Source organism: Macrotis lagotis, chromosome X, assembly GCF_037893015.1.
Source record: "Macrotis lagotis isolate mMagLag1 chromosome X, bilby.v1.9.chrom.fasta, whole genome shotgun sequence".
Taxonomy (NCBI): Eukaryota; Metazoa; Chordata; class Mammalia; order Peramelemorphia; family Peramelidae; genus Macrotis; species Macrotis lagotis.
In genome coordinates, this window is record NC_133666.1 from 272709635 (window position 1) to 272853813 (window position 144179).

The following is a 144179-nucleotide window of genomic DNA, read 5'->3' on the forward strand; positions in this document are numbered from 1 at the left end:
CTCTTTGACCATTCTGACTCCATCATTTGCTGAATCATAATCTCTATTTTGTCTCCTAATTGTGAATATATGCAAAACTATGTTCTAGTCTTTCTCTCTGCACATTCTTTCTCTTGAGAGTTTCATAAAACAAATTGGCTCAATTAACATCTCTATATTGTTGATTCACATCTAACCCTAGTCTCTTCTTTTCTGATCTAGGCACAATTTCCTTGTCTATTTCACAATTTGAATTTGGAGTCCCATACATTCATCAAATTCCTTATTTGCCTCACAATATTTTCTCCTAAATTGATTCCTCTTTGAAATCTCCACAGAATAGTAACATGTCAGTAAGGTTCATTACCTCATTGCTACTCTTGACTTCATTTTCCCTTACTCTATATAGCTAATCAACTGCCAGATCTAATCCTTTCCTGAAGGAATTCTTTCAAAGTAATCCGCCAGCACATACTCTAATAAGGATTCTTATCATTTCTTGTGAAAACTGATATAAAAATTTAATTTTATTATACAAAGTTGATTCCAGGTAGGAAATGCTAGTTCCAATAGAACCGCAAAAATAAGAATAAAAACTAATTTAAATGAACTGTATCTTTAACAAAATGTTCCCAAATAGAGAATTAAATTAATTATATCTACATGTCAATATTGATTACATGCTCAACTAGTGATTCCAGAACCCAGATGTTTGAAGGTAATGGATAATGGAAAAATGGTGATTTATATGTTGTAAAATGTAAAGATGATTAGCAAATTTTGTGAGAATTATTTTGTTGATTAGGAAAATATTTTATATTTTCTTATTTTCCTTGCTCATTAAGATAAAAATTTCACATTAAAACAACTTAAGTAATTTCGATAAGAGAAACAGAAATAAATATAGGAATGTTTTCTTATTTTCTGAACCTACTTCTAAAAATATTTTTTGAGATATAGGTGATTTTTTTTTCTTTTTTGATTTTGTTGTTTCTTAGGAAATTATGAGGGAGGGAACATGTGATTTTTCAAAGTAAGAAGTATCTCATTTTTGTGAATATCTAATGTATTTACACTTTGGATAGGTAATTTATTAAAAATCAGTGTTAAGGAAGATTAAAGGAATTGAAGGGATTAGGCCAAGAAGTGGTTAATTAAGGAACTGAATGAACTATACTGATTCCATCTTGTGATTTAATATTGTAGCTTACTCATTTCCATTTCTAATCAATTATGGATTCTAGTGCAACTTCTACCTGTATAGAAAAATTTATCCAATGTTGAAAATTAGGGGAATACCTAATTGCATGATTTGAATCTAGATCTGCATGACTGAGAAACTGGAACACCTCTGCCTGCTGTTTACAGACATTACGCAAAGAACTAGGTTATGCTGACAACAAACCTAGTCAGATCCAAAGACTGATGTAAAAAAATTTCCTGTCATTGTGTATCTCAAGCAACTTATATGTCGTTTCTGAAAATTGGGCACATATTGAACAATCAATTATTGTTTCTCTATTCCCTTGATTGTTTACAGATACCTAGGGAGAGGAACCTCTCCTTTTCTGAATAAGTTAATTGTACCTTTTTATTCTCACCCTCAAAACTGGAAAGTCCCTAATCCTTCCCTCAATGAAAAATCAGATTTATTAATTTTTCCTCTTAATTAATTGACCTCATTTGTTTATTTTTTATATATAAAAGCCTTTAACTCCATGTACTTGGGTCCAATCTCAAACTAAGAAAGGGGTCTGGTCCTGATTGGTTAGGCAATTGGCATCATTGCTTAATAAATATATATGCTTGAATATTGAACCTCTTTTTTTCAGCTATTTCATCTTTGACCTTCCACAGAAAGTTATACAGATTTAGCTTAAGTATTAAGATATGAAAGAGAGAGAGAGAATATATAGATTTTTAAAAAATACTCACTGAACTTAACAGGAAACTGAAGGAGAGATTTTAAAGTACTTGGCAGAGATGCTACAAGTGAAATTTACAATATTCTGAAGTACCTTTACCTTTATATCTATGAATTTCTCTTTGCTTCACTGAATAACATATCAGAGACTAATTCATTCCATAGACCAAGCTCTTAAAGACATTGGTGGGAGTTAAGATAATTTGCAAAAAAAAGCTGCTTAGTATTCAGAATCATTCCTATTTCAACAGGGTGAAATGATCCTTGTGGGATACCTTTTGGGTAATTCACACTTGCTGCTAACCATTGTTCATCACCTCAGTATTCCTTTGATGCTAATGACTGATATCAATTACAAAGGGAGAAAAATTGTTATGAAATCTAAACTTAAGATTGTTTTGGCAGTCTTAACAGAAGTTGCTGAAATGCAGGGAGCTGAATGAATTCTCTTAGAAACAAACCCTTCAAATTATAACAAAAAAAGACAAAAAAATCATTATTTCTTACCACCAAGGGCCCTTGTCTTTGTTCCTTCTAGCCTTTATGTCATGATGTTGGTTTAATACCCATAATAGTGTGAATAGGGTTCTCTTTACTTCTATTGGCTAATTATTCTGATTCATTCAAGTGAAAAATGAGAAAATTCACTTTTGGGACCACCTTAACCAACATATATCCTGGCAGCATGTCACATTAAATCATTAGGTAGCAAGTTAGCCTTTAAGATTTGGATGGCTATTGTTGATTTCATAATACAGGATAACAATTATAAGGCCATAACTTATCATCTGGCTGATAAATATTGATTCAAATTTAATATTTGTCAATACTTTTATCAAAAATGTGGAAAATGATTTCTAAAAAAGGTGTTAATATTTTGAAAATCTGATAGAATACTAAATGAAAGAACTTAAATATTTTCATAAATTGGGCTTTAGACACTTGAAAGATATACCATGTCACTCTTTTGTAATATATACTTTAATTTCTTAAAGATCTTAGATTTTCTCATAATGGTCTGATGAGTCAACTACTTTATAATATTTTTTAAATAAACTTACTATCTGCCAAAAATATGTAGTTCCTGTTCCCAAGAAATATTCTTCCTATCAAGGGAAAATATGTATAAATTAATATAACCCTTTGCTGAAAAGACTAATTTATATAGACCTGTCTTTATTGGTGGAAATTGATTTCTTGGTATTTTATGCCCAAATGAAGGAAAACATTGGTGAGAACTAAGAGAAGAGAGATTCTGTTCATTTGACTTCCAACTTCTGGAAAGAAGTCATATCATTCCAGACTTTTTTACAGGTGCAGAAGGAAAAGAAAGATTGGCAAGATATCAACATATAAATTAGTTTACACTTTCATAATGTATCTCTTACAGGCTTACTACATTAAGGACATTAGAGAATTACTGTTTGGATGAGATCTGGAGATCTCTTTTGGTTTAGATGGGTTATATTCCTACTAAAGGGAGGGATATGCATTAATTGGGTTATAGTTTTATATGTATTCTTTATCTGATTTTCATATGCTATCTGTTAGTTAAACTATTCACTTGCTGTTTGTTATATATGTTCATTATTGAAATGACATCTGGTGGAAAGGGAATCAACCCTTGGTTACATTAAGAAATTTAAGAATTTAAGAAATTTAAGAAATTTAAGAAATAGCGATCAGGAGTACAGCTTGGACCTAAAAATTATTTTCCCTAGACTTAACAATAATTAAGAATCAGATATTCATAATCTAATTCAGTACCCTCTGTCTTTCAAAAGATTAGACTTTAGGCACAAACTCCTACTTTTCCTTCTGTCATAAATCTAAGTTCCCCTTGGAGAAGAGTTGGGAGAAGACACTAGAAATATCTAGTTTTGTCTCCCTGTAAGTTATATCTAGACAGATCTATGTACTTATACATAAACTGCATTGACAAAACCCGCACATAATAGATGGCTTACAGTTTCTATAGACAGGTATATATATAAAAAAGCACCACTATCTTTCACAATCTCAAAAAAGAAGCAAATGAAACAATATTTAAGCCCCCCAAAAACTCATGCAGCAGTAGAAGTCAGTCTCACTTGGATCAAAAGGAAGCAAGGCCAATCACAAGTGGTGTCCAGGAAAGGTTTCAGACGTTTTTTTTTAATCACAGCACATTTCAGTAACTGAAATCCTGATGCCCTGGCTCAGCAGTCTAATTGCACAGCTGACCAACTATCTGACCTACAGACTCGCCTCAGTGGGTGAGCCAACATAATCAGAGGTGCCTAGCATAACAAGCCAGTAAGACCCCTTGTGAAAGAAGACTGGGATAGTGCTACATTTGCTCCAGCAGGAAAAGTCAGTTTTAAAATTCATGAAATAGTTTGAAAGAAGAGCAAACACCAAGAAGCCCTTAAAAGAGCAAGCTACCATGGCAGCAGGGAAAATCAAAAACACAAACTCAAGAAAAAGACAAGCAATTGTTAAAACACCTTTATGCAAATCCTCAAAGAAAAATATAAATTGATTTCAAGCCCCAAGTATTTATGCAAGAAATCAAAAAGAATTTTAAAAATCAAATAAAAGAATTATAAAGAAAATTGGGAAAAGAAATGAGGTGTGCCAGAGAATTATAGAAAAAAGACTCCATTTGGTAAAAGAAGAACAAAAATCCACTAAAGATAATGACTCCTTAAAAAGATAGAATTGGCCAAAAAGAAATAGAAATAAAGTAATTGCCATTATGAAAATTAAGGAAAAAATTTAAATAAAATACTATCACAGAGATTATAACACCAACATCATACACTATGATAAGATTGGACTTATACCAGGAATGCAGGACTGGTTCAGTATTAGGAAAACTAGCAGTATAATCAGTATCAATAATAAAACCAGTAGAAATCATATGATAAATAAATAATTGCAGGAAAAAGTTTTTGATAAAAAGTACTCATTCCTAAAAAACAGCAGAGATCATAGACATATAGGGAGCTTTCCTTGAAATGAAAGTAATTTCTTGCTAAAACCATCAGGAATAATTATCTGTAATGTAGATAAGTTAGAAGCCTTCTCAATAAGAACAAGAGTGAAATGAAGATGGCCATTATCAGGATTTTATTCAAAAATATACTAGAAGTTTTAACTTTAGCACTAAGAGAAGAAAAAGAAATTGAAGGCATAAAATATGCAATGAGGAAACTATTACCTTTTCATATAATATAATAATATACATAATCAGTGAAAAAACTACTTGAAGTGATTAACAACTTTAAGAAAGTTGCAAGATTCACAAGAAATTCATATAAATCATGAAAAATTCTGTGTATTACCTGCAATGTTCAGCAGAAAGAGATAATGATGCTGCATTTAAAATAACTCTAGACTACTTGGGAGTCCACCTGCCAAGTCAAAATCAGTAATTATATGAACATAGTTACAAAACACTTTTTCACAAAGGGAAATCTAAATAATGGGAAAACAATCACTTGTGAATAAACCAAGTCATTATAATAAAAATAACAATTCTCCCTAAATTAATTTCCTTATTCAAAATCATACTAATAAAACTAGTAAAAGTATGATAGAGTTGGTGTCAGGTCCCTTTCCTGGACTCTTATGTTGAGTCCCACTTCTGGACTCCCTCATTCTCTCCAAGCTAGTATTGGAGGGGTAGGAGACAAGGAAGACATAGGAATACAAGATCTCCAATTGCTCAGTTTTCTTTTTTTACCAAAACACCAGTGCCTAAATACCTTTCCAATCTCTGATTCACTCCCACTCCTGCAGCACCTTAGTAAGATAAAACTCTGGTGTTCAGTGACACAATGCTCCCATACACAACTCTTTCCAAAAAGTTGGAGAAAATATTAAACACTTTTGGAAGAGAAAAGGTCAATAATGTAATAGGAATCAATGAAAAAAACATGCAAATGAAAGGAAACCTTATTTTAAAGTCACAGTCATCAAAGCAATCTGATACTGACTAAGAAATAGAGTGGTAGATTAGTGGAATAGGTTGGGTAGCAAATGGCCATTGTAATCCACTTTTTGACAGTCCTGAAGATCTAATCTTTTGAGGTAAAAATCTCATTATCTGACTAAAACTGAAGGAGAAACTAGAAAATTTGGCAAAATAAAGGTATAGTGCAATATCTTACACTGTAATCCAAGATAGGGTCAAAATGAGTAAGTTATTTAGGCATAATATGTGGTACATAAGTAAATTAGTAGAGCAAGAAATAGTTAATCTGTAGGACCTAAGGAGAAAGAAAGAATTTATGATCTAAAGAAAGAGCATTATGAGATATAAAATGAATAATTTTGATTATATTTAATTTAACAGTTCTTGAACAAACAACACCAATGCACCCAAGATTAGAAGGAGAGCAGAAAGCTGGGAAACATCTTTACAGTAAGTTTTGCTGAAAAAGATAATTTCTCTAACATATAAATAACTGAATCAAATTCATAATTATACAGGTCATTCCCATAATGATAACTGGCCAAAGAATATGAATAGGAAGTTTTCAGATGAATAAATCAAAGCTATCTCTACTCATATGATTAGAGAAATACAAATTAAAACAATTCTAAGGCACTACCTCAAACCTATCAGATTGATGTAAGAATAAAAAATATTAAAAATATCAAAGTTGGAGAAGAAGGGGGAAAATTGGGACACTAATGCATTGTTGGTGGAGTTGTGAACTGATGCAACCATCCTGCAGAGTAATTTGGAACTATTATCAAGTTCAATCAAACTATGCATACCCTTTGTGGCAGTATTAGCAGTACTATGTCTATATCCCAAGAGATCATTAAAAAGGGAACAGGACTTACATGTACAAGAATATTTTCAGCAACTCTTTTTTTTTTGATGGCAAGGAATTAGAAATTGAGTAAACACCTTTCAATTGGGAGATAAGTGAACAAGTTGTGGTATATGAATGCAATAAAATATTGTTTGGCTACTAAAAATGGCAAGAATGATAAGTTCAGAAAAACTTTAAAAGTCTTATATTAACTGATGATAAATGAACTAAGCAGAGCCAGAAGAATATTGAATACACTAACAGTTTCCTTGTGTGATGACCAGCTATGAATAACTCAGCTCCTCTCATCAATGCAATGATCCAAGATAAGTAGAAAAGACTCATGATGTAAAATGTTATACACATTTAGAGAAAGAACTGTTGGGATCTGAGTGCATATCAAATCATAATACTTTTACTTTATTTTTGTGTTTCTTTTACCTTGCTTCTTTTACAGCATGATTAATATGAAAGTTTTAAAAATAAAATATTTTTTAAAAAAGTTAATTCAGATATTATATTCATACTAGTTTTCTCTTTCAAACCACCTTGGATTTAACTATTTTGTGCATTTTATTAATTTTATTTTTCATAGATTTATTTGTCCATGTACTTTATAATTTCCTCATTTAAATAGCCTATAAGTGTGTAACCATGTAAAGCAAATATTTAATTCACATTTACATATTAAGTTCTTGTGAGTAGTCTTTGTACTTGTGTCCTTATTGGTTGTCAGAATGTCAGGCAACATGAGGATTCTTGATAAATATTTGTTGCTTTATTTATGTAAAATAAACACAACAAAAGGTAATTCAGAGGTACAGTGTTAGCAATTAGAGGAATCAGAAAACTTCTCTTGTAGGAAGTTGGGAAGATTTTCAGAGAAACCTAGGAATACTAAGATGAAAATTGAGACCTCTACAGTAAGCCATGTAATTTGTTATTCAATGGCATAGCCTCTGATCATTCATTTTTGCACTCAGAACAAAGTCTACAAGCAGAAAAAGAACAGCAAATGTTGGGTCACTTCTGTAAGCTTCCTCAGTTTGAAAGTTCCTGAAATAATTTTTGTTAATTAAAATGACCTTTATGATCCAAAATTGGTATCATATTTAGATTATACTTAGAGGTATTTAAAATGTTTTTAAAAGCCTTTATTTCCTTCAGTCATTCATATTTATTCAAGCCTCTGGTAAAAATTAACAAATCTTTAGATAATACACTATTCCCTCCAGATTCCTAATATTAATATGCTGTCATTTTTATAAACATATCTGTAATTTTGCTGCTATAGGAATCTCTGTAATGTACATCTTCTAATTATGTAGCCCATACATTTTATATAACTTACTCTATTAGAGCCATAAGAGATTTTGACCAAAGAAATTTGAATGTGAATGTGATAAACTCTCCCCTGAAACAGAAATGGATAAGAGAGTGAATTAAAAAACAGAATTCCACAATATGCTGCTTACAAGAAATGCATTTCAAACAGAGAGATGCACACAAAGCAAACATAAAAGACTGGAACAGAAATTTTTTATGCTTTAACTGAAGTGACAAAGGAAGGGGTAGCAATCTTTGTCTCAGAGAAAGCAGCTGCAAAGAAAGATCTCATTAAAAGATATAAGGAAGGAAACTATAACATCCTAAAGGGTACCATAGACAATGAAGTAACTTCAATACTATGTATGCACCAAGTGGTATATCACCCAAATTCTTAGAGGAGAAGCTGATTTACAGGAAGACATGGCAAAATTAAACTGTGGGAGACCTCAACTTCCTTCTCTTAGAATCAGATAAATCTAAACATAAAATAAACAAGAAAGAAGTTAACGAGGTAAATAGAATGTGAGAAAACTCAGATGTGATAGACCTCTGGAGAAAATTGAATGCCTTTAGAAAATTATACACTTTTTTTCTGCAGTACATGGTACCTCCACATAATTTGAACAAGTATTAGAGCATAAAATCCTCATAATCAAAAGCAGAAAGGCAGTAATATTGAATTCATCTTTTTCAGATTATGATGCAATAAAAATCACATGCAATAAAGTGAACTAATTTGAAATTTAATTGGAAAACTAATTGGAAACTATATAACCTAATTTTAAAGATTGAGTGGATCAAACAGTCATGGGAAGAATGAATGATTTCATTCAAGACAATGACACGAGAAAATATTCCAAAACTTAAGGTAAAGCCTAAGCAGGTATTAGGGGATATATTAGATCTCTAAATGCTCACATGAATAAAATAGAGAAAGAAAAGATCAATGAACTGAGCATGCAATTAAAATTTAGGGTAAAAACAAGTAAAAATCCCCAATTATATACCAAATTAAAAATTTTGAAAATTAAAAATGAAATTGATAAAAATCAAACACAGGAAAACTATGGAACTAATCTATAAAACCAAGAGGTAGTTTTATGAAATAATCAATGAAATAGATAAAACTTTGGTTCATTTGATTACAAAAAAAGAAGGAAAACAAAATTAACTAGTACCAAAAATGAATAAAAAAGGTGAATTCAATCACAAATGAGGAGGAAATTAATATAATAACACAGAACTATTTTGCCCAGCAATAAGTCAATAAATTTGATAATCTTTTTTAAATTGATGCTATATTTTTCCAAATACATTTTATGAAAGGTTTCCAGATTCATCCATATGCCTATATGCATGTTTTTAAGTTATAAAATGTCCTTCTACTCTCCTTTCCCACCCTTCTCCCCTCAGCAGTGAATAGTCAGGCTAATATTTTACATACTACACTTATATTAAACATGTTTACAAATTTGTCATTTTCAGTATGAGGAATTAGGATTAAGCGTAAGAAATACATAATTATTTTTTAAAGTAAATATATTGTTCATGAGATTCTGAAGGACGTTTTGCTTTGTTTTTCTTCTTCCAGATAGGGATAACATTGACCATAGGTCGTCTAATAAGGTTGTCCTAGCTCTCTAAACTGCTGAGAGCAACTGCATCCATCAAGGGTGATCATCTCATAATGTTGTTGTTAATATGTACACTGTTTTCTTGGATCTGTTCCCTTTGCTCAACATCTGATCCTGTAAGTCATTCCATGTTTCTCTAAGTGATCATTTATGACTTCTTACAGAACAATAGTATTACATAATATTCATGTACGACAACTCATTTAACCATTCCCCAGTTGATGGGCATGCACTAAAGTTTCAATTCTTCACCACTACAAAAAGAGCAGCTATGAATATTTTGGAACATGTGGAATTTTTCCCAAATTTTTATGATTTCTTCAGTACGTAGGTCTAGAAATGGAATTGCTGTGTCAAAGATTATGAAAAGTTTTATTACTCTTTGACCATAGTTTCCATATTGTTCTCCAAAATGTTTGGATAGGTTCAAAATTCTACCAGCAATGCTTTAAAGTCGCAATCTTCCCACAACCTCTCCAATAGTCATCATTTTTTCCTTTTTGTCATCTTAACCAATATGCCAGTTGTGAGGTGATACTTCAGTTGTTGTAATTTGCATTTCTCTGATCAATAATAATGTGGAACTTTTTCCATATGTCTATATATAATTTAAAGTTCTTCATTTGAAAACTGTCTTTATCCTTTGATAATTTATCAATTGGGGAACAAATTTAATAATCTAAATGAAATGGATATGAATATTTACAAAACATATAAATTGCCCAGGATAAAAGAAGAGGAAATTAATTGCTGAAATGACCCTATCTCAGAAAATAAATTTAAGAAGCCATCAATGTACTCCCTAAGAAAAAATCTCCAGGGCCAGATATATTGTGAATACAATAGAATTCTATGAAACAATAAAGGAACAATTGATTCTAATTCTACATGAAATATTTGAAAAATAAGTGAAGACACATGTGATTCCTTCTATGAAACCAATATGGTGCTGATAATCTAAACCATAAAGAGTCAAGACAGAGAAAGAATATTATAGACCAATTTTCCTAATGAATATGCATGCAAAAACTTTAAATAACATATTAGCAAATTGATGAGTAAGCTGACACTAGGTTAATGCACTATGAGCAAGCAGGTCTTATACCAGGAATGCAGGGTTGGTTCAATATTCAGAAAACTGTCAGCATAATTGACTATATCAGGGCTGCTAGGAGGCACAGTGGATAGAGCACTGGCCCTGGAGTCAGGAGTACCTGAGTTCAAATCCGGTCTCAGACACTTAGCAATTACCTAGCTGTGTGGCCTTGGGCAAGCCACTTAACCCCATTGCCTTTCAAAAACTACAAAAAATAATTGACTTTATCTATATCAATCCTAATAGAAATAATATATTATCAATAGGTGGTGAAAAAAGCTTTTGACAAAATACAGCTACTAAAAATTCCTACTAAAGGAAACAGAGTATAGGGATGAATGTATTATTTCTTAAAATGATAATCAACATCTATCTGAAACCATTAACAAGCATTATATGCAATGGGGGTAAGCTAGTATCATTCCCCAAAAGATCAGGTGTCACTATTATTATTCAATATTGTATTAGAAATATTAGCTCTAGCACTAAGAGAAGAAAAAGACATTGAAGGAATTAGAATTGGAAAGGAAGAAACAAAACTCTCACTCAGATGATTTGGTGGTATACATAGAGAACCCTAAAAATTCATCTAAAAATCTCCTGGAAAATAAACTTACATAAACACTCAGCATTTCTATATATTACTAGCAAGATACAGCTGCAAGAGCTAAAAAGAAAAATCCCCTTCAAAATAACTTCAGACAACATAAAATACTTGGTAGTCTACCTGCCAAGGCAGTTTCACAAACTCTATGGAAAGAACTATAAAACACTTTTCACACATATAAAATCAGATCTAAAAAACTGGGTAAATATCAACAACTCATGGATAGGCCAAAGTAATATAATAAAAATGACAATCCTTATTTAGTGCCATACCAATCAAACTTCCAAAAAATTGCTTGAGTGAGCTAGAAAAAAAATAATAAATAAATTCATATTGAGGAACAAATGATCAAGAATATCAAAGGAATAAATGGAAAACATGCAAAACAGTAGCCTAGTCATCATACCAGATCTGAAATTATATTCTAAAGAATCAGTTATCAATACTATCTGATACTGCCTATGAAATAGAGTGGTGGATCAGTGGAATAGATTAGATGCAAAAGAGACAGAAGGAAATGACTATAGTAATCAACTGTTTGATAGACCCAAAGAGTCCAGCTTCTAGGCTAAGAGATGACTTTTTGATTAAAGAAAAACTGCTGAGAAAGCAGGAAGATAATTTGGCAGAAACTAGGATTAAACCATCTAACACCCTATAACAAGGTAAGATCAAAATGGGAACAGGATTTAAACATAAAAGACAATATTTTTAGCAACTTAAGAAAGAAAGAAAAATTTACCTGTCAGATCTATGGGAAGGGAACAAGTTTATGACCAAAGCAGAGATTAGAGAACATTATAAAAAGCAAACTAGAAAAATTTGAATAAATTAAATCAAAAAAAATTGCAAAAACAAAACCACTGTAACCAGAATCAAAAAGAAAGTAGCAAATTAAGAAACAATTTTTACAAACAGTGCTTCTGACATAGAACTAATTTTTAAAATATAAAGAGAACTGAGTCAAATTAAAAAAAAAATTCTTTTCCAAATAATAAATGATTAAAGGCTGTTCAAATTTCCTCTGATGAGGAAATCAAAGCTATCTTTAGTCATAAAAATTACTTTAAATCATTATTGATGAGAGAAATGCAAATTAAAGCATCTTTGAGGTACCACTTTATATCTCTCAGATTGGGCAGTATGACCAGAATGGATAATGATCAATGTTGGAGGGGATGTGGGAAATTGCGACACAAATTTGTTGAAAGTTGATACAGGGGTGGAGCCAAGATGGAGGAAGGAGAACAGGCTTTTCAAGTAGCTCTCTCCAAAATATTTCAAAAACCTTAAAACCATGACTCTAACTAAATTTTCAAGATAAAAGTAAGATCTATTGAGGCAATTCTCCAGCCCAAGGTTACCTGGAAGATTGTGGAAAAGCTCTGTTCCACTGGGTTGGAGGGGGTGGCAGAGCAGCCATAATCAAGGCATCAGAGCAAAGGAGCTCTAGCCTTCCAGGAACAGACCATGGATGCCTGGGTCCCTGGGAGCACCTGCTACTGGCAGCAGAAGCAGTTTCTGACCTCCCAAGCCAAGGAACACCAAGCACAACTTGGAAGATCAGTGGGGAACCCTCTACCAGCATGGCCCTCATCACAGCCCCAGCCCTCAGAGCAGCCAAGTACTCACGAAATGGAAGCAGGCCCACAAAGTCACTCAGCAGGGAGCCACCCTGCTACTGATTCTAGCCCACAGAAGGTAAGGGGGTAGGGGAGATTGTAGAGGTCTCTCCTCTATCCCTGGGAAAGCACTCTGTGCTTTGTCATATTCAGACCCTGGTGGCAGTCTGAGTTCCCATAGTGCCATAGCAGAGCGGGTACCCTCCTCACAGCTCCAGTGCAGAGGGGTGAACTTGTGATCATCCACAGACCAGAGCATAGGCCAGGAGAGCAGTCAGAACCCATCATAAGACAATGAGGGAACTGAGGTCTTTGTGGGGGTGTCCTAATAATACCGCAAAGCTCAGGAAGCACCACAAAAGCAGAGCACAGGCTGGAGAAATGAGTAAACAGAAAAAAGGATCAAAAGACATATTCAGAAGATGAAAAAAGTCTAAGTTTCTATATCCAAATCCACAAAAAATATTTTGAAAATCAAGTAAAGGAGGTAGAGGAAAAAATTGGGAAGAGAAATGAGAGAGATACAGGAAAAACATGAAAACCAATTTAGCAGCTTAATCAAGGAGATCCACAATTGCTGAAGAAAAGAACATGTTAAAAACTAGTTTAGGTCAAATGGAAAAAGAAACCCAAAAAGTTAATTGGGAGAACAACAACTTAAAAAGTAGAATCAGCCATGTGGAAAAGGAGATAAGAAAGCCCTCTGAAGCAAACAACTTCTTCTAATGTAGAATGGAGCTAAAGGAAACTGATGACTTTGCGAGGAATCAAGAAATGATAAAACAATTCAAAAAGAATGAAAAACTAGAAGAAAATGTGAAATCTCTCATTGAAAAAACAACTGAGCTGGAAACCAGATCCAGGAGAGAAAGCAAAAAATTACTGGGCTACCTGGAAGTCATGACAAGGGAAAAAAAGCCCTTGACTTCATTTTTTAAAGAATTTCTACAGGAAAACTGCCCTAATATCCTAGAAGCAGAGTGCAAAATAGAAATTGAGAGAATCCACCAAATCCCTCCTGAAAGCGGTCCATAACATAACTCCCAGTAATATTATAGCCAAGTTCCAAACTCCCCACTCAAAGAGAAAATATCACAAGCAGCCAGAAGGAAACAATTCAAATGTTACGACACTGAAGACAGGATTACACAGGATTTAGCAGTGTCTACATCAAGGGCTCTTAGGTCTTGGAATATAATATTGTGGAATGGAAAAGAGCTTGGAATGCAACCAAGAATCAACTACCTAGCAAAACTGAACATCCTCTTCCAGGGGAAAAGATGGACTTTTAATGACACAGAGGGATTTCAAATGTTCCTGTTGGAATGGCCAGAGCTGAACAGAACTTTGATCTTCAAGTACAGGACTCAGGTGAAACATAGAGAGTATAGATGAGAAGGATAAATTAGAGGGATTTAATGATGATGAAGTACCTGCATTCCTGTCTAGAAAGAAGATATTGATAATACTTTTGTACAAATCTTCTCATTTAATAGAGCAGTTACAAGGAGCATATATAATTATACAAGGCACAGAAGGGAGCTGAATTTGAAGGTGTAATATATTGTAAAAATAGAGCCAATGGATGAACAGGAAATGTATTGGGAGAAAGGGAAAGGAGAAAGACAATAAGCTAAGATATTTCATGTAAAAGAGTTAAGAAATAGCTTTTGCAATGGTATGGAATGGGGCATGGTGAGAGGGATAGAGGGAGCCTACATACTCTTTGGAAATGACTCAGAGAGGATAAAGCATAGATACTTTTTAAAATTTATTCTTTTTTAATTTCCATCCATTTGTATCTGTATATTTCCAGGTTATTAAATTTCCCTCCACCCTTCCTTCCCAACCTCCTCCCCTCAGTAGGGAACAGTCAGGTTAGCATTTTACATACATATTTTCTTAAACATATTTACACATTAGTAATTTTGGCATGAGGAATTAGGATTAAGGGAAAGAGATACATAAGACATAATTTTTATAAAGTGTTCATCAGATTTGATATGGGTGGGTATTTTCCCACATGTTTTGTTTTGTTTTTCTTCCTCGGTTGGGGATCATATAGTCCATAACCAGTCAAATAGAGTTGTCCTTGCTCTCTGGACCATCAAGATTATTTGCTTAAATTAGTGTTGTTCATCTAATAATGTTGTTGATGTGTACATTGTTCTCATGACTCTACTCCTTTCATTTAATATCAGATCCCATAAGTCATTCCATACTTCTCTAGAGTCCGTCCAAGCATTTATGGTTTCTTATAGAACAATAATATTCCATAGTATTCATGTACCATAATTTGTTTAGCCATTCTACACTTGATGGGCATCCCCTCAATTTCCAATTCTTTGTCACTACCAAAAGAGATGCTTGGAATATTTTGGAACATGTAGGACTTTTCCTATTTTTTTACAATTTCTTCTGGATATTATCCTAGAATTGGAATTGCTGGGTCAAATTGTTTTCTGAATCAATTGACAACTCCACCAACAGTGCATCAATGTCCCAGTCCTGCCACAACCTCACCAACATTGATCATTTTCCCTTTTTCTCATCTGGGTTAATCAAATAGGTGTGAGATGATATTTCATTGTTGTTTTAATTTCCATTTCTCTAATCAATTGCAGTATGTAGTGTTTTTTATATGATTATATACAGCTTTAATTTGTTCATTTGAAAATTGTCCTGACCATTTATCAATTGGGGAATGACTTGTGACTTTATAAATTTGATGCAATTCTCTGTATATTTTAGAAATTGGCCCTTTATCAGAATTCCAGGTTGTGAAGATTGTTTCCTAACTTTCTGCTTTTCTTTTAATTTTGGTAGCATTAATTTTATTAGTGCAAAACCTTTTTTAAATTTAATATAGTCAAATCATCCTTTTTGTAGTTTATTATATTCTCTAATTCTTGCTGGGTAATAAATTTATCCCTTTTTCATAGGTCAGATTGATATTTTCTTGGTCTATTAATTTATCTGTGGTGTTGCTCTTTATGTCCAAATACTGTACCCACCCATTTTGATTTTATTTTGGTATAGGGTTTGAGATATGCATCTATGCTTAGTTTTTGCCATACCTTTTTCCAGTTTTTCCAACAAGTTTTTCACAAATAATGAGTTCATATCCCAGAGGCTGTTGTCTTTGGGTTTGTCAAATAGTAGATTACTGCAGTCATTTACTACAATTTCTTTCGAACCTGTCCTAATGCACTGATCATTACTCTATAACTTAACCAGTACCAGGCAATATTGATGATTGGTACTTCATCGTATAGTTTTAGATCTGCTAGATCTAGGCCACCTTTCTTCACATTTTTATCAGTTCCCTTGATATTCTTACCTTTTTGATGCTCCAGATGAAGTAAGATGACAATTTTCTTTTTTTGATGGGTTACATTCTTTTTTCATTTAGTCATTTTTGCTTTAAAAGAGTTGCTTTCTTTGGTCACTTTTTCATAATTTTTTTTCATAGTTCTCATTTATTTTTCCATTTTTCTTCATCCTCTCTTCTTTGGTTTTTAAAATCTTTTTTAAGCCCTTCCATAAGGTTTTGAATTTGAGTCTAATTCATAAATTCCTTTTATACTTCCCAAGTTAGTAAATTGTCACTGATTTCTTCCTCTGAGATGACATTTTTATCATCTCTTTCTGAATAGTAGTTTTCTATGATAAGTACTCTGGTTATTTTTGCTCATTTTTATAGTTGAACTCTGCTCCTCAGGTATAGGGAGTAAAGTACAGAGCAATTTGTGCTGAGGTTGGAGTCTATTCTCTGACATTACTTGCCAAGATTTTGCCTATGCAGTGGTTTGTTCTCTACTAATTCTGTCTGTTTCCCCTGTATTCCCAGAGCTCAGATTTTTGTCTGGAATTTGGATCTTCACTGCTGGCCTGTTATCTAACTGAACTGAGACCTGAGCTGTGCTGTGGCTAGAAGCCTCTGGCTGTCTTCCTCATTTTCCTGCCTGGGCTCTTTTTCCCCTTTTCTCCCCAATGAAACAGAACTTCATTGAAGATCCTCCAAGATATCTAAAGTTAAGGACCATGTTATTCTTTTTCATTTGGAGCTGCAGTTTTAATGTCTGGGTAAATATTCCATTTAAAGTTATGTTTTGAAAATCTCTGGAAGAACTTTAGCTTCAAGCTGCCATACTACCACTCTCCAGGAAGTCCTTTAGCTACTGATTTTTAATTACAGGTATCATATTCTCATATAAGGAACAAAACATTTTAAATCTCTTGAATTTTTTATGTTTCCTTTTACCTTTTTACCTATTTTTTTATATTGGTATTGGATGTTAAATTTTTAGTTTAGTTACGGTCTTCTCTTTATGAAAACTTGAACTTCTGTTTCAATGAATATCTTACTTTTAGGTATTCTGCTTAAATACATCAGGTAAGTGATTGTTTTAGTTCTAAGTTCCTTGCTTTCTGGAATATCATGTTCCATTTTAAATTTTAATGTTTCAGCTGTTATATTCAGTTCAATCTTGATTGATACTCTAACATTTGAGTTCATCCTTTCTGATGAGTTGTAGTAATTATTCCCTTACCTGATAATTCTGAAATTTGACCATAATATTCTTAAGAATTTTTATTTTTGTCATCTCTTAACTGAAGTGATCAATTGATTCTGTCAAAGCCTATTTTGCTCTCTAATTTTAGGACATCAGGGCAGTTTTCCTTCTAAATGCTTGAAAGATGCTGTCCAGGGCCTATTTCTGATAATGACTCAGATATATCAATGAATTTGCTATTGTTTCTCCTGTATCTCTTTTTGAAATCAATTGTTTTTCCCATAAAATATTTTTCATTTTCTTCTATTTTTTTCATTCTTTTGAATTTCATTGTTTCTTGATGTCTCGAGACATTAGCTTCTTCTTGCCCAATTATAACTTTTAAGATTCTGCTTTCCACAATTAATTTTTGTACTTTCTTTTACCTTTGGCCAACTGTACTTTAAAAGGAGTTGCTTTCTTCAAGACTCTCTGTCTTGTATACTTTTTTCCATTTGATCAATTCTATTTTGAAAAAAAATATTTCCTTTTCCATGTTTTTAAATTTTATTTTCATAATTCTTTTGCATTATTCTCATTTCAATTTCCAATGTTAAATCTTCTTTTTGACCTCTTTCATGACTTCTTCATGGGCTTGACATCACCTCCTATTTTGCTTTGGGATTTTGCTTATAGGTGTTTTGAAATCATTGTTCTGATAGAGTTTGGGCATTTATATTTGTCACCATAATAAATTTCTCTGGTTAGATTATTTTTGGTGTTGTTTTTGATCATGTTTTCAGACTTTATTTTTTATCACTTTAGATAGTCAGATTATATTGCAGATTATAATGCCATACATGCCCCTTGAGGGTATGGAACATCTTTTGCATATCCAGTGCTTTGTACTCTGCCTGGAACATAGTATACATTCAATAAATATTTTTGATTGATAAGTTGGAAAAAAAAACCTAATGCAAAAAATCCAAGTACTCACAAAAAACTGGAATATATTCTCTACAGTACTTAGAAAAATGTGAATCAAGTAAGAAGACTGAAATAGTCATCCAGCTAAAGACTTATAGGTCAGAAATAAGAAGAGAATGCTAATTTGTATTGTTTTAATGCTTGGTTTTGTTCTTGTTGGATTTGTACGTCTGAAGTCGAAAGAATTTTAATGTACTATAGTTATGAAAAAAGGAAGTTCTTTTCAACAAGGTAAAATAATAAGTGAATAAATAAACTAACAATTTTAGGAATATGTCCCTTTATATGTAAATCTGCAGAGCAAACCACTGCCTATATAAATATCTCCTTGGTGAACTGCTATATCACTGTTGCATGTTGTCACTACTTTTCTTATTTCCTTATTTAAAATAACACAAAGAAGGGAAAGAACAAGAAGTCAGACAGGTCAAATAGTCTGCCTTAGGGAGGCATCACTATTGATAACAATGTGCTGAATGCATTCTTAGCATGCATTCCCAAAATAAAGATATAATACAAAGAAAAAAAGATGACCTGTATTTTCTCTTAATCTAATGTAAATTCCCTTGGGAAACATGCAGATTAGTTCAATAGTTCAATTATATTTGAATATGTACTTACCTAAAAATGTATGTAATATATTATATATAATATACACATACACACACCAGTGTGTGTAAGGCCAGCTAGGTGGTGCAGTGGATAGAACACTGGCCTTGGAGCCAGGAAGATGAGAGTTCAAATCTTACCTAAAACTACTGACACTAACCAGCTGTGTGACCCTGAGCAAGTCATTTTTGCCTGATTGCCTCACATCTAGCATCATCTTCATATCCTCATTCATATTTAGTCACTGGATCTAGTTGACTCTGGAGGAGAAAATGAGATTGGTGACTTAACACAGCAAACCCTCACTCAGATTCAATTGATGTGTTTATCATGGCATCACCATGCTGATGTGATGGTCTTCTTCAAGAACGAAGGGCAAACATTATATGCATATAGATTACATAAGTAAATCTTCATCAGATTAAGAGAGCATGCTAGCCATCCAACTTCTTAGACTAATGGAAAACTATGTGAAAAGTTGATTGCCTGGAGAAATTTATTAATTTTGTACGACAATTTCATAATGTCATGCTTGCTCAGGATCTGGATAATAGATGAGTTTCTTAATCTTTCCCAGTTAACAAAAGAGAAAATCCAATTTGTACCACTACCAAACTTTTCAGCAGTGTTGTCAGACATTTTCAATGTACATGAACATAGTATTGAAAATAGCTGCTGCAGTGATGGTAAATTATTCAACTTGAAAAGACTGAAAGCTAAGATTAAAGTGGAGGAAGTATTGGTGCATGAATGTTGTTGGCATATAATTGTTCGCTCAATGCAACTTCTGAAGCTGAAATACAACAATGTATAGATTGATTCTCTGCTGCTGGTGATAATTTTGGTCTTACAATTAAGAACAAGTAAGCAAAGGACTCTACCAGTTAGCACCATACTATCTGTATAAAACCATCAATTATAGATACTATGGATAAGTTTACTTATCTTGGTCAAATACTTTTCATGGATGTATATATTGATAATTAAGTTGACATATGAATTGCCAGAGCTAGATTAATGTTTGGAGGGTCCAAAAGAAAATGTAGGAGAGAAGAATTATTATACTGATTCCAAAAAGGAAAGTCTACACAGCCATTATGCTTATCTGATGGTTACCTACCTTCAAAAACCTGGAGAGTAAAGCAGCATCATGCCAGGAAACTCAATAACTTTCATTTGAATCATCTTAGGAAGAATCTGAAGAGCACTTGGCAGGATAAGATTCTAGACTTTGTGGTCCTTTCTTAAGTTAAATTGTGAAACATTCAACCCACTTCAGAGAGCACAACTTTGATGGGCAAGTCATCCTTTTCAAATGCCAAATGTACACTTGTCTAAAATACTGTTTAATGGAGAATTTTTACAAAGCAAGTACTCACCTGGTGATCAGAAGAAGAAATATAAGGCTGCTTACCACCTCTTTGAAGAACTTCAGAATTTTGTATTGCATAGGAGACACATGTACCAGACTGCCCAGAATGTCATGCCCTCATCAAAGAAAGTACCTTGTTCCAGCCAAAATGGAAGAGAGACACCAGGCACTGTGCTAAGGTCTCCTGAATTTACCTCAGAACTAATATGAATCAAGCCACTTAACAAAATTCAGATCCCTAAAATCTAGAGAAGAACAAAGGAGAAGATCATCTACTAACACAGTCTGCCTCAGGGGTATGTGCCTGAGCAGGGGGGTGGGGAGACAGAGAGTAGAAGGCCAGCATAGGGGTGACAGGGTCTAACCTGGGAACAGCTGCAGAAGTTTTGGTTTTGTGAGCAGTCAGGAGAGCTCCAGAGAGGATGAGGAAGAGTTCCAACCCATTGGGTGAGGAAGCTGCAGCACAGTGTCTAGATTTTAATTTGCTCAACTCCACTGATCTGGAAGAACAGGGCCATGTTCCCTATATTTTCAATGGAGTCCCTGTGTTTCCAGTTGAATCCCCTTCACCCCATCTCCGTGGGAGAAAGGTTCTTCAAGTCCCCCCAAACCCCTAGGCTAAGCAGATCTCTCACAGGAAAGAGAGAATAATAAGGAGATTAAATATATAGCCTGAGGGCACAGCACACATTGTTCCAGGATAAACCAGACCCTGCTGCTCCCTCATCACCTCAGACCTAGGGAATGGGCTGCAGATCAAGGTCACATACACTCCAGAGAAAGCCTCTAGTACCCCCTACTGGCTAGCTCATTCAGCCCAGTGAGCTAAGCCTCTAAGGTTTTCAACAACAAAGGTCTGTGAACCAGTCCCTCCACCCCCTAACACAAAATTCTGGGAAAATGAAGAAAGGCCAGCAGAAATGGGGTCCATTGACAGTTATCTCAAAGATAAAGACCCTAATTCAGAAAGAGCTACAATTTCTGAGGAGAATATGAATTGGTCTCCATCTCAGAAAGACTTCAAATGTAGAAAAACAGAAATAGTGAATACATCCAACTCAGATCATAATGCAATAAAAATTATATGCAATCATAGTCCAGGGAGAGATAGACCTAAAACTAATTGGAAACTAAATGACCTCATTTTAAAGAATGAGTGTATCAAGCAACAAATTACAGATGGAATTAATGATTTCATCCTAGGCAATGACATTAACAAGACAACTTAAAAAATGTAATGGGATAAACTCAAGGAAGTTATTAGGAGATATTTTGTATCTTTAACTGCTTACATGACTAAATTACACAAAGAGGAAATCAATGAATTAGACATGCAACTAAAAAATTAGAGAAAGAACAAATTACACCCCAATTAAATATGAAATTAGAAATTCTAAAAATTAAAGGAGAAATTGATAAAATTGAAAGCAAGAAAACTTCAGAACTAATTAATAAAACCAAGAGTTCTTCTAATGAAAAAAACAATCAAATTCACAAAACATTGGTTAATTTGATGTAAAAACAAAAAAAACAAATTACTAGTATCATAAATGAAAAAGGTGAACACACCACCAATGAGGAGGAAATTAAATAAAAATTCAGAATTATTTTTGCCCAACTGTATAATAATAAATTTGATAATCTAAGTGAAATGGATGAATATTAACAAAAATTTGGCCAGGTTAAAATGAAGAGAAAATTGAATATCTAAATAACACTATTTCAGAAAATGAAATTCAACAAGTTATCATTGAGCTCCCTATGAAAACATCTCCAGGGCCAGAGGGATTCAAAAGTGAATTCTATCAATTTTTTAAAGAATAAATGGTTCCAATTCTATATAAAGTCTTTGGGAAAATAGGTGAAGAGAGAGCTCTGCCTAATTCCTTCTATGACAGCATTATGGTGCTGATACTTAAATCAGGAAGAGTCAAAACAGAAAAAGAAAATTATAGAGCAATTTACCTAATGAATATGGATGCAAAAATCTTAAATAAAATCTTAGTAGAGCAATTACAGAAAGTTATCACTAGGCTAATACACTATGACCAATCAGGATTTATTCCAGTAATACAGGGTTAGTTCAATATTATGAAAACTGTTACTGTAATTGACTGTATCTATAAAAACCCTTAGAGAAATCATTTGATTATCTCAATAGATGGTAAAAAAGCCTTTGACAAAATACAGCACCCAATCCTACTAAAAACACCAGAGAGCATAAAAATAAATGGTTTGTTCTTTAGAATGATAAACTATCTATCTGAAACAATCAACAAGCATTATAAGCAATGGGGATAGGGTAGAGGCATTTCCAATAAGATCAGGGGTGAAAACGGATTGCTGTTATCACCACTACTATTCAATATTGTATTAGAAATGTTAGGTTCAGCAGTAAGAGAAGATAAAGAAATTGAAAGATTAGAATTGGGAAGGAAGAAAAAAATTCTTTCTCTGCAGATATGATAGCATATCTAGAGAATCCTAAAAAATCATCTAAATAACTACTAGAAACTATTAGCAACTTTAGCAGTCACAGGATATAAAATAGACCCACATAAATACCCAATATTTCTATATTATTAGCAAGATAGAGCAGCAAGAGTTAGAAAGAAAAATTCAATTTAAATTAACTTCAGATAATATAAAATATTTGGGAGACTTAGAAATTCTATGAAAACAACTACAAAACACTTCTCACAGAAATAAAATCAGATTTAAATAACTGGGCAAAATCAGCTACTCATGGATAAGCCAGGATAATATAATAAAAATGACAATTTTGTCTAAATTAAACTACTTATTTAGTGTTTCACCAATCAAACTCTCCAAAAATTACTTTAATGAGCTAGAAAATAATTGTAATTAAATTCATAGGGAGAAACAAAAGGTCAAAAGTATCCATGGATTTAATGAAAAAAATTACAAAAGAAAGTAGGTTAGCCTAACCAGATTTCAAATTATATTATAAAGCATCAGTCATCAAAACTGTTTGGTATTGGCTAAGAAACAGGGTGGTCGATCAATGGAAATGATTATAGTAATCTGCTGTTTGATAAACACAAGGAGTCCTATTTCTGGGATAAGAACTCCCTGATAAAAACTGTTGGGAAAATTTTAAATTAGTATGGAAGAACCTTGAATTAGACCAACATCTAACACCCTATACCAAGATAAGATCAAAATGGGTACAGGATTTAGACATAAAAGGCAATATTATAAGCAAACTAGGAGATCAAGGAATAGTTTACCTGACAGATCAATGGAAAGAGAAGCAGAGTATGACCAAGGAAGAGATGGAGAATATCATTAAATACAACTTAAATAATTTTTAATACTTGAATTTAAAAAGCTTTTGCACAAACAAAACCACAGTAACCCAGTAGTAAAATGGGAAAAAAATTTTACAACTAGTATTTCTTACAAAGGACTCATATCTAAAATATATAGACAACTGAATGAAATTTATATAGAAAAGAGCCATTTCTCAATTGACAAGTTGTCAAAGGATATGCAAAGGCAAATTACATATGAACAGATCAAAGTGATCTACAGTCATATGAAAAATTGCTCCAAATTATTACTGATTAAAGAAATGCAAATTAAAACAACTCTGCGTTACCACCTCACACCTCTCAGAGCAGAAAGTCCAATGATCAATGTTGGAAGGGATGTAGGAAATCTGGGACACTAATACACTGTTGGTGCAGCTGTGAACTCATCCAGCCTTTCTGGAGAGAAATCTGTAATTGTGCTCAAAGGTCAATAATAATGTACATACCCTATAGTCCAGCAATACCACTACTGGGTCTATACCTTGAAGAGATCATGAAAAAGTATGAAAGCATCACTTGCACAAAACCTTTTCATAACAGCCCTGTTTGTGGTCACAAAGAATTGAAAATGAAGTGAATGTCCATCATTTGGGGAATAGCTGAACAAATAATGGTATATGTATACTATGGAACACTATTGTTCCATTAGAAAGCAAGAGGTATGGGATTTCAGAGAAGCATGAACTGATGTTGGGTGAGAGGAGCAGAGTCAGAACATTGTACACCCTAAGAGCTACATGGGGGTGATTATCAAATTTAATGGACTTGCTCATTTCATCAATGCAGTAATCTGAGACAATTTTTGTGTGCCTGTGACAGAGAACACAATCTGCATCCAGAGAAAGAACTGTGGAGTTTTAAAAAAGACCAAAGTTTATTACCTTAATTTTTTTTTAAAAGTGACTTATGTAATAATTAATTTTGATATTTTTAATATTTTATTTTCTGCTCAATGACATGATTTCTCCCTCTATAAATTAATTTCAATCAATGTATAGATTATCAGACTGCCTTCTATGGTAGGGGAGGGACAGGGGGAAGTGTAAAATTTAAAATCTTGCAAAAAATGATAGATAGAAACTACAATTGTGTATAATTGGAAAGCAAATCAAATATATATATATATATATATATATATATATATACATAAATTTAAAAAATAAAATAGCATAATTGAAATAGTTCAAAAGAAACACAATGTGCACAAGTTTAGGGTCTCCATCCTAACTGTTCATGTAGATACCTATTCCTGAACTGTAGTAGAATATTCTGAGATCTTACTGGTCTGATTAGCCATAGTTCAACACACTGTATCTTGACTATAACATCGTGAGGTTATTTTGGTTCTTTTCAGGAATGAAGGATAGCAACTAAGCAACAATGTGCTTGGTACTGCAATAGGCTTATTCTTATATAATTTTAAGACAAAACACAAATAATCTATGCCCTAAAGCAGTTTATACATTCTCATGTAAACAAGAGTAGCAGACCTAAAGGATCTAAAAGAATCAGATGAAACTCAAGTATCAAAGTTAGAGAGTAGACACATGCCTATGTCTATGTATATTTATAACAAGGTGATAAGATCTTAGATCAAACCTAAGGTCATCCAACTTAGCCTAACACTTAACCTTCTGTTATATATTTACTTTCATCTTCATGAGTTATTTAGAAGTCAACAGGGATATTTGGATAACTTACTTCTAATTTATAAAATTATTTAATCAACTAGATAAACATTTTCCCATTTTGCAATTAAATGAATATATATGTATATAATTTGTTTAACAAATGAAATCAATAAAAATCATGAAGTCATAAATATAACTATTTATTATATTTTGGCCATGATCAATGTCATAATCACTACAAGTTTTCAATGTAAGCAATTGATTGCTATTTACTTATCTAGAAACTTGTCTCAAATTATTCATTTAAATTAACAATAATGATTAAATGATCAATAAAATTGATCAAGGTTCATTTCCCATATTTTGCCATCTCTCCATTTCTAGAAAATTATCTAGTGTTCTTAGGGTAAAGGGGTTGACTAATGAATCATCCTTTCAGGAATCTCTTCCAGTTATATGCACCAAAGTGTTAGAAATGTTACATGTGACATAATTTTAAAAATCTCATTCAAATGAATAGTTTTTAGCATGGGTCTGGAGATTAAAATTCAAATACCTATATTTTTCATAAGGTTTCTTACAATTTATTGCCTGATTAAACTGTAAAAGGGACCTAATCCTAACTCAAAAAATAAAGAAAAAGGGAAAATAATGAAGTCTAAAATAAAACAACAATAAAAGTGAAACTTAGAGAAAAAAGTAGCCATGCCTTCCCTCTCAGAAAGAGAAAACAACTCTAATCTCAAAGAGCTCCTAGAACAAATGAAATTCTTCCTTCAGATAATGAATATTGTCAAATGGAGAATTCCCCGCATTCTCAGATGCCAAACCAAACATTTTTGGATGCAAATCCTTATTCAGGAACCAACAATAAGGTTTCTTCATTTCGAAATGCAAGTCTTTCAAAATTAAGATGCCAGACCTCAGCTTTCCCAGTCTAAGTCAACACAGTTGCATAAAACCAACTGAGATAGTGACAATTTCTGATAATATAGACAATAATATTTCCTCCTAGTTCTCCATCTCCATATGAACATGGAGTTCTATCTTGACCTAGCCAGTTTATTCCAGTCATCATTGTTTTTCCTATTCCTTTTCCAATCTGGGCCACCAGAGATAATGCATGAGAGGAGGAGCTAATTATTCAACTCTGATCTCTCAGGGAGCATAAGTGGCTTGATTTTTATGATCACTATTTTCTGCCCTACCATATTAAGAGATATCTAGCCATAAAACTTGCTTTCCATTTCTTATTTTGAATATCAAAACAAATATCAGATCAAATCAAATCAATACTACCATTACCATTAAAGAGAGTGTTTCACTTGAGCAAATTTCCCTTCTCTGGCTACTACTCTTTATGCATTTTCTTTCTCATTAGAATGTAAGTTCATTGAGGATAGAGAATGTCTTGCTTTTTATACTTCTGTCTCTAGAACATTGCACATTGCACATTGCTTGTTTATTGTTCTGATACTGAATCAGTTCATCAATAACTTCTAACAGACTATGTGATTGTCAGAAGAAACAGACAGGATATGAGAGCTTGGAGAAGAGGGCTCTAAGAGTCACAGATTCGTCCTCTCCAAGCTACATATATATATTCACATTCAACCAAAGGGGTTGTCTCAAGGCAAAATGACTACCATAAGAATTAATGTCAAGAGATTAGAGTGTCTCTGTGGACAGGAAGAATTTGTTGGTAACTTGGAGGGAAAAGTAAGCCAACACACAGTTGGAAACAGTGGAGCAGAAAAAGACTGGGCAGCTTTCAAAGATTTTGTATGCAGCACTACATTTGCTCCTTTGGGTCAGAACACTTATGCACATTCAAGATTGATTTATTGAAAATGATGGGAAATACAGAATCTGTTAAATAAAAACAAGAACACCATAGCATTTACCAGCAGGATAGTTCATCCATTTCTAAGGAAGGCAGCATTTAATTTCATGAAATATAAAGTACAAGTGAAACTTAGAAAAATACAAGATTCTTGACTTAGTAAGAAGGTAAGTGAAATTCAGTTTTATGCAGATAGCAATAATCCAAAGTGTTTTTATGATGCACTAAAGGCTATTTATGAGCCAAAGACCTACGATATATCTCAACTACTCAGTGCTGATGGAGGCACATTGATTAACAATAGGGATATGATCCTAAAGAGATGGAGTGAAACTTCCATAACTTCCATATGGTTTGTAACAGACTATTTTCAATCAATGCAGAAGTCATTGATCATTTACCTCAGATTCAAGTCAATCTGTCCATAACTGAATTTCCAACTGAAGAGGGTTTTGAATGCCATTAGACTTCCTCCAAATGACAAAACAAAACATTTGGTACTAAATCTATTCCAGCTTAGATTTACAATTTAGGGTGGGGTGGGGGAGGGAGAGAGAGAGAGAGAGAGAGAGAGTCAAGGTTACAAGGTTAAGGCACAGATATAAAAAAAGGAATATTAAATGTGAGGAATAGGAAAAATCCCAGTTTGTATCTACTATTTAGTTCCAGAAGGGCATCATTACTTTAGACAGGAAAAGATTAAAATGTGATTAATTTCATACATATCTTTCCATGTTTCTTTAAATTTCTCATATTGTCTAATTAATCATGATATTTAATAGAAGTTTTTGAGAACTGAAATGGATTAGATGTTTTATTCAATTCGTTCAAAGTCTGGAAACATAAAATTACCAAGAGAAACTGGTCTACAAAAAAAATCAAGCTCTAATAAATAATGCATATGAATTTCTTCCTTTTGTAAAATTGACTTCATTTCATTCTTACTACTTAAATTCAAATTTGGAACACTAAGTTTTCCAATAACAGTCAGAAAGTAACAAAGTAAAATACATTTAAAATGTCATTTTAATGCAAATAGGTATAATGATATATACATGAAATTTGAGAGTATATTTTCTCAAATCTTACAAATTTAAACTCACAATCAATGAAATTACAAGTGCTGCATTTAGATAAACAGATACCAGTTGCATTTTGGATAGATTTGTTATTTAATTTTATTTTTATATTTTCTCCATAAAACAGTATTTTCAATTGACATAATTAAAGAGTTCTAACAAATAGACACTAAATTTCAAGACAAAATATAAAATGGTAATAATTACAAGGGAAAATAAGTTTCAAAGTGATAAACCTCAATCACATTCTCATTTGGACTAAATTTACTAATAAGAATGTAATTTAATCTTTAACTAATGATAGATGTTCTGAAGAACAAATGATCTTTTAAATTGTAGTTTTTAAACAGTTTCCAAATGCCTAGCATTTGGTCATAATGTCTATCACTCCAGCTCTCTAAAAGCACAGGGACTATTTCTCTTTTCATTTTCCTGCTTTTTAAATTTTTTTTTGGTGTTTTAAGCATTTCTAACACAACCTAAATTTTATTCAAAATAATAGTTTCATATTTAATTATGGCAGAATCATTTAAGGCATCAGTATTGACACCATTATATTCAATAAATTGTATACACAGCATGTTTAAGGATACATAAGAATATGCAAATGTTTAAGAATACATAAATGGAGCCTACAGATAAACTATATTTGTCTCTATCTCTCCCTCTATATCTCTTTTTCCCCTCAGGAAACACTACAATTCCATTCTTTTTATCTGTAAGAAAACTAAATAAAACTATTACTTTTTTTACCACATGTTTTATTGAATATTCTCAGTAAGCTTAAAATTTTGTGGCTTTTTTTTCTTAAGACAATAAAGTGCCAAGGAGTATAATCCATTAAGCATAAGTCCTTTAAAAACAGTTCTCATGAAAAACACTGTGAGATCTCCTTTATGAAATAAGATCTTGAACCGCAATTATATGTCCTGGCTTAGTTTCCCTGGGGGTATTGTCAGTGTACACATTTATCACTATGAAAGTCTTTCCTAAATATGGAATTAAAACCAAGAATCTAAATTTCTGGGCTAAATGTTGCCTTCTCTGTAAATCAAAAAGGTTTGTCTCCTGGTTTGAGCTCTTTTCTTTTATTTAGCATTCATAAGATGTTTCCTTTTAATGTGACAGACTGAAGTAGACAAAGAGAAATAGGCCCCATGCTTTTAGGGAGTAGGAGTGACAGACATTATGACCTCTTGACTACAAGCCTTGTGGTTATAGGCATCCCAAATAGTGCCAGGTGGGGATTACACAAGGCAGATGGACAACTGCTTCATGGCCATAAGTGTAAATGATAGTGCCTCATGTTATGCTATAAACAGCCTAAAGGTAAAAGAGGATAAGAAGACCTCCAAGGATAAACAGAGGTCTCATCAGTAGGTAGGATTCCTGTCCATCTGTCTAGGAAGACCAACTCAATAAGAAATTTAAAAAATTAATATATCTATATATCTATAATACAAATATATGCATATGTATTCAAATAGATATAAACATATTTTGTCTATGTGCATATATATATTTAACTCTTACAGATAAAAAGAAAAAATTTCAAAATTCTGATGTTAAATCTGTTAAAACTGTTTCCAATTTTTTTTCTGTTTTTAAAAAAGAAGGTAGCAGGGGAAGAGAAGGATGAATTAGATATTTTAAAAGAGGATCATCACTTTCCTGGATATTTCATTTTGGTCTTGCTTCAACTTTTAGGTTGCTCATCTTTTCAGGGTAGTTAATGTGTATCTTATTTCAGCTCAGCAGGATGTTACGCTGAAAGTACAACCATTGTACAGTCTCTGTAAACTGATTAACTGTAGAAGAAGTTAATTAAAACTACTTCCCTGGTCAAGGTCTATATCAGAAATTGGCACAAATCATTTTTTTAAATTTCTTATTGTTTAGCTAGGTTTACCTTTAATCTTATTGTAGGCATTAATGCTCCCTATGTGACTGCTATGTGACCAAAAAAGAAAATGCTAACACTGTTAACGTGACAAATGGGGAAAAGATTAAAAAGTCAACAATAAAATATCTACTTATAGAAAACTGAAATAATAAATGATTTTTATCAAATACAATTAATTACCATTTTTATAACTAACCCAACTGAAGATTATAGCAGTATGAGAAATTCACCTCTAGAAAAAAGAATTTATATTTTCTGTCTTAATCGTTTATGAAGCTTCACCAAGAGTAACTTAGATTTAACTCAGTGTAAAAAAAAGTTTATATAATTATAATTATTACCTCCAGACTGCTAAATTTAACTACTTGTCATTTTAGATTATACAAATATTCTCCTTCGAATATATTATTTGCGTATTGTGTACAAAGCACTACGAAACTTGTTCTCATCAAATTTGAACTGTTTAAGGACAAGTCAGACACATATAAGTACATTACACAACAGGTGAAAGACAGTTTGGTTTCATCAAATTTATAAGGTTATAAGTCATTCCCCAATTGATAAATGGTCAAAGGATATAAATAGATATTATTCAAATGAAGAAATTAGAGCTATATATAATCATATAAAATGCTCTAAATCATTATTGATCAGAGAATTACAAATTAAAACAATAATGAGTTATCATCTCACAGCCATCAGATTGGCCAATATGAGAAAAGGAGAAAATGATCAATATTGGAGTGGTTGTGTGAAGATCATGGTATTGATGTATTGCTGGTGGGATTGTGAACAGATCCAACCATTCTGGAGAACAATATGGAACTATGTCCAAAATGCAGTAAAAATATTAATTCCCTTTGATTCACTAATTCAAATTTTAGGCCCATACCCAGAAGAAATCAAAACACATGGGAAAAGTCCCACAAGTTCCAAAATATTCATAGCAGCTCTTTATATAAGGAATGATTTATAGGGTCTGAGGCTAAGTGAAGAGAGCAGAACCAAGAGAACAATGCACACAATTAATAGGAACATTGTTGGATGATCAATCTGCATGGAAACAGGTCCTCTCAGCAGTTCAGAGAGCTAGGATAACTGTCTTAGAAGAGCTATGGACAATATTATCGCCATCCAGAGAAAGAAATTCAAAACAAAACAATAATAATAAAAAAGCATTTCAGAATCTGATGAACACTTTATAAAAATGGTTTCTTATGTATCTCTTTCCTTTAATCCTAATTCCTCAAATTGAAAATGACCAATCTTTAAACATGTTTAACAAAAATAAAACAAAAAAGAAAGATAGTTTGGTAATGGGAAAAGTAAACCAACAAATCCAACCAACCAAACCAAAATCAAAACAAAACAAAGCAAAACAAAACACCAAATTATACTGTTTAACTAGATAAAGTGCTTGTCCTTTCTAGCCCTTAATTTTATCTTTCAAAAAATGGAATATAACATTTTTTGCCCTTTGAACATCGTAAGGCTGTTATCTGAAAAGCATAGTAAATGGAACTGTTATCATTGATAAAGAAAACCTCAAATAATGCAATGAAACTAGTAATTCAGGTGGTTGCCTTTTACCAATCTCAGAGTTTTAGAAAGCTATCTAAAATATCAAAGCAATAAATTATTAAGTGGAAGCAGAATTTTTATTGTTTTCAAATAATAAATTGAATAATAATAATAAAATAATATCATAAATGATAAAATAATAATGATAAAAGCTCAGATTTATATTGTTTGTAGATTTATAAAGTACTTTGCAAATATTGATTCATTTTATTCTCACAATAACCCTGGAAGGGAAGGCCTATTAATATCCCCAATTTACAGATGGCAAAATTGATACAACAAAGGTTAACTGATTAGGCAAGTGTCACACTTCCAAGAATTCAAGCTCAAATGGAACTCAGGTCTTGCTGATTCCAGAACCTATACTGTTACCAAAACAACACACTAACTTGAGAAATTTTAGTGACCACAACTCTATTTGCTATGCCACAAGGCAAAGAGTTCCTTATCTGGATATGGATGGTATTTTCCATCTGAAATCTTTTAAAATTATCTTTGATTATTGTACTGATGAAATGAATAATTCTATCATCACCCTATGTTATTGCTAATGTGCATAATATTCTTCTGATTCTGCTCACTTCAATTCACATCAAGTATTGCAAGTGTTTCCAGGTTTTTCTGAAATCCTGTCCCTCATGATTTCTTAAAGAACAATGGTATTCCATCACATACATATACTATAATTTGTTCAGCCATTTTTCCAATTGATGGGCAGCTCCTCAATTTCAAATTCTTTGCTAATATGAAAAGAACTGCTACGAATATTTTTATCCATGTGGCATTTTTACCCTTTTCATGATCTCTTCTGCATCAAAAGGCATGTAAATTTTATGCCCTTTGGGCATAATTCCAAATTGCTCTCCAGAAAGGCTGAATCTGTGTGCAATTCCATGAACAATCGATTGTTGTCCCAGTTGTTCCACATGCCCATCAGCATTGATAATTTCCCTTTTTAGTCATATTGGACAATCTGAGAGGTGTGAGGTGGTAACTCAGGGATGTTTTAATTTGCATTTCTCTAATTAATAATGATTTAGAGAAATTTTTCATATAACTATAACTATAACTATATAGATAGATAGATAGATAGATAGATAGATAGATAGATAGATAGAGGGAGGGAGGGAGGGAGAGAGAGAGAGAGAGAGAGAGAGAGAGAGAGAGAGAGAGAGAGAGATTGGATTTATTTGTATGAGAATTGCCTTTCCATATCCTTTGATAATTTATCAATTGGGGAATGACTTTTATATATAAATTTGATTTAGTCCTACATATATTTTAGAAATGAGTCCTTTATCAGAAACACTAGTTGTAAAAATTGTTTCCCAAATTACTACATTCTTTTTAATCTTAGTTGCAACTTTTTGCTTGTTCAAAAGCTTTTAAATTTAATGTAATCATAATTATCCAGTTTGCTTCTTATAATTTCTGTATCTCTTCCTTCTTCATAAACTGCTCCCCTGTCCATAGAATGAAAGGTAAATTATTCCATGTTCAACTAATTGGCTTGTTATATTATCTTTTATGTCTAAAACCAGCACCCATTTAGACCTTATCTTTGTATAGGGTGTGAGATCTTGGTCCATGCTTAGTTTCTGATGTATTATCTTCCAATTGGAGTGAGTTTTTATCACAGAACTTGGAATCTTTGGGTTTATCAAACATTACATTACTATGTTCATTTTCTGCTATCTCTTTTGCTCCTAATCAATTCCATTGATCTACCATGCTGTTTCTTAACTGATACCAAACAGTTTTGATGACTGATATTTTATAATATAATTTTAGATCTGGTATGATTGGCTCACTTTACTTTGAACTTTTATTCAATAATTTTCTCGATTTATGGAGGAAACTTTTTTTCCTCCAGAATAATTTAGTCACTGTTTTTCTAGCTCAGAAAAGTAATTTTTTGGAAATTGATTGGTATGTCACTAAATAAGTAATTTTATTTAGGCACAATTGTCATTTTTATTACATTAGCTCTGCCTACCTATGAACAGGTGACATTTGCCCAGGTGTTTAGTTCTGATTTTGTTTGGGTGAAAAATGTTTTATAGATGTTTTCATAAAGTTTCTGAGTTTCCCTTGGCAAGTAGATTCCCAAGAGTTTTATGTTGTTTGAAGTTATTTTGAATGGTTTTTCTCTTTCTTTCTCTTGCTGTGGTATCTTATTGGTAATATATCGAAATCTTAAGGACTTAGGTGAGTTTATTTTATATCCTGCAACTTTGCTAAAATTGCTAATTTTTTTCCAGAAGTTTATATATGATTATCTAGATACCATCATAGCACCTGCAATGAATGACAATTTTATCTCTTCATTACTGATTCTGATTCCTTAGATTCCTTTTTTTATCTTTTATTGCTAACATTTATAAATCAATATTGAATGTTAGTTTCCAATAAGTTTTAGGTCTATGTCTCCATGGCTCTTTTTTTAAGAAAGATTTTATTTTGAATTTTACAATTTTTCCATTAATCTTGTTTCCCTCCCCAACCCCCACCCACAGGGAAGGCAGTCTGTTATTCTTTGTATTGTTTCCATGGTATGCATTGATCTCAGTTGAATGAGATGAGAGAGAAATCATATCTTTATGGAAGAAACATAACATATAAGTGATAGGAAAATTATATAATAACATAATTTTTTTAAAATTAAAGGTAATAGTCTTTGCCCTTTGTTCAAACTCCACAATTTTTTCTCTGGATACAGATGGCATTCTCTATTGCAGATACCACAAAATTGTGACTTATTGTTGCACTGAAGGAATGAGAAAGTTCATCAATATTTATCATCACCCCATATTGTTCTTAGGGTATACAATGTTCTTCTGGTTCTGCTCATTTGCTTAGCATCAGTTCATGCAAATCCTTCCAGTCTTCCCTGAATTGCCATCCCTCCTGGTATCTAATACAAAAATAGTGTTCCATCATATATATATAGATGTGTGTGTGTGTGTGTGTGTGTGTGTGTGTGTATATATATATATATATATATATAGATGTGTGTGTGTGTGTGTGTGTGTGTGTGTGTGTATATATATATATATATATATATATATATATATATATATATATATCAGTTTGTGTTAAGCTATCATTCAATTGAAGAACATTCACTTTATTTCTAATTCTTTGCCACAAGAAACAGGACTGCTATGAATATTTTTGTGCAAATTACATTTTTAACCTTTTTTTTTTTCATAATCGTTTTCAGGTATATACCCAGTAGTAGTATTGCTACATAAAAGGGTATGTACATTTTTTTGCCTTTGGGCAAACTTCCAAATTTCTCTCCAGAAAGGTTGGATGAGTTCACAGCTCCACCAACAATGTATTAGTGTCCCAGATTTCCCACATCCTTTCCAACATTGATCATTGTCCTTTCAAGCCATATTGGCCAGTCTAAGAGGTGTGAGCTGAAACCTCAGAGATGCTTTAATTTACATTTCTTTAATAATTACTGATTCAGAGCAATTTTTCAGATGACTATAGATCTTTTTGATTTCCTCATCTGTAAATTACGTTTGCTTATACTTTGACCATTTGTCAATTGGGGAGTGGCTTTTCTTTAAAAATTTGACTCAGTTCTCTCTATATTTTAGAAATGAGTCCTTTGTCAGAAATACTAGCTGTATGAATTGTTTCCCAATTTACTGCATTTGTTTTGACCTTGGTTTTAGTGGTTTTATCTGTGCAAAAGCCTTTTAATTTAATGTAATCAAAATTTTCTAGTTTGTTTTTATTGATGCTCTTCAAGTCTTCCTTGGTCATAAACTGCTTCCATTTCCATTGATCTGACATGTAAACTATTACTTGATATCCTAGTTTGCTTACAATATTGTTTGTTATGTCTAAATCCTGCATCCATTTTGGTCTTATCTTGGTATAGAGTGTGAGGTATTGGTCTAATCCAAGTTTCTTCCATACTACTTCCAATTTAGCCAACAGCTTTTATCACAGAGAGAGTTTTTATCCCAATAGCTGGACACTTTGGCTTTATCAAACAGTAGATTACTATAATCAATAACGGCTATTGCAGCTAGTCTATTCCACTGTTACACTACTCTATTTCTTAGCCAATACCAGATGGTTTTGATGACTTTTGCTTTATAATATAACTTAGATCTGGTAGGGCCAAGCCACCTATTTTTTCATGTTTTTCATTGAATCCCTGAAAATTCTTGACTATTTCTCCATATGAATTCACTATCTTTTTTCTAAGTCATTAAAGTAATTTTTAGGAATTTTCATTGGCAGGGCACTAAACTGGTAGTTTGATTTTGGTAGAATTGCCATTTTTATTATATTAGCTCATCCTATCCATGAGCAGTTGATATTTGTCCAGTTATTTAAATTTGATTTTATTTACGTGAGAAAGTTTTATAGCTATTTTCACAAAGTTTCTGAGTCTGACTTGGCAGGTAGTCTCCTAAATGTTTTATAATATCTGAAGTTACATTGAATGGGATTTCTCTTTTTAGCTTTTTGCTGCATCTTGCTAGTCATATTTATAATTGTTGATTGATGAAGATTTATTTTATATTCTTCATCCTTCCTAATATTGCTAATCATTTCTAGTAGTTTATTAGATTATTTTTTGAATTCTCTAGGTATACCATCATGTTTTCTAAAAAGAGTGAAAGTTTTGTCTTTTCCTTTCCTAGTCTAATTCCTTCAATTTCTTTTTCTTCTCTTATTGCTGAAGCTAAGAGTTCTAATATGATATTGAATAGTAGTGGTGATAATGGGCATTCTTGATGCAGCTCTGATCTTATTGGTAATGCCTCAAGCCTAGTGTTTTTAGTAGAAATGGGTGGTGTATTTTGTCAAAAGGTTTTTCAGCATGTATTGATATAATCATATGATTTCTAATAGGTTTGTTATTGATATAATTAATTATACAGGCAACTTTTCTTATTATTGAACCATCCTTGAATTACTAGGATAAATCCTACTTGGTCATAATGTATTATCCTAGTGATAACTTGCTGAAGTTGCTTTTCTAAATTTTTATTTAACGTTTTTACATCTATATTCATCAGGGAGATTGGTCTATAATCTATAATTTTCTTTCTCTATTTTAACTCTTCTTGGTTTTATATATATATATATATATATATAGATATAGAGAGAGAGAGAGAGAGAGAGAGAGAGAGAGAGAGCGAGAGACATAGAGAGAGATAGAGACAGAGACAGAGACAGAGATAGAGATAGAGATAGATAGAGATAGAGGATGTGGATGTGGATGTGATGTGGATGTGGATGTGGATGTAGATATAGATATAGATGGCATAGATATATAGAGACATATAAATATTATATATGATATATCATATATAATATATATATATATATCTACTTCAAATGAGTTAATTGTAAACAGCATATCATAGGATTCTAGTTTTAATCCACTCTGCTATTCACTTATGCTATAAGGGAGAGCTCATCCTATTCTTATTCAAAGTTATAATTACTAACTCTTTATAGTTCTCTATATTATCTTTCATCTGTTTGTATTTTTCTCTTTTTCCCCCTTTACTCATATTTCCCATTATTTTGTTTCTGAATGCCACCACCTTCAGTGTGTTTGCCCTCCTATATGCAACCCTCCTCCTGTTTTGCCCCCTTACCCTTTACCACTTCTTCCTTCCCTTCCTTCTGTTTGTTCCATTTTTTCTCCCCCTACCCTTTTTGCCTTTTAACACTTTAAAGGTAAGATAAGTTTCTTAACTTTACTGAGTTTATGTATGTTAATTTTAAACTGATCTGATGAAAGTAAGATTCAGGTGGTTCTCACCTCCTCCCTTCTTCCCCTCTATTGCAATAAGCCCTTAATAACTCTTAATGAAATGAGATTTACCTCATACAGTCTCATCCATATTCCCATCTCTTTTCTGTCCCCCCTTTTAAGGAGTTACTGTTTTTAAATCATCCTACTTGAGTTACAGAAAGGTCATAAGTGTTCTGGCTAAGTATATCCTCTCTTACAATATCCTCTCTAATGTAATTATTGATAGTTATTAGAGTATCACAGGAAAGGAATCAGCCAGTTTCATCTTATTGTATAGCAGCTTTTATTCTTTTTTTCTTTCCCCTCCTTTGCTTTTACCTTTTCATGTATCTCTTGAGTCTCCTGTTTGAAGTCCAAATTTTCTATTAAGCACTGGTCTTTTCATCATGAAAAGTTGGAAGTCCCCTATGTCATTAAGTGTCCATCTTTTTCCCCTGGAAGTGAAGCCTCAGTTTTTCCTGATAATGAATTCTTGGATGCATTCCAAGGTCCCTTGCTTTTTTGGCATATCGAATTACAGGCCCTTCAATTCCTTAATGTTGATACAGTCAGGTCTTGACTAATCCTTACTGTGACTCCTTTGTATGTAAATTTTTTTTTCTGGCTGCTTGCAGGATTTTTCCCTTTTATCTGATAATTCTGGAATTTGAACACAATATTACCTGACATTTTCATTTGGGGATCTCTTTCTGAAGGGGATTGATATATTCTTTCAATAATTATTTTGCCCTCTGATACTACTAAATCCTTTAATCTTGAGTCCAGGATTTTTTTTTTTATCTTCAATGTTTTCAGGAAGATCAATAATTCTTAGGTTTTTATCTTCTCAATCTATTCTCGAGGTCAATGGTTTTGCTGCTGAGGTATATTACATTTTCTTCTATTTTTTTTATTTTTTTGGTTTTGTTTAACAGATTCCTGTTGTTTTCTGAAGTCTTTGGTTTCCACAAACTCCATTCTTTTTTTAAGTTTTTGCAAAGCAAATGGGGTTAAGTGGCTTGCCCAAGGCCACACAGCTAGGTAATTATTAAGTGTCTGAGACCAGATTTGAACCCAGGTACTCCTGACTCCAAGGTCGGTGCTTAATCCACTACGCCACCTAGCTGCCCCCATTCTTTCTTTTTTTTTTAAGAGAATAATTTTCTTCATTTAACTTTTGAAACTCCTTTTCCAGTTGGTTGATTCTATTTTTGCAAGTTTTCCACTTGGCCAATTGATGACTTGAGAGAATTGTTTTATTTTTTCATTTGTCCAATTGTATGTTACAAGGATTTGTTTTCTTGTTGCAAGGTGTTAATCTCCTCTTGGGTTTCTTTTCTTTTCTTTTTTAGGTTTTTTCAAGGCAAATGGGGTTAAGTCGCTTGTCCAAGGCCACACAGCTAGGTAATTATTAAGTGTCTGAGACTGGACTTGAACCCAGGTATTCCTGACTCCAACGCTGGTGCTTTATCCACCATGCCACCTAGCTGCCCCTTGGGTTTCTTTTCCCAAATTTAAATATGTTACTTGCAAACAACATACTGTAGAATTCTGGTTTTCAATTCACTCTCCTATCTGATTTCATTTTCTGTAAAACTGCAGGGGTGGCTAGGTGATGCGATGGATAGAGCACTGGCCCTGGAGTCAGGAGTACCTGAGTTCAAATCCAGCCTCAGACACTTAATTACGTAGCTGTGTGACCTTGGGCAACCACTTAACCCCATTGCTTTGAAAAAACCTAAAAAATGTTCATCCGATTCACATTCACTGTTATAATTACTAATTCTTATTTTATTCCCTACTATCTCCCCTCCATTTGCAATTTTACCCTTCTTTCACCTTATTCTTCCTTTCCAGTGTTTTGTTTCTTAATACCACCTCACTCAATGTTTTTCCCCTTTCTATCCACAACCCTCCCTTTTCTTCCCCCTTCTTTTCCCCTTCTTGGTTTTCTCCCTTCTTTCTGTTCCTCCTTCCCTTCTATTCCACAAATATAGGTGAGATAAATTTCTAAACTCACGTGTGTGTGTGTTTGTGTGTGTGCATTCTTATCCCTCTTTGAGCCAAATTCATTGACTATAACATTCAGATGATTCTCCTCTCCTCTCTTATTTTCCTTTATTGTAATAGGTACTTTGCACCTCTTCATGTGACATAATTTACCCATTCAACTTACCCCTTCCTTTTTCTTTTCAAGTCTCCTAACTTTTCAATGAAATTTTTATATATTTTAAATCATTCCAGCAAAGTTTTGAATGTCCATACCTTCAGTCTAAGTATATTCCCTCTAATAGAACTACAATTTTCAAGTATTAAGAGAATAGTCCTTCCAGATTGGGATGTAACCTGTTTAATCTTATTGGATAACGGCTTTTTTCTTTCCCCCATTTACCTTTTCATCTCTTGAGTCTCCTGTTTGAAGATCAAATTCTCTTTTTAACTCTGGTCTTTTCACCAGAAAAGTTAAAAAGGCAGTTATCTCATTGACTGTCCATCTTTTCTCCTGAAAGAGAAGATTATGTCTTGCTGGATAGTTGATGCTCAATTGTAATCCAACACTCTTGCTCTCTGGAATATTATATTCTAGGCCCTTCAATCCCTTAATGTTGTTGTAGCAAGATCCTGTGTAATTTTGACTGTGACTCCTTGGTAACTGAATTTCTTCATTCTGGAAACTTGAGAGATTTTCTTGTTGATCTGATAGTTTTGGAGTTTATTCCTTGGTGTTTTCATTTTGGGATCTTTTTCAGGAAGGGATTGATGTATTCTTTCAATGACTATTTTGCCATTTGCTTCCAGGCTATCAGGGTATTTCTCCTTAACCATATCATGAAGTATGGAGTCAGACTTTTTTTGATCAAGATATTCAATTTGTCCTATGATTCTTAAATTGTCTCACCTGAGATATTTTTTTAGGTCAGTTGCTTTACCAGTGAGGCATTTTACATTTTGTTCTATTTTTTAATATTTCATGGTAACCATGAAATCATTAGCTTCAACATATCCCAATCTATTTTTCGGAAAGGAATTTTCTACATTTAACTTTTGCATCTCCTTCTCCATTTGGTCAATTCTTTTTTGAAAGTTGTCATTCTTTTCCACTTGCCCAATTGTGTCTTTGAAGGAATTATTTTATTTTTCCATTTGTTCAATTGTGTTTTTGAAAGATTTGTTTTCTCCTGTCTTTTGTTGCTGTTGTTGTTGTTATTGTTGTTGTATGATGTTAATTTTCATTTGCATATAGTTAATTTTATCTTGCATCTAGTTAATTTTCTCTTGCATCAATTTTCCCTATTTTTCCATTTGATTTCTAAACTACTTTCTGATCTCTTCTAAGAAATCTTTCTGGACTGGGGAACAATTCATATTCTTCTCTGAAGCTTCACACACATAGTGTCCTCCTTTTCTGAGCTATTTTCCTTATCTGCAAGGCAACATTCAATAGATTCTGTTTTATGCTGGTTTTTTTTCATTTTGAGATGCTAATGTTCCCTAGTTCTTGTATTGGAGGAAGGGCTGGTTCACAGAACTTCATTGTTGAGAAACCTAGACACCTTTCTCAATGGATTTAGGAATTACAGAGGGTTACTAAATGTATCAACCAGTAAAGAAGGCCAGAAGTTTCACTGGATTGTATATCTTGGGGGTGATAGTGTCCCATTCTCTAGGCCTAGGGCTGGATCTAGTCTGTCCTCATGCAATCTAGTCACTAGACTAGGCTGTCAGGGCTCAAAATGCCAGAGGGTCTTTCTGGATAGTCAGTGCTGGGGAAGTTTGGTTGCCCACACCAGGGTATTGGGGAAAGATGCTAACTTTTGGCTCTGTTACTGTATTTGTATTGGAGAAAACCGGGCCCTCCCACAGGAATGTAGGAGGCTCTGCTGGAAACACTGCAGATTACAGTTTGAGCCTTCCAGACCAGCTGAGTTGGCTGAATGGGTGTCCTGGGTAGCCCTATGAGAGCTCTTCCAGTACATCCACATTGAAAACCACAAAGTCTTCTGTTTCCATTGCTACTCTGCGCAGGCTAGTCCACCACCTCACCCTGCACTGGGTCTTTTCTGTCTATCCATGGCATTCCCATGCACCCCCAGTGACAGATCTTGCTGGAATGTTCCAAAATCTGTTAAGAGGTTTGATTCATGTCCATTCTAAAGGAAATCCAGATCTTATAATAGTGTCTGGCTTCACTCTACCATCTTCACTGGAAGCCTGTCACATTTCTTCTGAGAAAATATTTAAATCTTAAAGTGCTATAAAAATGGGAGCTACCATAACAACTAGTTCTGTGACTTTAAGTAAATCTTTTAAATTTTTGTCCCTCGGGTGGCTCTTCCTTAGAAATCTGAAAAATATTCTTCAATCTTACAAAATGAGTTTCTGCTGCTAGTGCCTTTTCTAATGTTTTGTATTTTTCTTTAAAAGGAATGATTATTCTTCCTCTTATATATGTATTCATATGTTATAATGGAAGCTATTAAAGGGTAGGAGATGTGCTATTGTTGTTGGGTTTGAGAAGGAAGATTTTTTTAATGTGAAATGCGGTGAATAAGAGTAGTAGAGCACTTCTCTAACTGGGATAGTCTTTTACATAGAACTTAGTGACTTTCAATGATTAAAATTTTTTCTCTGTTTCATTTGAGTATCATGCTCTTCTGCTTTATTTGAGTTTATAGAATTGTTGCACATTAGATATTAATTACTTTTGGAGATTTCTTAACAACTAGGTTTTTAAATTCCCTAATGTTCATGACATGATTTAAACACCTTATGAATATTCCACAATTCCTGGAATAATTTTGATAAGATTCAATGTATTCAATAAACATCTGCTGACTTAATTTTATGTCAGGAAAGAAATAGGAGACTTTTTGATATTACACTATATCTCACAAATATTAGCATTGACAAAGTTTCCTTATTTAAATATGAAAGTGGTATTTGAAATGAAAGAAACTTACATCACTAGGTAAAGTAAAAGCCACATTTGATGTTATGCTCGTAAATGTTCCCTGATTCTTCCACTTCAGTGCTTTACCACTAAAAGCCTATACTTTTGATTACTAAATATTTTTTTAGGTTGTTCGCAAGGCAATGGGGTTAAGTGGCTTGCCCAAGGTGATTACTAAATATTTTAAACAAAAGTTTTAACAAAGTACTTCTGCAATGATGCCTCAAAATGGAATAATGGCATGGTGACTTTAGGATTCTTAAAAACTGTGCCAACAAATCCTAAGCTCAAGCAGGTCTCCTAAAACAGGAAGAAAATAAATGGGGGCCCACAGTGTACTCAGTCATACTTTCATAGCTAAATTTATAAAGACTCATCAGCTGGATACCTATAGAATAATGAATCCTGGACTTCTAAAAACTCTTGAAGATTTTTCTTTTTGATTACTTTTAAAGGTACTGTGGGAGATAGAAGGATTATTTATTAGCAGATGATATGCCAAAAGACCATATAGTACTAAAATAAAAATGATAGTTGTAGAAAGATTTTCTACAAGAAGCAGAATCAAGATAGTGAACTAAAGGCAGGAATTCCCACAAACTCTCCTCCAGACCATTCCAAATACCTTTAAAGCAACTTAGAGATTAAGTGAAACATTTTTCCAGTGTAAGACAACTTGGAAGATCCACAGGAAGGGACAATCACACTGGGGTTAGAAAGCACCTGAAGAGTAGCCCAGGCTACCCAAAAATGAAATGGCTTCGGTTATCCATGGACAGATCATGGAGGCCTGGGTGCCTGGAGATGTTAGGGTCTGTGGCAGCAGGGACAGTTTCTAAATTTCGCAGCCCAAGGTTTGCCAAGGACAATTGGTAAGCTCAGCATGAAATGTTGGCCACACCAGAATGAGAGCAGAGTCCAGTTCAGCCCAGGCTTCAGCCCAGACCCAGTCCCAGAGACCAGGAACAGGTCTGGGCAGCCACCCTGCAGGGAGTCAGTCACCCAGCAACTCCTTCCAGAGTGCTCAGCCTATGGACAGTCAGGGGTCATAGGAGATTGCAGAGGTCTCTCTGCTATCCATTAGGCAGGACTCTGTTGATTTGCCCATACTCACATCCAAGTTGCAGTCTAGGGCCCCCAGTCTCAGAAAAAAGAACTCTACTACCATGGAGAAGCATCCTCCTTATGGTTCCATGGCAGAAAGGAATGAGTGTGGTCATCCACAGATCAGAACACAGGCAAAGAGAGCTGTCAGAGCCTCCCATAACATTTTGGTGGATTGGAAGTCCCTGTTGGGGGTGTCCCAGAAAATGGTTACAACAACCCTCAAAAATTTGGGACAATGTGTTCCCTCACCCTGGAAGCAAATCCTCACCCTAACAAAAGAGCTAAAAGCAAGTCATAGTCTTGGGAAATGAGCAAACAACAGAAGAAAAAATGGAACCATAGACATTACTTTGGCCCTATGGAGGACCAAAACACACATTCAGAATTTAACAAAGTAAAGACTCCTATATCCAAAATCTGCAAGAAAAATATGAATTGATCTCAGGCTATGGACAAACTTTAAAAAACTTTTGAAAATAAAGTAAAGGAAGTAGAGGAAAAATTGGGAAGATAAATGAATGTGATAATGGGAAAATCAAGAAAACAAATTCATCAGTTTGGTGAAGGAATTACCAAAAATACTAAAGAAATAACATCCTAAAAAGCAGTTTTGGCCAAATGTAAAAAAAAAAAAAAACAGTCCAAAAAGCCAACGAGGAGAAAAATGTTATAAAAAACAAAATTGGCCAAATGGAAAAAGAGATACCAAACATCTCTGAACAAAATAATTTCTTCAAATGTAGAATGGAGTTAAGGGAAGCTGGTGATTTTGTAAGAAATGAAGAATCAGTAAAACAAAACCAAAGGAATGAACAAGTAGAAGAAATATGAAATATTTCATTGGAAAAAAACTGACCTGGAAAACAGAATGAGAATAGATAAATTAAAAATTATTAGACTACCTAAAAGTCATGACCAAAAAAAGAGACCTAGATTTCATTTTTCAGAAAATTATTCAGGTAAATTAAACAATATCCTAGAAGCAGAGGGTAAAATAGAAATTAGAAGAATCCACCAATCACCTTTTGAAAAAGATCCCAAAATTAAAATTATATGGAATATTATAGCCAAATTTAAAAACTCCCAAGTTGAGAAAATTTTACAAGCACCTAGAAACCATTTAAATTTAACAAGATTTAGCAGCTTCAACATTAAGAGTCTGCAGGCCTTGGAATGTGATATTCTGTAAGGTAAAAGAGTTTGGATTACAATCAAGGATAAACTATCCAGTAAAACTAAATATCTTTTTTTTTTTCAGGGGAAAAGGTCATTGACATAGAGGTCTTTCAAACTTTTCTGATGAAAAGACCAGAGCCTTTTTTTGATCTTCAATCATAGGATTCAGGTGAAACATAGAGAGGGTAGAAAATAAGGGCAAATTTTGAGGGATTTAATGATGTTGAACTATATTCCTGCATGGAAAGATAATACTGATAACTCTTATGAGCCTTTTCATTTATTACATATACACACACATGCACACACAGAGACACACACATGATGCAGGAGGGAATTGAATTTGAATGTAAAATATATAAAAAAGATGTAGTTAATGGGTGAGAAAAGAATTCACTGGGAGAAAGGAAAAGAGGTAGAATGGGGTAAGTTATAACTCATAAAAGAGGCAAGAAAATATTTTAAAATGAAGTGGAAGAGGGGGAAGGTTAGAGGCAGTGAGTTATTTCTTTTCTGAGCCTTTACTTTCATTGGAAGTGGTTCAGGGAGGAAATACCATACACAATCAATAGAGTATAGAAATCTATATTATGCTACAAGAAAATAGGAGAGGAAAGGAATGGGAAAAAGAGAACAGGGCAAGAGAAGGAGGGTGTAGATAATAGAAGAGGGATGTTCATAGGAGAGGGTAGTCAAATCCATCACATATTTGAGAAAGGACAGGGTGAAAAGAGAGAGAAAAATAGAGTAAATGGAAGTGGGGAAATAGAGTGGAAGGGAAATATAGCTAGCAATAGCAATTATGGGGAAATATTGAAGTAATTTCTCTGATGAATATATGATAAAGAACTGCTGGTGTCTGAATATGGACTGAAGGACACTTTTCTCTATTTATCTTTAAGTTTCTCTTTTTTTGTATATGGGGGGGATTATGTCTATTTTTACATCATGACTATTATGGTAATTTGTTCCTAGGCTACTCATTTTTAACCTATACTAAGTAACTTGTTTTCTCAATGGGGAAGTAGTGTGGTAGGAAGGGAGAGGAACTGAAACTCAAGGATCTGGAATTAAATATTGAAACTTGCTTTTTGTACATAGCTGGAGTTAAAAACATAAAATAAATAAATAAATAAATAAATAAATAAATAAATAAACAAACAAATAAATAAATAAATAAATGAATGAATGAATGAATGTATGAATAAATAAATAAATGTAAAGAAAAATTTTCTGTAAAAGTATAGTGGGCACATGCATCTGTGGAGGGAATACTCAAAGAAATAAAATACTAGTACTTACAAACATCAAAAGATTTTTAATTTGGGGCAGGTAGGTGGTATAGTGGATAGAGCACTGGCCCTGGAGTCAGGAGTACCTGAGTTCAAATCTGTCCTCAGACACTTAATAATTGTTTAGCTGTATTATCTTGGGCAAGTCCTTTAACCCCAATGCCCTAAGTAAAATAAAATAAATATTTTAATACTATGTAATTTCTAATAAGTTTAAGTACAAAGTAAGTCAAGATATCAAGTTAGATTCTATTCTTGTCTTCTATTATAAAATTGTATGACTTTGATTAAGTCATGAACTTGTTGAAGTTGGTCTTCTGCAAACAAATTTGAATAAAATTTCTCCCCTGTTTAACTCATGGGGAAAGCTAGGTGGATAGATGGGGAAAAGAATAAAAGGACATAAATCAAAATATTTCTTTACAAAACATAGAAAAGAACAGAAAACAGTTCAAAAAGGATACAGGAAAGTGGCCAATATTGTTACCCTCATGTTAAATTTAAAAAAATAAATTAACATAATAGAAGTTCACAATTTCAGATATGATCCTTTTATGAATTAAAAATGTGGCATGCTTCTAAACATTTAATTTTCTTCATTTGTAATGTTTTTGTTCTTGTATATGAAATATTCATTTAGATGACACTTGCCAAGATCATCATAAAAATTATTTTTTGAAATGTTTGAAAATGCTTTTAAAAGGATGCAAAAAATTAAAGCATAAATTATGTTTTCCGAAATGTTATGTATATTTCAGTAGTAATGTATCAAATTATAGGAATATTTGCCCTTTTGGATACTTTTGAGCCAAGACTAAAATTTCATGGGTATAGGATATGTCTATTAATAAATTCCTTCCACCTATGCGGATAAACACCTGCTCTAGATCTTCTAAGTTTTAGTGAATGGTTTAAGCAACTAAGAGGTTAATATCTTGTTGTGGCTCAGGCAGACAGTATGTCTGAGAAGCAAGACTGAAACCAGGTCTTCTTAACCACAAGTCATACTGGACTCACTTTTGCACAATTATCAAATTGAAAATTTAGTTCTTAAAAGATTTCTTATTAATATAGATAGCATTATGATATAAGCTTTTAAGAATGTTACAATCTTAAAAAGACAACACCTAGTTTTCTATGATTATTTTGTTCTCGTTTATCATAAACTTCAATTTGAAAAGACTAGTCATTCATTTGTAGAAATGTGCTTGATTTCTTCATTTGTCCACTTACCCACTTCTCCCTTTCTCCATGCTTTATCCATTAATCTGAAACCACTTCTCAGCCTCTCGGAACATAATTGACTCTTTTCTAATCCTGTCTCTAGCCCTCATCTCTCCTACTTGCTTTAAGACTGTAATGCTAAGCAAAATAAAATAAAAAGAAAACAATTAACTTCTTCTCCTAGAGCTTTGCGTATCTTACTCCTTGTTGCCTGGATCATTTATTGTCTTCTCCATTGAAAAGGACCTTTATGATCTGTTTGCTGTCAGTGAATATTTATGAGAATATCTGAGGATCTAAATGCAATTGTTCTTTCAGAATTTCATATATTTTTGGTTTGAAAAATTTCACAAAAATTATGCTGCTTCTTATATAATGACTGATTTTCTCTTCTAAAAGCTATTATGAAAAGATAGCTCTAAGGAGTATCAATCTCATGCCTTGCTTCCTCTTGATCAGGAAGTAAAACTCCACTTCTTTATTTCATAAGAGATAAAATTTCCCAAAGTTCACCTCAGTCAGGTATTTCCTAGGAATATATGCTAACTGCAATAGCAATATTAAAAATCAATTCCTAGACAATTAGGTGGTGCAGTGGATAGAGCACTAGTCCCGGAGTCTGGAGGACCTGAGTTCAAGTCTAGTTTAGTGTCTATGTAAGTATTAAAGTGTCTGAGGATGGATTTGAATTCAGGTGTGTGTGACCTTAGACAAGTCACTTAACCTTATTGCCTTGCAAAACAAAAAAAAAAGAATTGGTTTGGAAACTACTGACTTTTTCTTTCATAAGAAAATTATATTTCAACTCTAAGCTTTAGAAATAACAGGCACAGCATCTAAAACAAATAAGGATGGAGAAAATTTACCTATTTGCTGGAAAAAAAGTACAAAGAGATAATTCTTAGTTTGGATTCTTTCACTTGGTAGCTATGTTAAAGATTCTAGTTGTGTGACCTTGGGTAAGACATTTAACCCTGATTGCCTTGCATCCTGGTCATTTCCAGTCATCCTGAATGCTATCTGACCACTGGATCCAGATGGCTCTGGAGGAGAAAGTGAAGCTGGTGACTTTGCACAGCACTCCCTAACTCAAGCCCAATTTATATTCTTGCCATGGCATCACCTCCTTGATGTCATGATCTCCTTCAAGAATGAAGGACAAAAATATTATTAAAGAGGGGCACCCTATTATAAAAGTTTTGTAGGGAAAGTCAAATAGTGTTACATTCATATTGTGCCATGGCATGATTTTATAGTCAATGAAGTAGCAGAGAGGTGACTGAAAATATGTGAAACTGTATAACTTTAATAAATAAATTAAGGTACTGGATTGTGGGATAAACATTCAAAGGTATGAAACTTCTGTTTAGACCTTCACTCTCTGTTTCTTAGTTGGTTTACTTTTTAAAAATTTTATTTATTTTGATTTTTACAATTTTTTCCTTAATCTTCCTCCCCACCCCCCACAGAAGGCAGTTTGTTAGTCTTCACAATTTTTTCATGGTATACAATGGTCTGAGTTGAATGTGAAGAGAAATCATATCTTTAAGGAAGAAAAATAAAATATATAAGAGATAGCAGAATTACATAGTAAGATAATGGGTTTTTCCCCTAAATTAAAGGTAATAATATTTGATCCTTTTTCAAACTCCATGATTCTTTCTCTGGATACAGATGGCATTCTCCACTGTAGATACCCCCAAATTGTCCCTGATTATTGCACTGATGGAATGAGTTACATCAAGGTTGGTCATCACCACCATGTTGCCGTTAGACTATACAATATTTTTCTGGTTCTGCTCATCTCACTTAGCATCAGTTCATGCAAATCCTTCCAGGCTTCCCTGAATTCCCATCCCTCTTGGTTTCTAATAGAACAAACTAAACCACAGTTTGTTAAGCCATTCTCCAATTGAAGGACATTCATTTAATTTCCATTTCTTTTCCACTACAAACAGGGCTGCTATGAATATTTTTGAGCAAGTGATGTTTTTACCCTTTCTCATAATCTCTTCAGGCTATAGACCCAGTAGTGGTATTGCTGGATCAAATGTTATGCACATTTTTGTTGCCCTTTGAGCATAATTCCAAATTAGTGTTCAATTTCCCATATCCTTTTCCTTATCCATTCCACTATTGATTATTGTCCTTTCTGGTCATATTGGCCAGTCTGAGAGGTGTGAGGTAGTATCTCAGAGATACCTTAATTTGCATTTCTCTAATAAGTAATGAATTAGAGCAATTTTTTCATATAGATCACTTTGATTTCCTCATCTGTAAATTGTCTCTTCATACCCTTTGACCATTTGTCAATTGGGGAATGGCCTTTTTATATATAATTTTGACTCTGCTCTCTCTATATGTTTTAGAAATGAGTCATTTGTCAGAAAAACTAGTTGTAAAATTGTTTCTTAATTTTATAAATTTCTTTTGATCTTGGTTACAGTTGTTTTGTTTGTGTATAAAGCTTTTTCATTTAATGTAATCAAAATTATATAATTTGTTTTCAATGATGTTCTCCATCTCCTCTTTAGTCATAAACTGCTTCCCTTACCATAGATCTGACAGATAAACTCCTTGATCTTCAAGTTTGCTTATACCAAGTTTTTTTATGACTAAATCCTGTATCCATTTGGATCTTATTTTGGTATAAGGTGTGAGGTGTTGGTCTAATACAAGTTTCTTCCATACTAACTTCCAATTTTCCCCAACAGTTTTTATCAAAGAGAGAGAGAGTTTTTATTCCAATAGCTGGACTCTTTGGGTTTCTCAAACAGCAGATTACTATAATCATTTCCTGCTACTGCACCTAATCTATTCCACTGATCTGTGACTCTATTTCTTATCCAGTACCAGACATTTTTGATGACTGTGGCTTTATAATATAATTTTAGATCTGGTAAGGCTAAGCCACCTTCTTTTTGCACTTTTTCTCATTGAATCCCTGGAAATTCTTGACTTTTTATTTTTTTATATGAATTTAATTACAATTATTGGATGACTTTTAACAAAACCAGTTACTTCAGTGATATAGTTTTCATATATAAAATTGAGATCATAATCATTTCACTCATCATTTCATGATATTGACATAAATATTAAATGAAATAAATAGAGGAAGGACTTATAAAAACTTGAACTATCTACACCTTATCACAAATGTTGACATATAGCAAAAACTTAATACAGGTTTGTTGAATTAATGAATGCATTAAGGAATCAATCTCAAAACGGCTTTCTGGTTTAACTTCAATAGAAGTAATAATTAACATGTACATGGTGTTTACTGTTTGGCAAATATTGTGCTAAGATGTGTTATTATTATCTCCATTCATTTTATCCCCAGATCATAAATCTCTTTTCCATTGACCAATTTAAATTCAGAGTTTTTTAAAGATGCTAATATTTTGTTATATATGCCACACTTTATTTAGTCATTTACTGATTTATGAGTATTCTCTTAATTTCTAATTCTTTGCCATCAAAAAGAGTTACTATAAATATTTTTTGTGCATGTAGGTCGTTATTCCTTTGTAGTGATCTAGTGGTGGTATTGCTGGGGAAAAAAACGGTCTGCAAAGTCTTATTGCTCTTTGGGCAAAATTACAGATGGCTCTCCAGAATAGTTTGATCAGTTCACAACTCCAGCAACAATGCATTAATGTGCCAGTTTCTCCACATCGTCTCCAAAATTGATGATTTTCCTTTTTTTTCCTATTGGCTAATCGGTTAGGTGTGAGGTGGTGCCTCTAAGTTGTTTTAATTTGCATTTCTCTAATCAATAATGATTAGAGCATTTACATTTAAATTATACACACACACACACACACACAAACACACATATATATATAAATATAGAGAAAGAACTATACACCTAGCTATAATTTTTCACCTGAAAAACTGCCAATTCACATGCTATGATGATTTATCAGTTGAATAATTATATATATTCTTACAAATTTGACTAGGTTCCATATATAATTTTAGAGTATTTCCTGTATCAGAAATATTGCTGTAAAAATCTACTTCCCAGTTTTCTGTGTTCCTTCTAATATTGTTTGCATTTGTTTTGTTTTTGAAAATTTTTTTAATTTAGTGTAATCAAAATTTGGATAGTATTTTTTCATCATAAGTCCCTCAGAATTGACTTAGATTATCATTGCTAGGAATTGCCAAGTCAACTTAAAATATTACTGTTACTTTCTGCATTTCATTTTGTATCAGATCATGTAAATCTTTCCATGTTTTTTTTTCTGAGAGCATCCTGCTTTTAATTATTTATATCACAATACTATTCCACTATAATTACATATCCTCAATTTTTCAGCCATTCAGCAATTAACAGTCATCCTCTAAATTACTAATTTGTTACCACAAGAAAAATCTACAATTAATAATTTTTTTCATATAGGTCCTTTTCCTTTTTGTATTTTTCTCTATTTTGGGATATATAGACTTAGTAGTAGTATTGCTCAAAGAGTATGCATAGTTTTATAATCTTTGGGAATAGTTTCAAATTACTGTACTGGTTGAATCAATTCACAACTCTACCAACAATGTACTAATATCTCATCTTTCCCATATGCCCTCCAACATTTATCACTTTTGTGTTTCTGATCTATTAACCAATCTAATAGACATGAGGTAGTATGTCAAAATTCTTTTAATTTACGTTTTTCCAATCACTGTTGAGTTAGAATTTCTTTTATATGACTGATTACTTCATCCAAAAACTGTTCATATCTTTTGATCTTTTATCAATTAAGGAATGGCTCTTACTTTAATACATCTGACTCTGTTGTCTGTATGACTGAAAAAGGAGAACTTTATAAGGGAAACATACTTTAATTTTTTTTCACATTTAGTACTGCTAACAGCATTTCCCATTTTAATTCTCCTCTATGTTTTGTATTCTATTTTCTCTCTCTCCTTTCAATATTCCTCAAAAGGTTATTTATTCTGATTGCCTCTCTTCCAGTCTGGTCACAACTCTGCACACAGATGACCCAGGCCATAAGGTCTTTTCCCCACTGAAAGCCCCGTGGAATTCAGCAGCCTATTGGATGACTGAGAAACCCTTTTAAGGATAGCACTGCTCACCTCCTGATGTGAGAAAGGGACTAGAAAAACTTAAAGTTTTAAAGCTAAAAATTGTATACTTATCGAACCCTTGCTTAATTTCCAAGGTAGCTAGGAATCCCACAGGGTGGTCAAGACACAAAAAAATCTACAAAAACTTCTTCTAAGAAAATTCCACTCATCTGTGCATGGAATGCACATACACTCATAGACAACAAAAGATCCAATAGACCTGAAAGACAAATAGCTCTTGTTGCAAAAGAACTCAGCAAGTATCATAGCCAAATAGCAAACCTGAATGAAATAATAGCAGCAAATGAAGTCCAACTTACTGAAGTCAGAGCTGGATATATGTTTTTCTGCAGTGATCCACAGTGAAGTGGAATGACATGAAGCTAGGCTAAGTTTCACAATAAAAACCAATCTAGTCAACTTTCTTTAATGTTTACCAAAGGAGAGAATGACAGTTTCATCACAATGAGATTGTCACTTCCAGGAAAAAGCCATGTCTATGCACCGTGATGGACACTGATAAAATTTTTTTTTAAGATTTTATTTAATTTGAGTATTACAATTTTCCCTAATCTTGCTCCTCTACCCCCACCCCCCCACAGAAGGCAATTTGCCAATCTTTAAATTGTTTCCATGCTATACATTGACCCAAATTGAATAACACTGATAAAGTTGAAGAAAAATTTTATGAAGACTTAGAGAATGTTATCATCAGTCTACCAAAAGAGGACAAGCTTACAATTCTGGGTGACTTTAATGCTGGAGTAGGCTTGGATTGTCAGACATGGCAGGGAGTCCTTGGGAGGAATGGAGTAGGAAACAGAAGCTACAATGGTTACCTACCACTGAAGAATTACACATTTCATGACTTTCTCACCAAAAGCATTATCTTCTGTTCACCTAAATGCAATAAAATTTCCTAGAATCACCATCATAGCTAACATTGGCATGTAATAAACTATGTAATTATAAGGAGAAGAGACAGACAGGATATGAGAGTGACAAAGAAAAACAATGTGTGTTGCAGAGTGCTGTACTGATCATAAACTCATTCTCTCTAAGCTAGTTATTCACATTTAAACAAAGCGGTGGTCCCAAGACAAAATGAATACTAGAAAAATTAATGTCAAGAGATTAGAGTATCTCTCTGAACAGAAAGAGTTTGTTACTAACTTGGAGGGAAAACTGAACCAACACACAATTTGCAAGAGTGGAGCAGTGGATAGAGCACCGGCCCTGGAGTCAGGAGTACCTGAGTTCAAATCCAGCCTCAGACACTTAATAATTACCTAGCTGTGTGGCCTTGGGGCAAGCCACTTAACCCCATTGCCTTGCAAAAACCTAAAAAAAAAAGAGTGGAAGAGAAAAGAGTGTGCCACTTTCAGAGATCTGTTGTACAGCACTGCATTTGCTGATCTGGGACAGAACACTCTCAAATACAAAGACTGGTTCAATGAAAATGATGGGGAAATACAGATGCTTTTACATTATTTGGTAGTAGTTTTGCCACCAGGAGAGTTCATCCATTTCCAAGAAGGCATCATTTAATTCCATCAAAAGTAAAATACAAGCAAAGTTAGAGGCCTGTAGGACCCTTGACTCCGTAATAAGGTAGATGAAATTAAATTTTATGCAGACAGTAGCAAATCAAAATGCTTTTATATCTTGAAGGCTATTTATGGGCAAAAGATCTATGGTGCATCTCAACTATTCAGTGCTGATGGAGTCACATTCATAAACAATAAGGACATGATCCAAGAGAGATGGGCTGATCACTTCAATAATATTGTTAACAGACCATTATCAATCAATGAAGAAATCACTGACCATTTACCTCAAGTTGAAGTCAGTCCCTAGCTGAAGTTCCAATTGAAGAAGAATGTATTTTAGGTATTTCAAATGGCAAAGCACCCGGTGCTGATTCTATTCCAGTTGAGATCTATAAGGAGTAGGGATCTGTTGATCATCCAAAAACTGAATGAATTTTTCCAGGTTATATGGTCTGAAGAGGTTATCCCCCTGGAATAGTTTGTCCTGTGATAATCATAGAGTACTTTTCTTTTAGTGATTGCTGGCAAAATTCTTGCCAAAGTCCTTTTCAATAAGTTGAACCTTCGCCTGGAAGATGGTCACCTCCCTGAGAGCCATTGTGGTTTAAGAAAGGGTTGAGGAGCAGTCTATTATGGTCTGTGCTACCTGATAACTCCAGGAAAAATTCCATGAACAGAACAGATGTTTGTATACAACATGTGTAGATCTAACCAAAGCCTTTGATAAAAGCAGCTATGAGGGTTTATGGAGAATTATCTCAAAATTTGGCTGCCTGGAGAAGTTCATCAGTATTTTACATCAATTTCATGACAGCATGCATGACTGGGTTCTGGATAGTGGATGATACTCTTGAAATTTCCCAATCACCAATGGAGTGAAACATAGATGTGTCCTAACTCCCATACTTTTAGCATGATGTTTTCAGTCATTTTATCAAACACTTTCACTGAGGAACAGCATGGCCTCAAATTCAGCTACGGCACTGATGTATTGGTATAGCATGGAAACAATGTAAAGGGTATCAGACTGCTTTCTCTGTGTGTGGGGGGGGGATGAGGGAAGTGAGATGGGGGGGGGGGAATTGCAAAATTCAAAAACCAAGAAGAAAAAAACAGGAAAAAATTATCTTAGGAATATTATGAAGATCATCTGACAGAAGATACCATACACCAATGTCTTCTCTCGAGCTAAACTACCTAGTATTCCAACATTACAGAGAGTGCATCTGTGATGGGGGGACATGCTGTTAGAATGACATATATACACTTGCCAAAAAAACTATTTTATGGAGAACTCACAAAGGGCAAGTGCTCCATGGGGTCTCATGGAAGCACTTAAGAATTGGTTGTACCCAACATGGCATGCCCTCAAAAGTGAGGGTGCTGTACTCGTATGAGGAAGGCAGAATTGAAAAGGAAACATGACATACATAAGTTTAGAATACCCATCCCAGGTGTTGTTTTCACCCTGTGGCAGAGCATTTCAAGTTCACAGGTGTTTGAGCAGACACAGTTGGACACACTGTAATTTGTCTCCAACATAGTGATATTATTATTTTATTCTTCAATAATGAATAAGAACCCAAATCATAAGCAATCATGTCTTCTATCTATATATAATCCTTCTAACTGATAATGAGAAAGTTCATGAGTTATCAGTATCATATTTCATGTAGAAATAAAAAGTGTTCAACAGCATTAAGTCTTTTATGATTTCCCTTTGCTGCTTACCTTTTTATGTCTCAATTGAGTCAAATTTTCTGTTCAGTTCTGGTCTTTTCATCAGGAAAGTTTGAAAGTATCCTATTTCACTGACTTTCCATCTTTTCTCCTGAAAGAATAAGCTAATTTATTATGTTGGATTTCTACCTTGGTCACAATTCAAGCTCTTTTGTCTTCCAGAAATATTTCAAGCCCTTATACTCCTTTAATGCAGAAGTTGCTAAATCTTGTGTATTCCTGAGTATATCCACAATACTTCAACTGTTTTTTCTGGGGGAATTTTAATTTTTTCTTGTTGACCTGGGAGCTCTTAAATTTAATTATAATAAGCCTGGGAGTTTTCATTTTGGGATATCTTGCAAGAATTATTTGGTCGATTCTCTCAATTTCTATTTTATCCACTACTTCAAAAATAAAGGGCTGGTTTTCTTTATAATTTATTTGATGTTCATGAGGAAGCCCTTTTCTTATCATGACTTTCAAGTAATACAATAATTTTTAAATTTTCTCTCCTAGATCAATTTTTCCAGGTGAGTTGTTTTCCAATGGAATATTTCACTTTGTCTTCTAGTTTTTCAATCTTTTGGTTAGCTCTTTTGTTTATTGCTATGTCATAAAGTCATTAACGTCTATTTGTTTAGTTTCAATTTTTAAGGAATTATTTTCTTCAATGAGCTTTTGTACCTCCTTTTTCAATGGACTAATTCTAATTTTTATGGAGGGCTTTTTCTTCAGTGAATTGTTTTACCTTTTTTTCCATTTGACCCATTTGACTTTTTTAAGGCATTCTTTGTCTCATTGACTTTTGTTGTTTTTCTTTTACCATTTGGCCTAGTCTGGTTTTGATAGTCTTATTTTGTTCGGAAATGTGTGTGTGTGTGTGTGTGTGTGTGTGTGTGTGTGTGTGTGTGTGTTTGAATGTGGATATGTGTTTCCATTACCATGCTGCTGACTTTTTTTTCTTGATTTTCTGGCATCACTTTCATTTCTCTTTGCAATTGTTTTTCTCTCTTACTTGATTTAAAAAATTCTTTTTGAGCTCTTCCATAGCCTGAGATAATTTCATAATTTCCTTGGGGGATTTTGATGTAGACACTTTGCCTTTGTTCTTCTGAGTGTTTATTTTGATCTTACTTGTCACCATAGTGACTTTCGATGGTCAGAGGTATCTTTCTTTTCTGTTTGGTCCTTTTTATTACTTACAACTTGATGTTTACCTCTTTGTTGAAGTAGAAATGTGCTTTCAAGGTGGGAGGATTCACTATCTAAGGCTTCTGGGCTTTTTTGTAGTTGTTTGCAGAGATGATTTTTGATTTGTGTAATCTTCAGTTCTTTCTAGGTAGAATGATCTGAAAAGATGTATTTGCTTCACTCCTGGTCTTTGTTCTGGTCTATGAGTGACACAAACACTCTTTTCTGTCCTGGAAATGAAAGGAGGGTCCCTTGTCCCTTGCAACCACAAGCTCTGGTGTGCAGGACAAGCACCTACTTGTCCTGGGACTATGACTTAAAATTGTAACCCAGATCCAAGTATGGGCAAAGCAATAGAGTCCTACTTCAGTACTAGTAAAGAGACCCCTGTAATCTTGTGACTCCCTTACATTCTGTGGTTAAGATCTTTAGAAGCAGCTGACCTTGCAGATTCAGTGGTTTTCAAGGCCTGTATTGGATTTGCTGGGGCTGGGTCTATATTGGCACAACCTACATAGAACTATGCTGGAATATTCTCCCCTTTCATCCAGTCATGACAGACCTTTCCTGCTGATATTCTCAGTTGTCTTTAGTGTCCTTGGCGTAAGAGTTCTGAAAACTGCCAGTATTGCCACTTGAATCAGATGGTTTGCTGCCTATTCCTGATTTTCTGGGGGGCTAGTCTGTGCTGGCTTTGCTTATGCATGTGATCTGTGCTATACTGCAATCTTCTCTCAGCCTGGTGCAACATATCTTTCCTGTCAATTTTTTAAGTTGACTTTGGCTGAAAAACTATTTTATCCAGTTATTTTTGGATTCTGCCAATCTAGAATTTGATTAGAGTAAATATTTTGAAAGAGTTCGGGAGAGACCTTGAGCAAGAGACTGCCCCTTAATTTTTTTTTAAATATCAATCCATAATATTCAACTCATTCCTATATCTGCCCCCCTCCATGCATATACATACATACATGCATATATATACATACATACACACACACTCCTACTAACTAGTCTGATAAAGATGAAGTTCTTATTAGTTACCCGTATTATTTTCCCGTGTGGAAATAAATATTTTAAATTATTAAATCCCTTATGATCATCTTTCCCACCAAAAGAGTGTGCTCTTGGTAGCACTCCATAGTCTTTTGCCTGTCAGAACATCATATTTTCAAGCCCTCCAATCCTTCACATTAGAAGATGTTGAATCTTGTGTTATCCTGACAGTGAGCAATGTACAACATGGGTTGTACATGTGTAATTTCATTGAACATGTTATGAAAAATGAAATAGAACTAAGATAAAGAAAGAGAAAACATGAAAGAAATTTGTAAAAGTGATCATATTATATGCTTTGGTCTACATTCAGACTCCATGTTTTTTTTCAAGTTAAATTGATCAATCATTGAGGTGATCATTGAAATGATCAAATTATGTTGTTTACAAGAAACACACTTGAACCAGAGAGACATACAAAGTAAAACACAAGGTGCTGGAGTAAAATCTATTATGCTTTAGCTAAAGTTAAAAAATAACCAGAAGCAATAATTATGATCTCAGCCTAAGCAAAAGTTAAAATGGATCTAGTCAAAAGAGATAAACAGAAAAACTTAATGATAAAAAGTATCTCAGGCAAAAAAAATAATATTTATACAAAATATATATGCATCAAGAGTATAATATCCATTTTCTTAAAGGGGAAGTTGCACGAGTTACAGGAGTGAAAAATAGTAAAATTACCCTAATGGGGGATATCAGCTTTCCCCTCAAAAATAAATAAATCTATTCAAAAAATAAACGAGAAAGAAGTTAAGGAGAACAATAGAATTTTAGAAAACTTAGACATGATAAACCTTTCTAGAAAATTAAATGGAAATAGAAAGGATCATTTCTTTTTTGAAGAATTTTACATAGCAGTTTCATTAAAAACAAGCCATGTAGTGGGGCATAAAACCCATGTAACCAAAAGCAGGAAATCAGAAATATTCATCAGTTTTAGATCATAGCGCAACAAAAAGATTAAATCCAATAAAGTTAAAAACCAATGAATTATAGATTAAAGTTATTTGAAAAGTAAATAACCAAATCCTAATGAATGAGGAGGGTCAAAGGATAATTCTTAAAAAAGTAAATAATTTCAGTAAAGAGAACAATGGGGATGAAGTCAGCATTAGCATCATCACTTCTGCTTTATTCAAAATTATTCTAGAAATATGAACTGTAGTAATTAAGATAAGAAAAAGAAATTGAAGAACTAGATAAGAGCAATCAGGAAAGGAAACTATCAGTCTGTAGCTATTATGAAATTATAATTAAAAATCTTAGATAATAAACTAAAAAAACTAGTTGAAACAACTTCAACAGACTGGTAGAATACAAATCAGCCTACAGTCACACCAGCAGGAAGAGAGATAGAAAGAGAAATTCCATTAAAATTGTTTTTATTGGAGTTCTAAGGAGCCAAGATGGAGACATGAAGTTAGCATGGTCCTGGAACTTCTCCCTACCCAACATTAAATAAAACCTCTACACAGACACTAAAACTACAAGTAACAACAACAACAACAACAACAACAACAACAACAACAACAAATATCAGAACAAGTTTTCAACTGTAGATATCCTGGAGAATCTTCAGTGAAAATCTATCTCTTTCCAGGTTCAAGGGGAAGTAAACCCAGCAAGGTAGCAGTGTGGGAAAGCCAGCAAGAGGCTTCTAGCCAGATTACAATCCAGGTCTTGGCAGCTAGATAAGAGGTCAGCAGGCAAAGTTCCATCTCCAGACAAATTCTGAACCTGAGAATATAGAAAGGGCTGGCCTGGGAATAAAATTCTGCCTAGGGCAAACCTGAAATAAAAGAGGAAACAAATGTCAGCCTGGGTTGCATAGACAACATCTTGGCAAGCTATAAGCCAGATATCAGACCCCAGTCCCAGCATACAAAACTCAAGATTATACTCTCTATACCCTAGGAGAAGAGCTTAAAAATTCAAAAATAGTAAAAAATACAAAAAAGAGTGCTAATCATGGAAAGCAACTATTCATATTGAGATGATAAAAATGCCATTGTAGAAGAGGAAAACACAGCAATGACAAATAACCTACCTGGGAGGTATCAAATGAGTTTAAAAATCAGATCCAAATCCTCACAGAAGAGCTGAAAATATTTTAAAAACCAAAGAAGGGAGAAAGAAGAAAAATGGAAAAAAGTAATGAGAGTCATGAAGAAATATTATGAATAATTAATCACAAAAATCATTTCCTTTAAGAATAAAAATAACAAATAATAAAAGAATGTATCTCATAAAAAAATTAAATTTTTCAACTGGAAAATAATACAAATCATCCAAAAGTGAAATTGATCAACTGGAAAGGGAATGAAACTCAGCAAAATGGAAAATTAACCAAATAGAAAAGGAAAACAACTCACTGAAAAGTAAAATTAACCAACTGGACAAGGAAACAGAAAAATTAAGTGAAGAAAACAAAAGCCTAAAAATTAGAATTGGACAAATAGAAACTAAAGTAGCTATGAAACACTAAGATTTCATCAAACAAAATCAAAAGACTGACAAAATTGAAGAAAACAAAGTAACTTTTAGGAAAAATAAATTATTGAGAAAATAGATCCAAGAGAGAAAACTTATTAATTATTGGTTTACCAGAAAACCTAAATCATAAAAAAAGAACCTATAAAATATCTTTCAAGAATTTACTATGGAAAACTGTCCTAATATGATCAAGAAGACAGAATAGTTCTTGAATGAATACACCTCCAGAAACAGACCCCAGGATAAAAACTCCAAGAACTATCATAGAGAAATTCCAGAATTCACAAATAAAGGTGAAAATACTGCAAGCAGCCAAAAAAGTAGCAATTTAAATACAAAGAAACCACAATCAGAATTCCACAGGACTTTTCAGCTTCAACAGTAAAGGGTCAGGGGCCTGTAATGTGATATTTCAAAGGGCAAAGGAAATTGGATTATAAACCAGAAATTGTGACCCTGGAAAATTCAGCATATTTTTTCAGAAAAGATATATTTTCTATGAAATATAAGATTTCCAAAATTTTCTGATAAAAAGAACAGAATTGGAGAGAAAATTTGATTTTTAAATACAAGATTTAGGAGAAGCATGAAATGGTAAATGGAATGGGGAGAGAAAACAAATGCTAGTAAAGTATATTAGATAGTATACATCCCTACAAGGGAAAATAACAATTGTAACTTCTAAGAATTGTATTTCTCTTAGGATAGTTAAATGGCTGAATATATTTGAAGGGATTGTATTTAGAGGATATGGGTATGGCTGGTTTTTGTCCTTCATTTATCAAAGAAAACCAAAATGACATCATTATATTTGAGACAAATTATAGTGTGTCAGTCAGTAACTGATCAGTTTGACACAAGTCCGACACACATAGTCATGGTGAACTACTGGGATGTTTATTCAAAACTCACTTTTCCTTTGAGCTACTGTAATTCTGCCTTGCACAGAGGGGCTCAGTACTTTTTCTGATGAGGGCATCCTATGTTGGGTCATCCTGTGACAGTGTGTTCCATGACTTATAATTAACTCTAAAGTTCTTAAGAGAGACCTTCCAGGTATCCCAGTGTAGAGGTTCTATACATAATTAAATCAGAAGTGTTGTAGTACATTAGGGACAGAGGGCTTACAAGGGTGGAACAGAAAGAAATTAGGAAGTAATGTTACCTTCTTGATCCATATTTTAGTTAATGGGAGTTTTAGTACCATGGTTGGGGTCCGAAAGTGTGGGGGGGGGGAGGGAGAGAGAGAGAGAGAGAGAGAGAGAGTATGCATCCGGATACTATGGCTAGAGAGGATTGTAGGGCTAGGGTTAGAGTACTACAGAGAAGGAGTCAGAGATTGTATGTAGAGGGACTGGATGTGAAAACACCATGAAGAAATTTTGTTTTGTCTGATACTTTGGCTGCAATTAGAGGAAGTGTACTTGAGGGGAGTATAAAGAAACCATGACATGATTTGACTTTGAATAATGCTTGGATTCATGAGAATTGTGTGTTCATGGAGGGTACTTGAAAAAAGGGAAGGTATAAAGTGATTATAAATTGATGTGACATTATTCTTGAAACATGTATCTCTAATTGGACAGACAAGGGGAGGGTATTTAATGAATAGGAAGCAGTGCTGTTTACCAATCTATCAATCAATCAACCAATCTTTGAAATTAGTTATTCTATCAAGACAGATTAAAGGAATATATTTTGACCAAGGAGTTGCAGGTACAACATATGGTTAAAACAATAAATATATTAAAAGAGGGACCATACCAGGAAAAGGTTACAAAGATCTATTTAAGTGGGAGGGGGAGGGTAGAGGGTGAACCCTGAGTAAATCTACTCAAAAGAATTAGCATACATTCTCAAATGGATTTTAAAATTTATCCTACCCTACAGGAAAGTGGGAGTGGGAAGGCAAAGAAAAGGGAAGAAGGGACTGATAAAAAGTAAGTGAATATAGAAATGAAATTAAAGTTAAAGTTTACATTTAAAAGAAATGCTAAAAGGAAAAGGGAGCAAACCATTGGTGAGGAGGAATGAAGAAAGGAAGGAGAAAAGTACAAATAGAAAAAGACAGCATGGAAGGAAATACCAAAATGATAATCTTAACTATAAATGTGAATAGGATGAACTCTCCCATAAAACAGAAGCAGATAGCAGAATGGATTAGAAACTAGAATCCTGCAATATGTTGTTAACAGGAAACATTTGCAACAGAAAGATACACACAGGGTCAAGGTAAAAAGTTATAGCAAAATATACAATGCTTCAGTAGGAGTAAAAGAAAAATCAGGGGTAGCAATCCTGATCTGAGACAAAACAAAAGCAAAAATCAATTTCATTAAAAAGTATAAGGAAAGAAACTACATCTTCTTAAAAGTCACCCTAGGCAATGAAGTTACAACATTATTAAGCACATATGAACCAAGCTCTTTAACATTCAAATTCTCATAAAAGAAACTGAATGAATTACAAAAAGCAAACTTTAATAATGAGGGACCTCAAACTCGCTCTCTTAGAATTAATAAATCTGAGCATGAAATAAATATGAAGTAAAATAAGATGAACAAAATCTTAGAAAACTTAGATATGATAGCCTTTGAAGAAAACTGTAAGGCGTTAGAAGAGAGGGCCTTTTTCTCTGCAGTAAATGACACCCATAGCAAACCTTACAATGAAATATAGAAGGGAGAAATAACAAATTAATATTTTTAAGATCATGATGCAATAAAATTTACATTTAATAAAGGTCCATATAAATATAAGTCAAATAACTTAATAACTTAATTTATTTTTAGGGTTTTTGCAAGGCAAATGGGGTTAAGAGCCTTGCCCAAGTCCACACAGCTAGGTAATTATTAAGTGTCTGAGACAGGATTTGAACCCAGGTACTCCTGACTCCAGGGCCAGTGCTTCATCCATTGTGCCACCTAGCCATCCCTTAATAACTTAATTTTAAAGATCAAACAACAAATTGTAGAAATAATCAATCCTTTAATTCAAGAAAATGATAAGAATGAGATATCATGCCAAAATTTCAAAAAATATAAATTACCCATATTAATTGAAGAAGAAATAAAATACTTAAGTAACCTTATTTCAGAAGAAGAAATTAAAGAAACCATTTATACACTCCCTAATAAAAAGTCTGCAGGTCCATATGGGCTTAAAAGTGAATTCTACAAAACATTTAAAGAACAATTCATTCCAATTCTACATAAACTATTAAAAACTATATAGGTAATGGAGTTTTGTTAAATTCCTTTATGACACCAATATGGTGCTGCTAGTTAGAATTGGAAGAGTCAGGGTGGCTAGGTGATGCAGTAGATAGAGCACCAGTCCTGGAGTCAGTAGTACCTGAGTTCAAATTTGGTTTCAGACCCTTAATAATTATCTAGCTGTGTGGCCTTGGGCAAGCCACTTAATCCCATTTGCCTTGCAAAAACCTAAAAAAAAAAAAAAACTGGAAGAGTTCACTTCTGGCCAAGATGGCAGAGAGAAGATACGTACTGTGCTAAGGTCTTCTGATCTTCCCCATATATAATGTGAAACAAATCTCTTAACAGAAATTCGATCGACAAAACCCAGAAAAAGAAGCTAGGAGAAGAACATCTATCTCAAGGTTTGTCTTTGGGGATAATGTGTGAGCAGGGGCAAAGTGTAGAGAGCCTGCTAGAGTGGGTTGAGAGCCAGGCTAACCTAGGATCAGCTACAGAGGCTTTGACTGAGGGACTGACTGTCTGGGGTGCTCCTGCATGGCTAGAGGGTCAGTTCCACATTAGAGAGTTGCAGACATCCATCTCCTGGGCTTCTCTGGTCTAGAGAACCACAGACTCCATACTTTGACTACAGCAGAGTCCTCTTTCCAGAGTAAACATAGTGACAGCTCCCCCCCCCACCAGCATACCCCCCACAGGTTCATGTGTGGACAGCAGAATGCCCACAGGTGAATAGGTGGTGCCTTGCCCCAGGGCATAACACTCATTTTTGAAGGAGCAGCTCAGCCCCACCTACCCACTCCAGGTCAAGGGAAAGGGCCTCAAATCAAAGTCACAGACATACCAGAGAAAGTGATCAGCACACCCTCTAATGGCTGGTCCATTTAGAGTCATTAAACTCAATCAGTAAAGCCTCAAGGGCTTTACATCAAACATCTATGAACCAGACCCTCCCCTAACACAAAATCTCAGGAAAATGAAGCAAGGCCAGGGAGAAAGCGGGATCCATAGAAAATTACATAAAAGTTAAAAATCCAAACTCAAAGAGATCTAGACCATCTGAGGAGAATATGATTTGGTCTCTAGCCCAGAAAGACTTCCCTGAAAATATCAGGAATGAGTTTAAACATTAAATGGAAAATTGGGGAGAGAAAATTAACACCTTGAAGAAAGAAAACAAATCCTTGGAAAAGACAATTGGACAAATGCAAAAAGAAAATAATTCTCTCAAAACCTCAATTGGTCAAATGGAAACCTCTTTCAAAAATAGAATTGACAAATTGGAAACAGAGTTGCAAAAGGTTAATGCAGAAAATTCTTTTCTAAAAAAAATGATGTAGTCTGTTGAAACCAATGACTTCATGAGACAAGAAACTGTTAAACAAAACCAAAAAATCCAAAAAATAGAAGAAAATGTAAAATACCTCATTAGCAAAGCCATTGACCTTGAGAATAGAACTAGAAGAGAAAACTTAAGAATCATTGGTCTCCCTGAAAATATTGAGGAGGAAAAAAAAAGCCTGGACTTAATATTACAGACTTTAGTGATGGAAAATTACCCTGACATCATGGAACCAGAGCGCAAAATAGTTATTGAAAGAATAAATCAATCCCCTCCAGAAAGGGCTCCCAAAAGAAAAACACCAAGGAATATTGTGGCCAAATTCCAGAACTATCACATAAAATAGAAGGTCCTGCAAGCAACCAGAAAGAAAGAATTTACATACCAAGGAGCCACAGTAAAGATTAAACAGGGCCTGTCTACATCAACATTAAGTGATTTAAGGGCCTGGAATGCAATATTCCTAAAAGTAAGGGACCTTGGAATGCAGCCAAGGATTCACTATTCATTAAAACTGAGGCTTTTCTTTGAGATTAAAAGATGGATATTTAATGCCATAAAGGACTTACAAATTTTCCTGATGAAAAGACCAGAGTTTAATAAAAAATTTGGACTACAAAAAGGAGACCCAAGAGACACATGGAAAAGTTAAAATACAGGTAAAAAATCTTCTATCCAATACGATGAAACTTACTATATCACTACCTGGCAGAAAGATTCTAAAAACTCTAGAGAACTGTAATTCTATTGGAGAGAATATACTTAACTAGAAGTGATGGACACTCATGACTTATTCGAAAAACTGCTATCCTGTAAGATGAAACTGACTATATCTCTACCTGGGAGAAAGAGTCTAACAATTCTCAATAATTGTAATTCTATTAGAGATAATGTACTTAGCCAGAAATGATCAACACTCATAACTTTTCTGTAATTCAGTAGACTCCTTAAAAAGGGGGACAGTAAAGAGATGGGAGGATGAAGGAGACTTATCGGGGTAAATCTCATTACATTAAGAGGTACAAAAGACCTATTGCAATAGAGGGGGAGAAGGGATGAATGAATCTCTCTCTCATCAGGATTTGGTTTAATGTTAATGTAGATAATCTCAGTTAAGTTAATTCACTTATTTTATATTTCAAGTATTAAAAGAGGGAAAAGGGAGAGGGGAGGAAATGGGGAACTAGCAGAAGCAAGGGAAGGAATAAGGGTCAAAGGGAAAGGGGAAAGGAAGGGGAAGGGATTGGATACAGGAGGGCAAATACACTGAAGGTAGAGGTATTCAGAAAAAAAAATCCTGGGGAATATGGATAAAGTGAAAAAAGATGAAAATAAAAGAAAAGAAAAGATAGCATGGAAGGCAATAAAGAGTTAGTACTTATAACTTTCAATGTGAATGGAATGAATTCTACCTTAAAACATAAGTAAACAGCAGACTGGATTGAAAACCAGAATCATACACTATGCTGTTTGCAAGAAACTCATTTGAAGCAACTCAAACCTCCCAGACTGGCCAATTTGACCAGAAAGGACAATGGTCAATGTTGGAAAGGATGTGGGAAATCTGGACACTAATACATTGCTCCTGGAGGTGTGAACTCAACCAACCTTTTATGTGATCAATTTGGAATTATGCCCAAAGGGTAACAAAACTGGGTTATATATATATATATATATATATATATATATATATATATATATATATATATATATATATATATATCCTGAAATGATGCCAAAAAACAGTGAAAACATCACTTGTACAAAAATATTTATAGCAGCCAGCCCTGTTTGTAGTGGTAAATAATTGGACATTTAGTGAATGTCCATCAATTGGGGAATGGATTAATAAAATGTGATATATGTATGTGATGGAATACTATTGCTCTCTTAGAAACCAGGAGGGAATTCAGGGAAGCCTAGAAGGATTTGCATGAACCAATGCTGAGTGAGATGAGCAGAACCAGAAGAATACTGTACACCCTAACAGCAACATTAGATTAATCATCAACCTTAATGGATTTGCTCATTTGATCAGTGCAAAAATCAGGCACAATTTGGGGCTATCTATGATGGAGAATGCCATCTGTATCCAGATAAAGAATTGTGGAGTTTGAACAAAGACCAAAGACTATTACCTTTAATTTAAAAAAAATATTATGTAATTTTGCTATCTCCCATACTTTATTTTTTTTCCTTAAGGATGTGATTTTTCTTTCATCATATTCAACTTAGATCAATATATACCATGGAAAAAATGTAAAGCCTAGCAGACTACTTTCTGTGGGGTATGGGGGGGAGGAAAGCAAGATTAGGGAAATTTTATAAAATTCACAATAAATAAATTTTAAAAATCTGAAAGAGGCAAAATAGAAATAGGAAATTATATATTAATCTCTCCCATGAACATTGATGCAAAAATCTTAAATAAATTTTTAACACTGAGATTTCAAGTTAATAGACCATGATTAGTTAGCATTTATACCAGGTAGGCAGGGATTGTTCAGTTTTAGAAAACCACTCAACATATTTGGACATATCAATAACAAAACGAATAGAAATCATATGATTAACTTAATAGATGCTTAAAAACTTCTAGGGTGGAGCTAAGATGCTGGGTGCAAAGCTAACATGTTCCAGGATATTTGCCCTACCAAATATAAATGAAACCTCTACTTTGCCATTCACACTTCAGATCGAACCAAGAAAAAGAAAAGATTCAAATAAGTTTTCAACTCTATACATCAAGGAGGACCTTCACTGAAGGTCTGTCTCTTTGAGGAAAAAGGGGGTGTCTCTTTGAGGAAAAAGGGGTGGGTAAAGTCCAGGAAGCAGGAGAGCAAGAAAAGCCAACAGGAGTCTTTTAGGCACAGAACAATGCAGGTCTCGACAGCTTAATAATAACAGAGGTCCTGGCAGTTTGATAGCAAGCCATCAGGGAGAATCCCAACTCTAAACAAAGTCTGAACCCTGAAAACTCCAGGGTAAAGGATAGGAATGGGTCAGGAACAATCCACTTTTAAGTCAGAACCTGGACATAAATGAGTGAAGAAAAATAAACCGGTGAAAAGGAAAGAACTAGACTACATAGGCAACATCTTGGTCAACAAAAAACCAGGGATAAAACCCTAGCTTCACGAAAATAAAAAATTGGATCTATACTCCATTTACCCCAGGAGCAGAACTAAAACATCAAAGATGAACAAAAAAGCTAAAAGAGCTCTCACCGAAAACTACTTTACAGACAAAGATGACAGCAATGCCATGTCTGAAGAAGAAAGCATTGAAAAATCATTCACAGGGGAAGTATCAAAACAGTCTATAAATTGGACTCAAATACAACAACTTAAAGAAGAATTTAAGAGTTTAAAAATGAATTTAAAAACTAAAGAAGAGAAGAGGAAGAAGAAAAATGGGAAAAACAGAAATGAAAGTCATGCAGGAACATTGTGAAAAGATGAACAAAGAAATCAACTCCATTAAAAGTAAAAATAACCAACTGGAAAAGGAAACACAGAAGGTAATTGAAGAAAATAAAATCCTAAAAAATTAGAGTTGACAATTAGTAACCAATGATTCTACAAGACTATAAGTTTCCATCATACAAAATAAAAAGGATGAAAAAATTGAAGAAAATGTACAGTACCTTTTAGGGAAAACAAATGACCTGGAAAATAGATTCAGGACAGACAGTCTACAAGTCATCAGACTCAGAAAAACTGGCCCAACACAAGAATCCAGAAAACATCATACAGAACATTATAAGGGTAAAAATGCCCAAATCTACTGGAACAAGATAACAATACAATCATTGGAAAAAAATTGAGAGAATTGCTCCATAAATAGATCACAGGATAAAAATTGAAGGGCTGTAATAGCCAGATTCCAGAAACTTCAAATAAAGGAGAGAATATTGTCAGCAGCAAAAAATAAACCAATTCAAATACAATAGAAATATAATTAGACTAACATAGGACCTATCAGCCTCAACACTAAAGGATCAGGAGAACTGGAATAGCATATTTTGGAGAGCAAAGGACTTGAAGTTAAAACATAGGATGTGCTACCCTGCAAAATTCAGCATATATTGTCATTGGAAAAAAATGAATGTTCAATGAAATAGAGGACTTCCAGAATTTTCTGACACTAAGCCCAGAACTGAACAGATAATTCAATTGACAAATACATGACTGAAGAGTTGCATCAAGAAAACCGGTAAATGAAATGGGGATAGGAAATAAAACTGTTTTAAAGAAACGTTCTTTGACTATCAAATTGTACACAACCCTAAAAGGGAAAGTATAACACTTCTAATTCTTTATAACTTTACTTCTCTAAGGCTAATCAAAGGATAGAATATAATAGAAAATAATGAATCTAAAAGTTATGGGTATAATTGGGTCTTTGTCTCTCAATTGAAGTGGTCCAAGATGACATCACTAAGTTTGAGACAAATTGCCAAGAAATCAAAGCTGGCATGTTAACTTTAAGTGTCTCAATATACTTTGACTCACTTTAATCACATAGTGCATAGCACCTTGTCTGATGAGGATGCCATAGACTACCAGGACTTGAAACTGTGTCTCTGCTAATTACAATAACTTCTAAAGGTCTCAGATGAGATCTCAAGAACCTCCCTGTACTTTTAGCCCTTTAAACATCATAAACTGCTAGGACCTGAGTTAGTATTTCTATTACTTACAATGATTTGTAAAATTCTCAAGTAAAACCCCCAGAACCTCCCAGGATTTAGAGATTTTCAAGATTCTTTCAGTTAATTAGACCAGGGATTGAATGAACCAGCACTTCCATTAACAAGGTGTTAAATACAATGGGTGGGGAGGGGGTGGAGATAAAGTATGAAAGAAAAAAGACCTGGGGAGAGGAATACAAATAGTTCAAGAAATGATGTGACTTTGGATGACACTTTAGCTTTGAGGAGGGTTGTATGTACTTGAAAGATACTTGAAAAGTAAGATAAAAATGATTATAATTAGATGCAATTTGAGTCAGTGCTGCTTATATCAAACAATTAAGTAAACAATCTATCTTTATTGAGCAATAAAATAATTGGATTGTGACTGATGATAGCTGATTAATAATATTAGGGTGATAAATAACACCAAGGGAAGAGGCACAATGTTTTATAATTTTATAGGGAAAGAAGAGAGAATGTGAATGCTGAGTAAATTCTATTCAATAGATTTAATCCAGTTAAAGAATAAGATACATTCCCACTTGGGTTTAAAAATCATACAATCTACAGGGAGGAACAGGGAAAGGGAAAGATAAGGGGGAAAAGGGATTGATGAAAGGATAGGTCAGATATATGAAAATTAACTGAAAGTTGAATTTTTTAAAAGAAAAGTCAAAGGGAAAAGGTAGTAAAATTTTGGTGAGGAGGAATAAAAGAAAAGGAAAGAGATAAATATAAATGGAGAAAGATAACATAGAGAAATACAGATTTACTAAACTTAACTGTAAATGGAATGGGGTGAATTTTTGCATAAAACAGAAGCAGATAGCAGAATGGATTAAAAAACAGAATCCTGCAATATGTTATTTACAAGAAACCCATTTGAAGCATAGAGAAACACACAGGTTAATGGTAAAAGTTGGAACAAAATATATTATGCCTCAATGGAAGTAAAAAAATCTAGGGTAGCATTCCTAATCTCAGCAAAATAAAAGCAATATTCAACCCCATTATAAGGGATAAGGAAGGAAAATACAGCTTCTTAAAAGGCACCATTGGTAATGAAGTTAAATCTTTATTAAACATATATGAAACTAGTGATATAATGTCCAGATTCCTAGAGGAAAAACTGAATGAATTACAAAGAAAAATCGACAGCAAAACTTTATTAATTGGAGACGTCAATCTCCCTCTCTCAGAACTAGATAAATTTAACCACAAAATTAACAAGAAGTTAAGAAGGTGAAAGAAATCTTAGAAAACTTAAATATGATAAACCTCTGAACCAAACTTAATGGGGACAGAAGGGAATACACCTTTTTCTTGGCAGTACATGGCCACTTCACCAAATTGACCATGTGCTAATTCACAAAAACCTTATAATCAAATGCAGAAAGGCAGAAATAATAAATACACACATTTCAGATCATGATTCAATAAAAATTACACATAATAAAGGGTCTGGGAAAGATCAACTAAGAACTAATTGGAAATTAAATAACTTCATCTTAAACAATTGGTTGATCAAACAGCAAATAATAGAAATAATCAATAATTTTATCCAAGAAAATGATAATAATGAAACATCATGTCAAAATGTATGGGATACAGGCAGATTTGAGAGAAAACTTTATATATCTAAAATAGAGAAAGAGGAGATCAATGAATTGGGTATGCAACTAAAAAAGGTAGAAAAAGAACAAATGAAACTATCCCAACTAAATACAAAAATAAAAATTCTTAAAATTAAGGAATAGATTAATAAAATGGAAAGTAAGCATATTGATCTCATAAATAAAACTTAGTTGGTTTTATGAAAAAAAAATAAAATAGACTAACCTCTGGCTAATCTGATTAAAAGAAAAAAAAGAAGATAACCAAATTACCAGTATGAAAAATGAAAAACTGACCACCAATAAGGAGGAAATTAAAGAAATAATTGCCAAATTGTATGGAAATAAATTGGATACTTTTGTGAAATGGATGAATATTTTTTTTAAAAAACTGCCCAGATTAATAGCAAAGGAAACAAATTACTTAAATAATCCCATTTCAAAAAATAAATTGGGTGTTCCATCTCCGTTCCTGGTACGCCCTCTGAGTGCGCTGGGAGCCACCTGCATGCCATGGAGCCTTCACTTCCGGACCCGTGTCCCTGGCTCGGGAGGCCAACTCGGGAGCCATGAGAGCACGTGCATGATCCAGCAGGTTACTGATCCACATATCAAAAGAATATGGCTGCACAAATATCAGAAACTGATCAAATTAAACAGTTTAAAGAATTTCTTGGAATTTACAATAAACTCACAGAAACCTGTTTTCTGGATTGTGTTAAAGACTTCACAACAAGAGAGGTCAAACCAGAAGAGACTACCTGTTCAGAACACTGTCTACAAAAATATTTAAAGTGACACAAAGAATATCCTTGAGATTTCAAGAGTATCATATTCAACAGAATGAAGCTCTGGCTGCCAAAGCAGGACTCCTTGGCCAACCAGGATAGAAAAGTCTTTATGGATGGATGTTTCCATAAAGCAGTGCCAACAGTTGTTGCATTGGAAGTAAGATTTCTTTTGATCTTAAACTGTTGTGGATATTTTCACCATGTCAGTGATTGTGAGCATTTGGCAAGTGGAAACCATTGGAGAAACAATGTGCTTCATACCAGGAATAAGCAAAGTTCAAGACCCTGTCTTATTGTGCAATGAAAATATTAAGATACAGCTTTTGTTGGGGCCTTAAAATTCATCAGCCTAGCCATTTAATTAGCAAAATAAATGATTGTTTCTTCATTTGTGACTGATAAAAAAAGAAATTGAAGAGAAAACATCAATAAATTCCCTCAAAATGTCTCTAGGTTCGGATGGATTTACAAGTGAATTCTGCCAAACATTAATGGGACAATTGATTCCTATTCTACATAAACTCTTTTAAAACGTAAGAGATGAAGGAGTTCTACCAAACTTCTTTTATGACACCAACATGGTACTGATACCTAAACCAGAAAGAACCAAAACAGCAAAGAAAATTATAGACCAATCTCCCTAAAGAATATTGATAATACATTATGATCAGGTTGCATTTACACTAACCAGGCAGGGATGGTTCAACATTAGAAAAACATAACATGCAACATAATTAAACATATCAATAGCAAAACATGAGAACACATATGATTATCTCAATAGATGCTGAAAAAGCCTTTGATAAAATAGTGCATTCATTCCTATTAAAAACACTAGAAAGTTGAGGAATAAATGGAGTTTTCTCTAAAATAATAAATAGTATCTATCTAAATCAATCAACAGATATTATATTTAATGGGGATTTGCTTGGAGCCTTTCCAATAAATTCATAGTTGGAACAAGGATTACCATTATCACAATTATTTTTCAATACAGTAATTGAAATGTTAGTAGTAGTAATGTCAAGGAAAAAAAATGAAGAAATCAAAATTGACAATGAAGAAGCAAAACTTTCAGTCTTTGCAGATGACTGTTGGTATACCTAGAGAACCTGAGGAAATCATTTAAAATACTCCTTGAAACAATTAACAAATTCAGCAAAGTAGTAGGATAATATCATAAGCATTTCTATATATGAAATTCAAAGCCAAATAGCTAGAGATAGAGAAATTCCACTTAAAATTACTATAGACAATATTAAATACTTGGGAATCTACCTCCCAAGACAAACCCCAAAACTGTATGAACAGAGTTATAAAGGACTCCTAACTCAAATAAAGTCAGATCTAAGTAATTGGAAAAATGCCAAATGTTCATGGTTAGGTCAAGCTAATATAATAAAAATGATAATTCTATCAAAATTAAATTACTTATTCAGTGCCATATCAATCAAACTACCAAATAAGTACTTTACCAAGCTAAAAAAATAGTAATAAATTTCATCTAGTATAGCAAAATGGCAAGAGTAGCAAATGTAAAGGAGTGTGGCCTAGTTCTATGAGATCTAAAACTACATTAAAAATGGACAGTCATCAAAATTCCCTGGTACTGGTTAATAAATACAGTAATAGATCAGTGGATTATAATAGAGTCAAAAGAAATTGCAGGAAATGACTACAGCAATCTACTATTTGATAAACCCAAAGACATCAGCCTCCGGGATAAGAACTTAGTATTTGACAAAAATTGTTGGGAAAACTGGAAAATAGTATGACAAAAACTAGGCATAGATTCACATCTCATACAGTCTATGGTCACAATGGGTACAGGATTTAGACATAAGGAGTGATATCATAGATAAATTAATAGACCACAAATAACCTATCTATCTTATCTATGGAAAAGGGATAAATTTATTACGAAATGAGAATTAGAGCTCATTATAAATTGGAAAATGAATTACTTTTACTATAATAAATTAAAAAAGGCTTTTGCACTAATAATATCAATGCTGCCAAAATTAGAAGGAAAGCAGAAAGCTGGAAAACAATGTTCATCACCAGGAGTTCTGATAAAGGTCTCATTTCTAAAATATATAGAGAATTGTATCAAATTTATAAGAGCATAAGTCTTTCCCCATTTGACAGTGGTAAAAGGAAATGAACATACAGTTTTCAAATGAAGAAATTAAAGCTCTATATATAAACATATGAAAATAATTCTCCAAATCACAATTGATCAGATAAATGCAAACTGAAACTATCAAGTATCATCTCATACCTATTAGATTAGCCAAGATTGAGAAAAAGGGAAAGATGATCAATATTGGAGAAGTTGTGGGAGGACTGGTATGTTGACACATTGCTGGTGAAGTTGTGAATGGATCCAACCTTTCCACAGAGCAATATGGAACTATGCCTAAAGAGCAATAAAATTGCTGATACCCTTTGATCCAACAATTCCAATTATAGGTCTATATACAGAAGATATTTTTTAAAATGGGAAAATTTCTACATGTTCCAAAATATTCATTGCAGATCTTTTAGAAGTGGAAAATAATTGGAAATTAAGGGTATTCTCATCAATTGGGAAATGGCTAAGCTACATGAATGCTATGGAATATTAATGTTCTATAAGAAACCATAAATGGTTGGAATCTAGAAAAGCATGGAATGACTTATGAGATCTGATGCTGAATGAAAGGAGTAGAACCAAGTGAACATTGTACACATCAACACCATTATGAGATGAACAGCCTTGTGGAAGCAGCTCCTCTTGACAGTCCAGAGAGGTAAGAATGTATTTGACTAGTTATGGACTATATTATCCCTAACAAGAGGAAGAAAAGCAACAAAACAAAACACACAGAAAAAAAAAAACAACCCTTCCAATTCTGATTATCTCTCATGTCTCTCCCTCAATCTTAATTCCTCCTGCCAAAAGTTACTAATTTGTAAATGTTTAACAAAATATGTATGTAAAATGCCAACCTGACCGTACCTGGTGAGGAGAGGGGTGTGGGAAGGAGGGTGAAGGGAAATTTTGTAACTTGGAAATATGCTTGTAAAATGGATGAAAAGAAAAAAACTTAGTTTTTTTTTTTAAAAAATAGATACTGAAAAAGTCTTTGACAAAATATAACATCCATTCCTATTAAAAACAGATAGTATAAAAACAAATGAAGTTTTCCCTCACCTAATATCTAACATGCATTTAAAACTATCAACAAATATGATATGGAATGGGAGTAAACTAGGAGCATTTCTAACAAGATCAGAGGTGAAACAAAAACCACCATTACTATTGAACATATCATTAGTAAATATTTTCTTTGGTAATAAGAGAAGAAAAAGAAATTGAACTGGCAATGAGGAAGCAAATCTTTCACTCTTTGCAGATGTTATGCTTAGAGAGCCCTCAAAAGTCAACTAAAATGCTACTAATAATAAAATACTAAGCAGTATTTCTCCATGTAACAACAAATCCCTAGGCCAAGAGATAGAAAGAAATTCCATTTAAAATAATTGCAGACAACTTAAAATACTTGGGAATCTACCTCCCAGAAATTGTGTGAACATAATTATAAAACACTTTTTACACAAACAATATCAGCTATATTCTATATAGTAGCAAAATATCATATACAATTGGAAAAAGTCAATTGCTCTTGGTTTGGTCGAGTTAATATATAATCCTTTTGTTAATCTAATTTTAAAAAACGAAAGAGGAATACCAACTTTACTAGTATCAAAAATGAAAAAGTGGAGCTCATTGCTATCCAAATTAAATTACTTACTCAGTGTCATAGCAATCAAACCATCAAATAACTATTTTACAGAGCTAGAAAAATTACTATGAAAATTACTATTAAAAATTGCTACAAAAGTCTTCTGGAGCATCAAAGGTCAAGAATATCAAGGGAACTAATGAAAAATATAAAGGAACTTGGCATAGCTCTACCAGATCTAAAACTATACTGTAAAGTTACAGTCATTAAAACTTCCTGGTATTGCTTAAGGAAAAGAGGAATGGATCAGTGGATTAGGATAGGTTCAAAAGAAACCACAGTAAATGGCTACAGCAATTTACTATTTGACAAAAAAAGAAAGACATTTAGCCTCTGGGATAAGAACTCACTATTCAATTAAAAGTACCTGGAAAACTAGCAAAAACTAGACATAGACCCACATTTCACACTTAATATCAAAATAAGGTCAAAATGGATTCATGATTTAGACTTAAAGGATGATACTATAAACAAATTAATAGATCAAGAAATACTCTGTCTGAGCTATGGAAAGGAGAAAAATTTGTGACCAAACAAGAAATAGAGTGCATTATAAATTGCAAAATGATGATTTTGACTAGATTAAATTAAAATATTTTTGTGACCATAAAACCAATGCTGCCAAGATTACATGGAAAATAGAAAGTTGAGAAAGAATTTTTACAGCTAGGAGTTCTAATAAAGATATCATTTCCAAAATAAATGGAGAATCTAGTCCAATTTATAGGGTTATAAGTCATTATAGCTTGATAATTGGGCAATGGATATGAACAGGCAGTTTTCAAATGAACAAATTAAAACTATATATAATCAGATGAAAAAAAATGTTCCAAATCATCAATGATTAGACAAATGCAAATTAAAAGACTGTGAGGTACCACTTCACACCTATCAGATTGACTGACAAAAAGACAAAATGATTAATGTTATATAGGTTGTGGGAGGACTGGGATATTAATTCAGCTTTGGTGGAGTTTTGGAGAACAATATGAAACTACACCCAGTGAGCAATAAAACTCATCCTATGCTTTGCCCCTCTATTGACAACACTAGGACTATATCCACAAGAAACCATAAAAAATGGAAAGAGTTCCACATGTTCCAAAATATATGTAATCACTATTTTTGCAGTGGCAAAGTACTGGAAATCTAAGTGATACCCATCAATTGGGGAAAGTCTGAAAAGGCTATTGTATATGAATGTTATGTGGTACTATTGTTCTATAAGAAAACATAAATGGTCATATTCTAGTGAAACATGGAAAGAATTACAAGATCTGTTGCTGAATGAAGCAGGCAAAACCAAGAGAACATAAGAACAACATTGTGAGTTGATGAACTATGTTGGATGTAATTCCTCTTAGCAGTTCAGAGAGCTAGGACAACCTTGGGATATCTGTTATGGACATATTCAGACAAAAACAATAAAAAACAAAATCAAAATCAAAATCAAAATACCAAAAGTCTAAATGAACAGTGTTCACTTTTATTTTAGTTTCTCTTAATTTTTTTCCTTCATATCCCATGGTTTTCTGTCTTTTTCCTTAGTTCTAATTCCTCACAAAGAAAATGACTAATTGTAAACATGTTGAGCATAAATGTACATGTTCAATGTTCATTAGACTATTTACCACTGTGGGGGATAAAAGGGAGGGTGGAAGAATACTGTACAAATAAATATGCAAGAGAATGAATGGTGAAAATTTTCATATCATACAATTGGAAAAATAAAATAAAATATTAATAAAATATTTTATTTGACCATAAATACTTATTATAAGAGTTTCATTTTTCTCTACCCACTTCTAGGGAGAGCTTGGTGAAGTTAAAACATTATTAATTTTAAAAATCAAAATTTAATTGAAATCAGCATCAGAAATATTCAAAAAATTAAATTCAAATATTATATAGTTCGATTCAATAGGCACTTATTAAGTGACTATTAGAACCCTTTAACAGACAATACTTATGATCATTGTAATTAATTTTTTAAATGTTATCTAATGCCTTATTTTATCAGCTTGGCATATTGATATTTTCCTCTGACAGATTTATCTAAGATGTCTGAGAACCCTATCTTCAGAGTATGTAATCACTTTTAAAAAATAATTTGAATTTATTTTGTCAAGTATTTCCTTATCATGTGTAAAAATGTTTTAAACAGTAATTTCCCTTTCCCCAACTCTCACCTTCCTTATTTTGAGAAATCAAGCACTTTGATTTTGATTACACATTTGAGATCATATAAAATACTTTTGTATTAACATGTTGCAAAAGAAAATGTAAACAGAGCAAAATAAAAAAGTAAAGCAAATATAGTATGCTAAACTCTGCAATCAGAGTACATTAGTTCTCTCTCTTGAGGATAACATTCTTTATCATGAATGATTTAGAATTTTTTGAGATCATTACAATGTTATTTTTCCTGCCAATAATATTCTCCAGTTCTATTAATATTAACTTCGCTTTGCATTAATTTATGTCTAACCAGGATTTTCTGAAACCATACTGTTCATCATTTCTTATAGTACAACAGTGTTCTATCACAATCATATGCCACAACTTAGTCAATCATTCCCTAGTTAAAGGGCATCCCCTAATTTTCCAAAATTTTTCTACCAGAAAGAAGTGGGAAAAATATTGTGCAAACAAAGTACTTTTCCTTTTTTAAAAATCTCTTTGTAATACAGCCCTATTAGTAATAGTATTGCTGGGTCAAAGTATTTGTCAATTTTATAGTCATTTGATCATAGTACCAAATCTATCTCCAGAATAGTTGGATTAGTTTACAACTAAAGAAAGAATGTATGTGTCCCAGATTTTTTTTTATATCCACTCCAGTAATTCTTATTTTCCTTTTTTCTGTCCAGTTCACATATCTGATAGGTGTGAAGTGAAACTTCATAGTTGTTTCATTTAAATTGCTCTTATTAGTAGGGATTTAGAATATTTTATTAATGTGACCATTGATTTCTTCTTCTAAAAACTTTCTGTTCATATCCTTGGATCATTTAATAATTGTTGAATGGCCCTTATATTTGTTTTTATAAATTTGGTTCTATCTTCTCTATGTTTGAGAAATGAGACTTTTATCAAAGAAACTTCTTACAATTTACCCCAGTTTCATGTTTTCCTTCTAATTTTGGTTAAATAACTTTCATTAATATAAAAACAACTTTCAATTTGAGATAATCAAAACTATTAACTTTTCTTTCCATAATCTCTATTATTTATTATTTGGTCACAGACTTTTCCCTTATCCATAGATTTGACAGATACATTTTTCCTTGCTCCCCTAATTTGCTTATGTCTAAGGGTGATTTTGACCTCATTTTAGTACATTAACAAGGAAGTCTAGTAGGAAGATAAATAAAAGGGAAATTTCATTTAAAATAATTGCAAATAATATAAAATACCATATTTTCTACCTGCCAAGACCAATACCTGCCAGATATTATTTAAAAGAAATATCAAAACATATTTCAAATAAATAAAATAAAATCTAAGCAATTGGAGCATTGCTCATCAATAGACTGAGCCAATACTTTAAAAAATGTCAGTTTTACCTAAATTGATTTACTTATTCAGGGCCATAGTATTCAAAATAGTCAGTTCTGTTTTGCAGTAAGTGGAGTTTACAGATCTCTCCCTTCTTTCACGGGGCTCCCCATGGCTCTGCACCCTTTGCCATCCCATGTTACCCTCAGCATGAACAGTTTTAGTGACTGAGACCTCTGCAGCAGTAGCAACTTCAGTGCCACATCTTTCTCCTTTTACAAATAAGGAAACTATGACCTACAGTGTTAAATGAGTTGCTCAGAGTGGCAAAGCTATATGTTTGAGATCAAATTTGAATCCAGATAAACCTTCCTGATGTTAGACTCCTGTCGATATTTTGGCCACCTAGTCTTCTTCTGATTTTGTGTTTTAAACTTTCCTATCACTCTTATAACCTTTTTATGAACAGTTTTTTTATTTGTTTTTTTTTCCCTACACTAGTTACTGACTTGAAACTTTCTAGTAATGTTTGGTTCTTTTCTCTGCATGATGGAGGGAGTGACACTGTCCCAAATGTTAGACCTCCTTGCACTTTTGTTTTAAGAACCAGCTCTGAGCATTGGAAGCTCTTAGTAATTCTGAAGTGGTGATTTGGCGAAAGGTCTGATCATTGCTCTCTTCATCTATACTTTGGTGTACACTTTGTGTAGACTGGTATCCACCTAGAAAGGATCTTTGAGCTCTTTAGAGTATAACTGATTCTGTTCCTCAAAGCCTCTCTTCCTTTTGGATAAGAAATAATATTTTTTTTTGCCTTACAGTCTCTCATTGCTTAAGGCTAGAAAAGATATTGTCACTCAGGGCTTCTATTCCCTTTTGGTCAAAAATGTTCTTGATTGGTTGAACTGACCTAAAATTTGGTATTGACAGTGGTGTTTCCAACCAACAAATAGTCTAGCTTTCAATGCTAGGACTGCGGTGCCATATAATGTTTTTCTGACCAGTTGTGAGTTCTCTAACATCTTTAACTTGGGAGTTCCCCAAGCTGCTCCTGCTTCTTTTACCATCAAATAAACCCAACAGTGGTGTTTGGTGCACATGGACTCTGGATCAGCCTCTGACCCCTCCCCACCCTTTGACTCAAAGAAGGAATAATGCATATTTGCAGTTGAGTTTGGGAAATTATCTTATCCTATAGGAATATAGGAGAAGAAATGGAAAAGGGGAAATGGAGGGAGGGAGGGAGACAGAAGTGGAAGCAAAATATTGGTGAGGAGGGATAAGGGGAAAGGAGGGAGAGAAGTAAAAACAGGGGCTAGGTAGGATGGAGGGAAAGGCAGAATTAGTAGCCATTATCATGAATATGATAGAGACTACTGAATGAGGATAGAAAGATATATACCTTCTCTCTGGAACATGGCACAAAAAATGACCATGTTTCAGTGCATAAAAATCTCACAATCAAGTGCAGAAACACAGAATTATTAAATGAATACTTTTCAGATCATGATGCAATAGAAATTATATGCAATAAGGGCCATAGAAATATGATCTAAAATTAATTGAAAACTAAATAATCTAATTTTTAAAAATGAGTCAATCTAGCAGCAGACCATAGTTAAAAATCAACTATTTGATCCAAGACAAATACAATAATGAGACATCATATGAAAACTTGTGGAATGAAACCAAATCAGTTGTTGGAAGAAATTTTATATCTTGAAATATTCTTATGAACAATGTAAAAAAAAGAGGAGAAAAATGCATTTTGTATACAACTGAAAAAGATAGAAAAAGACAAATTTAAAACCCTCAAATAAATATTATATTAGAATAACTGAAAATTTAAGGATAAATTATTAAATTTAAAGCAAGAAAATGAACTAATAAATAAAATTTGATTGATTTTATTAAAAAAATCATTAAAATAGATAAATTTCTGGTTAATCATATTAAAAAAGAACAAAATCAAAGTATCTATCAGAAAAGGAAAAAGTGAACTCACTGCCACTGAGCAGGAAATTGAAATGATAATTTGGAGTTCTTTTGCCACTGTATGCCAACATACTTGACAACCTAAGTCAAATGGAGAATACTTAAAATTATAAATTGTCTCAAATAACAGAAGAGGAAATAAAATACTTGAATAATATTTAAGAAAAATAAATTTAATAAGCCATCAGTTAAATCCTTAAGAAAAAATCTGCAGAGACAGATGAATCTATAAGTCAACTCTGCCAAACATTTAAAGAAAAATTAAATGCAATTCTATATGAGGTATTTTTTAAAATTGGAGAACTTCTACCAAATTTCCTTTTTTGGCATCAACATTGTATGGATATCTAAACCAGGAAGAGCCAATATAGGCAGGAAAATAATAGATGATGTTCCCTAATGAACAATGATGCAAACATTTTAAATAAAATTCTAGGAAAGAGATTTCAGCAAGTTATTCTTAGGATAATATACTGTGATTAGGTTGAATTTCTATGAGATATGCAGGGATATTTTAATATTAAGAAAACAACTAGCATAATTCCACATATAAATAATAAAAATTAAAAGAAATCATAAAGATGCTGAAAAAGCATTTGACAAAATGCAGCAGGAATTCCTATTAAAATCTCTATAGAACATAGGAAAAATGAAGTTTTCATTGAAATAAAAAACAGTATCATTCCGAAGCCATCAGCAACTATTATATACAATGTAGATAAATTAAAAACATTCCCAATAAGATCAAAGGTAAAACAAGGATGTCTATTATCACCACAATTATTCATTATTTCAATTGAAAGATTAGTTTGCACAATAAGAAAAAGAAATTGAAGGTATTAGAATCAGAAATGAGGAAACAAAACTCTTTACAGAAGATATGATGATATACTTAGAGAATGTTAGCAAATCAACTGAACAACTACTTGAAATAAGTAACTACTAGGGGTGGCTTGGTGGCGCAGTGGATAAAGCACAGGTCCTGGAGTCAGGAGTACCTGGGTTCAAATCAGGTCTCAGACACTTAATAATTACCTATCTGTGTGGCCTTGGGCAAGCCACTTAACCCCATTTGCCTTGCAAAAACCTAAAAAAGTAACAACTTCAGCAAAGTGGAAGCATATAAAATAAACCCTCATAAATCATCAGCATTTCTATTAGCAGCATTTCTAAGTCATCAGCATTTCTATCTGTGACAACAAATCCCAATAAGAGATAAAAAAGAGAAATTATATTTAAAATTACTGTGGACAACATATAATACTTGGAAATATATTTCCTCAGGGAATTTCAGAAAGTATATTAATTCAACTATAAGACATTTTCACGCAAATAAATCAGATTTAAACAATTTGGGAAAAAAGTAAATTGCTCATGGGTAGAGTTAATTTATGCAATAAAAATGATAATTCCACCCAAATTAAATTACTTTTTCAGTGCGATACCAATAAATCAATCCAAAAAACCACTATTTTTAAAGAGTTTGAAGAAATTGTGACAAAATTTATCTGGAGGAACAAATGGTCAAAATAACAATGGAATGGAAAAAATTCAAAGGAGGGGAACCTTGATGTTCCAGAGTAAAGTATATATTATTAAATGACAGTCATTAAAACTTTCTGCTTCTGGTTAAGAAACAGAGAAGTGGATCAGTGTAATATAATAGGTACAAAAGAAATAGTAGTAAATTACTATACTAATCTACTGTTTGATAAATCCATAGTCTCTAGTTTCTGGAATAACAACTCACTTTTTGACAAATAATGCTGAGAAAATTGGAAAATAGTATGGCAAAAATAAGACATAGACCCACATCTCACACCCTTCAACAAAATAAGGTAAAAATGGGTACAAGATTTAGACAAAGATTGTTGCCATAGAATAATTAAGAAAACAAGAAATGATCTATCAGATGTAGAGATGGAGGCCAGAAGTTTAGGACTGAACAAGACACAGAGAGCTTTATAAATTGCAAAATGGGTGATGTTGACTATGTTAAATTTTTTCTACAAAGCTTTCCCACAATAAAACCATCAAAGCCAAGGTTAGAAGGAATGCAGAAAGTTAGAAAATAATTTCCTGCTAGTCTTTCTGATATGGGTTTGATTTCTAAAATAATATGAATCAATGAATCTAATATATAAGATTACAGACTTGTAATTCTTTTATTGATAAATGCTCAATGGATATGAATAATGCTTGCAAATGAAGACATTAGAGTGACCTATAGCCATATAAAAATACTCCAAACAATTATTGATTAGAAAAATGCAAATTAATACAACTCTGAAACCAATCAGATGGTAAAAGTGACAAAACTGGAAAATGATCAACATAGGAGAGGATGTGGGATAATTGGGACACTGTACCCAATCTTACAAGATCATAGTAATGAAGTCAATTAACTATTAATAATCATTTGAGCTTTAAGTAAGATGGTGATTATGCATTCAGGTCTTGGAGTATATTCAAAATTATCTCTAATCTTTCTGCTCTTTTCAATTCAAATCTCTTAAGAAAAAGATTAAAATTAGAATTTAAAAGTAGCTATATCTATAGTAAGTACAAATCCCAACTTTGAATGAAATGACAGGAGATTTTGACAAATTTTGTACTTTTCCTTTCAGAGTGTTGGCATGATAAGTAAGACAAAGTTTTATCAAACTGAATTAATTACTTTTGTTTTCTAGTGCTTGTGAATCTTCAAGATAGTTTTTGAAATGCTTACTAATATAAATAATAATGTAAGTCTTAAAATTCCTATAGAACTAAATATAATTCAAGTTGACAAAGTAAGTTCCTATCCTTTGAAATAGGAAGAGTCAACTGTAATGAGCAGTAACCTGAACTCAGAGCCATTAAGAACTGAATTCAAATTCTACTGCAGATAGTTATTAGCTGTATGACTATGTACATTTCAATTAATGCCTTAAGCTCAATTTACTCAGCTATAAAATGAAAATAAAATAACATATATGTCAACGGCTTATTGAAAAACAAATCGATAGATGAGTTATAGATAGACAATTCAAATATGAATGGAATCATTTCTGTAACTATAGCTCAAATATATTTTGGTGATGATTTATGTGGGTTTATTTTATATGCTTCCACTTTGCTAAAATTGTTACTTTTTTAGGTTTTTGCAAGGCAAATGGGGTTAAGTGGCTTGCCCAAGGCCACACAGATAGGTAATTATTAAGTGTCTGAGACCTGATTTGAACCCAGGTACTCCTGACTCCAGGACCTGTGCTTTATCCACTGCGCCACCAAGCCACCCCTAGTAGTTACTTATTTCAAGTAGTTGTTCAGTTGATTTGCTAACATTCTCTAAGTATATCATCATATCTTCTGTAAAGAGTTTTGTTTCCTCATTTCTGATTCTAATACCTTCAATTTCTTTTTCTTATTGTGCAAACTAATCTTTCAATTGAAATAATGAATAATTGTGGTGATAATAGACATCCTTGTTTTACCTTTGATCTTATTGGGAATGTTTTTAATTTATCTACATTGTATATAATAGTTGCTGATGGCTTCGGAATGATACTGTTTTTTATTTCAATGAAAACTTCATTTTTCCTATGTTCTATAGAGATTTTAATAGGAATTCCTGCTGCATTTTGTCAAATGCTTTTTCAGCATCTTTATGATTTCTTTTAATTTTTATTATTTATATGTGGAATTATGCTAGTTGTTTTCTTAATATTAAAATATCCCTGCATATCTCATAGAAATTCAACCTAATCACAGTATATTATCCTAAGAATAACTTGCTGAAATCTCTTTCCTAGAATTTTATTTAAAATGTTTGCATCATTGTTCATTAGGGAACATCATCTATTATTTTCCTGCCTATATTGGCTCTTCCTGGTTTAGATATCCATACAATGTTGATGCCAAAAAAGGAAATTTGGTAGAAGTTCTCCAATTTTAAAAAATACCTCATATAGAATTGCATTTAATTTTTCTTTAAATGTTTGGCAGAGTTGACTTATAGATTCATCTGTCTCTGCAGATTTTTTCTTAAGGATTTAACTGATGGCTTATTAAATTTATTTTTCTTAAATATTATTCAAGTATTTTATTTCCTCTTCTGTTATTTGAGACAATTTATAATTTTAAGTATTCTCCATTTGACTTAGGTTGTCAAGTATGTTGGCATACAGTGGCAAAAGAACTCCAAATTATCATTTCAATTTCCTGCTCAGTGGCAGTGAGTTCACTTTTTCCTTTTCTGATAGATACTTTGATTTTGTTCTTTTTTAATATGATTAACCAGAAATTTATCTATTTTAATGATTTTTTTAATAAAATCAATCAAATTTTATTTATTAGTTCATTTTCTTGCTTTAAATTTAATAATTTATCCTTAAATTTTCAGTTATTCTAATATAATATTTATTTGAGGGTTTTAAATTTGTCTTTTTCTATCTTTTTCAGTTGTATACAAAATGCATTTTTCTCCTCTTTTTTTTTACATTGTTCATAAGAATATTTCAAGATATAAAATTTCTTCCAACAACTGATTTGGTTTCATTCCACAAGTTTTCATATGATGTCTCATTATTGTATTTGTCTTGGATCAAATAGTTGATTTTTAACTATGGTCTGCTGCTAGATTGACTCATTTTTAAAAATTAGATTATTTAGTTTTCAATTAATTTTAGATCATATTTCTATGGCCCTTATTGTATATAATTTCTATTGCATCATGATCTGAAAAGTATTCATTTAATAATTCTGTGTTTCTGCACTTGATTGTGAGATTTTTATGCACTGAAACATGGTCATTTTTTGTGCCATGTTCCAGAGAGAAGGTATATATCTTTCTATCCTCATTCAGTAGTCTCTATCATATTCATGATAATGGCTACTAATTCTGCCTTTCCCTCCATCCTACCTAGCCCCTGTTTTTACTTCTCTCCCTCCTTTCCCCTTATCCCTCCTCACCAATATTTTGCTTCCACTTCTGTCTCCCTCCCTCCCTCCATTTCCCCTTTTCCATTTCTTCTCCTATATTCCTATAGGATAAGATAATTTCCCAAACTCAACTGCAAATATGCATTATTCCTTCTTTGAGTCAAATATGTTGAGAGTAAGATTTACTTATTATTTGTAATCTCCCTACATTCTCTCTACTATAATAGGGTCTTTGTGTCTCTTCATGTAGTATTATTTTTTCTCTTATTCCTTCTTCTTCTTCCAGTATAATTGTGTTTTTGCTGTCTTAATTAATTTATAACTAGCCTGTAGAATTGAAAAGAGGTGACTCCTTTCAACTGTCCTGTTAGAAGTATAATTCTCAAGTGTCACAAATATCATCACATCATTCTCAATTTATACCAACACTCTCTGTCTAAGTATATTCCCTCTAACTGTCCCAATGGAAATACAACCCTTATTAGCAAAAAGTATCATCATATCATGATCAATTTAGATCCACATCTCTGTCTAATTATGCTCCTTTCAACTATCTTAAGAGAAATACAGTTCTCTAATTTTCCCCTGCAGGGAGACAGTCTTATTGATATTTTTCTATTTATCATTTCATGCATCTCTTGAGTCTCACATATTCAGTTCTATTGTGGTCATTTTATAAGTTGTTTGGAAGTCTCTTATTTTGTCTAAAAATCCATCCTTTACCCTGAAATAATATGTCAAATCTTGCAGGTTAGTTGGTAATTTGTTATTACAGGCCATCTGATACTTTAATGTTTAAGCTGTTAAATCCTGCATGATCCTGAAGGTGGCTCCTTGGTATTCAAATTGTTAATTTTTGACTACTTGTAGCATTTTCTCCTTTAGCTAAATATTCTGAAAATTACCTATTAGAGATTTTATTTTGGTATCTCATCTATCACAGAATCACTTTAAGTTAAATTAACTTACTATAGAGCAATTGCAATATTAGGAAACTGACAAACATAACATTTTCTATTAAATTTCCTGAAATTTTTATTTCAGTCCATTTATTATTTAACATTTTATCCAAACAATTAAATTTTTTTCTTAAATTATAGCAAGTATCTATAATTTTCTTCCACAAAACTTTTTTTTAATCACAGTTGTTGCTGTGAATTGCAGGGAGATGGGGTGGGGACAAGTTCTGAAAAGTTTTTCATGTGTGTCTGTTACTCTTTGTCTGTCTTTCCAATTATTTCATTTTCTGAAGATTGGCTAACATATACTATTTTGTTGTTAGTGTCATTAAAATGATCCTGCAAGAAACAGAAATCCAAAAGTTTCCTAGTTCTTTGTATATTCCCCATATAGAGTATGGAATATTGGAGTAAGGAAAAAGGGGACCGAGAAAAAAAGAACATTAATTTTTAGACAATCTAAAGCACTAATTAAACGTCGTACTCCTAATTGAAAGTTTTTAATCTATTATCCCCAAATTGGAAACACTAACTTCATGAATACTGCCATATTTTTACTATATCTAAGACCAAAATAAGAAGCATAGTTAAGCTGTAATTAATGGCAAGAACATTTCAGATGCAGTCTCCTATGATAGTTGAATTAAAAAACTGATTGAGTTGGTATCATTTTATACACCAAGGTAACAAAATTATCATTTCTCAGATAACTTGACATATGAAGCTCATGATAATCAAAACTAAGCAAATGACTTTGAAAATAATTGTAATTTATATGCCAGGTTTGTTTTTTTTTTTTTAATTGTGAATGAAATAAGGTAAGACATGCTGAATTCAATAAAAAAGGCATATGACAAAAGACTCAAAGTTTGCATATCATATTTGTGCTTAAACAAAAACATCAAAGGGACTAAACAGATTGAATCTACTCATAATTCCATTATAAATTCTTTGTTTTGAGAAATAGATCAATTTTTATACAAATTATCAAGTTCCAACTTTAAGGTTGTAATCAATATCATTTTTACCTTTTTTGTCTTTATTTTTATTTATTTATTTACACATTTCTAAAATATTCTTTCTGTAAAAGTAAACATAATGTCCCCTTCCCCCACAAAAATCTTAAAACCTCTTGAGAAATAAAGTGATAGAAAGAGAAAAAAATGTGCTTCAATATATGATCTGATACCATCAGCTCTGTCTCTGGGATAGATCGCATTCTTTATTCTAAGTCCATCAGAGAAGTTACATCCATATTTTTCTGCAGTTGCTCTTGCTGATTGAAATTCTCTCAATCCATTCCTCCGCACTGTCATTTATTATATTTTCTCTCTCCTTTCACTCTGACCCTCTCCAAAAATGTGTTCTGGGGCAGTCAAGTGGCACAAGTGGACAAAGCACTAGTCCTGGGGCCAGAAGGCACCAAGCTTACATTCCACCCCAGAGACCCGGCAACCACTCAGCCCCTTGGTCTCGGACAGGCCACCCAATCCCACCATCTTACAAAAAGTAAAAAAGAAAATGTATTATATCTGACTATCTTCTCCTATGATCTATCCTCTCCTCTATCACCTACATTCTCCCTCCTGTCCCCCTCTCCTGTTTCTCTCCTTTTCCCCCTAGATTTCTATAACCTATCAAGTATGTATGATGGTTTCTTTCTGAGCCATTTCCAATGAGAATGAAGGTTCCCCCATTATCCCTCACCTTTCGCCTTCCCATACCATTGAAAAAGAAATTTCTTGACTCTATTACATGAAATATCTTAGTCTATTCTACCTCTCCTTTCTCTTACTCCCAGTACATTTCCCATTCACCCACTGACTCAATTTTTACAATATATTATACCTCCAAATTCAGTTCTCTCTTGTGTCTTGTCTACATATGCTCCTTCTAGCTGCTCTAATAAATGAGAAGTTTCATATGAGAATTATCAGTATCATCTTCCCATGCAAGAATACACAGTTTAGCATTATTAAATCTCTCATAATTTACTCTTCTTGTTCACCTTCTCTATGCTTCCCCTGAATTCTGTATTTGAAGATCAAACTTTCTGTTCAGCTGTGGTCATTTCTTTTTTTTTTTAGGTTTTTTGCAAGGCAAATGGGGTTGCTCAAGGCCACACAGCTAGGTAAATACTAAATGTCTGAGGCTGGCTTTGAGCACAGGTCCTCCTGACACCAGGGCCAGTGCTCTATGCACTGTGCCACATAGCCACCCCTAGCTCTGGTCATTTCAACAGGAACATTTGAAATTTCCCTGTTTCATTTAAATTCTATCTTTTTCCCCCCGGAAGAAGATGTTCAGTCTTTCTGGATAGCTCATTTTTCAGTTGCATTCCAAGCTTTTTGGACTCCAAAATATTATATTCCAAGTCCTACAAGCCCTTAATGTGGATGCTGCTGAGTCCTGTGTAATGCTGTCTGTAGCTCCACAGTATTTGAATTGTTTCCTTATGGCTGCATGTAATAGTTTCTCTTTGACTAGGGAGTTCTCGAAATTGGCTGTAGTATTACTGGGAGTTATTTTTTTGGATCTCTTTCAAGAGGAGATTAGTGAATTCTCTCAGTATCTATTTTGCTCTCTGCTTCTAGGAAATCAAGGCAATTTTCTTGTAGAAATTCCTTAAAATTGAAGTCAAGGTTCTCTTCTGGATCATGTAACTCAATAGTTTTCAGGTAGCTCAATAATTTTTAAATTTTCTCTTCTGGATCTGTTTTTGCCAAAAAAGTTATTTTTTTCAATGAGATATTTCACATTTCTTCTAGTTTTTCATAAATTTGGTGTTGAATTATTGGGTCTTGATTCCTTGTAAAGTTGTCAGCTTCCTGTAGGTCCAGTCTACATTTGAAGAATTTGTTTTCCTCAGAGAGCTTTCTTGTTTCCTTCTAGCCAATTCTGCTTTTTAAGGCATTCCTATCCTAATTAAATTTTGGAATGTTTTATCCATTTGACCTAAACTGTTTTTTAACATGTCATTTTCTTCAGCATTTTTTGGCTCTCCTTGACTAAGCGGCTGACTTCAATTTCATGTTCTTTTCCTACTTCTCTCTTATTTCTCTTCCCAATTTTCCTCTACCTCCCTCACTTGATTTTCATTTTTTTTGAGCTCTGTCTTAACCTGAGACTAAATTTTAAATCTCTTGGAGTCTTTAGATGCAGAAGCTTGGACTTTTTGATTTTCTGAGTGTGTAGTTTGATCTACCATGGAGCCAAAATAATTGTATATGGTAAGGTTCCTTTTTGTCCATTTATTCATTTCCCTAGGTTTTGCCCTGGTTTGTGGGTGCTTCTTGAGCTTTTGAGTATTATTGGAACACCCTGGCAAGGACCTCAGTTCTTTCAAGCTTTTATGAGAGACTCTGACTGTTTTTCTGCCTGTGCTCTTGTTTGTGGATGATCACCAGTACAGCCCCCTCTGACCTGGAACTGTGAGGACAGTCCCTGTTCTATGGCAGTATGGTTCCCAGACTGTGACCAGGACCTGAATATAGTCAAAGACTCAGATTCCTGTCCCAGGGACTAAGGAGAGACCTCAACAGTCTGCCCCACATTCTCTTATCTTCCTTAGGCTGAGCACTCTGGAAGCAGCTGCCAGGTAGCTCCCTGCTGGGCATCTCTGTGGGCCTGCTTCCATTTCCTGGGATCTGGACTGTACTGAGAGCTACAGTCAAGTGGAGGAAGGCCATGCCAGCCTAGGTTTTTTACTTGCTCTGGCAGAGGTTTCCCTGGTGATCTTCCAAGTTGTATTTGGTGTTCCCTGTGGTGGTAGATCAGGAAATTGCTTCTGCTTCCAGGACCTGGGGCTCCCAGGGACCCAAGACCCTTGCAACTTTTCCCAGAAGGCTGCAACTCCTTCATTCTGGTGCATTGCTGCCCCCTCCAACCAAATGGAACAGAGCCTTCCCACTATATTCCAGGTTACCTTGGGCTGAAGAATTGCCTCAGTGGATCTTTCTTTGAGTTCTATGTCTTAAAAATTTAGTAAGAGTCACAATTTTAGGGGAAGCTAGGTGGCACAAGGGATAGATCACCAGCCCTGGAGTCAGGGGGACCTGAGTTCAAATCCAGCCTCAGACACTTACTAATTGCCTAGCTATGTGACCTTGGGCAAGTCACTTGATCCCATTGCCTTAAATAAATTTTAAAAAAAGGAGTCACAGTTTTTGAAATATGTTGGGGAGAGTTCTTAGGAAAGGCTGCTCTCCTGCCACCATCATGGCTCCACCAAAATAGTCTTTCTTGTAGAATTTTGGACATAATATAATAGGAACTGAGTCAGATTATTCTTCCTTTTAAAAGAGAGTGGTGAATTTGTAAGATGATGAATTGCTTCTTTCAGGTGGACTGCCTTAAGCTCTGGTTTCTGATATGGAAGCATCTCCAGAGGAGTATCTTAAGGGTACTTTGAAATCATTGCTTCACTTTTCATTCTTCACTGCTTCTAAGAGTTCATATCTACCTCTACTGAGGCACACTGAGACCATCTACAATGGGCACTTTAAGAAGATTGTACCAAAACTTTCCTTATACTATAGCCTTTGTAAAGCCCTTAACAAAGAGTATGACATGCAGAAGTAATTATATAAATGCTATTGATGATATCGATGATGATAAAGAGGAGATGGATAATAATAATATCTGATCCATAGTTTGGAATCTTTGGCCTAGAAAATTTCACTAGAGAAATGCTGATATCATCAAAATAATATTCATATCCTTGTATCCTTTCTCAGCCTTAATATTCAACCACATACATAAATTGTCATGGAATTCATTCAGATAAAGAGATCTCTGTAGACAGGAATGTAAATATGTGTGTATGTGTGTATATATATATATATATATATGTGTGTGTGTGTGTGTGTGTGTGTGTGTGTGTGTGTGTGTGTGTGTAGGAATGTATATCATAGTTCCAAAATTTTAGTGCAATTTGTTTGACCCATTCATTCTTTAGGATTAGGTTAATTAGTCTCCTATTAATTGTAGTCTGTCTTTCCATGTCATTTATTACATGTAATTTTTATTGAGTAAAGATATAAAAAGGATGTTTTAATACTTCTACCTATCTTCATTTGATTATGAGATTTTTAATGACCTAATACATGAACAATATTTGTGAAGATGTGATGCTGTTCTAAGAACAAACGAATATTCCTTTCTTTGCCATTCTGATTTCTCCAGAGGTCTATCATATCTAACTTTTCTGAAAGTCTATTCACCTCCTTAATTTTTTTTTTTGCTTATTTTGTTGTTTGACTTATCTAGCTCTGAGAGAAGGAGGTTGAGGTTTGTCACTAGTGTAGTATTGCTATCTTCCTGTAACTAAGTTAACTTCTCAAAGAATTTGTATTTTATATGATTTGGTCTATATAATGTTATCCATTAATATTTCTTCAATATCTGTGATATCTTTTTTGGAGAGGAGAATGGATTATATTCCTTATCATGTCATTAAATTGTTTTAGGTTGCAATATTTCTGAGAAAAGCTAAATAGTTCACAGGTGAACACCCAACAATATTGCTATATATATAATACATTTCCCACATCATCTGCTCATGTAAGGTTTTCCAGGTTTTACTGAGAGCATCTGATCATCATTTCTTCTGAGCGAATAGAATTCCTTCATATTCATATACCATAATTTGCTCAACCATTCCCCAAATGGTGAACATTCCCTCAATTTCCAATTCTCTTTCAAGAGAAGAATGTTGCTATAAATATTATTTTAAATAAAGGTCTTCTTCCTTTCTATTTTTAATTTCTTCTGTATTATTAAGCAGGTAGAGGCCTCACAAGTTCAAAGTATAGGCATGACTTTATAATCATTTGGGCATAGTTCCAAATTTCATTACAGAATTCCTGAATACAGCTACTCCAACAGGGCATTATTATTTATTTTTCCCAGCATCCCCTCCAATATTTGTCAGTTCCCCTTTCTGTCCTATTAGACAATCTTATATGTATATGGTACATTATACATATGTATGTGGTACTACATTAGAATTGTTCTAATTTTCATTTCTCTAATAATTAGTGAGTTAGGACATTTTTAATATGATCTTAGCAATAATAATCTTATATAAAAGCTGTTCATATCTTTTTATCATTTATCAATTGGGGAATGACTTTTTTTCTAAATTTGACTTCAGTTCTCTATGTTTGAGACATGATGTCTATATTAGATTATTTTTCCTACAGTTAAAATTATTTACTGTATTTCCCTCCAACTGATTCTCCCCACCCTCATTCATTTATTTTCTCTCTATTTTCACAGTGTTTCTTTTCAAAAGTGTTTTCATCAGACTGCCATGTCATAAGCTTCCCTTCCATCACCTCCTTTTCCTTTCTCTCACCCCCTTTCAGTTCTACTTTCTATTGGGGAAAAATAGATTTATATACCCAAATGATTGTTTACATTACTCCCTCTCAAAAACAATTTCAATAAGAGCAAGTAAGGCACATTCACTTCCTTTCAACTCCCCCCACCATCCACTCCACTACAAAAGTCTTTTCCTTACCTCTTTTATGTGAAATCACTTACCCCACTCTACCTCTCCCTTTTTCTTTCTCTCAGTACATTCCTCTCTTACCCCTTCATATTCAACACTCAACACCCATCTGTATCATATATATATATATACTCCTTTTAACTGCCCTAATAAATGAGAGCATTCATATGAGTCATAAACCTCATCTTCCCCTGAAGAGATATAAGCAGTTCAACTTCATTGACTTCCTTATGATTTGCCTTTCCTGTTTACATTTTTTATATTTCAATTGAGTCTCATATTTGAAGATCAAATTTTCTGTTCAGTTTTGGTCTTTTCATCAGAAAGGTTTGAAAATTTCCTATTTCTGAATGTTCACCTTTTTCCCAAAAGCATATGCTCAGTTGCATTGGGTAATTGATCCTTGGTTGCAATCCAAGTTCTTTTGCTTTCTTCAGTATCATCTTATAAGTCTTATTATCCTTTAATGGAGCAGCTGCTAAAACTTATGTTATCCTGACAGTGGTGATTTTAAATAAATCCTGGCTGCTTGCAATATTATCTCCTTCTCATGAGAGCTCTGAAATTTGACAAGAATATTTATGATGGCTTTCATTTTGATGTCATTTTTCAGGATGTGATCAGTGGCTTCTTGAAATTTCTAGTTTTATACTTGCATACTACACCATCAAGTCAGTTTTCCTTGATAATTTCTTGAAGGATGAAGACTAGGGGTTTTTTCCTGATCATGGTTTTTAGATAGCCCAATAATTTTTAAAATAACTCTCCTGGATCTACTTCCAGAGCAGTTTCTTTTCCAATGATATATTTCACATATTAATGTAGTTTTTTTTCATTTTTTGGCTTTGTTTTATTGTTTCTTGCTTTCTCACAAATTCATAAACTTCCCTTCACTCCATTCTTAATTTTAAGGAATTATTTTCTTAAATGTGTTCCATTTGAGCAGTCTGGTTTTTAAGATACTATTGTATTTTTTGTATCTCCTTCACTAAGCTATTGATTCAGTTTTCATGAGTTTACCCCATCACTATCATTTCTCTTTATAATTTTTCTTTTTCTTCCTTTACTTGATTTTCAAAATCATTTTTGAACTCTTCCATTCTAAAAGGGCAGAACCCACAGCAAAACTAAATGGAGCAATTTTCCTGTTCAAGACAACTTGTAAGATCAGTCTGAAGGGTACATTGCACAAGAATTAGACAATTATCATTTCTGATTGTGTGTTGATCTTCTCTATCAACATAGTCATTTTCTGTTGTAAGATTTTCCCCCTTCTGTTGTTGGCTTATTTCCTTAGCATGTGGCTTGATTTTAGTTGGTTGTTAAGGTAGGAATCTGCTTCCACTATAGAGGATGCACTGTTCCAACTTTTTTTGCGGGGTGACTTTTGTTCTTCTAAGGTAGTATTCTCTAAGGAGAGGTGTTTACTACATTCCTGGCCTGTACTCTGGTCTATGGATGACCACAAGCACTCCTTTCTGTCCTGTAATGTGAGAAGAGTCCACTTCTCCCCTGGGGCAGCAAGGTCAGTTGTGTTACTGCTCCTCTTCTTAAAATTGTGAAAGGGACTGTGACCCAAATCATAGTATGGGCAAAGCAAAAGAATTCTGCCTCAGTAATAGCAAAGATATCCCTGTAATCTTCTGATGTGGATCTTTCTTTCCCTCTACAATAATGGGTATATTGTACCTCTTTATGTAATTTAATGAACTTTATTCTGCTTCTCCTCTTTTCCTGGGGGAATATTTTTTAACAAGTCTTATTTTGGGGGTGGCTAGGTGGCGTAGTGGATAAAGCACTGGCCTTGGAGTCAGGAGTACCTGGGTTCAAATCCTGTCTCAGACACTTAATAATTACCTATCTGTGTGGCCTTTGGGCAAGCCACTTAACCCCATTTGCCTTGCAAAAACCTTAAAAAAAAGTCTTATTTTTTCATATCATTACATCAAAATTAACTTATGTTCACTTGGCTTAGTATACTCCTTCTAATAGACACAGTGTTCTAAAAAATTATAAATTTCATCTTTCTATGTTGGATATAAATAGTTCTATGTTGTTGAATAATATTTTCTTTTCTTTCTTATTTACCTTCTTAAGCATTTCTTGATTCTTGAATGTGAAGATAAAATTTTCTGTTTAGCTCTGATCTTATCATCAGGCATGCTTGAAAGCCGCTTATTTCATTGAAAGCCCATCTTTTCATCTGAAATAGTATGCTCAGTTATTAATTCTTGGTTGCAATCCAAACTCCTTTGTCCCCCATAATAACATTCTAGGTTGTCCAATCCTATAATGTTTAAGCTGCGAAATCCAGTGTCATCCTGATTGTGGCTACTTGGTATATGAATTGTTTCTTTTCTTGTCTTCAGCATTTTACCTTGACGGGATAATTCTGAAATTTGGCTGCAATATTCCTTAGAGTTTTTATTTTGGGATCACTTTCAAGCGATGATGGGAGAATTATTTCACTGAATACTTTATCCTTTTGGTTCTAGAATATTATGACAAGTACCTTTTATGATATCTTAGATGATGTTGTCCAAGTTTGTTTGGGGTTTTTTTGACCATGGAATTCAGTTACTCCAATAATTCTTTTTTTTTTTTCAAGGCAAATGGGGTTAAGTGACTTGCACAAGGCCACATAGCTAGGCAATTATTATGTGTCTGAGGTCAGATTTGAAATCAGGTACTCCTGACTCCAGGGATGGTGCTCTATCCACTGTGCAACCTAGCTGCCCCTCCACTGCACCACTTAGCCGCCCATAGTCCAGTAATACTTAAATGATCTCTTCAGGATCTATTTTCCTAATTAGCTGCTTTTTCCAGTGAGATATTTTATATCTTCTTCTATTTTTTTTTTCATTTTTGACTGATTCTTCTTCTTACACAGACTCACTAACTTCTTTTGTGGCAATTTTGATTTTTATGGAATTATTTTCTATTCAATCTATTTCCCCAATCAATCGTCTCCCCAAGAAGCTTTCATTATTTATTCTAAATCTTTCATTCTTTATTTTTAGTTTATTGCTATTTGATGTCATATGAAACCATTAGCTTCCATTTCCTTGATTTTAATTTTTAAGGTATCATTTTCTTTATTGTTATTTTATGGCTCCTTTACCAAACAAAAGTTTTAATTCTCTCTGTCTCTGTCTCTATCTATCTCTGTCTGTGTCTGTGTCTGTGTCTGTGTCTGTGTCTGTGTCTGTCTGTCTGTCTGTCTCTCTCTCTCTCTCTCTCTCTCTCTCTCTCTCTCTCTCTCCTCTCTCTCTCTCTCTTATTTATTTTGAACTCCTTTTGCAGCTCTTCCAGGAATCTTTCTTAGACTTGATGTCAATTAAACTTTTTTCTTTGAGGCTTTGGATGTAGCAGGTATGACTTTTGTTGTCTTCTTCTGAAATTTTTTGATCTTTCTTTTCACATAGTTACTTTCCGAAGTGACAGACCATAAAAGGACTAGATAAAGCAGTTTTTAAGACCAAATCCAGTTAGAAACCCATCAGGAAAGGTCTATTACATCAGTATGAGAGCCAGAACAGACTACATCAGTACATATATTCCTCCAGAAAACTAGAAGCAGTTTTGGGTGACAATGCAATCAGCAATAATAGATGCCATTTCTTGAACTCTCAGCCTATGTTGGGTAAGAGGGTCAGACAACAGGTCAAAGTGCTCATATATGAATCTGAGTCACAGTCTTAAGTCACAGTCTCAGGGCAACAAGAAGCACTAGCACACCAGAGGGTAGGCTAGTAGGAGAATGCGAACCAGTAACATCACTCCAAGAACATTAACCTAAGTACACCATGTTGGACCACTAAGGATTGATTTTATGAAATGTTTATAGTTTAGAGTTGATAAAAACTGAAGACTAAAGAAATTATGTCAGATATTCTTGCCCAAAATCTCACTGCAACTAAATTTGTTAGTTGGAATTTGAATCTGAGTCTCTTGAAATAAATTTCAATATTATTTAGAATTATTTATATGAAACAAATAAGGCTAGAGAAGATTATGTAGTAGAGCCCTGGGCATAATAAGGAAAAAACTAGGTGGAACAGTATACACAATGCATGGCCTGGAGTTCAAAAGACTAACATTCCTGAATTCAAAGTGGGTCTCAGACACTTACTATCTGTGATCCTAGGCAAGCAATTTATCCCCAGTTTTTCATAGTTCCCTCATTTGTAAAATGAGCTGTAAAAATGGCAACAGTATCCTTAAAAGAGTGGAGGATTGAAATATGACATTCTTGAATATTAGAATTGCAACCAAAATGTATTTGATAAAATCAAGTGATCAATGGCATTAAATAACAAAAGCTGAGAAGAAGTAATCATGATATAGTTTAGCTGTGACAAGAACACAAGAAGGCTCAGTGGATTGAGTATAAGATCAGAAGTTAGGAAGACGTGAGTTCAAAGCCTACCTTAGATATTTTCTAGGTTTGGGACCATAGGAAAATCACTCAACATCTGCTGCAAGAGTTTCCTTAAGTAAAGAATGGTGATAATAATACCACCTACCTCAGTGGATTGTTATGAAGACAATATGAGAAACTATTTAAAAAACTTTTTTGTATGAAATATAAAACATTAATTCAGACTTTCATTAATGATATTATGAAGGAAAGGATGAAAATGAAGAAATAATCCAGTCTGTAGAGTTACATTATCTCCTAAATTTCTATTCTAATTAAGACTCCTCCTAGTATACTGTGTCTTCTTTGCCATCAAGGGTAGTCACAAATTATTTGGATATACAGGATGTTCCAATTTTCTTAGCACAGGTTTAAACTTCAATAACTTCAGCATTTCAACTGATTTCATATGAAAACAAAATAATCCTACCATTTTATGGTTTAAATGTATGTGTATATATATGTATATGTGTGTGTGTGTGTAAATATAAATATGTATAATATGTGTGACAATATATACATACCAAACATATATACACGCATATTCACTTATTTAGGTGTGTTTATTTTAACAGACTATCCTGTCTTGTTATTATATTATACTGAGAAATTTTGAATGACCTTTTCTCAAAACCAGTGAACTAAGGGGTGGAGCATAGATGATAGAGAAAAGACAAACACTTGGTTGAGTTCTCAAAAATTCCCTTTCAAATAACTTTAAACATTGCCTCAAAACAAATATTGAAGGAATATTAAAGAAAATAGTAATAATAACAGTTCTTATGGTCATAATAATACTTCATATTCAATTCAACAAGCAGTCATAAAGCACTATTAAGTTGAAGGCACTATGACAAGTACTGAGAATTTAAAAAATTAAAATAAGATGGACTAAAATCATAATATTAACAAAATTGATTCATGCTTTTAATTCTTTATCTATCAAATTGACACTTACTCTTTAAAGAACTGAACTTGATAATTTGATTTAAAAAAGAATAGTGAAAGGATTAAAAAATAATAAAATAAAAATTCAGTGAAGAAAAGAATACATTAAAAGACAAAATTGTCAAATGAAAAAGGAAATATAATAATTCAGTAAAGAAAATAATTTACTTAAAAATTAAAGTATTAAAGAAAATGATAATAATAAGTTAGGACAAAAGGCAAATAACGCTTCTGACCTCACACTACTTTATACTACATCAGACATCAAAAACCATCTGGTCTTGGTTAATAAATAAATAGATCAATGAAATAAACTCAACAAGGTTGATTTAGGTTTAATAGATCACAATAACCATGCTTTTCATAAAGTGGAAAACAATTTACAAGGGAAAACTTCTTAACTAATAAGGTAAACTGGAATGCAATCTGGTAGAAATTAAACTTATTCTGTTACCTTATAAAACATTTATATTTCAATAAAAATGATGTTGTGAAATAAATTTTAAAGATCATACTATAAAAATTAGAAGAGAATCACAACTTTCAATACTATGCACAAGAGAAATGTTCTTAAATAAATAAGAAATATAGATATTTAATCTAATATGAAAGAGATAATTGTACTTAAACTGAAAAGCTTCTGCACAGACAACATTAATGATTGTAAGACAATGAAAAAATCTATTTGCATCAAATTATTCTGAGATTTTTTAAAAAAGTTATACAAGAAATTGGTAGAAATATAGATAACTAGATACATACATATATATATGTATATATATATATATACATATATATATATGTGAATAAATGGATACACATACATATACATGACACTTTCCCCAACAGAGATATGGTCAAAAATATGAGGTAGCAATTATCAAAAGAATGGCATAGTATTCACTTGTACATGAAAAATGATTTAAATCACCAATAAAAGAGAAATGTAAATCAAAACATCCTGGAAGTTTTATGTCATACCTTCTAAGCTATGAAAAATGAGGAATAAAAGGACAATTTTCCATGTCAGAGGATGTATGGGAAGATAGACAAATTAGTAAGTTGTTGATAGAGTTGTAAAATGATTCAAATATTGCTTTTGAAAAGCAATTTGAAACTATACAAACAAAGTGATTAAAATTCTCATATTCTTTGAATGAGAGACTCCATTATTGGACTTTTATGCCAAGGAATTCATCAATAAGAAAAAGTAAAACATATATATATATATATATATATATATATATATATACATATATATATATATATATATGTATATATAGATATACTCCCACATACAGAAATTTTTAATAGAAGCTCATTTTTAACTGTGAAGACTTGAATACCACTAGACATCCTTCAATTTGGGTAAGATAAAACAAAATGTGTCACATTATGGTAATGAAATATTACTGTGATATAAGGAATGTGTAATTAATAGAAAAGTATGAAAACTGTAAATGAATTGATGTAGAGAGGTAAGCAGAATCAGGAAAGCAATGTACCCAGTAACTGCCACTAAGTAAATAGACAGAATAATGATGTATCAAAGAATGCAAAGCCAATGTAGGGGAAGCTAGGTGGCACAGTGGATAGAGCACTGGCTGGGGGTCAGGAAGACCTGAGTTCAAGTCCAACCTCAGACACATAATAATTACCTAACTATGTGACCTTAGGCAAGTCACTTAACCCCATTGTTTTATAAAAAAGCTAAAAAAAAGTAAATGTACTTGCATGAAGTGATATACAAATATACCCAAATCGACTACTTAGTGAATGTAGAAGGAGCTGTTATAAAATACATTTTCCAGACATTTTCGATATATCAGTCAGTTTTGTTTTTTCCTCTAAAAATATATTATTTGTCATCTGGGGTAGAGGATGATGTTAGAAGCAAAAATATAAAAAAATATTTTAAATGAAAAAATAAAACACTATGTTCTCAAGTTTTAAACATTGTACTAAAGGAGATCCAATATATTCAGAAATTATAATGTAATTTGAGGAGGGAGATAGAGGATTCAATAATAAATTGAAAGTTAGAGGCTTCATAGAGGATATATAACCTGTGATGAATGATGAAAGCTGATAAGTATTTGGAGAGATAGAAATGAAGAATAAGTGCATACCAGGTATGTGGAATGACTTGGATAAATGTGCAACATCAGGGAATGGACTATTGATATTGGACAATAACTAGAAAACTAGTTTGAATGGAATTTAGAGCATATATAGGGAATGACATGAACCTGAAATATAAATTAAAAATTAAAAAGAGTATTTTTTCTATTCTACATTTCATAGAGGTCCTATGAAAGTGTTTTATATTAGAGTGTAATTTGTGTCACACAAAGATTATCTGGACAGCGGTGTGAAAGATATATTGGAAACAAGATTCTAGATACATGGAATCCCATTTAGAAGCTGTTGTTGAATTGGAATCATGTCTTTATTAATGGAGAGAAAAGATTGAAAAAGATGTCATAGAACTATAGTAGAGGAAAAGTGGCAACTAATTATATGTATTTTGAGCTGAAAGGAGGGGAAACAATATGAACCTTCTAGTGACTAATAGGATGAAAGGACCCTCAACAGAAATAAAGAATTTTATCCCCATCCAGAAGAAGAAAAACAAAATGAAACAAAACAAAACAAAAAGAAAAAAAATCCTTTGGAATAGGATGAACACTACATTCACTTTTAAAAAAAAAATATCTCATTGTATTTCTTTCCCTTAATCCTAATTCCTCATACCAAAAATGAGTAATCTGTAAACATGTTTAATACAAATGTATAGATATAATATTAACCTGACTGTTCACCACTCAGGGGAGGGGTTGGGAAAGGAGGGTGGAAGGAAATTGGAAATTTTGTAATTTAAAAATATACATAGGCATATGAATGAATGTTGAAAAACTTCAACAACATGTATTTAGAAAAATAAATTATGGATAAAAAATAATTTTGGAGAAAGAGTGAGATCAGGGGATCAAATCATAGCTTTTTGCCTTGGACATAACTCAATTTGAATTGCTAATAGAATGCTTATTTGGAAATGTCTAACAGGAGGTTGGCAATACAAAACTGGTGTTCAGCAGAGATTAAGGTTTTTATAGAACAGGAGTAGGGGAAACTCTGGGTTGTGGGTCAAATTATTCTGATATTGACAAAGCAACCTCAAGCAGAACTCAAATTTCAATAAATCTAGAAACATTTTAGGGGTGAATTAATTAAATGATGTTATAAATATCCAAATAACCCTTAATAGAAAAAGATTCCCAACCCTGTTATAGAGATTTATGAGTCATCTACATAGATAATTGAAGCCATTGGAAGTTATAAGAGCACCATAATAGAAGGTGTAGGCAGAGTTTTGAAGAGGACATAGAAGGAAATTTCAGCTAGTATCCAGATTTTCAGATTAAAAAAAAAGAATAGTTTCTATCAAAGAGTTTCTATTCTAGCAAATAGGAAGCAGACAAGGACAAAAGGAATCCAGAGAAAGCAATATCAAATAATAAAAATTCCATAAGCATGAGAATTGAAAAAATGGTAATTGAAATACATAGTTAAGAGAATAGTATTCCCAAGACAAACCCAGAAACTATATGAACATAATTTTGCATATTCTAAATCAACACTTAACTTCTTTGACTCCTCTTATATAAAGCACTTCTCACCCAAATAAAGACAGATTCAAATAATTGGAAAAATGTCCATTGCTAATGGCTGTCAAGCTTATATAATAAAAATAATTTCTACCCAATTTAAATTATTTTAAACTGCCATACCGATCTAATACAAATAATGATTTATTGAGTTAGAAAAAATAGTAACAAAATTCATATGGAGCAAGAAAAGATCAAGAAAAGCAAGGGAACTGATGAAAAGGTTGAAAAGGAAAGTGGTCTAGTTCTACCAGATCTAAAACTATACTATAAAGCAGAAGCCATCAAAACTACTTTGTACTAGTTAAGAAACAGAGTAATGGATCAGTGAATTAGGATAGGTTCAAAAGAAATAGCAGTAATTGACTACAGTAATCTACTGTTTGACAAACCCAAAGACATTAAATTTTGGAATATAAACTCACTATTTGACAAAAATTGTTGGGAAAACAGGAAAATAGTATGGAAAAATCTAGGTATAGAGTATATATATATCACACCTTATACAAAAATAAGGTCAAAATGGGTACAGGATTTAAACATAGATACATTAATACACCAAAAAAATAGTCTTTCTATCTGATCTCTGGAAAGGGGACAAATTTATGACCAAACAAGAAATAAAATACATTATAAACTTCCAAATGAATAATTTAGACTAAATTAAATTAAAACGGTTTTGCACTAATAAAATTAATGTTGCCAAAAGTAGAAGGAAAACAGGAAACTGGGAAACAATTTCCACATCTAGTGGTTTTGATAAAGATTTAAGTTTTAAAATCTGTTGAAAATTTCATCAAATTCATAAAGTTTCAAGTCAATCATATGAAATACTGCTCTAAATAATTATTGATTAGAGAAATGCAAATTAAAACAAATATGAGGTATCACCTCACAGCTATATGATTCCTAAAGATGACAAAAAAGGGAAAGTGCTCAATGTTGGAGAGATTATGGGAGGATTAGCATATTGATGCATTGCTTGTGGAGTTGTGAACAGATCCAGTCTTTCTGAACAGCAATATGGAACTATGCCCAAAGAGCAATAAAAATATTCAAACCCTTTGACCCAGCAATTCCAATTCTAGGACTATATCCAGAAGAAATCACAAAAAAATGGGAAAAGTGCTATATGTTCCAAAATATCACAGCTCTTTTTATAGTGGCAAAGAATTGGAAATTGAGGGGATACCCATCAGTTGGGGAATGGTTAAACAAATTATGGTATATGAATGTTATGGAATATTATTGTTCTATAAGAAACCATGAATTGTCAGACTCTAGAGAAGCATGAAAGCAGGATCTGATGCAGAGTGAAGGAGCAGAACCAAGAGAAAAATGTACACATTAACACCAAAATTGTTAGATGATCAAACCTGATGGATGCAGCTCCTCTCATCAGTTCAGGGAGCTAGGACAATCATATTAGACTTGCTATGGACAATCTAGAGGAAGAAAAACAAAACAAAACTGAACAAAACAAAAATTTTCAGAATCTGTGGAAAACTTCATTCACTTTAAAAATAATCTCATATATTTCTTTCCCTTAATCCTAGTTCCTCATAGAAAGAATGACTAATATATCAACATGCTGAACATAAATGTGTAAGTACAATATCAACCTGACTGTTTGCCCCTGAGGGGAATAGGGTGGAAAGGGATGTTGGAGGGAAATTTTAACTTAGAAATATACATATACATATTGATGAATGTTAAAAACCTTTCATAACATATATTTGGAAAAACATCAATAAATAAATTAAAAATTAAAAAAAAAGTTTGACCAAAAACCCTTCTCCAAACTTGATCCATGTAGGTGTAAGACCAGGCACAGCTTTTCCTCCTTCTCCTTTCTCCTTTCTTAAGTGTCTTTGCTATTTGCTTTTGTGAACTTTTAGTAATTTGTGAATATTCTGAAGTAACCTGTGAACCTTTTATTCAACTTGTTAATTAAAATGTGAAACTTACCTCATTTACAAAAAGACTACTCTTACTTTTAAGACAGTTCCACTTATAAATACTGTTGATGAAAGTTCACAAAAAATTTCAAAATGTATTATTTGGTAATCATTCTAAGAAACTGAGAAGTTAGTGAATTCCTTTCAATCAATAATCAAGGCAATCAACTGAGACTACTTATTTATATGAGCATCCTGTTGCCTCCAAGATCAAATCTAAAATCTTATATTTTTGCTTGTAAAATCCTTCAAAACCTGACCCTTCCATACACTTTCAGTTTCATACCTATTAACCTCCGGATATTCTAAATCAACACTAAACTTCTTTGACTCCTCTCAAAACACTCCATCTCTCAAATTTATCACTTTTCAGCGGCTGTCCTTTTTGCTTGGAATACTCTCCCTCCTTATCCCAATTTTCTGACTTCACTACTTCTTTCAAGTTATAATTTAAATACTACCTTCTGCAAAAATGCTGTCCTCTCCACTGCTGCATATCCAAGTGCCTTCTTCCTAGGATTATTACCTTTTTATATTGTCTATGACTTCTTTGTGCATATGTGTTTGCCTGTTGTTTCCTCTATTAGAATATAAGGTCCCTCATGAAAAGAAGAGTGTTTTGCTTTTCTTTATATTCCCAGTGAATAGTACAGTTCCTGGCACATTGGAAAAACTAATTAAATCCTTGTTGATTGAATAAAAAACTAGGTCTTTTTGATACTAGGGTGGCACCTTGATGATGATGATGATGGTTATGATATCCAAATCTGTGATTTCATCCCTGTAGGACAATACTTCTGTGAAAATTCCTAATAATATAAAAGAAAAACCCATCTGTAACTTAAAGATGCAAAAGAATTATCTTGGTTTATAAATCATGCTTTCTGAGTATGTATAGGAAATTATATCAAATTCTATTTCAGCTCTCCTTATTCTCACTAATTATATTAAATGGACCCAAATGCTGCAACAATATCATCTAAACCTATATATACACACAAGATAACTCATTTTAGTATTGAGATACTGACTTACAATAATTTTATGAGAAGCTCTTATATTTCAAACAATTTCATTGCTAAATGACTTTTTTGGAACTATGTAAAATTAAACTCCTGTCAGTTCTTAGAATTTTAAAAATTAATTTTTTAATTTAAATTTTATTATATTTTGACATCTATAAATTTCATCTAATTGAAATGATTTTGCTCTACTAAAAATAGACATTTTGATGCTTATATTTTAGCATTAAGGTCCCAAATCCCAAAATTCTATTTTAGTTGTGTGGAGGGTGAAATTTCATCTCTGAATGGAGCAATCATAGTTCAAATAGCTTCTGCAGGAAAAAAAAAAATTTCCACTGCTTTTAGCAGTAGTTGTAATAAGAGATAGTATTTTAAGAGCTGCAAAGCCCTTTACATGCTATCATCTCATTTTTCTCTTACAAATGCAAAGAAGTAGATAATCATATTATCCCATTTTACAGATGGGTAAATTGAGGCTAAGGGAAATTCAGTGGCTCCACAGCTAGTAAGCAACTAAGGCAAAAGTTGAACTCTTTTGACCATCACTTTACCCCCAGCAAAAGGAAGTTTTTGAAAACTGAGTGCTGTATGTCCTCCCCACTATCTTCTGCTTACCTGATAGCAGTAAGGAAGATGCCTCCTGAAATGTAATGACATTTCTTAGAAAAAGTTCTACTCATAGCCTCTGCCTTTGAGTGAACTCTTACTCCCATCTTAATTCAATGATCAAAACAGTCAAGGAAAACATGAATTCAGGTTTTGCAATTCTGCTCTGGACATTGATTATATTAGCTTGGATAACTATTTACTAACATATAAAGGACTTATTATCTAATCTATAAAACATAGAGCATCTTTGTATATACATGTGGCATAGGGCAATAACTGACATTTCTATATCATTTTAAATTTGGCAAAGTATTATATATTCATTATCTCATTTAGGCCTTAAAATTACACTTATAGGTAGATAGATAGGTAGGTAGCTAGATCAGTAGGTAAGTAGTTAGGTAGATGATCTATCATTGGAAATATATTGCCGTCTACTGATCCTTTTCCTGTGTATCTCCATTGCCTTTTGGGTAACCTACAACTTTGATTACAAGAGTTGCAAACTTAGCACTCTGCCAAAATGTTTATATTGGAAATGAAGGTCTGTGCATTAAAGAATGAATTTGGCTTATCAAAAACACTGAACAGGAGGATATTTTAAAAAGCACTAGTGAGCCAAATGGCAGGGTACAAGCTGGGACTTAGCAGAACTTTCCAAATAACTGTAAAATAATGCCACAAATCTAATTTTGGAGTGGGAGAGATAACAAAATATCAGAAGGAAACAATTAAGGAGGTGTTTTAGGAAAGTCACATAAAGGTAAGATTTGGAAATGGCTGCAACAGGAACAGCTTCATGAGTTCTTAGGCCAGAAATGAAAAGCAGGTTGGACAACTGGGCAGAAAGAGATTACAGGGTAGTCTTGGCTGGCACTGGTTACAGCTGATTCTGATGGGAACTATATTAACCATAAGCAGGTTTGGGTCATAGTTCCAGGGAAGAGAATAGTGCATGTGATCAGTAATAAGGAATCAAGCAACCTCATTATAGTTCCAGCTTCAAGAGGAGCATGAATATGTGCGACAACGGACTAGGAAAGCAGTGATTACATTTCTCCCAGGATAAAACCCATCTTGGAAGTACTGAAAACCTGCATATATGTCAAATTTGCTCTGAAAATAGTACTATGAAAATACACAAACCTCTACTCCCCTACATGAACAGAACCCAACTTCATAATAAGTTCAAATTCAGGTAAGTTAGGAAAATGAGCAAACAAACAAAAAGAACAAGAAAACAATCCTGACCTTAATATGATACAGTATGATGACAGAAAAGACCAAGACATAAAATTATAAGTAATATTGTGAAAAAAGTGAAAGAAAGGCTTAAAGAAAAATGTTAATTGGTACTATGAAAATGCTCCAAAGCAATTCCAACAGACTCATTTTAAAATAAATGCTATTAAACTCAGAGAAAGAACTGATAAAATCTGAAAGTAGATTTTTTTTTCATATCTTTATTTTTATTGAGGGAGTTTGGTCTATGTTTTCATAGCATTATATTATGGAAATATGTTTTGCATGAATGTCTAGTAATCTATAGAAAATTGCCTATTGTTTCAAAGTGGGGAGAACAAGGAGGAACAGGGAGAAAATTTGGAAATCAAATTTTATTTTTAAATGAATTTTAAAATTATGCAAGCTATTGGAAAAAATAAAATACTGTTAGAAAAATGAATAAAAATTAATTTAAAAAATCTTCTTGCTTTAACCAAACCAATGCAGGCAAGATTAAAAGAAAACTGTCAAAATATTTTATAAAACATTTCTCATATGAAGACATCATATCTCAAATATTTAGAGAACTCATCAAATTTATGAAATTACCAATCATTCCCTAGTTGTTAAGTAATCAAAGAATATGAACAGGCAGTTATCAGATAGAGCTCATATGAAAAAGTATTTTAATCAGTAAATAATTTGCATTGAAAAATGCAAAATAAGCAACTATGAGTTACTATCTCCTACCAATAAGATTTGATAATGTGACAGAAATGGATATTGACAAATGTTGAAGATGTGGGGGGAAATAGTTTATTATTGCACTATTGGTGGCACTTTGAACTGATCCAATAATTCTGGAGGAAATGCCCAGCAATATTACTACCAGGTCTATATCTCAAAGAGATAAAAAAATAAAAGGTACCTCTATGCATAAAGATATTTAATAAGCTTTTTTAGTGGTAGTAAATTGGAAATTCAGGGAATACCCATCAAATAGGGAATGGCTGAACAAGTTATGTACTATGATTATTATGGAATACTGTTTTGATATAAGAATTGAGTAGAATGTCCTTAGAAAAACCTGGAAGGCCTTATATGAATTGAGCAGAACCAGGGAAAGATTGTACAATATAACCACAATACTGGCAATGATTAACTCAACTATTATCAACAAGGGTCCAAGACCATTCTGGAAGACCTTTATTGAAAAATGCTATATCCACCTCCAGAGAAGGAATTGTTAGAGCTATACAAATCAAAGCATACTTTTTAAATTTTATTTTTCCTTATTTTTAATGTTTTTCAAGTACAATATTGTTAAAAGGGAACCTTGATTTGCATGACTCCATGTATATAATTTTTATCAAATTGCTTGACTTCTCAATGAGGGATTAGAAAAAGAAAGATGAAAAATTGGAGCCAAAATGGTAAAAAAATTTATAATATTTTTACATGTAATTGGAAAAAATGAAATTTTAGAAGAAAAAAAACCAGAATATGCCCAACGGAAAAAGAAAGTATAAAAATTCACTAAAAAAGAAGCATTTTTAAAGCAGAAATCAAATTTTAATCAAATGGAAAAGGTGGTACAAAAGTTTACTAAAGAAAATTTTTCCTGAAAAATTAGAATTGGGCAATTAGAAGCTAATGATTGTTTGAGATATAAAAAACTTTCAGATGAATGGAAAATAAACAAATATTAAATATAACATCAGGAAAAAATGATCTAGAAAACTGATCATGGAGAGGGAGAATTTAAGAATTATTTTATTATCTATAATCCAGGATAAAAAAATTTATTTAAAGAAATTATCAGCCAAAACTACCACAATATCTTAATACCAGAGGGTTAAATAGAAATTGAAATAATATACCTATCACTTCTTAAAAATTATGCCAGAGTGAACACTCCCAGGAATATGATAGCCAATTTCATATTTCATATTTCAAACAACCAGAAAGAAACCCTTCCAATATTCTGAAGCCTCAATCAAAAATCACACAAGATTTAGCAACCTCCATGTTAAACGGCTGGAGGACTTAGAATATGATTTTCTTAAAGTAGGTAGGATTAGAGCCACAAACAATCTATCTCCAGAACTAAGTGTAATCCTCAGGGAAAAAAAAATTAACATTAGTTGAAAGAGAGGGTTTTTCACATTGCTGATATAAAATACTTAGCTGAATAAAAATTTTCTCATTTAAACAAAAGAAAACCAAAAAAAAAAGTATACATTATTTTGAAATCCTAAGGGAATCAATGGTACTAAACTTAATTTTTTATGGGAAGATATGTGAAATTCCTAAGAATTTATCATGATTGGGGCATTTTGAAGTATTCTACATAGACAGAAGGAAAATGTTTGAGATGATTATGTTGGGATTGCCTCGAAAAAATAATGCATGGATCATAAAGAGGAATGTACTGGGAGAAGAGGGAAAGGAGAGGTAGAAAGGAGAATATTTTCTTGCATAAAAGAGAAACATTTGAAAGAGCTTCTATAATTGAGGGGGAAAATATGGTGTGTGGTAACTTGGCATGTTTGAACTACACTTTTTTTTAGAATTGATTTAAGGAGGGGAAAAATAGATAACAAGATACGGATATATTGATATAGATATGCTATGAGTCATTATAGATTATAGAAAAGCAAATTCATACAATTCCAAAGTACTAACAATAACCTATCAGAAAGGACAAATCTTTGAAGGAATGTAGAAAAATAGGTATATTAATGAATTATTGGTGGAGTAATAACTGGTCCAATCATTCTGAAGATGAATCTATAACTATGCTCAAAAGACTATACAACTCTGAATTTTCTTGAGCCCAGTAATATTACTACTAATTTAGTATCCCAAAGAGATCCAAGAAAAGTGGCACATTTTCTTTTCTTCCTCCTTTACCTCCCTTTCCATCCCTTCCTCCTGCCCTTCTTCCTTTTTCACTTTCTTTCAAATCCAATTTTTATTCCCTTCTTCATCACTCTTGTACTCCATTTTCTCTTTCTTTCTCCATCTCCTTTACCTCATCCCAATCTTCCCTTTTTAGTCTTTACTTCTCTTCTCTCCCATCTCCTTTCCCTGTTTCCCTTTTCTCTCATTTTACCTTTTTCATTCACAGACTTCTTCTTTCTCCTTAATTGCAAAATTTTGCAGTTTTCTCTTTCCCTCTTTCCCTTTCATTTTTATGTTCATTGTATGCAACCATTTACTCTCCTAGTGTTTAATTTCCCTCTTTCTCTTCCTATGTGCCACCAATGCTACTGAATTTTAAAATTATTTTGTTCTGAATATCTTTACCAAAGATGATGTCATAGAAAATGATCTCTGAAAGGTACAAATGAAAGATGAAGTTATCATGGAGAGTGAGGTTCTTCAAATAATTCTTGATGATTTTTTCATTTGCACTGAACCATAGAGGTCTCTTATTCAACTATTTATTAAAAATGAGAAACATTAACATCATGGTGTGTTACTTGAAAGATTATTGATTAATTAGTGCCTTCTTTTAGTGTTTTTTTTTGAACAGACACTTCAGAAGGGCAATATAGTAGGGTAAGAGTAAAAGAGAAGGGGAAAAATTAAACTCAAATTCACTTGGGAAATTGTGAAATGCTTTTACCAAGATTCAAAATTTTATGAGGCTAAAGTTCATTCCTTAAATACTAATATCATTATGAATCATACAATTATTTAAGATATAGGGCTACAACTAGGAATTAACTGATATAATATTCTTCAAAATGAAAAAAAAGCTCTTCTACAAATGTTGGCTAGCATCTTATTGAAAATATAATCTTAGAGTTTCCTGGATCAGTGGACTAAAACTCAGACAGAAACAAATCTCTACCTTTAACATACTGACATAAAAATAAGCACAAATCAAGGAATTCTGGGCAGAGGGAAGAGGGCAGTTACAGCTTACACACACACACACACACACACACACACACACACACACACACACACAAACATACACACAGACACAAACACACACACATACACACACACAAAAACACACACAAAGCAGACTGAAGGAGGGTCTGAAGTCAAGATGTGAAGGAAGAGCTTCAGTAAAGGTCTCTCTTTTCTTTGTAAAAGAAAAATTATAGGCTAACATAGGCAGGAGAGGAAAGAAAACCAGGGGGAATCTCTTAGCCACAGTACAGTTTAAGTCAAGGCTCAACAAGCCAGATTCACAGCAGAAAAGTAGTGAGAGTACCAAATATAGCTCAGAAGATAGAGATAGGACTGGAATATGATATAATAAAGAATAACAGATTTCAAAAAAGAAGCAAATACTCTTCAAATTTAAAAATATTTTTTATTTTCATTTCTTTCTTTTTCTAGCTACATGTAACGGTAGTTTTCAATAATCATTTTTTTGCATTTTTCCTCCCTTTCTGCCTTACTCCCTCCCCTGAGAAAAATAATTTTATATAGTCTCTATATTCATAACCATGATAAGCAAATATCCATATTATTTATGTTATAAATGAAGAATTACACCTAAAGGGTAGAGAAAAAAAGTTAGAAAAAATGACATAATTACAAGGGTTTTTTTTTTAATATTGAAGATAGTAAACTTTGGTCTGCATTTAAATTCCTCAGCTCCTTCTCTGGATTTGGATGGTATTCTGAATAAGTCTTTGATTATTGTACTGAAGAAATGATCGAGTCCATCATAGTTGATCATCTCTCCTTGTAACTGTTAGTGTGTGTAGTTTTTCCAGATTCTGATCACTTCACAGAACGTCAGAACTTTTGGTCTTTCTATGCTATTTTTCAGTCCCATCCTTCATTATTTCTGATATATAATAGTATTCCATCATATTGATGTACCACAATTTCTTCAGCTATTCCCCAATTTAGGGTATTCTTTCAATTTCCAATTCATTGCCATTTTGAAAAGAGATGCTATAAATATTCGTGATCATGTTGGATTTTTAAATATTTTTGTGATCTCTTTGGGATATAGACCTAGTATTGCTAGATTAAAGGTTTTGAAAATTATTCTCCAGAAAGTTTGGATCACTTTACAACTCCCCAAGAGGGCATTAGTAATCCAATTTATATACATGCTCTTCAACATTGAATATTTTCCTTTTTTGTCATCTTAGTCAAACTGATAAGAGTGAAGTAATATCTCAGTTTTGTTTTAATTTGCATTTCTCTCAACAATAATGATTTAAAACATTTTTACATGACTATAGATAACTGTATTTCATCTGAGTTTATTACATTTGATTTTTCCTATGATTTGAGCATTTATCAATTTTTTAAAGGCATGTATTCTTATAAATTTGATTCAGTTCTCTATATATTTTAGAATTGAGCCCTTTGTCAGAAACACTAGTTATCAAATGGCTTCCCAGTTTTTTGCATTCCTTTATTTACTTCTTTATGTCCAGGTTCTGAATTATCAGTGGTTCATTCCTGACCCGGTCCTGTCTTTTACCCCAGTGTTCTCAGGTTTCAGACTTTGTTTGAAAGTGGGAACATCCTTGCTGGCTTGCTATCTAGCTGCCAGGACTTCTGTTGTCAAGCTGTTCGGACATAGATTGCTAAGAGCCTCCTTCTGGTTTTCCCCTCTCTCCTCCTCCTGGACTTTCTCTTCATCTTCCCCCACCCAAAGAGACAGAACTCCACTGAAGATCTCCATTATATCTGTTGCTGAAAATTTCGAATCTTATCTTTTTCTAGGTGGTATTTGTAGCTTTAATGTCGGAATAGAGGCTTTATTTACTTTTGATAGTAAACGTTCTGGGAGTATGTTAGCTTCCCTTTACCATCTTGGCTCTGCCCTGGGAGTCCCTGCATTCCTTTGGCTATTGACTGAATTGATTTTACTTGTGGAAAAACTTTTCAATTTAATGTAATGGAAATTATCCATTTTGCCTATTATAATATTCTCTTGCTCCCCTTGCCATAGTTCTAACAGATAAACTATTCCTTGTTTTCTAATTGGTTTCTGCTGTCACCTTTTATGTCTAAATCCTGTACCTATTTTGATTTTATCTTTGGTATAAGGTATGAGTTATCAGGCTACACATAGTTTCTGCCATACTGTCTTCCAATTTTTCCAGATTTTTTTTTAAATCAAAGAGTGAGTTCTTATCCCAGAAGTTGGAATTATTGGGTTTATCAAACAGCAGATAACTACATTCACTAATGCTCCTTTTACACGTAATCTATCCTACCCAGCCATCACTATTTCTTAGCCTGTAGAAAACAGTTTTGGTGACTGATGCTCCAAAATACAATTTTAGATATGATATGCCTATGTTACCTTTTTTTTCATTATTTCCCTTGATATTTTTTATCTTTTGATCCTCTACATTAATTTAGGTGCTATTTTTTCTAGCTCAATAAAGTAATTTTTGGAAGTTTGGTATGACACTGAAAAAAAAGATTAATTAATGTTAAATTGTCATTTTTAATATATTGGCTCTGTCTACACATGAACAGTTGGTATTTGTCCAGTTTTTTAGTTTTTTTCTCATAGTTTTTTGCATGTGCTATGGCAGATAAATTTTCAAGTATTTTATGTTGTCTGCATTTATGTAAAATGAGATTTCTCTTTCAAGATCTTGCTGCTGTGTCGTGTTATTAATATAAAGAAATGCTGAGGATTTTTGTAATTTTATTTTATATCCTGAAACTTTGCTAAAGCTGCTAATGTTTTCCAGTAGTTTTTAGGTGATTTTCTAAGGATCTCTAGGAATGTCATCATATCATCTGCAAAGAGTGAGACTTTTGTTTCTTCATTACCTATTCCAAATTCTTCAATTTCTTTTTCTTGTCTTATTGTTAAAGTTAATGTTTCTAATAAAATATTGAACAATAGTGATGATAATGGTCATTCTTGTTTCACCCCTGATCTTATTGGGAATGTTTCTAACTTATTCCATTTCATTCATTAGATGGATACTATTTATCATTCCATTTATGCATGTGCTCTCTAATGTTTTGAACAGAAAGTGGTGTTATTTCAAATTTCAAAATTTTCAGCATCTCTTGAGATTATCATGATTTTTGTTAGGCTTGCTATTGATATGATCAATTATGCTGATAATTTTACTGTTATTGAGCAAACTGTGCATTCCCGCTATAAATCGTGTTTGATCATTATGTATTATCCTAGTGATAGTTTTGCTGTAATTGCTTTACTACTATTTTATTTACATTTTTTTTTGGTTTTTGCAAGGCATTTGTTATTAAGTGACTTGCCAAGGTCACACAGTCAGGTAATTATTAAATGTCTGAAGCTGGATTTGAATTCAGGTCCTTCTGACTCCAGAACTGGTTCTCTATCCACTGTGCCACTTTACTGCATATATTTAAAATTTTTGCATTCATATTCATTAGGGAAATGGGTCTATAATTTTCTTTCTCTTTTATGACTTTTCCTGGTTTGATGCTCCCTGGTATCAGAATCATACTGGTGTCACAGAAAGGATTTCACAGGACTCCTTCACATATTTTTTGAAGTAGTTTATGTAGAATTGGAATCAATAATTCCTTGAGTGTTCATGGAATTCACTTATGAATTCATCTGACCCTAGAGACTTTTTCTTAGGGTGTTAACTGATGACTTGCTCAATTTTTTTCTGAAATAGAATACTTTAAGTATTGAACTTCCTCTCCTTTTAAGCTGGGAAGTTCATATTTTTTATAAATATTTGTCTATTTCACTTAGATTGTCTAATTAATTGGCACTGAGTTGGGCAAAATAGTCCTCACTTATTATTTTTATTTCCTCCTCATTGGTGGTGAATTCCCTTTTTTTACTTTTGATACTAGTAATCTGACTTAATTTGTTCTCTTTTTTAATCAAGTTAACCTAAGTTTTATCTATTCTTTTGTTTTTTTAATAAAACCAACTCTTAACTTTATTAGTTCAATTCTTTTCTTCCTTTCAATTTTCTTGATTTCACCCTTAATTTTCAGAATTTCTAATTTTGTATTTAATTGGATATTTTTAATTTGTTCTTTCTCTAAATTTTTTAGTTGCATGACCAGTTCATTGATCTCTTTATTTTATTCATTTAAGCATTTAGAGAGCTATAATATTTCACCTATTAACTTCTTTGGCTATATCCCACCAATTTTGATATGTTTTCTCCTAATTGTTATTGTCTTGGATGAAATTATTAATTATTTCTATGAAATATTGTATGACCCTCTCATACTTACAAAAAGATTAGGACTTCTGGCCAAGTTGGCAGAGAGAAGACAGGCACTGTGTCCCCTCAAAAATAACATGAAAGAAACCTCTTAACAAAAACTCTTTCAACAAAACCCAGAAAAACAAGCTGGGAGAAGAAACTGCCAACAAGTTCTGTTTCAGGAGATCATAGGTGAACCACGAACAGAGAGCAGAGGGTGAGTGCATCTGGGGAAGCCAGAGGACATGCATTAGCTGCAGAGACTTTGGTGAGAGGTAGGGTGAGAAAGCACTTTAGCTGTGGAGTCCAGCCAGGGGGAGGGGAGGTCTGCAGGCCTGGAAATCTTACAGCTCAGTGCTAGACATGAGCTCCATATTTTTAGCAGAGCATTTTTCCAGGAACAAAATGTAGCCACCTCCAACCCCACCCCCCACCTCCTCAGGTGCAGATGTGGGCTACTAATAGCAATCAGCTGAAAGGGAGATTGGCTTTCAACCCATTGTTCAAGGTCAACTCAGATCTTGCTATGCCTCACTCCCTCCTCACTGCCTCCAGGATTGGAAGGGGGCTTCAATCACTTTAGAGAAGGCAACCAACATCCCTACTGGCCCACCCTTGGAATTACTAAACTAAGTGAACAAAGCCTCCAGGATTTTCAAAAGCAAACCTCTGAGAGCCAACCCCTCCCCCCCAACACAAGATCCTAGAAAAATGAAGACAAGCAAGCAGAATGGGGAAACCATGGAGAAATACTTCGAAAAAAAATAGATTCTAACCCAGAGAGATCTAGCACTTCTGAGGAGAATATGAATTTGTCTCCAGCCCAGAAAAGCTTCCTTGAAGAAATCATTAAGGAGTTTAAAACATCATTGGAAAAATTGGGAAAAGAAATCCAAGAAAAAATTAAAACATTGCAAGAGAAAATTAATATCTCACAACAAGAACACAAATCCTTGGAAAATACAATTTGACAAACACAAAAAGAAAATAATTCTTTCAAAACTACACTTGGGGAAATGGAAAAATCCTTCATAAATAGAATTCACCAATTTGAAAAGGAGTTGCAAAAGTTAAATGACGAAAATTCTTTTCTTTTTTTTAGGTTTTTGCAAGGCAAATGGGGTTAAGTGGCTTGCCCAAGGCCAGGAAGCTATGTAATTATTAAGTGTCTGAGACCAGATTTGAACCCAGGTACTCCTGACTCCAGGGCCAGTGCTTTTTCCACAGCACCACCTAGCCGCCCCAAGAAAATTCTTTTCTTAAAAAAAATGAATGGTGGTTGAGCCAAGATGGCAACAGATGGTGACACTCTTAGGTGCTCTCTCTCAAAACTTATAAAATAAGGACTCTAACTAAATTTTTGAGAGACAGAACCCACAGAGGGATCCAGTGAAGCAGGCTCCATGGGGTTAGAGGAGAGGTCCACCAGAGCAAAGGAACTTCAGCTTCCTTCAGGCAGCTCCAAGGTGATGGGAGCCATGCTCATAGAAGCAGGAGCAGTTTGCTGATCTACACCCTAGAGAGCACAGGGCACAACTTGGAAGATCAGCAAGGGCGGCGGGCCCTCTGCCAAAGAGAGTAACTGAAACCCAGTCCTCAGAATGCTCATCAAGGACTGAGACCACAGCAGCCCAGATCCATGAAATGGAAGCAGGCAGAGCCGGTAAGCAGGAGGCCCAGGCTTGAGCACTCATCCTAGGTAGGGGAGTGGAGAGAGACTCTAAGGTTTGTCCTCTGTTCCTGGAACAGGACTCTGGGTCTCTGGCCACATTCAGATCCTGATCACAGTCTAGGCCCCCCATAGAATAGCAGGCCTCCCCCCACCTCATCCCCCTGGCAGAGGGGTGTGCTTGTGGTCATTCACAGACCAGGAGGGAAGACAGAGCCTCACACATTGAGATCCCTGGGGGGGGGGGCTGTCCCAATAATACTTAAAACCTCAGGAAGCACCCCAAAACCAGGCACAGGCTGGGGAAATGAATAAACAGAGAAAAAAGAGGAACACCATTGAGAAATACATTGTATTTTATCCCAAGAAGGATCAAAATACTCAGTCAGAAGATGAGGAAGTCCAGGCTCCTGCATCTAAAGATTCCAAGAAAAATAGAAATTGGGCTCAGGCTGACAGAGCTCAATAGAAATTTTGAAAATCAAATGAAGGAGATAGAAAAAAATTGGGAAAATAAATGAGAGAGATGCAGGAAAAACATGAAAAAGAAGTCAGCAGCTTAGTCAGGGATATCCAAAAATGCTGAAGAAAATAACAGCATAGGTCAAATGGATAAAACAAATCAAAAATTTATTGAGAAGAAGAATGCTTTATGAAAAGCAGAATTGGCCAGATGGAAAAAGAGATAAGAAAGCTCTCTGAGGAAAACAGATCCTTCAGATGTAGAATGGAACTGAGGGAAGCTGTTGACTTTATGAGAAATCAAAACACAATACTTCAAATCTAAAAGAATGAAAAATTAGATGAAAATGAGAAACATCTCATTGAAAAAACAACTGATATAGAAAACAGATTCAGGAAAGATAATATCAAAATTATTGGAATACCTGAAAGTCATGACCAGGAAAAGAGCCTTGACCTCATTTTCAAAGAATTACTACAGGAAAATTGCCCTGATATCCTAGAAGCAGAAGGCAAAAATAGAAATTGAGGGAATCCACCAATCTCCCTGAGAAAGAGACCCCCCCCAAAAAAAAACAGGAATATTATAGCTCAGTTCCAAAACTCTCAAGTCTACGAGAAAATATTAAAAGCAGCCAGAAGCACACAATTCAAATATCTGCAGTCAGGATCATACAGGAATTAGCAACAACTACATTAAAAGCTCATAGGACTTGGAATATAATCTGGAAGGCAAAGGAGCTCAGAATGCAACCAAGAATCAACTGTGCAGCAAAACTGAATGCCCTCTTCCAGGGAAAAAGATGGACTTTCAATGAACCAAGGGAATTTCAAATGTTCCTGTTGAAACTGCCAGAGCTGAACAGAAAGTTTGATCTTCAAATTTGTATTTGACTCAGGTGAAACACAGAGAGTGGAGGAGAAGTGTAAAATATGAGGGACATAATGATAATAAACTACATGTATTCCTTCATAGAAAAATGACACTGATGATACTCATATGAACCTTCTCATTTAATAGAGCAGGTACAAGGAGCTTTTATAGATGAAACACAGGAGAAAGCTGAATTTGAATATATAATATAGTATTAAAATGGAGCCATTGGCTAAAAGGGAAATGTAATGGGAGAAAGAGAAAGGATAGGTGGAATGGGCTCAAATATTTCTTATAATCAGATTTTTTATTACACTTAGCTATTGCAATGATATGGAAAGGGGGAAGCCAAGGGGGAATGAGGGAACCTTCACTCTCATCAGAGGTGGCTAGGAGAGTAAACAGCATATATACTCAATGGGGTATAGACATCTAGAGAAATAAGGAGAGAAGGGGTAGAGGGGGAGGGGGGATGTGAGTGATGGAGGAGAGAGTGGACCATGGGGGGTGGGGAGTGGTGAGATATAAAGCATTTTCTTTTCTACTTCTTGCAAGGGGTACTGGGCCTAAGGGGTGATATGTGAACTCAGGGCCGATTGGCCCCGGTGCCAAGATCTGTCTGCTGCCCCACTCAGCTCCCCTACAGCACATTTAAGAAGTGAAAAGAGAGAGAAAATATTGTATATGGTAGTGGGGAAGTACAAATGGGAGGAAGTTGCAATCTGCATTGGCAATGGTAGAAAAATAAGGAAGTAGCTTTTGTGATGGACTTATCCTAAAGAATGTGATCCACCTGTGACAGAGCTGGAAGTGTTGGAACACAGACTGAAGCACATTTTATTAGTAGTAGTATTTTTTGGGTGGGTTGCATGCTAAATGGGGTTGAATGGCTTGCTGGAGCCACACAGCTGGGTGATTGTTGGGTGTCTGAAGATAGATTTGGACCTAGGTGCTCCTGGATCCAGGGCCAATGCTCTGACTGTTGTACCACCTGGCCTACCCTACTATTATTATTATTATTATTATTATTAATAATTATTAATAATTATTATTTGATATTTTATTTTTATTTTATTTATTTTTTTGTTTTTGCAGGGCAATGTGGTTGGTGTGGCTTGCCCAGGGTCAAACATCTGGGTGATTGTTGGGTGTCTGGGCCCAGATTTGGGCTAGCGTGCTCCTGGCTCTAGGACTGATGCTCTGTACACTGTGCCACCTGGCTCTTATTATTATTATTATTATTATTATTATTATTATTATTATTATTAATTTTAATTTAATTTTTTTCTCTTTACTTTATTGCTCATATGGGTCTGTATATTTTTGTGGAGAGGGTGTATTATGTTTACTCTTAAACAAGAATATTTTAGTAATGTATAAAAAACATCATCTGTACAAAAATAAGAACAAATAAATTTTAAAAAATTAAGAAAGAAAAAAAAGTTAACCCATTCCAAGAACCTTTCCATCTTCTAATCTAGGACTAGATGCCTCACATTCCCAGGCCCCTTGGCTTTCTTTCATGCCATATTTTCCCTGCCCACACCATGTGAATTCAGTTGTGTCACTTTATTACAAAAAATTAATTTATTTTAACCTAATGAACCAAGTAACCAGTGCTTGGGTTTGAATTACAAGTGACTTTCATAGGTACCTTATGTTTTCAAACACACACAGGCTTGCATGGAAATTAGTCTTTCAGTACATTTCTGTTAACATAAAGTAGTAGCTTCCTTTATACATTGCTGGCACCAAACCTTAGCTTCTTGTCCTTTAACTTTTACCATGAGACAACCTTTAACCAAAAATGTGTTGCAATAAATAGAGTGTTCACTGATGAATCAATACTGAGTCAACCCTTAGGGAAAAGAATTTTATGATCCAAAAGAAAAGCTAGATGAATAAATACTGAGAGTGTTCTTATGACATCTGGGTCATTGTTGCACAGGTTAGTGCAGGGAAACAGAGGATACAGTGATTTTTGACATGTGAAAAATAACATTTCAGCTTTAGAAGACAGCTGTCAGAACCAAGAATGATTATAAATGCTGGTCATATACAATTTGGACATCATGGACTCAAGTCTTCTAAGACAGTTTGCAGTTGTCTAATATTCTATAGCCCTCACCACATGGCATAATTGGGTACTGAGGCTTTAAGATGATGAGAGATAATTATGGGAATATTAACAGATTTATTTCTGCTGTTTTTCACTATTTTGCAAGGCACTATGGCTTGCAATCTCCCATACACAGTCCTCCTCCATGATATATTGTAATGAACTTGAATTCTAAATTGGGTTGACCTTGGCTTCCACCTCTTTCAATTTGGTGAGGAGATCATGTTTGTTTGTTGTTCCTGGGATCTTTTTATAATTTCATATTGATTATTTGTTTTATATGAATTAAACTTAATTAAGAAATTACAAAAAAGATAATGGAATCTGTGGAAATTAATGACTTCCTAAGACAACAAGATTCTGTTAAATAAAAACAAAAGATAAAAAAATTCCTCATCAACAAAACCACTGACCTCATGAATAGATCAACAAGGGACAACCTGAGAATTAAAGGACTTCAAGAAAACAATGAGGAGGAAAAAAGCCTGGACTTAATATTACAGGATTTAGTAATAGAGAACTGCCCTGATATTATGGAACCAGAGGGCAAAATAGTTATTGAAAGAATACATCAGTGCCCTCTGGAAAGAGATCCTAAAGTGAAAACACCATGAAATGTTGTGGCCAAATTCCAGAACTATCAGGTAAAAGAGAAAAATCCTGCAAGAAGCCAGAAAGAAACAATTTAGATACTGAGGAACCACAGTAAGGATTATGCAGTACCTGGCTGCATCAACATAAAAAGGATTGAAGGGCTTGGAATGAGATATTCTGAAGATCAAGGGAGCTAGGAATGTAGCCAAGGATCCACTATCTGGCAAAGCTGAGCCTTCTCTTCCAGGGGAAAAGAGGGACATTTAACAAAATGGGAGACTTCTAATATTTCCTGATAGAAAATTTGGACATCAAATAGGAGGCTCAAGAGACACATAGAAAAAGCAAATAAAAAGGGGGGGTAAAGGGAAAAAACTACTATGCAGTAGGATGAAACTGGCTATATCCCAAATTGGGAGAAAAACTAACAACTCTTGAGAATTACAACTCTATTAGAGAGAATATACTTAGCCAGAAGTGATGGACACTCATGGCTTTTCTGTGACTCAGATAGAATGATTTATAAACAATATCTCCTTAAAAGGGGGACAGTAAATACACGGGAGGATGGAAGAGATTGAATGGGGTAAATCACATTACATTAAGAAGTACAAAAGATCTATTGCAATAGAGGGGAAGAAAGGAGGAGGTTAGAACTACCTGAATTTTCTTCTCATCAGATTTGGCTTAAAGTTAACTTATACACACTCAGTTAAGAAATTTATCTTACCTTTCAAGTATCAAAAGGGGAAAAGGGGGGGGATAGGACGGGGGAGAAAAGGGGGAACTAATAGAAAGAAGGGAAGGAGGAAGGGGAAAAGGGAAAGGGGAAAGAAAGGGGAGGGTGTTGATATAAGAGGGCAAACACACTAAAGGGAATTCAGAAACAAAATACAGGAGAATATGGATAAAGAGGGGAAAGGGGAAAAATACAAACAGAGGGAAGATAGCATAGAAGGCAATAAAGAGTTAGTAATTATAACTTTGAATGTGAATGGGATGAACTTTCCCTTACCACTAAGTGAATAGTGGACTGGATAAAAACCAGAATCCTATAATATGCTGCTTACAAGAAAGTCATTTGAAGCAAAGAGATAAATATAGAGTAAAGGTACAAAGTTGGAGTAAAATATATTTTGCTTCAACTAAAGTGAAAAAAGCAGGGGCTCCAATCCTTATCTCAGACAAAGCAGTTGCAAAACTAGATAGCATTAAAGGAAATAAGGAAGGAAACTATGTCCTCCTAAAAGGTACCATAGACAATAAAGTAATTTCAATAAAAAATATGTATGCACTCAATGGTATAGCATCTAAATTCTTAAAGGAGAAGTTGAAAGAGCTACAGAAAGACATAGACAGTAAAACTCTATGAGTGGGAGACCTCAACCACCTGTTCTTTGATTTAGATAAATCTAATAATAACATAAGCAAGAAAGGAGTTAAGGAGGTAAATAGATTGCTAGAAAACTTAGATATGATGGACTTATGAAAGAAGCTGAATGGGGTTAGAAAGGGATTTTTTTTTTCTGCAGTACATGGCACTTACGCAAAAATTGGCCTAATGATCAATTGCAGAATGACCAAAATAGTGAATACATCTTTTCTCAGATCATAATGCTATAAAAATCGCATGCAATATTGTGCCAGGGAGATAAAGACGCAAAACTAATTGGGAACTAAATAACCTTATTTTAAAGAATGAGTGGATCAAACAACAAATTATATAAAGAATAAATTCTTTTATCCTAGATAATGACAATAATAAAACAACATACCAAAAGCTATAGGATACACTCAAGGTAGCAGTCAGGGGACATATTATATCTTTAAATGCTTACATGAATAAATTAGAGAAAGAGGAAATCAATAAACTAAATATGCAACTAAAAAAATTAGAGAAAGAACAAATTGAAAACCCCCAATTAAATAGCAAATTGGAAATTCTAAAAATTCAAGGAGAAATTTAAAAAATTGAATGCAAGAAAACTACTGAACTAATAAATAAAACCAAGAGTTGGTTTTGTGAAAAAAAAATCAAATTGATAAACCTCTTGTCAATTTGACTTAAAAAAAAAGAAAAAAGGGGGTGATTAGGTGGCACAGTGGGGGTGGCTAGATAGTGCAGTGGATAGAGCCATGACCCTGGAGTCAGGAGTACCTGAGTTCAAATCTGTCCTCAGACACTGAATAATTACCTAGCCCTGTGGCCTTGGGCAAGCCACTTAACCCAATTGCCTTGCAAAAAAACTAAAAAAAAAAGGAAGAAAACCAAATTACTAGTATCATAAATGAAAAAAAGGTGAACTCACCACCAATGAGGAGGAAATTAAAGTAATAATTTGTAATTATTTTGCCCAACTCTATGCCCATAAATTGGACAATCTAAGTAAAATAGATGAACATTTACAAAAGTTGACCAGATTAAATAAAGAGGAAATTAAATATTTAAACATTGCTATCACAGAAATAGAAATTCAACAAACCATCATTGAACTCCCCTAGAAAAAAGTCTCCAGAGCCAAATAGATTCACAGGTGAATTCTATCAAACTTTTAAGCAACAATTATTTCCAATTCTATATAAACTCTTTGGAAAAATAGGTGAATATGGAACTCTGCCTAACTCTTTCTATGACACCAATATAGTACTGATACCTAAACGAGGAGCAGTTAAAACAGAGAAACAAAATTATAGACCTATCTACCTGATGAATATAGATGAAAAAACCTTAAATAAAATTTTAGAAAAGGGACCACAAGTTATCACTAGAATAATACACTATGACCAAGTAGGATTTATTCCAGAAATGCAGGGTTGGTTCAATATTAGGAAAACTGATTGTATGGTAAATTATATCAATAAGAAACCTATCAGAAATCAAATTATCATATCAATAGATGCTGAAAAAGCTTTTGACAAAATATAGCACCCAATTCCTACTAACAACACTGGAAAGTGTAGGAACAAATTAATTGTTCCTTAGAATAATAATCAGTATCTACCTGAAACCACCAATAAGCATTATATGCAACAGGAATAGTCTAGAGGCATTCTCAATAAGATCAGGGGAGAAACAAGAATGCCCATTATCACCACTACTACTATTCAATATCTTATTAGAAATGTTAGCCTCAGCAGTAAGAGAAGAAAAGGAAATTGAGGGAATTAGAATAGGGAAGGAAGAGACAAAACTCTCACTCTTTGCAGATGACATGATTGTATACCTAGAGAATCCCCAAAAAATCATCTAAAAAACTACCAGAAAAAAATTAGCAACTTCAGCAAAGACGCAGGATACAAAATAAACTCTCATAAATCCTCAACATTTCTATATATGACTAGAAAGATGCAGTAGAAAAAGCTGGAAAGTGAAATCTCATTCTGCCAAGGCAGATTCAATAACTTGGCAAACATCAACTGCTCATGGATAGGTAGAGCTAATATAATAATAATGACAATTCTACCAAAACTAAATTACCTCTTTAGTTCCCTACCAATCAAAATTCTAAACAATTACTTTAATGAGTTAGAAATAGTTGTAAGTAAATTCATAAGGAGAAAATAAAAAGTCAAGAATTTTTAGGAATTCAATGAAAAAAGTGAAAAAGAAAGTGGCTTAGCTTTATCAGATATAAAATTTTGTTATTAAAGAATCAGTCATCAAAACTGTCTGGTATTGGCTAAAAAATAGAGTGGTGGATCAGTGGAATAGACTAGGTACAATAGCAGGAAATGATTATAGTAATCTGCTGTTTGATAACCCAAAGAGTCCCGCAATTGGGATAAAAACTCTCTCTTCAATAAAAACTAATGAGAAAATTGGAAGTTAGTATGGAAGATACTTAGATTAGGCCAACACCTAACACTCTATACCAAGATAAGATCAAAATGTATACAGATTTAGACATTAAAAAAACAATATCATAAGCACACTAGAATATCAAGGAGTAGTTTATTTGTTAGATCTATGGAAAGGGAAGCAGTCTATGACCAAGGAAGAGATGGAGAACATCATCAAAAACAAACTAGCTAATTTTGAAAAAATTAAAAGAATGCTTATTTGATTTCCAACTAGAAACATCGTTTCCATGATCCTTTATTGCACATGATTTTTAGTACAGTATGATCTGAAACAGATACACTCAGTATTTGTTTTTCTGCATTTGATATTGAGATTTTTATGCTCTAATACATGGTCAGTTTTTGTGTAGGTGCCAGGTACTACAGGAAAATAATGTATATTGTTTTCTGTCCCCATTAAATTTTCTACAGAAGTCTAACATATTTAAATTTTCTAATATTCCATTAATCTAAGCTTCTTACTTGTTTACTTTAAGGTTACATTTATCTAATTCTGAGAGAGGGATAGTTTTGTTCTCTATGTCTTCCTATAACTCATTTAATTTCTCCTCTAAGAATCTGGATGCTGTACAACTTGGGGTTAATATTGAAATTAATTCATTGTCTATGATGCCTTATTTCTTTTAATGGGATCAATTTTTGCAATTGTTTTGTCTGAGATCAGGTTTGTTACCCATACTTTTTCACTTCAGGTTAAATAATATATTCTGTTTCAGACTTTTACCTTGTGACATACTCTGTGTGTATCTCTCTGCTTCAAATATGTCTCTTTTAAGCAGCCTACTGTAGGTTTCTGGTTTTTAATCCACTTTGCTATCCATTTCCATTTTATGGGAGAGAGTTCATCCCCTTCACAGACAGTGATAGTTACTAATTCTTTGTTACACTCCTTCCTAGGTCCCCTCTGTTTGTACTTTTCTTCCCTCACTTCCCTTTATCCCTCTTCCCCAGTGCTTTCTTTCTGAATAATGTCTCCCTCATTGTGTACCTTTTATATACCATCCTCCCTTTTCTTTTCCCTTTCCCCTTTTTCCTACCCTCTCCTGATCTCAGTCCCCTCTAACCCTCCTATCCTCTTTCACTTCCAAGTATTTGAAGGGTAAAGATAATTTCTAAACCCAACTGAGTACATGTGTTAATTCCTCTTTGAGCCAAATAAGATGATAGTAAGATTCAAGTGAATCTCACCCTCTCTCTTCTCTTTCTCATTGAAATAGGTCCTTTGAATCATTTCATGTGATACAATTTACCCCCATTTTACTTAACCCTTCCTCTTGTTTCTTTATAATTTCCCACCTTTTTAATGACCTAATTTTTTTAAATCATTTAATCATCCACAATTGATAAATGGTCAAAGGATATGATTAGACAGGTTTCAAATGAAGAAAATAAAGCTATGTATAATCATATGAAAAATACTCCAAATAATTATAGATAAGAGAAATGTAAATTAAAATAACTCTGAGGTATCACCTCACACTTATCAGATTGGCTAAGTTGTCAAAAAGGGAAATTGATCAATGTTGGAGAGGTTGTAGATAATTGGTACATTAATGTTTTGCTGGTGGAGTTGTAAAGTGATCCAGTTCTGGAAAGCAATATGGAACTATGGAACTAATTAAAAGCAATAAAAAGCTGACTCAGAAATTCCAATTTTAGGCCTATATTCAGGAAAAAATCATAAAAATGGAAAAAAGTTCTATGTGTTTCAAAATATTCATAGATCTTTTTGAAGTGGTAAAGAATTGGGCATTGAAGGGATGTCCATCAATTATGGTATGGTTAAACAAGTTATGGCACATGGATATTAAGGAAAAACATGAATGGTGGAACTCCAGAGAAGCATGGAAAGAATTATGGTATCTGATGCTGAGCAAAACCAAGAGAATGATGTATACATTAACAACATTGTGAAATGATCGACCCTGATGGATGCAGCTGCTCTCAGTGGTTCAGAAAGCTAGAAAAACCCTATAAGGCTGGCAATGGACAATGGTATTCTATCCAGAAGAAGAAAAACAAAACAAAACAAAACAAAAATCCTTCAGAATTTGATAAACACTACCTTCACTTTTTAAAAACTATCTATGTGTTTTTCTCTTAATCCTAATTCCTCATCCTGAAAAATGACTAATCTGTAAACATGTTTATGTATAATATTAACTTGACTATATGCTGCTGAGAGGAAGAGGGGGTGGGAAAGGAGGGTGGATGGAAATTTTGCAACTTAAAAATATACTAAGGCAAATGGATGATTGTTGAAAAACTTTTATAACATGTATTTGGAAAAATAAAATATCAATAAAAACAAATAAATCATTTAATTAAAATCAAGGACATACTTTCAGCTGAAGTATATTCCCTCTAATAGTTTACAATTCTCAAGAGGTATGAGAATCTTCTGTCCAGTTTAATATGTAAGCGGTTTAACATTTTTATATAGTAATCTTTTGCTTTTCACCCTATTTCTCTTTTCATGTATCCCTTGAATCTTTTGTTTAAAGATCAAATTTTCTGTTCAGCTCTGATCTTTTCATCGAGAATGTTTGAAAGTCCCCTATTTAATATTCACCTTTTCACTTGAAAGAGAAGACTCTGTTATACTAAAAAAGTGATGCTTGATTGTAATCCATGTTCCCTTGCCCTCTAGAATATCATCTTCAAGGCCCTTTGTTCCTTTAAATTTGATGGAGTCAGGCCTATGTAATACTGTCTGTAACTCTTTGGTATTTGAATTGCTTCTTTTTGGACACCATTCAGGATTTTATCTTTATCTGGTTATTCTGGAGTTTGCATAAAAGCCCCTTTTTATGCACCTTGTGAGTCTTGTATTTGAAGGTTAAATCTTCTGTTCAGTTTTGGCCTTTTTATCAGATAATTTTGAAATTCTTCAGTTTCATTGGAAGTTCATCTTTTCCCCTGAAAAGTATATACTGATTTCTGGTCAAGGTGGCAGAGGGAAGCCAGGCCCTGTTTTAAACTTTTTTTGCCTTTACATAAAAAAGCAACATTAATCAGAACCCACAAAAGAATAGAGTGGAGGATCTTCCAGCAAGGTCTCTCATAAGAGGTACCAATGAAGAATAAATACTCAACACACTAGCAGCAGGGTGAGGTTGGGGACTTGCCTGAGAATCTCAACTGTAGAGCAGAAGTGTTTGAGGAGATGTAAGCAGTGATGGCACTCGGCTGCCCAGGGCACTCATTCAGCCAGAATGGCTTTTCTGGATAGCTTGAACTGCAAGCCCCTGATATTCCAGTGAGAGGGCCTGGCATTTCCCAACAAAAACAAAACAGAAACAACCTAAGATATTTGTACCTTTCCTGATGAGCCTGGCCTGATTTGAGCAGTCAACTTCTTCAACACTGACTGTTCAGAGAGAAGCTCTGACATTTCTAGCACTGCTGGCCTAACACAGAGATTGAGTTGCATGTGTGGACAGCCCAGATACAGCCCCAGGCATAGCAAATGGGTGACTGACATTCCCAGCTGACAATTTAGAGAAAGCCTCTGAATTTACTAACCAGTTGGTTCACTGAGCAACCCCCTGGAGTTCCTAACATCCATGATCTCAATTCAATAAGCAAGTCTTTGGGGGTTCTCAGTACCTAACGTCTTAGGGCAAGTCCTTCCCCCCAGCAAAAGCTCCTTGAGATAGATAACAAATTCAAAAATGAATGAGAAAGTCAGAGAAAAACAAAATATATTGAATGTTACCTTGCAGATAAAGATACTAGCTCAGAATAGGAGGACAGAAAAGATGATAGATGTGAAGTTTCAGAGGAGAATAAAAACTGGTCTCTTATCTATGAAAGATTTCTTAGAAGAACACAGAAGATTTTAAAAATCGAATGGAAAAACTGGGAAAAGAAATGCAAGAGAAATCAACATCTTTTTTAATAAATGATGGAAGAAAACAAATCCTTTAAAAATACAACTGGATGAATACAAAAAGAAAATAATTTTCTCATAATCAATATTGGAAAATGGAAAATTATAATAACTCCTTTAAAAATATAACAAACCAAAAAGAAAAGGAGATTCAAAAGCTAAATGGAGAAAATACCTACCAAAAAATAGATAGGACCTAGAGGAATTTAATGACTTCATATCAAGACTCTGTTAAACAACATAAACAGAATGAAAAAAAAAGAAGAATGTGTAAAATATCTCATTGATAAAACAAATGACCTGGAAAATAGATCCAGGAGAGAAAATTTAAGAATAACAGAACTCCTTGAAATCATTATATAAAGAAAGAACTTGGGCAGCATTTTTTAGGAAATAGTTAAGGAGAACTGCTTTGATATCCTGGAAAAAGAGGGCAAAATAGTTATTGAAAGGATCTATCAAACACTTCCTGAAAATGATCCCAAGATAAAAGTACCAAGGAATACTGTAGCCAAACTCCAGAATAACCAGATAAAGAGAAAGTCCTGCATGGTGGCTAGAAAGAAGCAATTCAAAGACCAAAGAGTCACAGACAGGATTACATAGGCCCTAACTCCATCAAATTTAAAGGAACAAAGGACCTTGAAGATGATATTCTGGAGGGCAAGGGAACTTGGATTAAAATCAAGCATCACCTTTTTAGTATAGCTGTCCTTGATTTTGATTAAATGATTTATTTATTTTTATTGATATTTTATTTTTCCAAATACATGTTATAAAGGTTTTTCAACAATCATCCATTTGCCTTAGTATATTTTTAAGTTACAAAATTTCCATCCACCCTCCTTTCCCACCCCCTCCTCCTCTCAGCAGGAAATAGTCAAGTTAATATTATACATAAACATGTTTACAGATTAGTCATTTTCAGGATGAGGAATAAGGATTAAGAGAAAGAAACACATAAGAGATATTTTTTTTAAAAAGTGAAGGCAGTGTTCATCAAATTCTGAAAGATTTTTGTTTTGTTTTGTTTTTACTTCTTCTGCATGGGATAATATTGTCCATTGCAAGCCTTATAGAGTTGTTCAAGGGGAAATATTATTATTCAATAACATTAAACTAAATGCATCCACATACAGGAAAATAATAATTGTAACCCTTGAGAACTGCATTTCTCTTCTAAAAGTTAAAAAAAGCATTCTTAGATAAAGGGTATGGTAAAAGATTGATGTTGAAAATGATGTTTACCTCATGAGCCTTGAATATAGTTGAAGGGAGTTCACTTACAGAGTAGGGTAGAAATGGATTATGAAGTGATTTTGATTCATTTGGTACTTTAACTCATAAGGATTATATTTCTATAGAAGATATCTGAAAAGAAATTGTGGTATAAATTGATTATAATTTGTTGTTCATTTGTGACTCTTGATAACTGTATTTCTAATACAGTTGGGGGAGTATATTTGGACAGAAGCTGTGGGTATGAAGTGACTTTGAGGTAATGATACTTATCAGTCCATCGGTAGATCAAACCTTGAGAATTGTACTTCTATCAGGATGGATAAATGAAGTATACTTGACCAAGATTTTGAGCATAAGACAGGTTTGAAATAATTAAGATATGAAACAAAAGGTCATACTAGAACAAGGAGATATATATGATGATAAATAACAACACATGAAGAAGCACAATGAGTTATTATAATTGAGGGAAAGATGGGAATATGTGACTTCTGGCTAAATCTTACTCTCAATATATTTAGCTTAAAGGGAAATAACATACATTTTCAATTGGGTTTAAAAATGTAATCCCACACTAATGGGGAATAGAGGGAAGGAGAAGCAAAGGGGAAGAAGGGACTCTTTAAAGGAAGAGTGAAAGTAGAAGTAAATGTAAAGATAGAAATAAAGTAAACATTAAAATATATATTTAAAGGAAAGCAAAGGAAAGGAAAAGAGTTTATTGGGGAAAAAACTGCTGATGAAGAGGCTTCTGGCTCTTCAGAAATAAAACACTGATGAGAACAAAGAAGGAAAAAGAGAAAAGCACAAATGGGGAAAAGATAGCATGGAAGGATATGCAGAGTTGGTAATAATAACTATAAATGTGAATGAGATGAATTCTCCATTAAACAGAAGCAAATAGCAGTGTGAATTAAAAATCAAGATCCTATAATATGTTCTTTATAAGAAAAATATTTGAAAGAAAGAGGTACAAATAGGACAAAGGGCAAAAGCTGTATCAGAATATATTATGCTTCAGTTGAAGTTAAAAAAAACCAAGGCAAGAAATCCTGATCTTAGACTAAGCAAAAGCAAAAGCAATATATATATATATATATATATACATATATATATATATATATAATATATATATATATATATATATATATATATATATATATATATATGTCTCATAAAAGGGATAATGAAGTAAACTATATCTTCTTAAAAGATGCCATATGCAATGAAGTAATATCAATGTTGAATATGCATATACTATTCCAATTTTTAGAGAAGAACTTGAATGAGTTACTGGGAGACATAGATAGCGACACTATAATAGTAGGGGACATCAACATCAATCTCTTAGAATTGGAGAGTAACCATAAAGTAAACAAGAATGAAGTTAAGAAGATGAATAGAATCTTAGAAAACTCAAATATGATAGACATCTAGGGAGCCTTAAATGGCATAAATATTGCATCATACCTACACAAAAACTGATGATGTACTATGACATAAAAACATCACAATCAAATGAAGAAAGCAGAAACATTTTCAGATCAGGGATGCATAAAAATTACAAGTAATAGGGGCAGCTAGTTGGTGCAGTGGATAGAGCACTGACCCTGGAGTCAGGAGTCCCTGAGTTCAAATCCGACCTCAGACACTTAATAATTACCTAGCGGTGTGGCCTTGGGCAAGCCACTTAACCTCATTGCCTTGCAAAAAAAAACACCTAAAAAATTACAACTAATAAATAGTCACAGAAAAGTAAAAAAAAAATAACTGGAAGCAAAATTATCCAATTTTAAAGAATGAATGTATGAAATAACAACTCATAGTCAACACTTTCCTCCAGGACAATGGCAATTATTGGCTATCATACCAAAACTTATGAAATTCACTCAAGGCATGGAAATTTTATCTCTTAATATTTATAAGAACAAAATAGAGGTACAGAAGATTAATAAACTGGGCAAGAAGCTAAAAAAGTTAAAAAATAAAACTCCCCAATTAAATTTCAAATTTGAAATTCTGAAATCAGTGGAGAAATTAATAAAAATGAAAGAAAACCATGATTCCAAAAAATAAATCTAAAGTTGGTTTTATGAATAAAAGCAATAAAATAGTTAAACCTTTGAGCAATTTTATATTAAAAAAGAAAATAGAAAACCAAGTGGAAAACAAAATCATTAATGATGAAGAAATGCCAACAAATATGACAATCAGTGAATTTGATGAGAATTTAAAAAATATAAGCTGCCTAGATTAACAGTAGAGGAAATAACATTCTTAACCCCATTTAAGGGGGAAAAAAATGGAAATCACCATCAATAAACTCTCTAAAAAATATCTGGGATCAGATGGATTTTCTAGTGAATTTTACCAAACATTTAAGGAACAATTAATTTTAATTCTATATAAACCATAAAGCCAATTGCTTTTATGACACCTGTATTGTGCTGGTACCTAAATTAGGAAGAGCCAAAACTGATAGAAATTACTTACCAATATCTCTATTAAATATTGATTAAAAAATTTTATAATAATTTTAGCACAAATTTTATAGCAAGTTACTACTAGTATAATACCCCCAAATCAGTTGGGATTTATACCATGTAGGCAGGAATATTTCAATACTAGGAAAAAATCTATGTAATTGGTCATATCTATTACAAAATAAATAGAAATCATGTGATTATCTCTATAGATAATAGATAAAGCCTATGGCAAAATACTGCACTCATTCTTATTAAAAATACTAGCTGGTATAGGAATAAATAGAGGTTAAAATGATGAGCAGTATGTACCTAAAACCATCAGCAAAATTATATATAGTGGACATAAACAAACAGCATTTCAACTAAGATCAGTGTAAGGATGCCCAGTTTTAACATTTCTATTCAGTATCACATTAGAAGTGTTAACCTTAGTAATATGGGAAAAATAAAATAAATTACAGAAATTAGACAAGGCAATAAGTAAACAAAATTTTCAATCATTGAATTCAATAAGATGGTTTACTTAGAGACTCTCAGAAAATTGACTTAAAAACTATTAAAATCAATTAACTTTAGCAAAATAAGATATAAAATAAACTAAATAACTCATTAATATTTTGATTATATGACCAATAATGTCCAAAAGCAAGAAAGAGAAGTTCCATTTTAATTGTAAGCAACATAAAAGACTTGGGAATTTACTTCTCAAGACAAACCCAGAAACTATATAAACATAACTACTTTTCACACAAATAAAGTCAAATCTAATCAACTGGAAAACTCTTAATGTTAATTTTTAGATTGAACTAATATAATAAATATAATTTATTAATTTAATATAAAATATTGAATAATAATATAATAATACAATAAAAATGTAAATGTTGCAGTGGATAGAGCACTGGCCCTGGTGTCAAAATGACCAGAGTTCAAATCTAGTATCAGACATTCAATAAATATCTAGCTATGTGACCTTAGGCAAATAACAACCCCATTGCCTTTCAGAACCAACCAACCAAACAAACAAACAAAAAACTCTCAGGTGTCCTTTAAGAGAGAAATGATCACTGAATTAGATTAGGTACAAAAGAAATAGTAGTAAATGACTACAGTAATCTTTTTGATAAATCCAAAGGTTTTAGCCACTGGCATAGGAACTCATTATTTGACAAAAAGTGCTGGGATAACTGGAAAAGAGTATGACAAAAATTAGACATAGACTCTCATCTCATACCCTCCACCATAATAAGGTTGAAATTAATAAAGGACTTACATATAAATTGGGATACCCTAAATCAATTAAAAGTACAAGAAATACTCTATCTGTTGGATTTATGGAGAGGAGAGAAGCTGAAGACCAAACATGAGATAGAGAACATTATAATTTGAAAAATGAATGATTTTGACTGTATTAAATTTTAAAAATCTGCATAAACAAAACCAGTGCAGCCAAGATTAGAAGGATTCCAGAAAGCTTGGAAATAATTTTTACACCCACTGTTCATGATAAAGGACTCATTTCAAAAGCATATATAGATAATTGAATCAAATTTATGAGATTACAAGTCATTCTCCAATTGTTAAATAATCAAAGGATGTGACTTGACAGTTTTCAGATGAAGAAATTAAATTTGTTCATTATATGAAAATACTCCAAATTGTTATTGATTAGAGAAATGCAAATTAAATTTCTGAAGTACCCACTTTGCACTTATCAGTTTAGCTAAGATGACAAAAAAAGGAAAATGATCAATATTGAATAGGAATTGTCTAAACTATTTCACTCCTAAGGATTTGTGAACTGATGCAACAATTCTGGAAAGCAATTTGGAACTATGCTTAAAGGGCAATACATCTAGGCATACCTCTTTATCAAGCAATACTACTACTAGTAATGTATCTCAAAGAGATCATAAAACTGGGAAATGTCTCACAGTTCAAAAATATTTATAGCAGTTTTTTTTTGTAGTGGCAAAAAATTGGCATTCAGAGAAAACAAATTATGGGGTATGAATTCAGAGCAAAGTTAACTTTCAAAAACCTCTTTCATGCTTTTTTTTCCTTCTTTCTCATGTTTTTCCCTAAGTTACAATTCATCTTTCACATCATGAGTAATTTGCCTATTTATTAAATATGGTTGTACATGTTCAACTTTTCCAGGTTGTTCATTGCCATGGGGAGGGAAAGTGAACAGAGGGTGGGAGAAAAATGCAGAACTCATAAACTTGCAAAAGGATATATATGTTTGAAATTACCTTTGGATAAAAAAATGCAATTTAAAAAACATACTGTATCCATTTTACTATACAATATTACTGTATCTGTTGAAGTATATTTTTATTTATTTTTAAACATCTTCAAATTACATGTTAACCTGATTCTAGGATCATCCTGGGAGTTTGATAGCTCTGACCTAGAGCCCTGAAATGTTAGGTGATTTTTCAAGTGTCATAGATGCCAATATATGATAGAAGCAGGATTTTAATCAGTAACAATACAAGGTCACATATTGGACACAACTGAGTTCTAACACATTAACTGTGACAAATTATTTATTATAAGTGATATATATACATCATCAAGGATTTATGATGAAAAGGACATAATTTATTCATGTAGGAAGATTGGGAGGCAACAAATGGTCAACTTGAAGAATATATGTATAACCTTAGAAGGTAAAGGAAAAGGGGTAAGACCTATAAAGTTTTAGATAGAGCTCCTGACAAAGACAGGGGAGAAAATAGAACAGAAATACAAATGAGAAAATGATTATGTGGAATTTCTGAACTGTGTTAATGGACTACTCATATATTCAGGTGAATATAAGGATCTTTATATCTATTAATTTATCAAATTAAGCCTCATAGAATTGAATTGTTGGTATAAGCCTAGTCTCCTAGGTTTCTCCTGCAGGAATACTATGAAATGTAACATTCTAGAAATGGAGAATAAACTCTGCTATACAGAACTTTCTTTGAACTTGACTTTGGAGATTTCAATGAAGATGAAGCTAGTATATTTTTCATCTTGGGCCACATGTAAGCAATAGGTAGACTAGTCATGAATTCATTCTGGATTCCTGTTCCTCCCTTGTCCTTTCCCTCCTAGATTTTGGCAAATTATTCTCTTTTTTAAATATTATTTTTATTTAAGGCAATGGGTCACACAGCTAGACAAAAATGAAGCCAGATTTGAATTTAAGTTTCCTGACTCCAGGGACAGTGCTCTATCCACTGTGCTACCTAACTGCCTGTAGTGAACTATTCTTGCAGAATAAACAATCCCAGTTGTGAGACATTTCTGAAATTGTTGAGGCTTGACAGTGATGGATCCTGTCACACCAAGACCAGACGCTGTCCCTTCCCCATGACTCTATTCTAGGTGATGAAATACTTCCTGAAAATTTTTCTACTTTCTGAAGATTGTCTCCCCTGCATCTGGTGATGTCAAAAGAGATAATAATGAAGGAAATTGATTTTGCCTCTGACTTCTTCCAATCCAAAGAAAATGTTCAGGGTCCTTACTCTCCTGCATTGCTTACTGTCTTTTCATTGCTGCAACTTTATTTCCTTTGACAAAAATGAAAATTCACAGTCATTATTTTTGTGTATATTATTAATACTGGTGCCAGTAGAATTTTGAAAGATTTTAACACGTCAGAGGAAACATTCCTTGTATTTCAGTCTGAATATATGAAATCACTAATAGTGATTATGACAGTGATGCCGATGGTGTGTCAACAATGTAATATTTTTTAAAAGAATAGGAAAAGGAAAGGAAAGGAAAAAATAATTAAAGATTGTAGGACAGGGCAATTTCAAAACTAACATGTTCAATAAATTTAATTTTTAAAAGAAAGTTATAAATGAGATTAATACAATCTTCTTTTTCTATACTTTTTATCTCCATATATTTAATTAATATTTTTTAAAATACAAAATAACAAGGCACAAATATTGTTGAAAAATGTAAGCTTCTTAATGGCAAGAACTTTTATACTAATCCCTGGTACACTTATTAAAATTTTTTATATGGGGGGAAGAATGCTGGGGCACAGAGAATTTAAGTGAATTGTTTTAAGTCATATATTCAGTTCATATCAAACACTAAATATAAATGCAAGTTTTCCTGGCTCTGGAAGGCCAATCTCTATTCACTATACCACAGACAGAAGTTTTAAAATGGCTATTCATTGCCTTCTACTATTTACTACTAAATTTACATTTCTAAGTTGTTAAACAAATTTAGCAGATCCTTTATAGCAGTTAGAAAGAGAAATGGAAATTCATTATAAGGTTTCCACCTATACCATTTTCCTAGGAATATATTTCTTGTATAAATCTTTCCTTAGGTTTGCAATAGTTCAACTCCAGGTTGAAGAAGTACAATATTAGGGAAATATTTAGAATAAAAATAATGACATAGAATGTGTTTGTTCCAAAGCCTCCACAAATCACTTTAATATTGATGAAGAAGTAATATGGGCTTGTCAAAGTTAAGCATGCTTGAAATTTTTCAGTAGTAGTTGAAAAATTGCTAAATATTTGCATACTTAAGCCTGAGTATTATACTTATTAAAATCAAAACCTGTACTATTATATGCCTCATAGGGTGAAATTAGATAGTGTTTTCATGTTTTCAGTATGTCTTTTTCATGCTCAGATCTTTGGTACAATATGTACAAAAACATCAAATTATAAAAATCACTAAAGTCCCAGATGAAAACAAAGCAAGGAATAAAACAAGGTTCTATTAAGAAAGGAATTATGTTGAAGACTTAATTATTATTTTGCTTTCCTCTTTAAAATCTAATCCTAGTGATGAATAGCTGAACATGATCTAACATACTGTTTTCTCTGCCAATATATGTATACACTGTTTGTTTTAATATTTTTCTTAAGTAATTATTGTCACCTTAAATCAAAATAACCTGAAATTTCTCTGAATATTTTATATTTCTTAGCTTTTCTGGAATTTGGACGAAGCTAGATTTGAAAAACAATATGTCTGGATATGAAAGAAAAAAAAATCACCTAGGCTCAGTAGCCCAATCTTTTCTGTTTCATCTCTGAAGAGCTTCGGATTTGTGAAAATGACTAAAATGATTGGTGCAGGTAACCAAGGTTCATGGAAGGGAGTCACTCTTCATTTAAATCCACTGAGAAATGAGGAATGACTCCCACTGAGAGTACATAAGGCTCTAACTCGTTCATGATATATCTGAGTGGACTTGATTGGGAATCTATGCTCAGGCTTCCTGGTGCTTTACCTCCCCAGTAGCACAATCAATCAAAATTAGTCAAAATTCTTAGAGAGCGAAGGAAAAACACACAGTAAGAAAAATAGAATGTAATCAGAGTCAATTAACCCTATTAACCTCCTACCTTAATTTTTTTTCAAAATTTTCTCACCATTGGCATCTTATTGGTTTTAAAACTAATATTTATTTCCAACAGACATTATTAAAATCCTGCATGTTAAAATGTGATTCCCTGCCTTCTCAAAAATGTCAATAAAACTCACTTCTGAATTCAGACTTGGGAGAGATTATTTTGATCTATTTTGCTAATGAAAATTAAATAATCTTAAATATAAATATCTTTTACATTGAAAGAGACGATACATACACACAGTAATCAACCAGAACCCAATTATCAACAGAACAAAAAAAATACATAAAGAATATCTCTAGATACAAAACAGTGAGAATTAATGCCAGTCATAAGTAATTATTTAAAATTAGTATTACAGAATCTTTCTCGTCTACTCTACCTTCACTGGGGCCAAAATAAATAACATTAACATTACCAGTGAGGTTCAGGAAAATACTTGAAAAGCCTTTAAACAAAAGCCCACAGATGGGTGGCGCAGTGGATATAGCACAGGCCCTGGAGTCAGGAGTACCTGGGTTCAAATCTGGTCTCAGACATTTGATAATTACCTAGCTGTATGGCCTTGGGCAAGCCACTTAACCCTATTTGCCTCACAAAAACCTTAAAAAAAAGCCCATAGATAAGACTTGTAGAACAAAACTCCCCAGGTTAAGATTTTGGTTTATTACTGAAGGGTCTCAGGAAGTTATTTAGGAATATAAGAATGTCAAGATTGTCAGAATGACTACTAAAACTAATGAAATCATATTTCTTTTGATGTGCTGTAAAAGAAATTTCCCTGATTTTAATGTGTGGAAAATAGAATATGTAAGCCTAAACAAACATACTAACATGATTTCAGCCCATCAATGACTTTTGTTTTGTTTTTGATATATAATTCTTCCATGCTTTCACCACTCAATCTCTTTATTACATTTTAAAATCAAAACTCTAACCACATAACTCTACTGAAATTACTCTTAGTGATGTCCTAAATAATGAAATTAGGTTTTTGTCATTCTCCTTGATATCTCTGCAGCTTTTGAGATTATTGACTATCTCTTTCTTATTCATATTCTTTAGTTTCTTGGCTTATGAATATAATACTATATATTTTATTTAATTTCTATTTTTATTATTAAAATATTAACACCTTAATGTTAGATGTTCTACCAAGTTCTCTCCTTAACTCTTCTTTCTAAATATCCCCTCAACTGACAATTCATGCACTGTTATTGATTTCAGTATCACTTCTATTTTTTTTTGTTTGTTTTCTGCTAGGCAATGGGGTTAAGTGGCTTGCCTAAGGCCACACAGCTAAGCAATTACTAAGTGTCTAAGGCCAGATTTGAACTCAAGCACTCTTGACTCCAGGTCCTGTGCTCTATCCACTGTGCAACCTAGCCACCCCTTGTATCACTTCTATTTTGATGATACCCAAAATAGTCTCTTAAGGTCTAAATTATCATATGAGTTCCCAAAATACATCTCCAGTGACCTACAGATAATTCATTGGTATGTCTCATGGGCACTTCAAACTCAAACATTCAATAAGGATGTCATTATCTTTCCCAATAAAACTGTTATTTCCTCAATTTCATTATTTCTGTCAACTATAAGACAAATCAAGAGACATTTATTAAGTGCTTTTTCTATCTACCAGGCATTTTGTTTAGTGCTGAGGATACAAATATATGCAAAAAGACAGTCTCTTCTCAAGGAGTTTCCATTTTAAAGAGGTGTACAATAGACAAAAGTAGCTGAAAAGTTTAGTAGTAGGGAAGAAAATAAATTGTGCACATGGGGGGTGATAGGAGTCATTTGTTTAAAATCCTGAAAGTAAGAATCATAGGTAGTCGGAAAGTAAATTTTTTAGCATTACCATTCACTGATCTCTCACATTTAAATTCTACATGCTATTTTCAATATATCCTATACATTCCCTTAACTCTCATTACAAAGACCTGACATCTTTAGATTGCTAGGACACAATGTGCTCATAAGAATATTGGAAAGAGTATATAACTATTAAGCACTATCTATCTATCTATCTATCTATCTATCTATCTATCTATCTATTGACCGATCTAATGTATCTCTTCTAATTATTTCAATAATACCTCTTTCTTTCTCCACTCCAACTTGTAACATAGGGTGACTGTAACAAGTCATGCTGATATGCTGATTGGATTGAGGAGATTACTAAATCTGTCTCTAAGTCTCTCTCTGTCTCTCTGTCTCTCTGTCTCTCTGTCTCTGTCTCTGTCTCTGTCTCTGTCTCTCTCTCTCTCTCTCTCTCTCTCTCTCTGTGTGTGTGTGTGTGTGTGTGTGTGTGTGTGTGTCTTTTGATTAAAAGCATATATATGTTGACCTTCAGAGAAGAGTCAAGGTGGTAGAACAGAACTGGGAACTCCTCTGAACTCTCCCAACTATCTTTTCTAAACAACTTTAAAAGTAATGCCTCAAACTCAATTTTAGAATCATAAAAGGTAAGAATAAGACTATCTTAAATCTTAAGACAACTTAGGAAATTCTGTAACACTTGAGTGGTTGCTCCGGAGCTCTGAGCTTCTGGGGACACAGTAGGTCCTGGGAGTAGCTTTGACAATGATGGCAGTAGCTTCAAGAGCTCCAAGTTGAAAGATAGAAAAGGGGTTAGACAACTAGTCAGAAAGAAATTACAGGGGATCCTTAGCTGGCACTGGATTTAAGACCTGTTGCATTGACCACATGCAGTTAGGGATCACAGTTCCAAGGTAAAACATAGTACTAGTGCCCTAGTGCCTGTGGAGCCAAGTGTTGTGGTCAAAAGTTTGGGATGAGGAAGAGTACCTGTGGTCACTCAAAAGGGAGCAGGGACCCTGATCACATTTCTAAGGCAAAACATTTCCAAGGGACCCTGATCACATTTCCAAGGCCAAAAAAGAGTAATATCACATGCAACTGCAAGGAAGCAGGGTCCCTGGTCATAGTTCCAGGGCAGGCAAGACTGATGGTGATATTGATCATACATGAATTCAGTTTGACTTGTAAGGATCTTTACAACCTGTCTCCAATATCCCTTTTTAACATTATATATGTAACTCCCCTTAATTTACTAATGTGAAAACCAGACTACCCTTCTCATTTGTGTTGCTTCCACATAACTGTTTTTGCAGTGACTATCACATTATTATACCTAGAATACACGTCATCTCTGTCTCTTAGAATTACATATTCTTTCACATCTTATCTCACATTTTCCCACATGAAATCTTTCTTGATCACCTCAACTGTTGATGTTCTCCCCTCCAAACTACCATTAGATAATATCTGCAAAATGTTTAGCAGAGTGCCTGGGACATCCTAGAGGCTTATTAAATGTTTATTTTCTGCCTCTTTTCTTACTTGTATTTATTTAGTAAATATTATTTACTTGCATATATGAACATATAATACATCTATCCTCCAAAAAATTAAGACCCAATAACATTAAGAATTGGATCTATTTCAATTTCGAAATTGAAGGAAGTTAATAAATACTAGTTGTGTGATTGATCCAGGCATCAGAGATAATAATATCCAGGATATGAATAGAGGGCTATATCTGGGTGTTATACATCTCAAGGGAGAGTGGGTTGCTGAGTGACTCTGTTTGAGAGCAAATCTGGGTATCAAAGTGGTAACATAAAATACTTAAACTAATATCTAATTTCTTTTCTATGCATGATTTTCAAACCATAATCCCCCAAGAGTTACTCTGACATCCTCCAAACAAAAGAAAGGGCAAAAATATGATAGCTCCATCCTCAGTTCTGGTTCTAGTTAGAAGCTGAGTACAAAATAGTTTCTCATTCACAAAACAGTCAACTGCTCACACTAATAGATGCAAGAATCTTTGGATATCTTTTATCTTTCCTGAAAGCCAGATATGCCCATAGAAGATAGGAAGACAGCTGGAATGTTTCACTTTCCATGTCATAAATATATCTCAAAATTTACATCCTAATTTCTATCTTCTTTCTTATTGGAGATTAGATACTCACCTCCATTTCTATTCCCTTAATACAGGAATAAATTCTCTTGGACTTCTCCAGATAGTATTGTCTAAATATTCAATGGTAGGTCCACAAAGGGTTACATGAGTTTCCTTGCTCTTCATGGGGTTTTTTTTTTAGGTTTTTGTAAGGCAAATGGGGTTGAGTGGCTTGCCCAAAGGCCACAAAGCAAGGTAAATATTAAGTGTCTGAGGACAGATTTAAACTCAGGTATTCCTGACTCCAGGGCCAGTGCTCTAACCACTGTACCATCTACCTGATGCAGTGCGCCGCCTAGCTGTCCCCCTTGCTCTTCATGTTTATTACACCTTCCTCAATTAGAATTCATTACCTTGACTTCCCCTTTCAATTATCTTTATTTTTGAATTCTTTATTCATGTGTCATTACTCTCAGTTAACATTGAATCAAAGCACATTTATCATTGCTGAGTATCATATTCCTATTACAATTTCATCATGAGTTTCTAAGGTCAATAATATATAAAATTTTTAAATTTGGATTTTAATATTACAAAAAACTATATATAGATATAAATGTATGTGCATTAACATACATAACAAAGAGAGAGAGAGATTCATTCCTTTTCTAAGCACTCAGACTCTGAGTGCTGACTTAAACCTCTGAGGAGGTTTAATTAGTTTTCTAGATATGTGATTGCATTTGCCCCAAAGTTTATCTAATATTTTGCTTCCTTGACTGGTGATTGTTAAGCTACTAAATTGCTGAGTTCAGTGGTTATTGAGAGTGCCAAGGACCAATAAAAAGTTAAAATCTTGATGTCAAGCTCCTCAGAATTATTTAATCACCATGAGTGGAAAGCAAGACAGATTTTGATTAAGAATAGCTAGACCGATCAATAAAGTCCTTGAACTTGCATAAGTCACTACTGGCTACTCTTCATATCAGTGATAGCCTGTGCCTAGAAAAGGCAGGGCTTTAGTCTCCTAAAATAAATAAATGACCAAACAAATTAAGCTTCCATTTGTGTTATCTGAGAGTGATATATCCCACCATTCTAGGGATGATATCCTTATAAATTTTTCCCACTTTTTTGTAATTTCCTTACTTGCAAAATTCCATTCAATGTATACATAAGAGAAGACACAGAGGTAATGAGCATCATGGAAGTGATATAGAATCACCATTGCAGTGATCCCATTCTAGAAAGAGTAGTCAAAGGTCAAAGAAGGATAGGGAATGGAAAGGGTCAAGGTGAAGGTGTATTAACAGAAAATACCCCCCAAATCCATTGGATAGTCAACTTAAACAAACAAGAAATTACTTTCATTGATTAAATGTAGATTGAATTAGGAGGAAAAAATGACAGGGCCCAGAAAGGTTATGTCCTAGAGTCATTGTTTAACTCAGCATGACAGATTCAATCTGCTGAGTCCAAAGGAAGGCCAAAGACAAGCTCTGATGGTCTTCACATGATGCTGGATCCTCATGAGAACAAAATCGAAAAGTTTCACTTGATCAACTCACAGCCTGGAGCCACTGTTCTCCCTCTGTCTTGTGTTAGCAGAACAATGCAAGGCAGCAGGCCTAGGGCTGCCCCACACAATAATTATAGGTATCCCACAGGCAAGGCTGTTGTTGCTTTTAAGACTTGACAGAATGTGTCTTGTAGGCATGACCTAGCAGATGGGGGATGTTTTTTTTTTCTTTCATCTTTTTTTTTCCCGAAAAGCCACCTAGGAGAAACATATAAAGCATCTTGATAAGGGATATATTTTC

The 144179-nt window shown here is 33.2% G+C and overlaps 1 pseudogene; it reads left to right on the forward strand.

The window, feature by feature from the left end:
- The first annotated feature begins 71903 nt into the window (after positions 1–71903).
- On the forward strand, positions 71904–72226 carry LOC141499028 (mitochondrial import inner membrane translocase subunit Tim9 pseudogene; annotated as a pseudogene).
- Positions 72227–144179: the final 71953 nt, after the last annotated feature.